General features: G+C 40.9%; 4 protein-coding genes and 1 long non-coding RNA gene across 15 annotated transcripts; 4 read left to right on the top strand and 1 right to left on the bottom strand.

Moving 5' to 3' along the window:
- Nucleotides 1-314: 314 nt before the first annotated feature.
- myog (myogenin) lies at nt 315-2885 on the top strand. The gene is made up of 3 exons (XM_089011275.1): nt 315-1552; nt 1873-1972; nt 2179-2885. The coding sequence occupies exons 1-3, from the start codon at nt 1037-1039 to the stop codon at nt 2295-2297; spliced, it is 735 nt and encodes a 244-aa protein (XP_088867401.1). The 5' UTR covers nt 315-1036; the 3' UTR covers nt 2298-2885.
- A 319-nt stretch (nt 2886-3204) lies between these two features.
- On the top strand, nt 3205-56547 carry LOC148890059 (uncharacterized). 2 transcript variants are annotated; one of them, XR_016116753.1, is made up of 8 exons: nt 3205-3428; nt 9852-9946; nt 21757-21952; nt 23541-23656; nt 23730-23799; nt 24448-24585; nt 36845-36918; nt 54730-56547. It is a non-coding gene; the product is annotated as an uncharacterized LOC148890059 (long non-coding RNA). The 2 variants fall into 2 exon arrangements; XR_016116752.1 differs by lacking the exon at nt 9852-9946.
- Nucleotides 4328-60622, bottom strand: ppfia4 (PTPRF interacting protein alpha 4). Of its 6 annotated transcripts, none has more exons than XM_089011267.1 (31): nt 58873-60622; nt 58413-58680; nt 24784-24885; nt 24436-24600; nt 23889-23963; nt 22859-22942; nt 21724-21945; nt 21132-21266; nt 20570-20704; nt 20205-20288; nt 19459-19590; nt 19302-19364; nt 18437-18534; nt 18228-18357; nt 17660-17856; nt 17282-17510; nt 17166-17201; nt 16917-17038; nt 16272-16393; nt 15448-15529; nt 15281-15362; nt 14965-15165; nt 13740-13802; nt 13329-13355; nt 12192-12367; nt 11183-11280; nt 9351-9526; nt 7424-7492; nt 7157-7343; nt 6959-7055; nt 4328-5616 (listed from the first exon to the last, which is right to left on the bottom strand). In XM_089011267.1, exons 2-30 carry the CDS (start codon nt 58668-58670, stop codon nt 6997-6999), a joined length of 3609 nt encoding a protein of 1202 aa, XP_088867393.1. In that variant the 5' UTR covers nt 58671-58680; nt 58873-60622; the 3' UTR covers nt 4328-5616; nt 6959-6996. The 6 variants fall into 6 exon arrangements, with proteins under 6 accessions (XP_088867393.1, XP_088867394.1, XP_088867395.1 ...); XM_089011268.1 differs by having other exon boundaries at nt 22871-22942; nt 58413-58708; XM_089011269.1 differs by having other exon boundaries at nt 17660-17835; nt 58413-58708.
- Nucleotides 60623-60752: 130 nt separating this feature from the next.
- On the top strand, nt 60753-64762 carry tmem183a (transmembrane protein 183A). 2 transcript variants are annotated; one of them, XM_089011272.1, is made up of 8 exons: nt 60753-60960; nt 61315-61404; nt 61485-61655; nt 61730-61889; nt 62052-62232; nt 62584-62664; nt 63521-63676; nt 63872-64762. In XM_089011272.1, the coding sequence occupies exons 1-8, from the start codon at nt 60897-60899 to the stop codon at nt 64049-64051; spliced, it is 1083 nt and encodes a 360-aa protein (XP_088867398.1). In that variant the 5' UTR covers nt 60753-60896; the 3' UTR covers nt 64052-64762. The 2 variants fall into 2 exon arrangements, with proteins under 2 accessions (XP_088867398.1, XP_088867400.1); XM_089011274.1 differs by having other exon boundaries at nt 61509-61655.
- A 926-nt stretch (nt 64763-65688) lies between these two features.
- On the top strand, nt 65689-91694 carry tfeb (transcription factor EB). 4 transcript variants are annotated; one of them, XM_089010949.1, is made up of 12 exons: nt 65689-65912; nt 77773-77862; nt 80932-81036; nt 81175-81342; nt 82462-82560; nt 82650-82838; nt 83511-83600; nt 87397-87514; nt 88366-88422; nt 89546-89621; nt 89936-90083; nt 91051-91694. In XM_089010949.1, exons 3-12 carry the CDS (start codon nt 81007-81009, stop codon nt 91636-91638), a joined length of 1563 nt encoding a protein of 520 aa, XP_088867075.1. In that variant the 5' UTR covers nt 65689-65912; nt 77773-77862; nt 80932-81006; the 3' UTR covers nt 91639-91694. The 4 variants fall into 4 exon arrangements, with proteins under 4 accessions (XP_088867075.1, XP_088867078.1, XP_088867077.1 ...); XM_089010952.1 differs by having other exon boundaries at nt 88372-88422; XM_089010950.1 differs by lacking the exon at nt 65689-65912 and adding an exon at nt 75382-75523.
- The last annotated feature ends 10972 nt before the right edge of the window (nt 91695-102666 follow it).

A 102666-nucleotide genomic window follows, 5' to 3' on the forward strand; every position in this document is an offset into this window, starting at 1 on the left:
TAGTGAAAAACAAATACACGCTAGGCACATGACAGACATAAAATAATGTATTACACCATAACTAGGTCTATACCTATCTATTAGCTAGTTATCTATTACCTGGCTAGCTATCTAGCTGGCTATCTAGCTAGATATCTATTAGCTATCAGCTAGCTAGCTAACTTCCGATTCAAATGAGTTATTGGCGTGAACGCTGGCGCGTGTGGCTGCTGCTACTCACCCCCAGAAAAACTTATCCTGTAACTGTAAAGTGACCTTGAGAGCTTTGAAAGGCGCTTAGAAATCAAATGTATTATTATTATTATTATTATTATTATTATTATTATTATTATTATTATTCCAAAGTTCCAAAGTAAAGAAGGAATTTGTGACCTAGTTTTAGGTTCACGTAAATCCTCTGTCTCATTACCTCGGCATCAACAACTCATGTGCCAACCAACTTTTTGTCATTGCATATCAGTGGACCAAGTGACAGCTGTCTCCAAACTGTCCACATCCCCAACTCGGCGGCCCTATTGTAGAGGGCTTTTTGTTTAGTGTCATGGATAGAGACGTGGGGCCGGGATTAGCTCATTAGGACGGACATCTTTGATGCGCGGTTATCTTTCCCATTTCCCCAGCAACTCGATCATATGTTGGGCTCTTGAGACGCACGCAAGCAAAAACACCCCCACTTGACGCGCACACACACACATATAGCCTCCGCGCACGGGCCTGAAAAGCTCCAGAGATCAGGGCCTGACTGAGATATGAAGCATAGATGTGCAGCAACAGCTAAACGTCGTGTCAGGTTTCTGGGGGCTCGTGCTAAATTTAACCCGGTGATCCTGCAGCAGGCAGAGGGGTTTAAATGCCAGCCTACAGTTGCTCCACACCAGTTGTTCCCCACACGTCTTCCACTCATCACAAACACAATCCAAGGACGAAGGCAAAGCGCGCACGCACGCGTACGCTCCCGACGAACCAGGCGCAGGAACACCACGTCCACTAGCGAGAGCGGTTCGAAGGAAGCCAGCGATCCAAAACGTTGTCCAATATGGAGCTTTTCGAGACCAACCCTTACTTCTTCCCCGATCAACGCTTTTACGAAGGAGGGGACAACTACTTCCCCACTCGTCTTCCCGGGGCGTACGACCAAGCCGGCTTCCAGGACAAGAACTCCGTCATGGGCTTGTGTGGGACTCTCTCCGGGGGCGTCGGAGTGATTCCGCCCGAGGACAAACCCTCACCGTCCGGCCTGTCGCCCCATTCCGAGCCCCACTGCCCGGGACAGTGCCTGCCATGGGCTTGCAAGTTGTGCAAACGTAAAACGGTGACTATGGATCGCAGGAGAGCCGCCACGCTGAGGGAAAAGAGACGCCTGAAGAAGGTCAACGAGGCTTTTGACGCCCTGAAGAGGAGCACCCTGATGAACCCTAACCAGAGGCTGCCCAAGGTGGAGATCTTGAGGAGCGCCATTCAGTACATTGAAAGGCTTCAGGCCCTGGTGTCCTCCTTCAACCAACAGGACACAGAGATGGGGCACTACCGGGCCGGACAGAACCAGCCTCGAGTGAGTAGCGTGAAAAGGGAATGTGAAGATCCAATCGGAGTCATAAAGTGAAGGATGAAGATGCTGTTCAATCGTGACGTAATGCGAGATTTTATAACAAGATCGACGCATGTTGAGAGGATGTTAGCAAAACATTTGAGAGTTGACGTTAGCTCCGAAATAAAGTTGACAAATGTTAAACTCATCATCAGCATTTGCCTTCGTGTGGGGTCTAGTGTCTGTGTGTGTGTGTGCAGCTCCAGTGTTTCTGTATTGGTGCGCGATGTCATAACACTTTGACTGACAGCGACTTCTGCTTGTGCTCGTCTCCATGGCAACAGGTGTCGTCGTCCAGTGAGCCCAGTTCGGGCAGCACCTGCTGCAGTAGCCCCGAGTGGAGTAGTACCCCGGAGCAGTGCACGCAAAGTTACAGCGGTGAGGGTGAGTTCATTTCATGCAAACACACACACACACACACACACACACACACACACACACACACACACACACACACACACACACACACACACACACACACACACACACACACACACACACACACATGATTTCAGAACAGGTCTTTCTCATATAGTGGACCTCCAGAACATAAATAAATGCTTAATCATATCATGCTTGACTCTACGCAGAGCTTCTGAGTGCCGCCGATTCTCCAGAACAGGCCACCATTCAGACCCTGAGCTCCATTGTGGAGGGCATAGCCGCAGCAAACGGAGCGGTGACCTTTCCTGTGGACATTCCTAAATAAGAACTTCCACTGAGAAGACCCAAAGGAAGAAGAACACTGTGCCTCAGATACAAAGCGACGAGATGATTGAAAAAAAAGTGGTTATTTTCATATTTAAATCACAATCTACCTAGATGGTAATTAATATTTCAAAGTGTTTGCTCGACAAAATGAATTCCACCTTTGGCTTTATTTCCTTGATTCGCTGCCTTAAGCCACAGGCCAAAGAATCAGTCGGAAGCTTGGAGTTGAAATGACTTTGCATGAACAAGGCCTGGTTTTTCTCCTGACTTAATTTAAGCTTTCCTTTTTTCGAAACCTTTCATTCTTGTTTTGTGTGTGTTTGTATGCATACGAAGAACCAGGAGTTTATTTGTGGGGCCAACATGTACCATGGCAGTTTTGACCAAGATTGCTTAATGTTAAAACTGGTTACAAATGCTAGTAATGTAAATACGTTCCCTTTTTTTACAGAGTGGTTTTGCCAGTTTATTTTGTATTGTTTTTTTAACTTATTTTTGATTTTTATAACTAAGATTGTTGTGTATTTGTAGATGTTTGGAAATGTAATATTTCCTGACCAGTCCTTGCAATAAAGACCATTTTGAATACAAAAACTGCAGTATTTATTGATGCATTAGGACCCCAAAGGCCCGGCAGTCTGTTTTTGCTCTGAATTAGAACAAAATAGAGAGAGAATCTTTATAAGAAATGGGAAATTTTGTTTCAGGGTCCAACTGCTACAATCGTAAAACTTGAACTGCCTCTTGAATTATAGACGAGCAGTCCGTCGGTAATTTGGTAATGGCTCGCATAGAAAGACCAAATCACTTTGCATTATTTCCGTTTTAAAGTTTCGTTATATTTTAATTTGAAAACCAATACCGGATTCTATCACATCCTTCTACAGTATGTAAATCTCGTGATCGGTTACCGCTAAAATGATGCACAGCAGCTAGCCAAATGAGTGAAAGAAAAACGAACTTCTGAGAAAAGTTTCTTAGAGAAAGATAAAAGGCCCAGCCAGGTTGGTGATACAAGTGGACCTCAGGACTTTCAAGAAAAACAAGGATACATTTAACAGACATAATCTGGAGCCCGTTTTAAAGGAGATTCCCACGAACCAAGCCCACTTTGCGTCATGCTGCGATGGTGAGTCGTATTTTACGTGTTGCAGTTTCGTGATTCGTGTTTATTATTATGTTTAGAAAATATCACAGTATTTATGCAACATGTCTTAAAGACAGTTCCCTGAAAATATTGTCTGACATTAAACTGGTTCATGAGGCAAAAAAAAAAAAAACGTTTGGTAGCTCATTTATGCTTGCATGGTAATAAATTAAATCACTCTGCAAAGTAGTCCATTACACATTATCTGGAACCATAAAAAAATACTGTAATGAATCACATACCCCCTATATAAGAAAGTAGATTTAAAAAAAAATACCACGTGTGTACTTGGGTCTTGCCTCAACACTTTTCTGGCTCTGTTTAAATTCTTAGATTTTTATATCAATGTCAACTTTTCCATGTAGCCATTTTGTACTGGGCAGCCAGAGCAGAGGTGTGTTTCACAGTCAATTCAGTTATTGGTTAAATGGTCAAGAGTCACTGATGATGTTGAGGTACACTCACTTTACTTGTGAGCGGTGATTGTGGGTTCGGTTCCCACTTGTTGATGGTGTGGAGGTGGGTGTCAATGCTTTTTTTTAATCTCTCTTGGTGCCCTGTGACTGACTGCCGACCAGTTCAGGTTATAGTTTGCATTCCCCACAAAGTCAGTTGGGTCATCATTGCAATTTTCTTTGTCTTGGTTGTTCCTGAAATGTTGTGGTGTCATAAGAACCCAAATCAGAAGCGTACAAAAGCAGCATACTGATGTCTCAGTTAATGGGTGATGAGAACTCAAACTTTAAATATTGAGCAACGTTACAAAACATATTTGTCAGTATAATTGTGATTGAATTCCGGCGGAGATGCAGTGGGTTCATGTTTGGAAGGTTTCAGTGCAAAAGAAACACAACACTCAAGTCTTTAAAAAAGAGCTTTACTCATGTCTATATATTGTCATACTTTATAGATACAATACCTTTTTCTTCCAAATAGTCAAATAATAAAATCTTGATATGTCAGCATTGTTTCACACCTGGAATAAAGACACAGTACTCATAGCTGCCACATAGCACGTTACATTTTTTAGTTAGACACCTCGGAAAACCCTTAAAAAAAAGAAAAGAAAGAAATATTGTACACCCATCCAGCACTTCACTTGGTTCATATGTTGTGTTTTCATTGAATGAGGGCAGCTGAAAGTAGTGACTCTTCACTGGCACATCTCCATGGCAACGAAACAGGAAGTGATTGGACGGGAGTCGTCAATCATTTGTGGAGCACTTTGACATCATCACGTGATATCACGGAAATGATGCAGAGCAGCAGCAGCAGCAGCAGAAAGGAGCTACAGTTTTTACAGCCAACAGCCACATAGCACGGATAAGATGATCAAATCGTTACCCCTTACGTAGACGCACGCGTACTACACACACTCATACACACTTTGTTCATACACCAGAATTTTCTCTACTTTCAGCTACGCAGTTCTGCACAGGGAAAGGGGGGGCACGGTGTCAAAAGAGGAGGAGAGTCAGGGAAGTCTGAAATTGGACCCATGAACCTGTGAGGAGAACTTGTCCAGACTCTTTGTAGTAAGCTCCTCCCACTGACAATTCACACACTTACATCATACGTCAAAAGACACGTAAGGTCCGGCACTAAGACAAAGAAAAAGTGAAAGAACAGTCACTATAGAATACAGGGCGATAGGTTTCATACAGCCATTATATCACTTCTCCATATATAATTCCAATATATAGATTTGTATACTTTATAAAAAACGTAGTCATCCATTTTTTTATATACAGTACAGATACGATCATTGAGTAATACCTTGCATAACCGATAAAAGGGTAATGTGTAGTGGTGAGTCGGCCACGTTGAGACTTGGAGAGGGGGAGGACGACGACCAACGGCTGAGATTTGGGGAGCACAAAAACCACGATGACAAGGCTACTGGTAGCACTGGGTTGAACTGGGCGAGACCAGAGGCGAGTGTCCTTTACAGCAGCGAGAGCGGCTCCGGGGCCGCCGTGAAAAGTTCAAAGATCAGATCTGCCCTCGGTATTGCACGTTTCCGAAGAAGAGGTGATCGGTGCGAGGTGAGGCTGTCTATCAGAAGAGAGAAGCCTTGACCCCAATGGCACCCTGGTAGCGCTCTCTTCAAATTTGGCATTTCACTCTCAAAAGGCCGCAAGCATGTGTCCATACAGGTAATGACAATGCACTGGGAGACAGAAGATTGGCAAAGGATGTTAGACTCGGTCTATCAATGCATTAGGAAATGCATTCGGATATATTTTGCTCTACTGCAACCTCTTGAAATATCATCAAATGTTTAACCTTTGCATGACTGACTTGAATGAGAATGAAGAAAAAAAAAATGGCTCTTCTGAATTGTTCATAGGTCATTACCTAATAAATGTTAATATCTACAGCACTTATTTTTATTGATTACGTCTTCAAAACAGAGAACATATACACCCAAACATAGTTTCAAACAGAAAAAAATGTACGTGTGCTGTAATTTAATTGGTTTAATCATGCATATGCTCATGCTCTCAATTAAATTCATCTACCCATCAAGTTGTCATTTTAGTATGAACTCGTTCACTGCCAGACATGCAAAAATGTGTCTACTCCAGTGCCAGGGTTTTTGTCATTTTCACTCAAATTCCAGGACCCACAAAATATTGAGTTTTAAGATTACATGAACATTCAATGCAGCGTTAGAAACCTTAGACCAGGGGTGTCAAAGTCATTTTTTGCAGCGGGCCACATTGTAGTTATGGTTTCCTCTCGAATGCCGTTATGAATTTGGGGAACCCATTCGAATGTTTAAATCCCTTCAAATATTACATATTACACACAGCAAATGAATGAATAACTCGTTTTCAAATCTGAAGTCAAGAATAATGACTTTTATTGTGGTTGACATCCAAAAATATGAAATTTTGGCTCAGATTTTAGCAATCATCACGGAATTTAACAAGTTTGATTTGCTTTCGCGGGCCGAAAAAAATGATGTGGCGGGCCGGATTTGGCCCGCGGGCCTTGACTTTGACACCTGTGCCTTAGACTTTCTTCTTTCATTAGAAAAAATAGAGTTAATTCCTAAATTATATGAGTCTGGAGTTATGTGAGCTTGAAATGAGGGCAGCTGTCCAAAATACAATGCAATACATACATAATGGTTCATATAGCGCTTTAACAACAGCTGAAGCTGTAACAAAGCGCTAACATGGAAAAAAGGAAAATGCTGCCCCCTCGTGGAAAAGAAAACCATTACCAGAGGTCTGACCAGTACTGTATCGGCAGTCCCCATAACAAAAAACAAAACCTGAACAAATTCGGGAATGGCGCTTCACGTCATATTTTCAATTCACAAATAAATTCGGGAATGGTAGTGAATGAGTTAAATTGTTTATTTGTTCTACTATTTATGGTTTGTGGTTATTCACTTAATAATATATAACATTATATTGACCTATCCCCCCAAAATAGAAAAATAGAAAAAAAAAGAATAGGTTTTGCAATTTATACTGCTTTATTTTATTTTGTCAGCTTACCTGTTAGCATCAGAGCCCCAGTTAGTAAGCAAAGTGAGTTAGCATGAGTAGGTCCGCACTGTCGAGGGGTCAAGCCTCGGGGACGCCGGGGGCGGAGCTTGGCACAAAGGGGTTATCAAGAGAAAACACAGCATGCAGTTAGCAGAGACAACATGCGCAACCGCGTCCAAAAGTTTGGTTCAAGTGATCAGTCCGCACCTTCCGGCTGGAGCTGCTTCTTGGGCATGAGGTTCATAGAAGGCGGCATGGACATAGAAGGCATGCGGAAGCCAGCGGGTAGCGTTTCCATGGAGCCCGCCATCATCCCCAGTCCCGCCCCTCCCTCTCGGGCCCGAAACCTCTTCCGCCACGACGGTGAGCGGCGAAAAGACTTGTCGTCTCCGCTCTGCGGGGTAAGGAGTAGATGAGGCGAGACAATAGTAAGCAACATTTGATTTGAATCAGCAACATGGTATGCCGTGTGACCTCCTCGAGTCGTCGGTCGGTCCCCAAGGCTAACACGTTGTTGAACTCCCTGTCCAGCACCTGGCGGGCCTGAATAAACGACACAACGGATATTCTCAACTGTAACAACCAAGACAAAAAAAAACAGCCTGCATTTTGTTCATCCTACTTCCCAAATAAAATGCATGTTAAGTGCAGCGACGATCAAAATGACAGTGTTTCCAGCGATTGGCTAGCGAACAATCTGGGGCGTGTCTAGGCCGGGAAAAATGGTCGACCGAGGTGATCGCAAAAATTATTGTTTGAAGCAAACGACAAAAAAAAAAATAACGAGAAAGCCATTTGAACTCATTCACTGCCATTCCCAAATGTATTCGGAAATTGAAAATATGACAAATAGCGCCATTCCAGAATTAGTTCGGCTTTTGGTTTTTCTTTTTCTTACTTGGGTGCCCATAAAGTGCTGGCCCGACCTCTGACAATGTTTTTTCACTTCCACAAGGGGCAGCATTTCCCTTTTGTCCCATGTTAGCGCTTTGTTACAACTTCAGCTGTTGTTAACGGGCTATATAAACCAATATGTATATATTGCATTGTATTTTGGACAGCCACCCAAATTTCAAGCTCATATAACTCCAGACCCATATGATTTAGGAATTAACGCTTTTTTTTTCTGTTGAAAGAAGAGAGTCTAAGGTTTCTAACTCTGCATTGAATGTTTAAGTAGTCCTAAAAGTCAACATTCTGTGGGTCCTGGAATTCGAGTGACACAATGACAAAAACCCTGGCACTGGAGTGGACACATTTTTACACATCGTCTGGCAGTGAATGAGTTAATTATGATAATGATTCAAATAATTTTTGGAAGTGGTACCTGTACGTTCAACCTAAATTTCATCGAAACGGGCCCAAGAAATTATGTGGCCTTCTATATTTGCAACTCAAAGTAGTAAAATGCGATATAAGACACAGTGTTAGCGCAACCAAGATGTGTCTGCATTCTAGTGGTGATCGGTGGTATTACAACTTAAAACGACAGTTGACCACACAGGTATTATGCCGACTGCAATTGTCTCTGTGCTTACCGTATTTTCCGGTGTATAAGGTGCACCGGATTAGAAGGCGCACCTTCAATGATTGAATAAAAGTTTTCCAAATATAATATGTAAATATATAAAAGCTTTCCAAATATAAGGAACGCCACATCATAAGGCGCTACAGGAGAAGCTCCAGTTACGCACTACATCTTCTACAGGGGGAAATGGAGTCGTGGTTGCTGAAACCTGTTTTGGCTCAATATTACTTCACATATACGGCACACCTGTGTATAAGCCGCAGGGTCATCTTTTGAAGAAAATCAAGGATTTCGAGTGCGCCTTATACACCAGAAAATACTGTATGGTTTTTTTTTTCGGTCAATTATAGCCACTAAAATTATCCCGAATTACAGCGGATCCAAAAATAACTTACAGTAAAGTCTCGTTATATCGATATCCAAGGGAGCCCAAAAATATCGATATAACCGGGACTATCGATATATCCGACCCTGTTCGCATGTAATTTTCTCCGTGCGTGCATAGAAATAGTATCGATATAACCGGGACTATCGATATATCCGATATCGATATAACGAGACTTTACTGTATTTTCGACGGCGCTCATGTGAGTCATTTGTTCTCCGGCGTGTGATTGGGGAATCGTTTAAGGTGAATTCGCCGGGGATCAGAGAGCAACTGGAGCAGAAGGAAACTCTGGCAGAATGAAGCCGACAGAAGGAGAGAAAAAAAAAAGGGTTTCGAACATACTGCTGCCTCGTTTAGCTCAACAAAGAAGCGGAAAAATACGGGATTCAACTCATTATCACTATGAGTCATCAGTCAACATCAACCAATGACAAGTTTCCTTCTCCGTGTACTCATTTATGAAGTACGTTTTTCTCGGTCAGCACCTGCGTGTTCTGCATTGGAATCTGCAAGATGAGGGCCAGGCTGCTATAGTCGAAGGTCTCATCCAAGGAGAGGAGGGCCCCGTGAACGCCGCTCTCCAACAGGTTGCCGCTGTACTCCCTCAAACCGATGGACTGGACCCAGTGGATCACTTGCTCATTGGTCCACACCAACACATCTTAAGTGGACAAGAGTGAATCCATCATACTTATTTATCGGAACAAGGACCACACGGTGTTTTGTATTTTTTTTCTCGCAAATACGCCGGGCGCCACGATAAAGAGGGAGAGAGCTTAGAAGGAGACAGGGAGAGAAAGCAAGCGAGATAAAGAGATAATATCCGTGTCCGCGCAGTGTCAAGTGCCTGGCACGCTCCCTTTGTTGGTTTGCCCGGCCAGCTGTCGATAAACTTTCCACGCTGGAACAGGCGCTGCGCATGTGCGTGTTTAAACAGGCTAGTGGGTCTGATCTGAGCAACAGCTGAATCAAGTTCATGTCCACAGATTCGGGTCAAAAGGGTGAGAGGGCAGGCTACGTGACCGTGCGTGTTTTCCATCGCTTGGACACAAGAGCCTTTTAACCCAACGGTCTATTTTGGGTACGTACACATTTTATCCCAAGTCTCGCATTGTTCTATTTGGATTAAAATTACGAGCGGTTACATACATTGATACTGTGATCCAATATATATGTGTGTTTATTCCAAAATAATCGTCCGTGCTAATCAGTGGCGAGCCGTGGATTTCAACGCTGGGTTCAGTAGTGCTACGTCTGAATCAATACAGACTGCAAAAAGTGTGGTGGGATTTACGACAAGTCCACTCGAGGGTACCAATAGCCAGGAAATAACTAACCGACTTTTCTTAATAATGTCCATTTTTTTTTCTTGGAAAAAAATGGCTTTAACAGTAAACCTGTAACCAAATCCATTTCTTCTCCTCCTTCAGCCATTGTGGGTTGAGAAAACTGCTACTAAATCAACACAATATATTTGCTTATGCAGCTCGCTAATGATACAGTATGCTAGCTCTGGCCAGTATGCTCTTATCACTAGTGGCTCGTGATGAGAGCAGTTTTTGCTAACTATGATTGGCCTGTGACTAGCTAATCATCTTTTACAAAAACCCTAACGTTGAACAGCGCCTGCAAGAAGGCGTTCTTACCCCTTTTGGGTATCCAACTCGAAATCTGATTGGTGAGAGCAACAGGTTGATTGACACATTTGAGGGGAGAGGACCCGCAGAACTGATTGTGAAGGCGTCCAGGTAAATATCTGACCCTAGTAACAAATAATGGCTGAAATGTGATTGGTTAAATGCTTCAATATGAAAACACACATCTGGAAGCAGCACAACAGTGTAAAAGCAATGAAAAGAAGCTGAAAAACAATTTGTTGGAATTATTTAATAAGAATTCACAGAAAAAATATAATTAACATCAGTCTGTGATTTTGATATTTTTAGGCCAGCAGAGAAGGCTTTGCGGGCCTTGACGGTCCGCCACTGGTGGTAATTGTTTTATCATATTTTTGTAGTGTTAGCATTGATTGGCATATTTGTGCAAGTAGCTCCATTTTCCCCCTCGTTACATTTGAAGGAGAAGACTTAACGGTCATCTGTAGGAATATAATATCTGTTCTGGCACCACAACTGCACGCGTGTGCGCGTGTGGAGATTTTTGGCCTTCTTGGGCATGACGACGTGACAGATGAAAAGTGCAGCTGTCGACAGGCTTTGGCCACTCTATGCCACGAGGCGGTTGTATTCGACGTTGCCAATTGGGTACAAACGTGAACGTGCTTGTTTTTATGGTTGTCGTCGATGCAAAGTATTACCTTTCATGTCGTGTTGGCTGTCTTCTCTCCTGCGTTCCAAATCTTTCCTGTCGTAATTGAGTCTCTTCAAGCACATGATTCCATACTGCAGACTCGCCCTTGTGAATACATAAGCAGAGGGAAAAAAATAACATTTTTCATAACAAAAGGATTTGGGTTGGGGTGTAATCACAAATTGTCATCTCCTATGTCACATTTTGACATAATTTATACTTTTTTTTTTACCCGTCCTTAACCTTTACGAATTCATGTCCACTTGATGTTGGCCACCTCTGCTAAAATCGCCTCCATCCCCAACTGAACAGATTGCACAATTCTACCCTTGTATTGAAATCAGTCGTAAATATATTTATTACCGTATTTTCTGGTGTATAAGGCGCACCCAAAAGCCTTGATTTTCTTCCAAAGATGACCCTGCGCCTTATACGCAATATGCACCTTATATGTGAAGTAATATTGAGCTACAACAGGTCTCGCCACTACTGTCAGTAGCCACCGACTACTATTTCCCCCTGTAGTAGAAGTAGTGCGTACCCCCAGCCTTTACTGTAGTGCCTTATAATGTGGTGTGCCTTATATATGGAACATTTTTATCTATTTATATATTATATTTGGACAACCTTTTTCATTCATTGAAGGTTTGCCTTATAGTCTGATGCGCCTTATATATGGAAAAAGTTTGAAAATACATCATTCATTGAGGGTGCGCCTTATACTCCGGTGCGCCTTATACACCATAAAATATGGTATTTGTTTCACTTTCTTGTGCTTTCTGGAAAAAAAAGATGAAAATGTAACTTTGGCAATTATTTGAAGTCTCCAAAGTTGAGTCAAGTTATTACTTGGGTTAAACCAATCATTAATCAGGTCAAAACATCTTTCACAGGCAAATAATACAGTATATTCTCAAATGAGGCACTCGCAATCTATAATGGTATCACTTTTAGCCAAATCTTAAATTTAAATCGAGTCCTGTCTGTTAATAAAGCAACACATCCATGTCACAGACCTGTGGAAGCTGTCCACCATCTTGAGGTGGCTCCTCAGGTCTTTTTTGGTGAGGTGGTCCAGCATGCGTGCGTCCACCAGACACTCCATGAAATAAGAGCGATACTGAGGCAGGCCGAGGCTTGGCAACCACTCGTTCCCTATCCACTCGTGATTCATGTCCCCGTACGCCAGCGTCTGTAAAGAGAGGAGCGTTATTGATTTTTCTCCAATCCAACAATTCAATCTGTAAAAGTGTGATTGATAAATCACAACCTGTGCAGCTCAAAATGTACAGATCTAGGTGAGATCACAATGTGTGCTCTTTCTTTGTTTTATTATTGAGAGTCTCAAATATTTTAATACGCTGGCAGAGGTGATGCAAGCGTAGCAGATGCCATAAATCATAGTTGTAATCCATTTAGCGATGGCAGATTCAAGGTCCAGATAATGTGGTTCACCCAATAGCCTGACTGGGGAACATAAAATCAACAAAACTATCAATAATGTTACTGTTAATAACTAAAACAATGAGTGTTTTTTTTTACCCCATTGGACCTATTAAATTGTTTAAAATTCTGTCTTAATTCAATGAAATCAAAGTATTCAATGATGATAAATAAATGTCATTTTTTTGCTGCGGGCCACATTGTAGTTACGGTTTCCTCTCGGGGCCCGTTATGAATTTGGGGAAGCCATTAGAATGTTTAATCCCCTCCACATATTCCATATAGAGCGCACACAAAATTAATGAATAACTAGTTTTCAAATTTGAAGTAAAAATAATTACTGTCATTGTGGTTACCAAGCAGCATAGTGTTTGATTTGCTTTTGTGGGCCGAATAAAATAATGTGGTGGGCTACATTTCGCCCCCGGGCCTTGGCTTAGACTCCAATGTGATAAACAAACCATTATCTTGGCAGTGAATATTAGTTCGTGTTTTCCTGAAACAGCTTCATGAAACTGGGATGTATTTTGTTTGACATTAGAAATGCGGCTGTATTTCGAATGAAGTAACAAACTGCACCAGCAACGATCACTGACTGAATGAGCTAAGGGTGCCAAATTGCTTTCATGTGGGAGGGGGAAGTTGAGAGGGTGTGCGGATTTATGTGATACTGTGTGATTGGACACAATTTGTCAGCGCAGCAACCTCACCTGCGCCCAGCTGCCCTCCTCATTCGCCTTAGTGGCAGCATGGCAGAAATGATAAACAAGTGAAAGAACACACTGATTAAACAAGCACATTTTCTACAATCAATTTTTTTCTTCTTTCCACTCGGAACTACCTTCAAAAACACATCTACGTGATTTGCCACAAACACAGACCCCGGCGCACATATCACATGAAGTACGGGTGACACGCCACAACCACACGCACACGCACACGCAAATACAAGTACCAACACAAGCACAGAAAGGCGTTAGTGTCTATAGCGTGTGTTTTTCGTAGACATATTGTATGCGTATCGTTGCAGAGGCAGGGAGTGGGGGGGGGGGGGGTGGCGTGGAGGGTAAATGTGTTGGTAGTAGGGTTAGAGGCAGGGTGAGCACCCAGATGGTACTGACCGCTTTTGTGGATGAAGCCAGGTTCTCCATCTCTTCATGAGTCACCCACACATTTCCGGAGGACTGCTCAGAGGACGTATACACACGCGTGCACACACACACACACACACACACACACACACACACACACACACACACACACACACACACACACACACACACACACACACACACACCCAGAGTGTATTTTCACACATGATGACCCCCACCCCATCCACATGCACACGGATACAAACACACAACCACACACACAAACATTTATTGTGTCGAGTGATGCCAAGGGAGGGAGTGTATTTCAGGCTCGAGTTGTGCGACTACGTGTGTGTTGTATGGAAAGCCATGTGAGTGTTAATTTTCCATATACCGGTTAAAGTCCATGTACAGGGACCAGTATAGTCGTTCTTAAGCATGCCACCTAAAACAACGTTTCTGTGTTCTAAGTACCAGCACAACGTTTAAATACAGTAGCACAGCGGGTCTAAGTGTTTGTGAAAAACAATACACCATTGTAAAAAGGACAGCTCCGGGGCTATTGTGCTTTTTTGTGCCTTTAATGGGCACATTTTCACAGCCCTGCTTTGTTCAGCGGAAAGGCCGGTGCTGTTGGACAGTCTGCCTTGCTTGAGGAGCCTACGATGAGAAGAAAGGAGCACCTGCGCAGAGTGCTGATGTGTATGTGGAACTGTCGCGGCTTGGAATTGAAGCGGATTTACGTGGGGCAGGAAGGAGATGTGAGACAATCTTTTTTTGTCAATGGATGCTACAGCTTTGTGTTTGCCTTCAACATTCAGCTTGAAGCAAACATGCACATTCACAGCTCCTGTATTAGTTTTCCTACTTCCTCCTTTCCTTTCCTCTTTCATAACTTTGCTGCTGTGAAATGTAAATATCTCCACTGTTAGACTAATAAAGGCTAATCCAATCCAATCCACGTCACTGTAAAATTTTGCACATTAACAGGACAGAAAGCATCCTTGTACATGGACCTTAAGCTGATATCGAGTATTCTGAATATATCCATACATAGCTTTCCATGTTAGCAGAAAAAAATGTCCAATTTTATATAAACCCAAAAAAGTAAACTAAAGGAGGTGGTGGTCAAATAGAGATTGTCTGTGTACATAATCTAAAAAATAAAATAAAATACAAGTTTAGCGTGGATTGGTATGCACATTTTCTGTCCTTAACTAAGAGTATGCCCAGTTGGCATTGGGTCTGTATTTACCGTTCTTGAGGTCAAAGGTGCAGAAGGGCTAGTAAGGGAAACCATCTCCTGAATAGCCAATCGCAGTTTGAGTCGATGCAGTGGATTACTGATGCCGATCTCCCTCTGGATCTCTGTGTCAGACAAGGCTGACATGATGGCGCCGCTCTTCACATTAGCGCGGCATGCTGCCACGTACCAAGCCGGCATGCCCACCCATAGCTGGAGAAGGGATGGACAGGTCAAATTATTATGTAGTAAGGCTGCGTCATGGCCCAAAAAAAAAATGATGTGTAGAACCAATGTCTTCTTAGTACACAAGAAGTCAAATCAGAACCTCCAGCCAGGAGACAACAGTTGGGCCGTCCCAATGCGCAAATGGTAAGCCTCTCTTCCTGGCGTCTTCCAGGAGTTCATGTCTAAAAATAGAATTAAAGACAACACAGGATCAGCAAACAACAAATACAAGGAGGAAAAAAAAACAATGTCAGGAGATTGATTTACTTTTTCTTCATCCGGCGATCTCTCTCAGCTTGGGTGCCGAGTTTGCCCAGAGTCATCGTGTCTCCAATGGTCATGTCAAAGTCTGAAATACATTTCTAATCTTTACAATTTGCATCAGAATCAGAATCAGAATCATCTTTATTGACCAAGTATGTACAAGACACAAGAACAAGCAACTCGCTCAGTACAAGGCTCCCAAATACAAAATGGTCATCGGCACAGCAACAATCAAAAAAGCAAAATTACACTAACCATTATGACTTGACATTGTGAAATTGGCTATTCGTCATAAATGTGATGCTTGATATTGTTGCACTAATGATGGCTGAAAGATGGCACATTTCGGAGGCAAATGAAACCTAGTGTGTTATCCTTGCGCTGCAAATAATGCACCTCTGGTGTGTGTGTGTGTTGGATGAATGGATGGACGTTTTAAACTTTTATGTACTGTATTTGTAATTGCTTTTTGTCTGAATTTACAAAGCAGCATGACAAGACCACTGTCTTTTTGAAAAGTTCTCACTTGAGCTTGTCTGGTGTCAGTTTTGATGAGGTTGTAAAAAAATCCACCTGGATGTGGGAGTTTGTCAGTTCCAAAGTTTTAGCTGCTAACATGTTTTGCGGAAGACATGCTGTATTTACACTCTTTCATTTTTCCCCTAAATGGAACATACATTAAAAAGGGGAAAGTATTGGAACGAACATTATTTATGCGTTTTAGGCCACAATTTGAATGGTTCGGCCCACTTGAGCTCAAATCGGGGTGATTAGTCCAACAATTGGCCAATGGTCTGTCACCAATAGTCCTCAGATTCAACCTTCACCTGTTATCGCTGGTAGCGGTTGTACATCCCTGGCAAAATCCCTAGTCGGCTCCATTCGACCTCCTTTCTCCTTCTTCCCAAATAACCGGCCAATGGATGACTTAATGCCTTTCTTCTGCTTTCTGAAATACATTCAAACGACACGTGGGACATTCAACATTTAGCTTGTAGCAGACGTGCACATTTCACCATAAACTTCCTGATCCACTGGTGAAAAAGACAGTTTGATCCTCTCCTCTTGCATCTAGAACTGCTTCATACAACACAGAGGGTGCAGAAAGAGCTTAAGATTGAATGACTGTCTGTGTCTTTTGATTGTGTGTCACATTATTTATTTAGTTTTTTGTTGTTGTTTTGACTTCAAGATGGCGACGCGAGAGTGGCTGCCTTTCCAGCAGGTCCTGTATTTTGTTTTTCTTCTTCCTTTCTTTTCCTCTTACTTTCATCACTTTGCTGCTATGAAATGTCAGTCTCGCAGTCTCCACTGCGAGACTAATAAAGGCGAATCCAATCCAATAATTAGCGGAGTCTTAGTTTTTCCGTGTAAGAAGTGTTAGGATTCAAAGTCCTCTGAGAGAAGGAACTCAACAAACATGAAGTATTAGCCAACACTCATCCCTTGCTGTTGTGTGAGCGTGTACGTACCCTCGTCCGTCTTCCAGACTGCCCGTGAACTGGGCGAAATTGGTTTCCAGACGTAAACTGCGCGGTGAGGAAGGCGGTGACGTCTCACACTTGATCGTCGCTTTGTCCACCTCCACTGGTGACTGAAAAAGTAACAAATCTCATTGACGGGAAAGTAGAAATGGAGGAATTGGATGAAAAGGAGATTTAGGGGCATGTTGGGGGGAGCAAGAAAGAAAAGCACAAGTTCAATATTTCTTGGGGACTTACTGCAACTTTCCTCCGATGTTTCCTCAAGTCGCTTGGCTACCAAATAAAGAAAACACATGGCTAGAAAAAAATGGCTCCATCTCTTCTGACCCTTGTGCTGTCTTTATGATTCTTACCAGAGTCATGATGCCGAGGTGGTGGCTGGTGTTACGTGCGTGGTGTTTAGGCGTCGAGTGACCGCTGGTAGGTGGCGAGGAAGATGACGCCAAAGATTGGGCCGTGGCCGACGTGGGTAGCGCGCGTGGTCGAAGCGTCACGTTGAGTCCATCCATGCTGCCGCTGTTCATGCGGGACTCAATCTCATCAGAGCGTAGATCAGCCGACTCTCTCTCCACCTGGATCATCCTGTCCATACCAAACAACGAATATTAGCATTGCGCTCAAACATGGTCATGTTCCTGATTGCCACTTCTTCTACGTCTTGATTCATTTTTAATTAGCTCCATATTTCAATAAGAAATGCGATGCATGTAACAACAAAGACGTCAGGACACCTTATCTCTTCATTGATGGCATCAAGCTGTTCCTGCAGCATCAAAGCAAGAGTTTGAGCGTCCGATTGACCACTTGGGGAGAGCATGGCTGAGCTAACGTCATCGTCTAGGTCGGACTCGGCCTCAATGTCGCTGCCGAGAAGGTGGCTGACGCTCCCTCGCAGCAATGGGTAGTCCTGTTCGAACACACCGCAAACCTAGACAGAACAGACACACATGTGGTCACATATCAAAGAAATAAATTCGACTATATGGACGGATGATGTAATAAATAAAAAGAAATTAGCTGGTACACATCGGGGTTGTTATGAATATGAACGTGAGACTTACATCAGAGAGCATGTCCATGTCAGCAGGTGAGGGACAGATAAAGAGAGGTTAGTAGAGAATGAAGTTGAAGCATGAGGATCACGGGATGAAGCTCCTCATCAGCTGCACACAGTAACTTACGAGCACAGGAAAATGTATTTCAGAAGACTGCCGTGTTCACTCAATTTCGTCCACCGCACTCAGGTGGCCTTTAAGTGTGGATATAGATAATTTGGCAAAATACAAAGGTTATTTGCACCTTGTTTGGATCATCTCGAAGCGCTGAGAGTCTTCCCTTTTGCGCCCGCCTGATCACGGTTGTGCTGTAGTGGCCATCTTGGCCCTCCACAACAGAGAAACGAAGGTCACTTGCACTGCCCAAATGAGACCTGGGGTGACACGGGGGGAGGAATTGTATTGGCTGATTGTGCAGGTAATGTATAATTTACGGTGTAAATATGTGCGTACCGAGTGTGACTTGAACTTCCGTCTCCAAATGCCCCACTGCGACGTTTCAAGTGGTCAATCTCGTTCCTCAGTTTCTCAATCTCGCCAATCAGACGTTCCTTTGAGACATGAAAATGTGTACATTCAGAGGAAGTCAAAACCTTTACATGTCTTTTTGACAATAACATGTTATTTATCGTTTTTTGGGCCATTGTATGTTTTCTGAAGCTGAGCTGTGATTGGCTTGTGCCCTGAAAGATCACGTTTAGTTGAAAGGAGCTGGCAAAATGGCATGGATTATATTATTGTCAAGAACATTTTGGGGTTGGACTTCCCCTTTAAATAATAACATCAAAACAACACCACACAAATAATAGTCACATAAAAAAGACAATAAAAGCATTTTTAAATTAATGTTACGATGGCGTTTAGCCAGCTAACAAGGTCAAATCACAAAAGTGCTAACTTTCTGTAACTGGTTAAAAATAATACAGACAATTTTATGTAATGCCATTGAAACAACATAACATAAACAACAGTCACATAAAAATAAGACAATAAAATATTTTTTAAATTAATCTTACTACAGCGTTTAGCCAGGTAGCAAGATGAAATCACAAAAGTGCTAGCTTTCTGTCACTCGTTAACAGTAATACATACAACAGACATGCTGGTTTATCTTTATCTAGGAAAATAAAACCCAGTTTTCTCTTGAGGTACAGTCAGTCCTAAGAGATAATCCAAGCAAAGTAACCATTGAAAACTACGATGACCTGTCAATTTGTTTGACTAGCATGTTAGCATTATTAAGTGACATTCCAGATCAGTTGCTAAATGACGAGTTATTTAAATATGTCAGTTTCGCGTCGATTTCAAGCGCACTGACCCGTGTATGATGGAATTCTTCAAGCTGTTTCTGACAGTTCTCGAGATCCTGAATAAGAGAGTTCTGGAAGCAAAGACGATGAAGTTATGTCAAAACGTACACCAACCGTACCACGGGCATATTCATTTGAGGCCGTAATGAAGTATTTTGTCCTCGCCTTATCCTCCAGGGCAGCCATACGTTCCTTCAAATGGAGCTGCAGCCGCTCATTGGACTCGGTGAGCAGACGGTCCACGGTGTCGGATAAACGCTTGTTGTGTTCTTCATTCATCTTTTCCCTTTGACGAGCCTGGCGAGCCCAGACAATATACCAGACCTCATTTTCATTTAATTGTTGGCACCGCATGATCGAAATCTTTCTGCATGGATTAAAACGTGACGCGTGTGCTTCGTCAAAGACGACCAGATGCCGGATAAACTGTGGGTCGACTCTGTAAATTATGCATCTCGGATATTGACAGCCATTTTGTGGCATTGAAAAGCTACGCCTACTAGAGTAAATCAAATCAGACACCCAGACACACATTCTGAGAGTGCGCCATCAACTAAATATAGACAAACAATGGCCGTGTGAGGGGAAAAAAAAAAATTAGCCCAGTGGGAATTATTCCAAATCTAAAGATAGCACCAAAATAACTGATATTTTAATATAGGGAGAGCGGGAGAACGTGTCGTCGGCACGATATTTGGATTTGGTTCAAATTCATGCAACAACGAACCAGGAAAATGATGTATGTGTATGAGTGTATGCATGAGGGAGCACAGAAGCGAAACGTCCAACTAATACGCTGCATCAGTAGACACATACACACACACCCACACATACACACATAGAGACTGAGAGGTCAGAGAGACCCTTCAGGGCACGCGCACACATTCTTTTACACAAACACACATACAAACCCTTCCAAGTTCCTGGTTCTTCTCCTCCAGTTGTGATTCCAGCTGTCTGAGTCGCTCCTCCACGTTGCCATGACGCTCCTCAGCCTAAAAGCGGAGGCACTTATTGGTGCGTCTGCACACAGTGAGCTAGTCCTCGCTGAGTGAACTCTTAGATTCACACATAAGCTATAAGCAGGGACAAATAAAGACCCTACACTGTAGTGTCCCAAATTTACAAGTCACCTTTGACCTGTAAATTGTAATTTGTTTGACGTTTCCAACATGCTGACTCTTCTTATTCCTTCACTTATCAAGTTTCAATGACCAAGCATTGATGCTTTCAGGGTGTGTGTGTGTTTGTGTGCGTTCGGGTGCGTTTGTGCAACCTTGGACAGTGCTGCTACTCGCTGTGCCAGCTCAGCCTCCACTTCTGGCAGCGTCTCAGCCTTCCTCATGGTTTGAGCCAACCTCTGTTCAGCCATTTCCAGCATCTCCTGCAGCTGGCGCACCTTCTCTTCGCTCTAACTCACAAAGACACACACACATATAGTATTGGAATTAAGTGTGACAGCAGTATGCAGGAGACAGTCGTGTAGCCAAACGAAAGCACGCTCATGTGGATGCCGCTGCTTGAATTCCCTATAGGGACCTGAACTCAAATTCACCCTGCACTTCACATGAACCTTCTCCCCTCGATGAAAAACACCCCATTTTGTTTCATAAACATACAATCGACCCAAAAGTGTACATTTCCATACCCTGTGCTAATATTCCTGAGGCACAACTGTCATGAATATTTCATATAAATATATATGAATATTTCAGCTCCTTTTTGAGTGGCAATTTTGGTCATGTTGTACCCACTTTTAGCTTGATTTGCTAAATATTGTACTTTAACAGTATCAAAATTCAAAATTAAAGCGCAGTTCGGCATTGTGTGCACTTCACCTGTCTGTGCAGGGAGTCTTTGGTGGCCAGTTCGTTCTCTAGCTTGTCATTGAGGTCGTGGATATGTGTGGTTTCTCGCTGGGCGGCGAGGTAACGTTTTTCCAATGTTGTTATTCTTTCCTCCATGTCTTCCCTCTGCAAATGTAATCATATTCAAACACAATGACAAAATTAGCTTTTACTGACTGTGATATGTCTGGTGATAAAAGCCATTAATACGAGTCGGTTTAGCAATATGATCATTTCTAATGTACAGTGTTTCAAATATCCATATTTTATGAATTCCAAATAGGTCCCATCTATTAAATGTCAGTTTTTTTAACACTAAGATCAGTGTCGTTTCATCCTAGTTCGTGACTGAATACTCACGGTTTACCTAAATAATGAATCTAATATCCTGTTCTCAAGATTAATGAGACCTTCAAGGTCAAAATATCAAGGTTCAGCGCTCATTATTAATAACTTTAGTGTGATTGTTTGCCATGAGCTTCGAGGGAATCGTAAATAAATCATGTTTTGTTGAACTTTTATCCTATTTAGCTGTAGTTTGCACCATGCCTCATTTCTACCACGAAAACATCACACCCTTCACCTCTCTTTGGTCCCTCTGCTGTTTGATTGACAGCTCCTCGCTGCGACTCAGCTCCCGCCGAGCACTCGCCAACTCTGCCTCCAGCTCGGCCACACGACCGTTAAGAGAGGCAGAGTGCTCGCGCGTCTGAGATAGCTCCTTCGTTGTTCTGTCCAGCAGCTCTTGAAGCTCAGACACACGGTTGCCGTCATCATGAACATCGATGGAGCCGTTGGGAAGTCTCTGCAAGGTAGATGTGCACAGTTCATGGACATGCGAGCGCAGTAGACCACCAAAAATTATCTCTGATCTGAGAGGTGTGAATTTTAACATTGTTAATGAAAAAAAAAGATGGCTGATAAAGATGGATGACCTAGATAAGACATTGGTCAATTTATGCAAACGTGGACGTTTGATGCTTCGCGGCCATGTTGTTGTTTTGATATTTCTTCTCTCCTCACAGCTCATAGTGAAATGGATTAATTGAGCAGACCTTAAGGGATGTATATTTAGACAGGCAACCCAGTAGGCAGCCCAAATTATTTGGACTCTGTTGCCTAATAATGAACAGAGAATCAGACAGGAAAAAAAATCACAAAATAAAACACAAGATGTATTAGAAGTACAGTAAAGTCTCGTTATATCGATATTCTCGGGAGTCGGAAAAAATATCGATATAACCGGACTATCGATATATCCGATCCTGCGGCATGTAAATTTTCTCCTTGCGTTCATAGAAATAGTATCGTAATAAGCAGTACTATCGATATAACCGATATCGATATAACGAGACTTTACTGTATACCTTTTGAGCTGGTGCAATTAAACACACCAGGTGATTCTCTCACTCGTTTGTTTTTAGAGAATCAAACATTACAAACTGGCTGAAAATGCCTGTGATCTTTTCCTCCCTTTCTTTAATAAGAGCAATTATCCTGCTGTTGAAGCTGAAACTAAGGGTATGAAAAACATTTCAAGCCCAAATCGATGTTCTAAACATGAAAGGCTTGGAGTACCGCTTATTTAATAAGCGATCACCTTCGGTCAATACAGACAAACACCGGTTTATCGTTCTTCGTTAAAGTAGAAATAATGTAACCGTGCGCCATAGACGGACTGTTATAAAATAAAACACAGAGCAAAAAAACAATCACACAGTCAGGAAGACCTTCCATGGAGGTTTGGATCCATCTGCTCGCTCCCCCGAGTCGCCGTCCTTCCTTTGTCTCACCATGCTCAGCTATAAAGTAGAATGACAAAAAAAAACATCAAACGCCTTTAATTATTTTCTGAGTGAATCTAAATTTGACTCATACGATCTGCTTTGACTGAGCCTTTTATTAATACATAATATCTTTTTTTAATTTTCTCTTATATGATATCTGTAGTCGGAGGCCTTGCAATAACACTATTTGATGATTTTGACAACTCGCCTGTAATGAGATCAACGTTGATGTTTTATTTTGGTTAATTTCCTTTTTCTTGCTGTTTAGGATGCACAATTAAAAATCACTTTTTTTCTCAATGAGCATAAACTTTAGTGTTATGGATCTCAGCTTAAAGTTGGACTTCTATAATGTGTGACGCCACTCAGCATCAATGCTGACAGAATAACACATACGACCTGTCAACTTACGGCTGTGACGGACCATCAAGGAAAAGCCTTCTCCGCTGGCCTAAAAATATCTGAATCACAGACTGATGTTAATTATATTTTGTCCAGGAATTCTTACTGAATGATTCAAAATTGTTTCTCAGCCTCTTTTCATTAATCATCCCCTGTTGCGCTGCGTTCTGATGTGTTTTCGTATTTAAGCATTTAACCAATCACATTTCAGCCATCATTTGTTGCCGGGGTCAGAAATCTGCCTAGCCGCCTTCACAATCAGTTCTGCGGGCCCTGTTCAAGCCATTTTCAAGACTTTTCAAGAAAAAATGGACATCATTAAGAAAGGTCAGTCAGTTATTTCCTGACTAATTGTTCCCTCTAGTGGACTTGTACTAAATCACACCACACTTTTTTTCAGTCTGGATTGATTCAGATGTAGCACTACTGAAGGCCTTGCGATGAAATTCACGGCCCGCCACCGACTTACGGTAAGAAATGGCTTCCATTCCCTCTATTTAAAAAAAAATAGCATTCCAATCCAATCATACATTTGATCAAATGCTTACGATCACCTCACCTCCTGTGTGGTAGCTGACAGCTGTCCCTCCAGGGTGGAAACCCTCTCCAGAGCCACTCGAAGCCTCTCACGCACCTGACCAACACACACACACACACACACACACACACACACACACACACACACACACACACACACACACACACACACACACACACACACACACACACACACACACACACACACACACACACACGCACACACTCCAATTTCTCCCGTGTCCCATGTAGATTGCGTCACGCGTGTTGTTCGACCTTTTTTGTTTTAATAAGCGTTCTTTTAATATCAGACAGTACAAATACAGATTTACTGTGCTGCAATGAGTTGGCATGACAATAACGCCCGGACACATTTTGTTGATAATTTGAGTTTGATTTCATTATTTATAACATCAACAGTATATCAGTGTATAACAGTGTATACAACAGTGTATCAGCTGATTCAGAAGATGCTGTTCAACTGCGGATGAAGTGGTACCTCCGTGCGTTCGTACAAATGAGGGTACGATAGAGTGTCCTAGTTATCCCTAACGTTTGAAGGCGTTCACCTTTTCATCCAGAGCCTTGTGATGTTCAAACAAGGACTTGAGGGCTTTGAGGACCTCGACCTCACTGGAGACTCCAGATGGTGGGGGGGGCTGCCTCTTCACAACCGTCATCCTGAGACTGCGCTCGTGACGAGACACCAAACACTCCAGGTGCTCCAGAAGCAGCTACACACACCCACATTCCCGCACGTGAACACCCACATAAAAAAACATTTTTTTGGGGAAACTATCAATAGAATTGAGACCGATTCAGACACTCAAATGCACAATTAGATATTATGTTCAATCTGACACGTTCGGACGTAAACGCGCAGACACAAATACACAAGATCACTCATGCACACGTACCCTAGTGTTGTTCCTTTCGGCTTTCAGCTCCGATATTTCTTCCTCTTTCTCCAACAGCTGCTCTCGACATATGTTCAGCTCCTTGGTGAGGGTGGCAAACTCCTACATAACGCGCACACACACACGTGCATCCGAGGTTAATATTGTATCAGCCATCATCTTGGTAGACTTTCATCTTGGAGAATTAGGGATATTTGGGTACAGACACGGATATGTTGACTTTGTTCATTTGGCAGCTGAGTTTAAAAAGATTGCAATGTTTCGCTTTCGGGGTGTTGCTGATATCAAACGTAACTAGTTAATTGTTGTGACACCATTCTTGGTGCGATGACAAGGCGTATTTTCTATCCCGTTTCTGCCATCTACTACATCTGCAGAAGTAGTGAGTGCAACGACATCGTAGTTTTAGGATAACTTCCAAAGTTTGACCTCCCTCACACAGCTCAAGAGTGTCTTACTTGTGTCCATGTACTACTGTTTTGAGTGCGCTATTTCTTGTGATGCTTTTCTGGCTTTTGTCCAATGAAATACTCATGGCCTTATGTTTTCTCTCCTTACCTCAGGACACACACACACACACACACACACACACACACACACACACACACACACACACACACACGCAGTTGCAAAGTGTGCATTGTGAAGTTGCGTTATTTCAGGGGCGTCTAACTCATTTTTTGCCGCTGACCATATTGTAGTTAGGGTTTCCTCTCGAGAGCCGTTATGAATTTGGGGAAGCCATTAGAATGTTTCATCTCCTCCACATATTACATAATATATTCAATATTACTTCACATATAAGGCGCACAGGCATATAAGGCGGAAGATCATCTTTTGAAGAAAATTCAAGCTTTTGGGTGCGCCTTAACCACAATAGAAAATATGGTAATAATTATATTTACGACTGATTTCAATACTAGGGTAGAATTGCGCAATCTGAGAATTATTACATCTGTGGCAATGGCACGCGTAATTATGATATTTTAAGATGAAATCATTGTCATAATTTTAATTGGCGCACTGAAAGCCGTTTTACTGATCGTGTGATCCTTGTCTGAGTCTGCTCACCGACACCTTCGCTGACCGTTGCTTGTCACAAAAAATTCCAATGGCGTAACAGCCTCAGTTTCTGTTTGTGTGTTCTATTATTTTTAGCATGAGATCAATGACACAGTGCAGTTTGCGGTAGAAATGATCGATCTTTTTTTCTCTGTCTAAATATTGGCAATTTAATATGCTGTGACTTCATCTCTCTATTTCTCTCTTCATTCACATTGGGAGTTTGGTGCATCAAAATGAACTGTAACACCTTGCGAAGTATTGGCGACAGTAAAGATTATTACGCCTTCAGTACGTTCTACGACCAGCTGTTATTCCTGAAGAGGGAAAAAAAAGGAGGAGGCGACCCCAATTTTCACGGCGCAGTTTCCTTTTTTTCAAGTTCGTTAGCGATATCAGTCGGACAGACATGAAGCCATCAGTATTTGATCATTTAGGCTTTGCACTTTCGAGTAGCAAGCTTGTCTCCATCTCTCAAATCTACATTGAAAAACTCCACTGCCAACTTGGGGAAGTTTTATGATAATCGCGCTCCTCAACACATCATTGAGCATCATAATTTTTCTGTCGGCAGCCTTTGAACAAAAGTAACGTTAACTTTCTCACTCTTCTAAGTATCCGTTGAGTCGCGTTGAAGATCCCTGGTTTTGCACCAACACCTGCCGTTGCAATGTCAATTGGCGAGCCGTGAGTTTCACTACGAAACGCCACCTGCGTCATAAACCTTTGCGCCATTAAACGCGTCTTTAAATGTCATGTTAATGCGATGTTAAAAGTGTCAGGAGTAGAATGTATCCTGCGCTTTCGCTGCTGGTTAACTTGGGATCGTCAATCTGTCAAAAGCCTGTTTGACATTTATAGACCCATCTAATCCATCCAGCCATCCATCACTCGAAAGGTCACACTGAAGTCTCTTCTTAGATTTCTGAAACTACATGACGTAATTCAGTTACAAAAAAAAAAAAGGCACACGAATCACGTGAATGAAAGGGATTCGTGTTGGGGAGAGAAAACAGGTCAGCGTGTTTGATCGACTTTGTCTTAAACCGCACGGGGTGTACAAGGAGACAGCAGCTCAGGCCAAAATTCCTCCAACAGATGTTCGTGCTCACCCACTCTTTCAATCACTGGGATAAATAGATAAATAACCAAATAAATAAATACGTACATCCACAAATAAATAAATACATGAATAAATGAATAAACACAAATAAAAGATAGATAGGTCGACAGATGGGTAGATGGATAGATATATAGATGGATGGATGCGAGAATGAAAGCATAGGTGCGAAAATACATAAATATGAAACTACATAAATTAATACGAAAATACATAAATAAATACGAAAATAAATAAATAACTAAATATGAAAAAAATAAATACAAAAATAAATAAATAAACATGAAAATAAATAAATACGAAAATAAATAAATATGTAAATAAATAAATACAAAAATGAATAAATAAATATGAAAATAAATACATAAATATGAAAATAAATAAATGCGAAAATACATAAATAAATACGAAAATAAATAAATTCGCAAATAAATAAACAAATACAAAAATAAATAAATACGAAAATAAACAAATAAATATTAAAATAAATACATACGAAAATAAATAAATATGAAAATAAATAAATAAATATGAAAATAAATAAATAAACTGCACAATCGCTGTCTGGGCAAATAAATATCTCAATTTAATTTCACAGCAGAGTTTTCTCTCTGGCACAATGACATCGAAACGCATTTTGTTTTGCGCGCGTTATGATCGTAACCCCTCCAAAATCACGTGAGCTCGGAAGAATCCAAGGGTACTTCACAACAAGCATAGTTGGCTGACAAGGCCACGTCAACATGTGTCAGAAGTTATATCACACAGAGCGGAGAATGCTTTCCGAGCCTCCGCCGCCAACCACATTGTGAGATAGCGAGCAGGGAGCGAACATTGCTGAGCCCCAGACATTGTAAAAGGATTGCTCTCTTTCGCTTCCTTAAGCAGTTTGGGATTAACGGATGAAAAAAAATGTGTGTATCAGAGTGTGTGTATGTGTACAAAGGGAGAGAAAGAGTGATTCGAGTGGAGCTGGATATTAAAAAAAAGCTTTCAATCAAACACATGCAATCCCAAAATGATTTTTTTCATGAAAGTGCTCATCCTTCTGTGCGTTTGTGTGTGTGTGTGTTTTGTTTGGTAAACAGTGCATTTTTGTCTCATTTGCTGAGAGGTTTTCAGTGCGGGGGAGTTTAACCAGCTTCACCTCAACTCCCATCAACTATTCCGTAGTTCCTGAAAAGTCTCATGATATATTTTTCACTTCGTTTCACAATTCGCCGTTCTATTACAATTGGTCATCACAGTTTTAAGGAATATGTTTTTCAAAATGACAAACTTTGTATTTTTATACAAATAATGTCAACTTTTGACATCATCTTTGGTTTTTACTTAGAAGGGGGAAGTCAAGTTAACTCATTGTCATTGTCACTTGAATTCCAGAACCCACAGAATATTGAGTTTTAGGACTACATAAACATTCAATGTTGTATCAGAAAGCTTAGACGCTCTTGTTTCGTCACAAAAAAGAGCTAATTTTTAAATTATAAGGGCCTGGAGTTATATGCGCTTGAAATGAGGGTGGCTGTCCAAAATACAATGCAATACATACATATTGGGTTATATAGCGCTTTAACAACAGCTGAAGCTGGAACAAAGCACTAACATGGAGGAAAAAAAAGGAAAATGCTGCCCCCTCGTGGAAGGGAAAAACATTGCCAGAGGTCTGACCAGCGCTTTATCGGCAGTCCTCGTAAAAAAAAAAAAAAAAACCTGAACAAATTCAGGAATGGCGCTGTGTGTCATATTTACAATTTCCGAATAAATTTGTGGCAGTGAATGAATTGAAAATAAATATATTCTATGCATCTTCGTGCGTCTAAACATGGCATTTAGATTAATACTGCATTTGTGAAATATGAATTAAGCAGCACATCTTGCAGAGTTGTTTTTTTTTCAACACTTATTCAAAGAGATGAATTACCATAACGGATAACGTTGCACTATGGCATCGCGCAAGATCTCATCAGCGTTGTTGTTTTTTTCTTTTTTTTTCCTATGACATGACTGCATTCTTTTTTACACAAGCGTCACTGTATCACTTATAGGGCTTAAACATTTCCGCAGAAGGTGGAATTTGTCGGTCTGACTTCATCACATCATTGCATATCATTGGCATTTATATACAACAGACACAGAGAAGAAAAAAATAGCAATGATTTAACAGGCTCTATAAAATGGGATAATAACATTGAATGAAGGCTGAGGAGAATAAAGGTCAAAAAATGAGTCACATATGACACCTTCATCAGAAAAGTAAGCCAGAAACGGCAAACAAGTTCCCCTCTAACACTTTTTGTGGGTGTGAATTGTTAGTGGGTTGTCTCCTGGGTTGACGCCGTCTTGCACACTTCTGTTGCCCTGGCAACAGAATTCCAACTGCAAGTTTTCTCATACGATTGCAGATGTTCACACATGCAAACACGCACGAGGCCGCAGAGAAATTCTCTGCAGAAAGGAGCAAGTAGACGCAGTGTTGCAATTTTTTACAGGAAAAAGTTTACTTTACTATCTCAGTACTTCAACTTGGGTTTTTTTTTTTTTGCCCTAAAGCGATGACTATGACTGTGGATGGTTGTCATGAAAAAAGTACTGTTTATGACCTACATGTTGAGTGTTTCGCCCCAAAAAAATTTTCATACTCTTCTTTAAAAATGAGCAAATAAAACGGACTACGAGAGCATTAATTTTTTTGAAGGATTAGGCTTAGTAAATGGAATCCTGCAGGGCTAACATCTAAGGCCCTTATAGTTTTAAGGTTGAATTAAAAAGATGGCACATCTGTATTTTCATGCAAGACAGCATGTTTTGTAATAGTATCTGCATTAGCTGACAGAAATGACTTTCCACTCCAAAAAATGGCTTTTGAGAACGTCTAGCAGATTAATTTTGACTTGAAAAAAAAATCACAAGTTAAAAATCAAGAAGGTCAGGACATGAGTCGATTGAGCTGGATAAAAAATAATTTATTGTTCCGATGTATTATAAGTGCCTAAAAAAAAGGCTTAGTTTGTTTAGAAAGTCCATTAACATTTACTTGAAGGACTTCTGACAGTATATAAAACAAACAGGACATATGAATAATACTTTGTGCTAATTTGATGTGTAATTAAACCACATAAAACCATATTTGATCCTTTTTTAACATTATTTTTCCTAAAGCACAACACGCACAACGTTTTTTTTCCATCCTCCAAGTCACTTTTTAGAGGCCACAGAAGGCCCGAAACCGGAATAACAACCATTCATGTATCCCAGTCAGTCTTCTTTCATTAAACAAAACCTGAAGGACAAAACCTAAAGAAGGACAAATGTAGAGAGGATGAGCCTTGAAGTCTTCCTCTCCTCGGCCCAAAGGAGAAACACAAAGACTTTTTGTTGCGCATCACTTTGTGTGCGGCTGAGCACATGCCACAACCGCCGAGAGAATCCCACTCATTACACACCACGTATTGAGTTTGTCGCTTTGTAAAAGCGGACGATGGCAGGATACAAGCTGCCATATCAACTAGAGAGATGCCTGAGTGGAGCACCTTTATTTCTGAATATTACTTTGAAAGATCAATCATTTCATGGCAGGCTGACTGAAGCATGCGGTGAAACGTGAGAAAAGTGGGTTGAAGGGAGGGGGGGGGGGGGCAGGCCATCCCAGTCCTAAAAAAGGAGTCATCGGCAGTGAAATCAATACAGCCTAGGACATATGGCCCTATTTCCGCTGGAGACTATCCTTCACTGATACAGTCATATCCGCACCCCGCACGCCATTCCCTACCTGGTACATGTAGGTATTAAAGTGGATCCCATTCTGCAGGTGGATCTTCACTGTGGGGTTCATGGCGGAGGCTAAACATCGCAAGTTGCTCAAAAAGAACCCCCATGAAAAGACAAAGGATGACGAAGAGTTAGATTCACAAGCCGTTCCTAAACGTGATTCACTCTGCCCTATGACAAGGCAACAACACTCTTGTTAGCTGTCCTGAGAGAGCAGAGTGTGAGTGAAAGCGGGAGGGAGGAGAGAGAGACAGAGAAAAACAGGGGCAGGCCGAGTCAAGGGGATTGAGGTACATTTGGGTTTTTGATCAGAGCGAAGGACAACATTTCGAGGATGGAAGGAGGAGGCGGAATGGTAGTGATCAGCTGATGGAGGAAATGACAGGAAGGGATGGATTGGATTTGCCTTTATTAGTCTCGCAGTGGAGAAATTTACATTTCACAGCAGCAAAGTTATGACAGAAATGAAAGGGAGGAATGGACCATCCACCTGTTCTCTGTCTCACATGCACACAAATACTGACACAGTTGAACCACCAAAGTCAAATAGATATAATTCAGCCAAAGTACATCCTGTAAAACTAAAAAAAAGCAATAAAAATCTAGAAACTGAACCACCAGAGGAAAATATCTACTTATGACTAAACATTTTTACAAAACACATTTTTTCCTTTTCCTTCTCCTCAAACTAGCAACGTGTTTTAACTCATTCACTGCCAGACAATGTGAAAAAATGTGTCCATTCCAGTGCCGGGATTTTTGTCATTTTCACTCAAATTCCAGGACCCACAGAATATTCAGTTTTATGACTATATAAACATTAAATTCAGCATAAGAAACCTTATACTATCTTCTTTCATCAGCAAAAAAAAAAAAGAATCAATTCCTAAATTATATGGATCTGGAGTTATCTGAGCATGAAATGAGGGCGGCTGTACAAAATACAATACATATTGATTTATATAGCCCTTTAACAACAGCTGAAGCTATAACAAAGTGCTAACATGGACAAAAAGCAAATGCTGCCCCCTCGTTGAATGGAAAACATTGACAGAGGTCTGACCATCGCTCTATTGGCATCCCACGTTAGAAAAAACCAAAACCCGAACAAATTCGGGGATGGTGCTCCACGGCACACTTTTCAATTCTCAAATAAATTCGGGAATGGCAGCGAATGAGTTAAAATTCAAACAAAAGGTGCAGGTCAGCAGTTGCATGTCTTAACAAGATTCATGAAAACTTTACAGAATAAATCGCTCGTAAAATTTTCGACAGTAAATAAAGTGGTTTAAAATGTCAGCGTTAACTGAAACGTGAATGATTCCTTTTGATGTGTTTAAAATTTGACTAGAAAACAAAAAGTGTAGTAAATTCCCAGTCTCAGCATCATGTTTTAGGAAATTATTCATCATTCAAATCAAGAATTGTCACCCGCAGTAAGCGTTCAAGGTTTTCCCCTAACTTCCTGTTTTATTTTGAAATCAACATCCTCCTCTCATTTCAGGTCACTTGCTTTTCCTCCTTTGGCGGTGTGATTGTCAGCCCAACCCCGATTGTTTTTTTCCACCTGTTGCCCCCTACCTCGTGTTTAAATGGCCGTCGACTTGTTTTTACCATGTGCCAATGTGCTTTGTCCTTGTGCTTGCACTCCAAAACATCTTGCCACCGATCTAATCCTGTGCCCAAACCTGTTTGTGACGATATTCCATGATGTTTAGAATTTCAAGATGACCTCTAATCTGACATTTCTTTTGCGTAGTATCATATACAGTGATACCTCGGTTTACAAACTTTTCGATTTACGAACTTTTCATTTCTGAAAATTTTACTACTCATTAAGTGTTTAATGCTGATGAAACCGGCCACTCCATTCCATCAATGACAATCACAAAGGTAAATAAAACGACTTCATTATACAGTACAGTTTATTTCTTTCATTATAATACCATAGCACATTTATTATTATAAGGTATATTTTGTGTCGTTTTAAGGCTTAGAAAATTACAAAGTAGAAAATTATGTTTTATTGGGACCTGGGAACGGATTATTGTCATTTTAATGGTTTCCTATGGGAAATTAATTTTTGGGATACACACTTTTTGCCTTACACACTCTGTCTGGGAAACAATTAAGTTTGTAAGCCGAGGTATCACTGTATAACCACTCGTTCCTCTTGATAAAAAAGCCCAGTCACTGCTCACTTCACCCAAATTGAAGAGCTCTATTTCCATCCACTATGACACTGCTGTGCCTCCCGATTCTTTCTATTTATAAACGTTCCTTCCGCTCTCAGCGGGGTTTCAAAGTGCATGACTGCAGTCTAAAAGCGCTTCCGGAGTTTTTTTTTTCTACTCAAGAATAATCAGTCGATGTCTGAGTGTCCCTTTGAGTCAAGATAAGAGAAGACTTTTGTGCTGCTGTGTTGTGTAGACTAAATACTCATACGTCAAGAGCAACAAAATGTAGTCCAAAACGAGACTGATAATTAAGTGAGCCAGGCTGGTAATCCCACAACGTGCCATCTGGAATGACCAGACGGTTGTCAATTTTGATATCTGATGCGCTTCATTTAATGCCTAATTCAACATTTGCTGAATGACTACCACTGAATTTTCTATTTCACTTATTGTTCCCGTCCCGAGCCTGGATAAATATAGAGGGTTGCGTCCGGAAGGGCATCCGACGTAAAATCTTCGCCAAAACAAACGTGTGAATCAAACCTCTGTAGATTGTGCACACTGGTTTCCTGTGGCGACCCCTGAATGGAATAGCCGAAAGGAAAATATTTAAATATGATTTTTTAATGATTTCAGTTTTCCCCTCCCCATTCGAGCTCTTCTATGATTTTTCTTTCTGTATATTGATGAGAATCAGAATAATACAGTAAAGTCTCGTTATATAGATATTCAAGGGAGTCCGAAAAAATATCGATATAACCGGGACTATCGATATATCCGACCCTGTTTGCATGTAATCTTCTCCGTGCGTGCATAGAAATAGTATCGATATAACCGGGACTATCGATATATCCGATATCGATATAACGAGACTTTACTGTAGTTGTATTAAATTCATCCTGTCTACTTGATATCTAATTTTCAACAGATTATCTTCTTACAGACAGTGTTTTTTCGGTGTTCGAATACCTGACATGTTTCGGCGTCTACTTCCGCCTTTGTCAGAGTGTCATGGATGTTATTGTATAATATAATGCAATGTAAAAATGTAAAAGGTAATTGAACACCTAAAAACGCTGTCTGTAAGAAAAGAATCTGTTGAAAATTAGAATCTGAATAATCTTTATTGGCCAAGTGTGTAGTACAAACAAGGAATTTTTCTCTGGTGGGCACAAAGAATGGCAATATTTGTATCCGTTTTTTTCTAGGCTTGTCTGTGACTAAAGTGTCCTTGGTAGCTTTGAAAGGCGCTTGAAAATAAAATGTATTCTTATTATTAATATTTAATGGTGTTTTGGCAAATGACGACGAACGCAACGCAGCATTTTGTCCACATTGATAGAATAACTTATCTGTGATGAAAACACAATTTATTTGTGAGAACTGACTTTACCTATTTTTTTTTATAACAAAACTGTACCAATTCAACGGCGTCCATTTTGCTCCACGTGTTTTCTGCCTCCATTTTAATCTGTAGGATTTTAACTAAATGCTCATTTGTACCTAACTTCTCATCTGCCGCTGTGCTGTGAGCAAAAAAAAAAAATAGTTCATGACAACAAGTCGACGTGCTTGCACCTGGTTGTCACGGAAACAAGGTCTCGCCGACAGAGGAAAGCGTGCGTTCGTGCGGGAGAGGTTGAATTAGTGAGACAGGCAAGTCGCCGCACATCATAACGTTCCTTTCACGATTGTGGTGGCTTCCACCATTAACTGACAGCAACCCCGTGCAACCTGGAGCCTCAAAGTGGTTCCACTCAGCAACCAAATGGACCGGGGACCACTCCTGTCCAAGTTTGTGGGCAGACAGTGCCCCCTACTGGCCGCGTGGGGGTCACAAGGCACACTTTATAACAGCATTTCAGATCCGTGAGCGTGCGTGGATTGCACCTGGGTACGAAATTATGGTTTGGCAGAATAATAAGGGCTGAAGATTCACCCCAAAATACATACGCTCATACACACTTGCATATGACAAAAAAAGCTGTCTATACATATGAAACTGCTTTTCATAGGAAAATCACCAAAATGGAAGCATCTTTTATTGTCATCCATTTGCACAATTTTTCCCCATTTTGCATGGTTTTCTCTTCCAAACAAATATTTCTTTTCACACTTGATCCACTATAGCAAACCCCTTTTCAAGCAGTTGTAATCTCATTTGAAGCTTCACTAGATGGAAAGCAGCCATTTTGTGTCAAAACATATGAGGCAGAGTTCAACCCATCCCCCAGCATGATCACTCAGACGGTATAATGCATTGCTAGTCAGAAAATAATTACATCACAGTTTCCAGAATAAAAGACCGGCACGCAAATTGGACTGTTTTCTCATAAAATTAAATAGACTATACGCCAAGTAATTAACCAACCGACATGTCAAACTATAATAATATAGTCGGGGGTGGTCGCAATGTTACAATAACTGTTCAGTTGTATTTCACATTTCAACACCTCCTGAGTTATGGCGATATTAAAGAGAAATATAAATAATTTCACCCATAATGGAGGTATAGTGGTAATTTGAGATACAGATGACTAGAGATACAGTCATGGTGGATTTATTTTTTATTTTTTTATTTTAAAGCAAAAACCAGGCAAACAACATCTTGGCGGTGTTGGCAAACCCAACAACAAGCAGCGGTTTGATAGCTCCCAAACAAGTATGTGGCCAAATAATATTAACACTCCAAACGTATACAATTGATACATAATGCGAATTAACTCATTTCCTGCCAGACGTGCAAAAATGTATCCACTCCAGTACCAGGGTTATTGTCATTGTCACGTGAATTCCAGGACCCACAGAATATTGTGTTTTAGGACGACATAAACATTCAATACAACGTTAGAAACCTTAGACTCTCTTTCTTCATCAGAGTTAATTCCTAAATTATATGGACCTGGAGTTATATGAACTTGAAATGAGGGTGGCTGTCCAAAATGGAATGCAATACACACATATTGGTTTATATAGCGCTTTAACAACAGCTGAAGCTGGAACGAACCGCTAACCTGGAAAATAAGGGAAATGCTGCCCCTTGTGGAAAAGAAAAACATTGCCGGAGGCCACGACCAGTGCTTTATTGGCACCCAAGCATGAAAAAACAAAACACAAATTTGGGAATGGCGCTCTACATCATATTTTCAATTCCCGAATAAATTTGTGAATGGCCTTGAATGAGTTAAACTGCCATTATACTAAAACAAAAATCTTATTAGTAAATCTCTATCGAAGCTTTGCAAATAAATTCAAAGGGCAAATCCTGAAAAGCAACCCCCCCCCCCCACCCTTGTGTGTGCTCAAAACCAAATGACTGTGACCTGGATTATCATATCTGCATTTTTATCACTCATCTGCATAATGACATCTGATAAAGCATGTCATGTACATTGCCATGATCACCATCAAAGGGCTATTAAGTAATACACTACATTAAAAGGACACAACCTCAAGGTAATAGTCCCTCACACTCTTATCCGTTTTCGTCCTTCTGCTATGCCGAACGATTTGCCTTCAGTTCCAGCTTGCCAGTTGAAAGCGGCTATGTTAGCTTTGTTTCCTCCACCCGTCGTCCTCGTTGCTTTGCTCGTTCTGTCTCTCCTTCGTCGCGTCCCGGCGTGGCGTTGGGCACCGCGCTACAATGTGTGTACCAAGATGTTCACATAGTAGACTGTCTCAGAAACGGTTCTATTTATAACCCTCTTTCATTGTTGCGCATCTCGATAAAACTACATAATTTATACTGTTAATTTACAAACAACCGAATTCTGATAGACACCCAGTTGCATACAAATAAGTCTGGCCCACGATTTGAATATGCAAGTAGCACCACGCGCTACGAACAGTCTCAGGCAGCCACACAATCCACACAAAAAAAAACACACAGATACACACGAGACTCACTCATTCAACTCTGTGTGTTTTGCAGATAAAAGTCCATCATGTCAACAGAGGAAAACAGCATCCATCTTAATATTGAGGACCAGTGTAAAGAATCAAACGGTAAAAAAGGAAAATGCACCAAGTGTGTTTCTTGCACTATTTCTAATGAGCTTTGCTCATACACTGCAACGCTTGTGTGGGAGGGAAGGGGTTTGGGGGATGTGGAGGTCAGGCATTCTGCCCTTGACCTTCACACTGCAAAACTGCATTGGCAAGATGTAACACAACACAGCTGTGCATGTGTGTGTGTGTGTGTGTGTGTTTTGCGTCCATATTAAAGCTTCAGCAGCTAAATTAAACTTTAGTGACAAAGCTATGTCAGAAAGAATATGCTTAAAACGCTCAAGATGCATCTCCTATAAATACCCTGTCAAAGATGTGTTTCTAAACATATTATACATCCTAGTGAGGAAGAGGCCGTTCAGAAAATGGATGGATACTTCAACATAATTACTGAAAACCTGCAGGCTTCAGGCTATGTCGTCCTCCATTGTGGAGCGAGAGCATTAAACACCGTACTAAAACAACAAACAAACTACAATCCCAGTAGGACCTATAAAGGCGAGTTTTAGGACTACATTAACATTCAATTCAACGTAAGAAACCTTACTCTATTATTTCATCAGAAAAAAAAGGTTAATTCCTAAGTTATATGGGTCTGGAGTTATCTCCGCTTGAAATGGGGGCGGCTGTACAACATACAATGCAATATATATTGATTTATTTAGCGCTTTAACAACAGCTGAGCTGTAACAAAGCGCTTACATGGCCCAAAAAAAAACAAATGCTGCCCCCTTGTGGAAGGGAAAAATATTGCCAGAGGTCTGACCAGCGCTTTATCGGTACTCCACGCAGGAAAAAAAAACAAAACCCAAACAGATTCGAAAATGGCGCTCCACCTCACATTTTTCCATTCCCAAATACATTCGAAAATGGCAGCGAATGAGTTAAACTGCCGTTGAAAGTTAAATCAACTGCTTGTGTGTGTGTGTGTGATTCTCATCTTGGTTTAACATAACGTGCTGCTTTTCCGCCTGTGTGCGGGAAGCCCTCATGACCAGTTTAATTACTTGACCTGCACCGAGCCATCAAGCATTCCCCAATCGTACTTCATTATTTTGCTCTCTCTCCACTAAAAATATATGGCGTGCCAATGGAACCTCATAAATGTGCACATTCAGCATCATAACCTTTAGGGTGCATCTGCGAGCGTGCAACAGGAGTGTGCTTCTGCGTACGCACACACACATAATGAGGTCTGACTCAGAATCAGAATCAAAAAACCTTTATTCGTCCCACAATGGGGACATTTGCTAATGTTAAAACCCAAAAAATAAATATTAAAACAAAAAAATAAATATTCAAACCAAAAGCAGTGCCAGACGATGTGCTAAAAAATGTGTCCACTGCAGTGCCAGGGTTTTTGTCATTTTCACTCAAATTGCAGGACCGACAGAATATTGAGTTTTAGGACCACATAAACATTCAAGGCAGCTTTAAAAACCTTCGACTCTCTTCTTTCATCAGGAAAAAAAAGGTGTTAATTCCTAAGTTATATGGGTCTGGAGTTATCTGAGCTTGAAATGGGGGTGGTTGTACAAAAGGCAAATGCTTCCCCCTTGTGGAAGGTAACAAACATTGCCAGAGGTCTAACCAGTGCTTTATCCAAAATCTGAACAAATTCGGAATGGCGATCCAGGTTAGATTTTCAATTCCCAAATAAATTTGGGAATGGCAGTGAACGAGTTAAACTGGCACTTTGGCAACACCGCGCACGCCCTTCACGCTGTGAAGATGCACAACTCCACATTTCATATGAAAACATAAGAGTACTGGTTGTCTATTCCAGGGTATTTATTAGAAGTTAGACTGAGGTTCATATTATTGTCTAAGATATAGATTGTATACTAAGATATAAAATAAATGCATTATCATGATAAAATATATTATAAATATGGATTCCATTGCTTGAGTTGCCCAAAATTAATCTGGATACGACTAAAATTAGAATACTTTTTTGATCATATTAAATATTGCTTGTCTAAAATTATATACTTTGTATACTACAATATAAAATGAATGCATTATCATTGTAAAATATCTTATAAATATGGATTCCATTGCTTGAGTTGCCCAAAATTAATCCAGATACGACTAAAATTAAAATATGTTTTTGCTCATGTTAAATATTGCTTGTCCAAAATGATATACCTTGTATACTACAATATAAAATGAATGCATTATCGTTGTAAAATGTCTTATAAATATGGATTCCATTGCTTGAGTTAAAAAAAAAATACATCTGGATGTGACTTGGTTGTGTTTATCCTTTGTGTCATGTATCCACTCTAAAAGCTTTTTGTCCAACTCGTCACGAATCTATTTCTCGATCCCTCCAGCAAAGAATGCTCTTTTGTTGTCAGTGGGCAGCAGAATTTTATTGCACCCCGCCACCCCTACCCCAATCACTAATTCTCTATAGTCAGCATTGAAAATGTTTCATTTTTTTAAATTCTCGGATGTCATTCTTCCATAAGCTTCAGTTTTACATGTGTCACCTCTCAATCGGCGTGTGTTGGTCTAAAGAGGTTTCCACATGCTGGTGTCAGTCACAGGAAAATCAATTTGTAACCTTGTGACAATGACACAACCTGATTTTTTTTGTAAGGATAAAAAAAAGTGTACGACGCATCCACAAATGATTTGGGTCATGATGTCTATTATAGTGGCATCTACTATTGGTCGAGAGGGGATGGATGCATTTGGTTTGGAGCACAAACACACGCACACTGATACACAGAATGGCCGTCATACTATAAACCAGATTACAGGCCAATCATCTTTTTTGGAGTTGTGTGTGTTTGTGTGTGGGCGTACGTGCATGCATGTGAGTTATAGGGCCAGAGAGCAGCAGCAGAAGAAGAAAAATCACATTTTATAAATAAATCATCTGGGTCCTTGAGATCTGGTGATGGGTGCCACACACACACACAAACACACGCACACACACATTCCTATTTCAATGGTTTTGTGAGGTCCGGATAACTCCAGAAAAGAGTGAGGACCACCGTTGCTGATAAGTTTAGAGAACTAGTGTTACATTTGAACACTAAATGTCACCCCATTTCCCGCTTCAACTTCTTTAAAAACAAAGAAATAAAAAGTGGACTTGAAACTGAAATAACAGCAGGAGTGAGGTTTCTGAATGGGTACATTTAAAGTCCTCACCCCTGTAGCGAATTTAGTTGAAATATTGTTTTACTTTTTGTGGTAGGAGCTTTTTCCCGTCATTAACCACGCACACACAAACATAAACACACACAGTGAGTAAAAGTAAAAAGTGTGTGTATCCAAGTGAATTGAAAATACACACCAAAAAAATCATTTTGGGTGAATTTGTGAGGACCTCTCTGAAATTTTAACAGATGCATATATAGACCTTCTAGAAGCCTTTAGAATGAAAAACTTGTGAGGACCGGCTAAAAGGTCCTCACTTGTCAAAAATGTCCTCAGTATGTATGGTATAAAATGTTAGTGGTCCTCACAAGGCTAGTCATACAAACACACACATACACACAGTCTCTCTCCCCCTCCCTGGAGACGATTTTGTTTATTTTGAGAAATGAGGATTTAAAGCCTGTGCGAGTAGTATGTGCATGTTTGGGGGGGAAAGAGGTCATTTCAGTGCGCATGTGTTTGTATAAATGTGTGTGTTGGGTGTGGGGGTGAGAGGGTTACTGTCGTGGTCCCTTATTTTCCCGCTGGTTTAATCCCTCACTAAGAACCAGTCTTTCTCCTTCTGGCTCATGCAGTGGCAGCTCATTTTCCCTGGGTGTATAAATGCTTTAAAAAGTATGTGTGTTTTGTATTTTCATGCCAACAGCATTAAATTGTTAGCCGGTATGCATCTGAAATCATGCAAAGCCTGGCTGGCATGTTCGGGTGTGGCCTGGCTTGCGTGATAACTTGCTTGCGCCACTTTGCTCGTTGTGGGTGTGCCAAGCCTGGCCAGTCACACCGTGACTGAGTGAGCTCATCTGTACTGGGTTTTGGGGGGGGTCTATAAATATTATAGACGCATGCAGTCGAACCTCTCAGCAAGCTACTGTATGATGTCATCCAGGAACACCACTCACGAAGACACAACACACACATACACAATGCTGCTCGCTGCCAAGGTGTAATAACCATGGCAACTGTAGGTGTGGTATGTAGTGAGGTAGAGACTCAAACTTCCCTTTTCATCCTTGTCTTCAATTAATCTCTCATGTTTTTTTCTTCTATTTATCAAGTGTGTTCAAAGTTTTCATTTATCATACACAGCACCCTTCACATCCGCGCCTCCATGGCAATAATGTTGCCAAGGTGAGAAAATAATAATACATTTCATTTCTAAGCGCCTTTCAAAACTCTCAAGGACACGTACCAGGGTTATTGGCATTGTCACTTGAATTGCAGGACCCACAGAATATTGAGTTTTAGGATTACATAAACATTCAATACAACGTTAGAAACCTTAGACTCTCTTCTTTCATCAGAGTTAATTCCTAAATTATATGGTCAGTTAGTATATCAGTCAGTTAATTTTCCTGCCTTGCTCACCTTGTGAGACAAACGAAACAAACGCTACAGAAGCTTTTCATACTTACCTTTCATCCCTTCTACCGCATTGAGCAGGGAATTCCTTTGCACTGATCTTCAGCCAGACCCACTAACACACTAAGCAGCTACGCTTTGGCAGCCGATCAGAACCAACCACCAAGGTTGAAGCGACACGCACGCATACAAAGTGGATAAAAACAAACTAAATGCTTAGAAAGCCAAACGTCTCCTAAATAGACGTTTGTTTTGGGTCATTCCTTCATCACATGACTTTGTGCTTTAAAGGACAACCGACACCATTTTTTTGTTTCCTAACTGACATCAGAAAAACGTTTTATAGCATCTAAAATACCCAAAACACAGTATTATATTTTTATTCAAATGCAAAACACCAATAAAAATGACTTCAAGTGTCCCAAAACTACTTTAAAATGACCCCGGAGATGCCGAGTTTCAGAAGGTCCCGCCCCCTTGTTCGTGATGTCACGCCAGGACGTCTTGCCTTGCTCTAGAATCAAAACAATGGCTTCCGATTCGGAGAAGATGCTTTTTTGTTACTCATCCAGTTATGAATATCATTCAAATAGTTCTGAAGAGGAAAGCATAAATGTTTGCAGTCGATTAAAGAAGTCCTCCCGTATCAATTCCAGCCGTCAGGACTCCAGTGTAGCATCCCAGAAAATGCACAAGATGGCGGCCGAGCTCCGTTTGAAATGGGCTGATTTGTCTGCTGGGAATTTGTGTCAACTAGTATGAAATAGTAGTCTTGGTGCAATACACAACGATTCACCATTGCGTTATTTATGTGTTTTCCTTCTAATTTCGCCATCAACACAGATCAACATGAAGTTTTCAGACCAAACAAAGTATGTGTCGCTTTTTCGGTCAGGGGCGTTCCTGACGTGACATCACGTCAGGAATCGTCCAACTCGAAAACAAGACTTCCGCAATATTCAGCGCGAATCTTAAAATGTAAAATATAGCTATATGCAGTGGAATCTTTGTAAAATACGCTCAGTAGAAGTCATTTGAAGTGATTTTACAAATTATGGACACAACTTGTGGCGTCTGTTGTCCTTTAAATGAACCGCACACGCCTGCGCGCATTGTTGCTGACAGTTGGCATCCCGTGAGACAGAAGGTGTCAGGAAGTCAACGTTTTTCCCCCCTGTCCTCCCGTTTCTATGGAGACCAAATGTGCAAAGCCCCGAGAGGTCGAGGTGGGAAGGGGAAAAGGTCTGAGTCGGCACACGTCGACTGATGGGGCCTGATTGACTCGACAGTTTGATGTCGCAAGAGGTGCGAGGCTGGATGATTTGACGTGTATTGTGCGGGCTTAATGTGTGTGATTGCGGGAGCACCCCCCGCGGAGGGAGGAGGGGTGAATTCTGAAGGGACTTGTATCCCACTGGGTCAGCATGAAACATGCTTCGCCTGGATCTTGCCCGCTTGCGTGGAAGACAACAACACAAGTCAGTGTAATTTGAGACAGAGAGGAAAGAAGAGTTGATCATGACAAATGAGGGAATTACAAATAACCTGCCAACGGTGACAGATGATGGATGGAATAGACCTGGAATATGTATGCTGACTTGGCACAAGCACACACGCACAAAACAAATGACCATTATTTGACTCTGAAAGCAAGGGTAGCCATTTTCCTTGTTGATCACACGCTAATGTTTCACGTCTGGGTGAACATTGCATATTTGAATGAATATGACAAAAGAGAATTGAGTGACGCATGCAGAGTTGTCGGGTTCATTCGTTCGTTGTCGTCCTCATCGACCAGGGGTCGGGAACCTATGGCTCGCGAGCCATATATGGCTGTTTTGATGATTGCATATGGCTCGCCGATAAAAATAAATACTACATATTTTTGCTTTTTCACTGTTCATTTCCTGTTGGGGCTGCAGTTGGCGGAAAGTGCAATTTTGATTGGATGATACTGACCTAGGTTGGCGGAAAGCGCCATTTTGATTGGATAATACTGGCCGTCATGTTGAAACAGGTAAACGGCCCTTTAAATAAGCCGACGAGTAAAAAAAAAAAAATGGCGAGTACACTTCAACTTGAATGCTCCGGAGGATTCGACTTTGTGGAGAGAAAAGGTTCTGATTCTAATTTGCAATGAAACAATACAATCCATTAAACAGTCGAATATCAGTGGCTTTTTAACAAGCCCCATGCTAACGTTAGCATCAATATAAATATGTGAGACACAACAGAAAGCTAGCACGCAAGCTAATGAGCAGTATGCAGGCTAGCGAGTTGTGTATTGACCCGGCAAGTTGACTTTCTTTCCGATCGTTTGGCTGGATTTTTACCAATCACGAGGAAAGGAAAACCATTCATGTTAATGGTGAGTACTATCACAAAGTTATTTTAAATAATACATTCTGGCATTTTGTTGAAAAGTGGCCGTGCGTGCGTGTTTGCGAGCGTGTATACGTGTGCATGACATTTCTAAATATTTTCCTTTTATGGCTCTCTTAGTCTTCGTCTAAAAGGTTCCCGACCCCTGTCATAGACTGTCGATCACCCTTGAGGATGCAAAACCTAAACGAGCCACAATGACAAACGAGTGCAAATGGAAACTAGATATGGATGAGAAGGAGTCATGGAAGATGGCAGCAGAAGCGCGTGTGCGCATGGAAGTGGGATCGAAGGGGCAGGCGCCAGGCATTGGCATAGTGGGATGTAAAGCCGCACAGCTTCAAGTGACCTTTATATAATATCATTACAGGCCCCTCCTCCGTCTCTCAATTACACTTGTCTTTTGCCTTGTCCTCATTTGCAAGCGAAAGTATTGATGGAGTTAAAATTGAAACAGATTCACACACACGGAGATCAGTGTACAAGCCTCTCTGACACGTTGAGGGGGTTTGGGGGTGACTGCAATTAGGGTTGCGCATCTTCTTGTTGCTCCTGTGAATTCTCAGTCAAATGTGCTAGCTTGCAAATCACTGTCTAAATGTTTTTGAGCAGTCGAATCCTGAGATTCTACAATCGTTCTTTGTCAGACCACAAGTTAATTGAGATGGAATAAAAAGCACCTCTCCAGCCAAGTAATTTTGAATAGTCAATGCCATCAAACAGTCACATTTTGTAACATTCATCCATCCATCCATTTTCCAGACCGCTTCATCCTCACTAGGGTCGCACGGGGGACACCGTGTATTGTCATTTTGTAACAATCAGTAAGAAAAGAAAGAAAAAGAAAAGTAACGGTATTATGCTACAGCAGCGCTATCAAATTCAAGTCCCAAGAGATCTGGCCGACTGCATCATTTTGCAGGACAAACAAAGTCAAATAATGTGCATTAACTTTGTGTTTCTTGCTAAAATACCAAAACCGCAATTTTTCTTCACCCTTTTTTCTTGATCACCCTGTCAAATAGATTTATACAATACAATACAATACAATACAATACAATACAATACGATTGGATTGGATTGGATTTGCCTTTATTAGTCTCACAGTGGAGAAATTTACATTACATGTATTTACAATACATATTGATTATATATAGCGCTTTAACAACAGCTGAAGCTGGAACAAAGCGCTTAACAGCGCTTAATAGCTGGACAAAAAAAAACATTTTGGGTGAATTTGTGAGGACCTCTCTGAAACTTTAACAGATGCATATATAGACCATCTCGAAGCCTTTAGAATGAAAAACTTGTGAGGACCGGCCAAAAGGTCCTCACTTGTCAAAAATGTCCTCACTACGTATGGTATAAAATGTTAGTGATCCTCACAAGACTCTCTCACACACACACACACATACGTACATAAGCCAATAAAGGGGGTGTGGGGTGAGGTATTGAGGGCAGGACAAGACATTGGCAGCTGTGGAGGGAGCGGAAGGCAACTCAGAGCGCATTGACGCATTTCAATTCGGAGCCCTCCAGTCATCTAATGGGGCGCCGCAATGCTTACTGACCCCCAATCTTATCGAGTCAGCGGCACTGCTTCAAACAATCAAAACATATGATTTCAAGCCAGGATGAGAATTACACCTTGATGCCAACGGTGGTACAATGTAGTCACAAATGTTACCTTGTTCCAAAAACAAACACACTCACTCATACAACTTTATTTAAAAATCATGCTCTCGGGCCATGGAGACACGACGCTTAGTTTAATGAGCTGATTTGGTTTCGATTCGTTGCACACGTGCAATCGCTAAAGGACATCTTTGCGCACATTCGCACACGAGTGCACCCTGCCCACCTTATGGAGTCGGAACGAAAGTGCGTGAGCGAGCAGGGAGATACGAAGCTTTATCTGATGGACGGATAGCTAACTAATAGGCCTCTCAGCGCTCACGCTAACGGTGAACACTGCTGATAGAGCAAGTGAGCGAGAAAAGCCAAGATGCGAGAGAATGGATATATGGAGAACCAAATTCTCCCTCTGCTTCTGACTCGAGTCAATTCATACGACTCAAGGGTACACCTGCACGATTGCATTCAGTTCTTGAAATAAAACCAAAGTCAGAGGATGTCATTTGTCACGGACGACCCTCAACACAGATGAATTTGGTGTGTGACTCCACTTTCAAGTAGCTAATCTCTTATTCACATCAGGAGAGGTGCGTTAGTGTGGAAGCAGAAGTCACCGCACAGGTTCTCGTTACTTCTAATCATATCTGGCCCGCAGACCAAATCGCAGTTTTGGAGCAAATTTCCCCATTGTGGGACTATTAATGGATTTCTGATTCTGAGACTGAAGGCGCCCGGCATATGTGTGGTGGCGGAAGAGCTCCGAGATGAAAGGTGTAGCAAGGCTGTCGAAAGATTTGCAAACAAATAATAGGATCTTAGAAAGAACTCTCAAATGCAGAGGGAGGAAGCTTAGGGACACCAGAGTAGGAGTTCTGTGCTCCCTCTTACGAGTACCAGTTCGTAGGTGAGCAACAGCGTTCTGGACCAACTGGACCTCAACCTGAATGATAATTTAATTGTGTGATTTTTGAAGATAGATTAACTTATTCACTGCCAGACAATTGTCACGGTTTGCAAGGTGGGATGGCGGGTGCGGATCCCAAAAAGCAGGCAGGAGGGAGCAGGAGGTTGTTTGACAAATTGTATTAAAATAAAGGTCAGCAGGAACAAAATGTAAAACATCAAAATCATCTGAACAGAAAAAAGTGTCAAAAGAAAACCAAGTGTAAAAGTCCGCCAAGGTTAAACAAACATATGCACAGCATACACAATGCATGCAACAAACAATGAACCGACACCGGATGGTCGTGCCCGGAGTCCTTTTAAGCGTCACTGATAAAAACGACCAGCAGCTGCGAGGCTGCAGGCAGGGCTGACGTCGCTACCCGTTGGTCGCCAACCAGATCATGACAACAATGTGCAAAAATGTGTCCAGGGTTTTTGTCATTTTCACTCAAATTGCAGGACCCACGGAATATTGAGTTTTACAACTACATAAATATTCAATACAGTGTAAGAAAACTTACACTCTCTTCTTTCCATCAGAAAAAAATAGTTAATTCCTAAGTTATATGGGTTTGGAGTTATCTGAGCTTAAAATGAGGGCAGCAGTACAAAATACAATACATACATATCGATTCATATAGCGCTTTAACAGCAGCTGAAGCTGTAACAAAGCGCTAACGTGGATAAAAGGCAAATGCTGCCCCCTCATGGAGGGAAAAAACATTGCCAGAGGTCTGACCAGCGCTTTATTGTCACCCCCGCAAGAAAAACCAAAACCCACAAATTCAGGAATGGTGCTCAACGTCACACTTTTCAATTCTCAAATAAATTTGGGAATGGCAGCGAATGAGTTAATTCCATTTTGGGGGGGGGTGGGCACTAGTGATGCAACCTAGATAAACCATAATTGAAGATAAAATGGGAGAACTTACACAAGACAAGAAACATGATCAATGTCAGCCTTTCGTTAACTAGCCCAACTCTGTGTTGTAACTGTGTGTTCTCCTAAATCCACTAATTTACTTGCAAGTCACGCTCTTAGATAGTGTTGTGTCCGTCCGCGCGCGCGTGCGTGTGTGTGTGTGTGTGTGTGTGTGTGTGTGTGTGTGTGTGTGTGTGTGTGTGTGTGTGTGTGTGTGTGTGTGTGTGTGTGTGCGCGTTTGTGCGCGGAAGCCAAATGGGAGCTCGCGGAGGGTGCTTGGTGGCTGACAAACTGTATTTCATGGACTTCGTTTAGCATGATGAATTTCTTGAAATCCCTTTAACGGTTCAACTACGGACTTTAGCCTCTGCGTCTCCTGATTGCAAAAAAATAAATAAATCTTGAAGATGTCCACACATACAGTATGTAACATATGCGCATGCATCTCTAAAGGGCACACATCTCATATTGAAACCGTTTGATTCTGTTTCTTTTTAAACATAGTCTTTCTAAATCTAAATTGTACATCTTTCGCACTTGATCTCCCGTGATGCAAAGGGGACAAATTGGCTCCCCGCTGAGCTAAATGCGCCTGGTGCCGAAAGCCAGATGGCACTGGCACAGGGACGCAAGGAGTGAAGGATGGATGCTAGGAAAAGACGGCGCGCTGAAGACACGGTGTGAGAGGGCAGCGTGGTGTGATAGTGATGCACAATTATAATCCATTAGTTCCCAGGGGTGAAAGCTGTGCAACCTGGTCAGACACCGTTCCGAGGAGGTCTTAAAGGACAACCGACATCACTTTTTTGTTTCCTAACATTAGAAAAACGTTTTATAGCATCTAAAATACCCAAAACACGCAGTATGATATTTTTAGTCAAATGCAAAACACTAATAATAATGACTTGTCCAAAATGACGTGTCCAAAATCTGCAAAAAATGAACCCGGAAGTGGCCAGTTTCAGAAGGTCCCGCCCCCTTGTTCATGGTGTCACCCCAAGACGTCTTGCCTTGCTGGAGGATCAAAACAATGGTTTTGACAAAGATTTGGAGAATATGCTTTCTTGTTACTCCTCCAGTTATGAATATAATTCAAATAGTTCTGAAGAGGAAAGCATTCATGTTTGCAATTGATTAAATAATTCATTCCGTGCCATTTTGAGGCAATAGGGGGAATGTACCACTAAAAAAGAGACAGAAAATGGCGACAAAGCTCCGTGTAAGGAATTAATCAGCCCGCTTCCACAGGCTGATTAATTCCTTACACGGAGCTTTGTCGCCCTCTTCTGCCTCTTTTTGGTGCAACACAAAGTTTTCAGACCAAACAAGTACAGCAAAATGCATTGACGTGATGGAAGGACTGCTACAATGTGTCCTTTTTCGGTCAGGGGCGTTCCTTCAGTGACGTAGGGTGAGGACTCGTCACCAACTCAAAAACAAGACTTCCGGAATATTCAGCGTGAGTCTTAAAACGTAAAATATAGCTATATGAGGTGGAATCTTGGTAAAATACGCTCAGTAGAAGTCATTTGAAGCCATTTTACAAATTATGGACACAACTTGTCCGGAGACGTCGGTTGTCCTTTAAATCAAACTGTACTGCGAGAGAGCCGGGGAGAAGATTGCGAGTGGCCAAGAAGAAGTCGATGACACATTATGTAAAGCTGTCAAGCTGCGGTAGAGAGAAGATTGTGATGTTAGTCTTCTGCCGCTGATGCGGGAGGTACAGTGCCCTCCAAAAGTATTGGGATGTCAAAGAAGATGTTTGGGTTTCAAATCAAAAGATGGATACCAGACAATACGTTCAGAATTCGGCATGCATTTCGTGGTGTTGACATCTGGATTTGTTTATTTTTTGTGTTCTTTTGACTTCAAGATGGCGCCGTGAGAGTGGCCGACTTTCCAGCAGCTCCTGTATTTAATTTTTCTACTTCTTTCATTCCTTTTTCCCAGTTAGCCGTACGTCGCTTCTAGCCGTTAGCAGCCTGCCAGCATTACTATGAGAATTCAAATGACAGAGTCGGTCGGGATAATGTACAGCAAAACACAGCCATATCTGAATATTAGGAACAACATTTCTACGCAGAGCCAATTTCGATTTCAGCCTATGATTTCTCTATGACGCGCATTTTAACACTTGATCCTATGGCGTCAGCTCAACATTGGCATGAGTCAGAGCAAACTTCACACGCACAAAGTGAACATGCTGAAATTCTGAAAAACAGCCTTTTTATCTCCTTGTGTGGTTGAGAATGTTTTTTTAGGATAATCACGCGAATAAATAGGTTGTTATTTGGGTGCAATGGTCTTTGGCCAACAGAAATGTGCACATTTGATTTTGTCATTTTTCTGACACACATTCAACGCTCATTATTCAAAGACCGTCCCACTTTATGACTACGCCACTCAGGAAAAACGCCTAAAAACTAGTGCGCACGTCATGAGCTTTGATGTATTTTTTTTATATTTTTTTTGAGAAAAATGCTAAGTGGATTCGACACATCACAAACATTATTGCGTTTCCTTCGCAGTAGCCAGTCGCTAATTTCATCAGAAAACAAGGCTGATATTTGATATGCTAACCACATGAGTCAGAATAAACACAACAAAAAACATACATGGTTCAATCGGCCTGAACATGACAGATCCAAACCCTAAACCTCGTATGATATCTGGATTGTGTCAATGACGCATCAGCAAGCCTCTCGTCTCATGTCAACGCAGCCGGGGGGCCATTGTACCTCCTGTCTGCCAGCTCTAAAAACGCTACCGGCAAATGGAAAATCAGGGCTAAAATGCCGTAATTCGAATTAGCTCTGACTCAGTGCGCTCTGAGCACAGTTAAGGTACAAAATAAACGCACCTCATTTACCAGCCTAACCATTTTACAAATATTATGCTAAAGGCAGTGCGTTTTGTGTTGTGTTTTTTCCCCCATTCGGCACATCACGAAAACAACAATGCACTTGTTTTCCTCAAAGGAACATAATTTGTAAATTATATTTCATGTCTAATGTCATCAAAACAATCAGTTTTTTATTCAAGGACCGCAGTTAGAATTTCACAATTTCATGACGTGAAGCGCCATTCCCAAATTTCTTCAGGTTTTGTTTTTTTCTTGTGGGTGAGGGTGCATTTCAAGTCCAACCTCTGGCAATGTTTTTACCTCCCACGAGGGGGCAGCATTTACCTTGTGTACAGCTGCCCCCACTTTTAATGCAGATAACTCTCCAACCAAGTAAGCTCGAAATAAAATTTTTTTCTGATGAAAGAAGAGAGTCTAAGGTTTCTTACACTGCATTGAATGTTTAATTAGTCCTAAAATGCAATATTCTGTGGGCCCTGCAATTTAAAGGACAACCGACGTCTCCGGACAAGTTGTGTCCATAATTTGCAAAATGGCTTCAAATTACTTCTACTGAGCGTATTTTACAAAGATTCCACCGCGTATAGCTATATTTTACGTTTTAAGACTCGCGCTGAATATTCAGGAAGTCTTGTTTTTGAGTTGGTGACGAGTCCGTACGTGACGTCACTAAAGGACCGCCCTTCACCGTAAAAAAGACGCATTGTAGCGGTCTTTCCATCACGTCAATGTATTTTGCTGTATTTGTTTGGTCTGGGGACCTCGTGTTGCACCCAAAAGCCGCCAGAAGGCCAGAGGAGGGCCTTCTAAGGAATTTCATAATAATTCCATATTTCATAATATTTCCATATAATTCCATATAATTCCATATAAGGAATTTATCAGCCTGTGGAAACGGAGGTGGCCACTGGAGGTCGCTTTTTTGTGCCTCTTTTTTGGGGAAGACATTTTCCCCCAATGTTGCCTTTAAATGGCACAAATAAATTATTTAATTGATTGCAAACATGTATGCTTTCCTCTTCAGAACTATTTGAATCATATTCATCACTGGATGTGTAACAAGAAAGCATATTCTCCGAATCTGAAGCCATTGTTTTGATTCTCCAGCAATGCAAAAGACGTCTTGGCATGTCGTCACGAACTGGGGGCGGGACTTTCTGAAAATGCCCAATTCGCAGCTCAATTTTTGGCAGATTTTGGACACTTTAAGTCATTTTTATTGGTGTTTTGCATTTGACTAAAAATATCATACTGCGTGTTTTGGGTATTTTTGATGCTATAAAACGTTTTTCTGGTGTCAGTTAAAAAACAAAAAAGTGACGTCGGTTGTCCTTTAAGTGAAAATTACAAAAAAAAAAACTGGCACGGGAGTGGACACATTTTTGCACATCGGCTGGCAATGAATAAGTTAAATGCAGCACTCAATTTTCCAACATACATTTTTTTTTTTTGTCACCAACCGGCACCAGAATAGCAAATAATGAACCTTGACATTAACCAGCCCCAACAATCCTGAAAGGCGATGTGTAATTGAAGGGTACTGTACTACCTGAAAATGGCCCTTGAATCATGAAACCAAAATAGAAAGACAGTGTTCGGATAAGGCACACTGTTCTTCAAGAGTATACTGGCACGGTATCAAAAAATATATATATATTAGGATTGTACAAATTGGACAAAAAAACAGAAGATTGATAAACAGATAAAAGTTTATGCACAATTGCATCTTCAGTCAGAATCAGAAAATCAGAATCAGAAAACCTTTATTCGGCCCTCAATGGGGAAATTTGCAGTCCACAGCAGCAATTTGAAAGGGGATGGGGTGGGGGTGAAAGTATAGAAAACAAGATATTCTAAGCATAACAAAATAAAAATGTCAACTGTATACTGTGCAAATGTAAATGTGCAAAACCGTTTCATAAAGAAACTGTACACTACAACTGTCACTACAATTCTATCCAAGAGGTGGTTGTTGTTTTGGACTGGCCACATTGTATACATGCGTGCATGCGTTGGTGTATTTGTATGCTGGCAAAAAATAGCTACATCTGACTGGAACAGGTGTTGAAACATCACAGCACACAAACACGCAGCTGAATACTGGAAACTTTTTATAACCCTTATAAGACCTCATACAGGGGATTTGGTTAACCGTTCTTGGAAGAAAGGTGAAAACGGGACAACCTCAATCCGAAATCTTCACTGTGGAACATTTGGCATTGTAAAACGAATGGCAAAGAAGGCCGCAGATTTTGCTTGTCATCACGCAGACGATGCTTGGCAAAGTACCTAACTATAGATGGTGACAAACGAAAAGAAAAAAAAAATGCAGTGATCCAAAGTCACCCTGACACTAACGTACTTGGAAATACTTTTTTTTTTTAAACAAATGGAAAACAAATTGCCTCACTGTGAGAAAGTGACCCAACTGACCCTGCCGCAATGCGAAAACTGGATTCAAGTCTCTCTTCATACCAGCGTGCGGATTTAAAATTTTTGAATAACCGGCCTTGATGTTTCTTGCTAATTCCCATCTCAAGGCTACCCCACTGTGCGCCACACTTCAAAATCAACTAATGCTTCATAATCTACACTCCAAAATAATTGGGAGCGTCGAATTACCGCAAAGTTAAAGTATCTACCTCCCATTGTGGCGTATATGGAAATAAAAATTCAGCACTGTACAGTTTTCGCACCACTTTAAATGGCTTGGAAAGTCAAGAGCCCAAGGTAATGACGAGAAAAAAGTTGACACGACAATTTGAAAACAATCCCCATTTTCCGTTCGCAAAAATCACTTACACGTAGGCAAGGTGAGTAATTGGTGATTTCACACAGAAAAAACTAAATTACCATTTTTGTCCTCAATTTTAACTCATTCACTGTCAGACGCTGCGCAAAAATGTCTCCACTCCAGTGCCAAGGTTTTTGTCATTTTTACTCAAATTGCAGGACCCACAGAATATTGAGTTTTAGGACTACGTAAACATTCAATGCAGCGTAAGAAACCTTAGACTATCATCTTTCATCAGAAGAAAAAAGTTAATTCCTAATTTATATGGGTCTGGAGTTATATGAGCTTGAAATTAGGTCAGCTGTCCAAAATACAACGTAATACATTCATATTGGTTTATATAGCGCTTTAACAACATCTGAAGCTGGAACAAAGCGCTAACATGGAAAAAAAGGGAAATGCTGGCCCCTTGTGGAAGGGAAAAAAACATTGGCAGAGGTCTGGCCAGTGCTTTATCAGTACCCAAGCAAGAAAAAAATACACAATTACCAAATACATTCGTGAATGGCAGTGAATGAGTTAAAATAATGTGCGTTTGATACCACAGAAGCTAAGCTAAATGTTGGTTTTGATCCTTGGTGATCCGCCGTTGGTGTTTTAATTGTGAGGAATCGGCCAACATATGCCTGCAGTCCAGTGAATACAGTACATTGAAATGCTAATAAACATGTTTTTAAATGTTTCTGGATGTTATCGCCATGGAAACAACCAATCGAAAATTTTATTTGGGAGTAGGCAAATGCTCATACAAGTGAAGGCTTTAAGGTATCGGTTTCAGTTGCCATTTATCGACATAGTCATTGACGATACGACGAATAAATGGAAGAAATACTTTTGCGCTGATTTGCTGCTTACTAATAAATCTGTCTGTCTGTGGATGGATTTGATCCTTGTAACACTCACAACTGACATCATGACAGATGCAGGTGAGTGGCCGACACCAGAATGAAGGCTAAATTAAAAATGGATGTCAGTCCGGGCAAGGGCGGCAACCTCAATCTCAGCATCACAGCAATTGGCTTGCTGGTCAAAATATTTTACATTTTAATACAATATTTTCAACTTTATGGGAGGGAGGGATAAAACCAAATATTTTTTTAACTATTTTGGCCAGTTTAGTGCGTGAAACAGGATTTTGGCTAGCTTGCATAACTAGCATTTTTGAAAAAAGAATAAATAACGTAAAAATGGATGCTAAAATCATGATTAGCACATCTAGCTCATTATTCTGAGATGTTGGGATTTGATCTTTTCTGGCTGTGGCCATCCAGTGAGGCTTTTGTACTTTCAGGATCTTGATGTTAGCTGAATTGGAGGCTTGCAATTAGCTAGCTAACAGTACAAGGTGATTATTTTTTTGCATATTGTAAACTGGGATTGGAACAAGGCCCTAAAGACCTCAAGTTAGATACTACACAGTGTTTAGAAAATGCATGACGTGATGACCGGATGGATGAATGAATGAGCTGAAAAGAACAGAGCAATGTTCTTGCTATTATAATTGCAATTCCTTACGGACATTCTCCTCTGTGAAGTTGACATAACTGCTCACTGACTCGTTGAATTAACTCAGTGAATCTGAGGTGCGGAATTTATTGAGAGCCATATCATCAATTTAGACTTGACGAAACAACATGCTCAGTTTCGATGTACATCAAACTAATGGTATTGATTAAACAATACATTTTCTTCCCCTGTGTTTTTGTTGCCTGTGTATTGTTCTGTCTTCAGTATTTCCTGACTCTTTGGGAGCACAGTGGCCCAGAACTGTCAAATCCGTAAGTATACACACAAACACACACGCAGAGTAGGTGTTGATGATGCATTTTTGAAGACAAATCTTTGTCCCGCAAAATCAGCAAAGGACAAAATGTTGTGGTTTGAGCAATAGCAATCCTGTCCTGTCATGCTAAGACTGTTCTCATGCATAAGCCATAACAAGTGGAACTACCGTATTTTCCGGTGTATAAGGTGCACCCAAAAGCGTTGATTTTCTTCAAAAGATGACCCTGCACCTTATATGTGAAGTAATATGGATCCATAGCAGGTCTCGCAACTACTGTTAGCAGCCATTGACCTCATTTCCCCCTGTAGAAGAAGTAGTGCAAAACCATAGCCTTTACTGTAGCGCCTTATAATGTCCTATGCCTTAGCTTTAGAAAACTTTGAAATACAGTAAAGTCTTGTTATATCGATATTCTCGGGAGTCGGAAAAAAATATCGATATAACCGGACTATCGATATGTCTGATCCTGCGGCATGTAAATTTCCTCCTTGCGTTCATAGAAATAATATCGTAATAAGCAGTACTATCTATATAAGCAGTACTATCGATATAACGAGACTTTACTGTATGTATATATTTGGAAAACTTTTTTTTCATTTATTGAAGATGCATCCTACAGTCTGGTGTGCCTTACACATGGAAAAAGTTTAAAAATACACCATTCATTGGGGGTGCGCCTTATATTCCTGTGCGCTTTATACACCAGACAATACGGTACATTCGGTGCATCTAAAGCCTTGATTCAATGCTCTTGTTCATTGCAGAGTGTCACAAAATTTTCCTTTCCAGCTCAAAATGTACATTTATAATTTGATTCCTCTCGCAAGATCAAACTTATTCAAATAGGTCACGCCATATTGCCACAACATTCAATATTGTACACACAAATCACAAATGAACATTTAGCACCAAACATGCATTAAACACAACTTTGATGATCAATACACCAGCTTCTTACAATATTTTCTTCGGACAATCCAAAGCCCAATAAAAATTGACCCTTGTCCTCTGACCCATTTTGTCTTCTGAACCCAAACTGTCTCGACCCACTGCAACATCTCCATTCAGGACCACTGCTGTATGGAAAACCCTGTATGTGTGTGCGCACAGTCAGCCTAAAGCCAAGCAGGCCCAGTCATAATGTGTGTGTAATGTCCCTGAGGTGGATGACGGTATAACTAATACTTGAATTATAGCTACAATTACACATCACGCTGAAGCAAGATTAGAAAACAGGCATGACAGGCGCTTTACGTCTCTCTTTCTCTCTCACACATAAACGCATGGCCACACATACATAAAAACACACGTGACACGAAAGTGTACGTGTGGAAGCAAGTAGCCCAGGGCGATGTACACTAGCAAGCAGCCATGTTTCTCCCACAAGCGACTGCAGCGATGCTGTCATCTCCAGCATGGTTTTCTCTCTCTCTCACTTTCTCTCTCTCTCTCTCTCTCTCTCTCTCTCTCTCTCTCTCTCTCTCTCTCTCTCTCTCTCTCTCTCTCTCTCAACCCCCAACCCCCATCTACCATTACCACACAGATGCATGCAGCACACCATTGCACACGGTGTGACATCACGCCACGCATTTAGACCTGATGGTAGGAGAGGATAACAAAAGTATGATGTGCTTAGGCCTTATTGTCACCATGCAAGGCGGCTGCCACATTTCTTATCCGTCTCTCACACACTCACGGGCGATCGTCAAAAGATATTCCAGGTCGCCATAAGTACATCGAAGGCCCTGAGGAGCAAGCAGGCAACCGCCGCCAAACCCCCCCCCCATGTGAGGCTGTTTCGTTTCGATCATATTAATGATAAAGGTGGGCCTTGGCCTCTTCTCTTCCCAAACATAATGTGGGCCAGACCGTGATAGTCACAACTCTACTTTTCGGGTTTTCTTGTTGGTCAAGGATGGCTGATCAAGATCAAGGGCTGGAAAAACAGCCACCCATTAACTCATTCACTGCCATTCACGAATGTATTCGGGAATTGAAAATATCACAGAGAGCACCATTTTTTTCTTGCTTGGGTGCCGATGAAGCGCTGGCCAGACCTCTGTCAAATGTTTTCCCTTCCACAAGGGGGCTTAATTTCTCTTTTTTTCCATGTTAGGGCTTTGTTCCAGCTTCAGCTGTTGTTAATGCACTATATAAATATGTATGAATGGCATTTTGGACAGCCGCCCTCATTTCAAGCTCATATAACTTCAGACCCATGTAATTTAGGAATTAACTCCTATTTTTCTGATGAAAGAAGAGAGTCTATGGTTTCTTACGTTGCAATGAATCTTTATGTAGACCTAAAACTCAATATTCTGTGGGTCCTGTAATTTGAGTGACAATGACAAAAACCCTGGCACTGGAGTGGACACATTTTTGCACATCGTCTGGCAGTGAAGGAGTTAAGGAGGAAACATGATGGCAGTCACGACCTACATGGGCAACAACACAAGAAGTAATTCACAGACATGGAAACTGTTTTTCCACTTGGTTGATTTATCTGATATATGACAAGTATTTGGTCTCATTGGTTGAAATGATTACTACGTATTTCAACAACCTTTATTTGCCCATTTACTGGGGTGGGGGTATATTCTTGCTCTTGCAAGCTTTTCCAAATCATTTCAATTGAAGACCTAAACTGTAAATGGGGTTTTCTCACAGGTAGCCACACAAAATATAAACTGTATTTTTCGCTATTTAAGGCACACCCAAAAGCCTTGATTTTCTTCAAAAGATGACCATTTGCCTTATACACCGGTGCTCCTTATATGTGAAGTACTATTGAGCCACAACAGGTAGAAGAAATAGTGCATAACCCAGCCTCACCTGTAGCGCCTTATAATGTGGTGTGCCGTATATTTGAAAAACTTTGATATATTTATATATTTGGCTAACTTTTTTCATTCATTGAAGGTGCGCCGTATAGTCCAGTGCGCCTTATGTAATAGAAAATATGGTACACCAAAAATCCACAACATCACTGCTGGGGAATATTGACGTCCGATTTAAGATATGAATAAAAAGATCATAATGTTCAATTTTGATTGACAGTGGCAGGTGGTATTGATTCACCTTGTTCATTATCGCGGTTACAGTTTGAGGTGGTACATAATTCTGTTTCATGTGTAAATCTAGCAAAGTGTGTTTTATAACAATGTTTTAAAAAAATCCCATCTGCATTATCACTCGTTTTTGCCATTTTGGCCCATCCCCCTTTTGAGTCTTTAAACTTGGAAATTCAGAAGACTGCGACGTGCATTCGCCAATACATCAACTTAAATTTCGAACACATTTTGACCTACCCCATTCCATAGAGGCCACTGCAAAATCAATTTGTGCAAGGTCTCTGCCGAAGGACTCCGCTCGCTTACTTTGACCTATTTTCACACAACTTGGAAGATCACAAGTCCCAAGTCATTCACACCAATGCTTTGGAAACAAAGCTGCCGTGACACTGATCTTTCTTGACGGTATGTACCAATCTATAAACACCTTACTTACATTCACCAACCCCAGTGAACTGACCGTAGACAAAGCGGGCTGCCACACAGTATCAAATAACAAGCGCAATATAAATGTATGGAATCCATGCCCCTCCAAAGACCAACCAGCTGCTTCTCACCTGAGGCAAGGCCGCGTTGATCTGACGCTGCAGTACGTCCCTCTCGTGCAACGCCCCCTGCAGTTTAGTCTGGGACTGGATTAGGGTCTCCTGCGTCTCCCTGAGGGACTCGAGTAGCTTGTCCCTCTCATCCAGCATGTTGACCATCAGCTGCTCGAAGTTGGCCTCCTGCTCGGAGCCATTCGAGACGCTGCCGGCTCCTCTCGGCGGACCGGCCGAGTCCCCTTCGCTGATGGTCGGCATCACCTCGCACATCATCTCTGCTACGCTGGATGTGTAGGGACGATGTGAACTGTCTGTTCAAGACCGGTGCGTGTGTTACGTATCAACTGAACTATGCATCTTAATTGATTGGAGGCCTCAAGCTTCAAAAAAAAAAAAAAAAACGGGCAACGTGACTTAATGATCATTTGTGTTGTTTTAATCGTGCACCATATTGTATCGGATTGAATGTTCTTACCTATTCAGCGTGATGGAGATGATGCAAAAACTGGCGAGCTTTCATCCTCGTAAACCACCGTCCTCCTTTCTCCCCGTGTGCAGATCCGCCCAAGCCGGCTCGCCATGCACTCTCCCGCTCACATGTACCAAGCCCGGCGTGACGTGATTGACAGCTTAGGCGCGCGTCCGCTCCGAGGGGCGGTGTCCGCGAGCACGGCGGGGATCATAGTACGAAAGAATTCCAAAATGCCAGAATGGATACGTGACAGAACGTCTGATCTGCTCTTGGAGGCAGTCAACGTCTATGAATGTGTGCGCGCGTGTCAGAGAGTGAGTCTTATTTGCATCCGCCTTCTTTGCTTCTCCCCCCCATAAACCCCCCGCCCACACACACGACCCCCCCCCCCCCACCCAACGCATACACATCTGCAATTATAACCAGTCTACCGCATATGATGTCCACATACAAGGTCAAGTTTGCTTCACGGGTGAACGTGTACTTCTACAGCGCCATTTGCATGATTATGACCCAGTAGCTCCATCACAACCACACAGACACGCGCTCATCACTACTGCGTGATTGCACACTTGGATGCACAGCGCTCCCTGCAGGATCTCCAAAATAGTATCATGCTATGCGTTTGTAATGGGAGACATAAAACGATATGACAAGCCTTCGGTTTAAATGTTCGAACGTGTGCCCTATAATTTACATATTATATGGAAACAAATATGTAATAGCCTCACAGTGTTTTCTTTGCTACAATCCAACCCGAAAATACAATAAAAAAAGCTACTTTAGGCCAAAATTGTGTAAAAGTATTTATAGTGTTATGGTAATAGCAATGCCGTACCTCTCTTAAATTTAATGGAATGGAACTCTAATAAATGATATTATTAGCGTGCACTTTGATCTTGGCGTCAAGCTGGAACATATCCCGACTGTCTTATAATAATCATAATTTTCATTTATAAGCGCCTCAAAACTCTCAAGGACACTTTGAGCTTGATGCAACACACTGAGACATGTCATCAGCTAATTGCAAAAGACAGACAAATAACACATTTCTCATATTGTCTTGGTCAAGATGGAGTCATCAATTTACATGTTTTGAGTCATTTTCGAATGTAAGAGAAAGCCAAGGCAGGAGCTTGGATTTGAACCCGCATTTAATCCTATTGCATATACAGTAACAGTTTGAAATGTTAGCTTTTAGTAACAATTTTAGAAATTTATGCACAAGATTTGATTTTGCAGGCAAGATAAAATAATATTTTATAAGAGATCAGGCCCGTACATGCAAGAGCTGATAAGTGCCGAATACGAAAAATACAAATAAGAACAAAGTAAGAACGTAAACAAAAATAAACCCCATGAATAATGTTCGAGCTGTCTGTTTACTGGTGTTGGGAAAGAACAGATGTATAAAAAGATGGATGAACAGTGTCACTCCGCGATAGTTAAGCCACCAGAAATGATCAATTCCTCGGCACGCGCATACTTTGGCACTTTGTTTTCATTATTTTTTGAAAATCGAGGTCCACCGGGTAAAAATTCCCTGCGAAACGTAAACTGAACATGTGTCAGTCACAATTGACGACACTGAGATATTATTCACTGTGTGTTCGATGCAAACTCAAATAAAGACGCGTCGAATCTAAACATTACGTTCGTCATTTCAGGGCCTTCATTTGTTCCAAGAATGAATCACGCAGTTATAACTATGTTTTCGGTGGAAAAAAAATCGCGGAACTTGTTACTGCTGTATTATTGGCAACGTAAAATGGTTACACCCTGACTTCAGTCGCGAAATGCCCAACGGTGGTCCATTCATGTACAAATCCGATCAGCCCTACTTCCTGATTTAGACAACTCTCCTCTCGCGATATTAGCCAAACGTCATTCCATGATGGCTGAAGATCCTGGCGGTGTAATTTTCAATATCTCTCTCATTCTTTTTCCTTTTTCTGAATCCTGGCTTGCCATAGAGCCATGGCTCGATTCACAGCCACGTTAAGTGTCCACATAACAGTAGTGTCGACATGCCCAAGAAAGGGAACCGAAAACGGCTGAAATTTCGGGCTGGGGACGTTTGCTCGGAATCAGGTCGGTCGAGTTTGTGTTGACTTTTCATTAGCCAACAAGCTAGCTGTTCCACTGCAACAACCGTGGTTCATATAGAAATCATGGCGTGACGTATTTACGTGCCCTGCAGGTTAATTTACTACAGTGTTTATATTACATGTTTACAAAATCTTTAATGCTTGTTTTGATGAAGTCTTCCAAAATGTATTTTCTAACACCATAAATTAATCACTTAATAATATACCTGTATACCAAAACGCTTTCACATTGCTCTAGATTTCAAATAGCTCGCGTGTTAAATATAAACCAGAGGTCTTGTGTGCATCTTATCTTAAAGAAAAAGGCTGCATGACCATGCACTTTTTTGCACTTTAGTGACTGTGGCTGATTACGCTGATGCCGATCCAGCAGTTGTGAAGTCTGGTAGGGTGAAAAAAGCTGTTGCAAATGCAGTTGAAAAAGAAGGTAATTCAACAATGACTTCTGCACACAATTTCTTTAGGTTTTGTGTCTGAACTGATCAGCTTGAGCATTTTACCTTTCAGTCAAATTATTATGTGGTCTGGAAGCATCTCAGGGTACCGTAGAAGATTTTCTGTCCTCTGCCGAGACTGTCAAAATAGATGGTTTGGACAGCAGCGATGACTTTGACGCAGAAGAAGATGGTGACGGTGAAACTAAAGTGATCCACAAGAAGAAAAACAAGAGGAGAAAGGGTATGATATGGCAACTTTTATGAAGGTAAAGGGAGTTTATCTTTGTTTTAAATAAATGTAATGTGTCATTCTAGAGAGCAGTGCGAGCAGTGACGGGCAGGAGTATCCAGTGGATATCTGGCTTGTGCTTTCTTCTTATATTCGACCGGAAGACGTTTGCAAATTCTCACTCATCTGTCGAAATGCATGGATGGTCACATGCACTGCAGTTTTTTGGAGCAGGCTATACAGGAGGTGACGATAATTTACATGTCACATTCCCTGTTTAAAGTGGCTGATTGTTATTGAAGTTGGCCCAAACTGTTTTTCCAAAATAGTGGTTGCATTGCGGTTCTAATATAACATACCAGATTTTTTTTTTTTAAAACTCTCTCCCATCATTTCTCCTATGCAAAGGCATTACCGGATGGATGTTGACCTGCCATTTCGTCTCCAGCCTGATTGCATTGACAGGATGTGCAGTCTAAGGGCCCGTGTGATTCGCTCCCTTTTCCATTTATACGAGCCGTTCAGCTCACGTGTTTCCAAAATTCCAATCATGCCAGAATCTACACCTACAACGTTGCTCAATTCCAAGGTGAACTACCCTTCCACCATGCTCTCAGACACGATCAGTTTCTGTTTATAGTTCAACTGGAATTTTTTTTTTCCTCCTGCTCAGTCGCTTACAATAGAAATCATCTGTTGTCAGCTTGCACCATCTTGCCCGATATAACTGTAGCCAGGACTGATTCACATTGAGTTACAAAAGCAAGCACTCGTGCAGTATGTCTTTTCAGGAACTCACTGTGCTGAAGTTGAGGTCTCACAAGGCTTTATGCATGGCGGGAGATTTAGAGGTGTCAATCCGAGCAACATTGTTTTCTGAGGTGTTGGCTTTGCATGGACAGTATCTCATTATAAAGTGAATGACTGTTTTCTTCTGCAGTGTTTATTGTTCTGGATAAAAAAGGTGACTGGCACTCGACCAGAAGGATTGTGGGAGTTCAACTTCAAGCTTTTAAAGGAGGTAATTGTCTTTTTCCAAAATGACACACTGATGCTTAACAGTTAACCTGATGCTTAAAGGACAACCGACGTCTCCGGACAAGTTGTGTACATAATTTGTAAAATGGCTTCAACTGACGCTTCTACTGAGCGTATTTTACAAAGATTCCACCGCATACAGCTATATTTTACGTTTTAAGACTCGCGCTGAATATTCAGGAAGTCTTGTTTTTGAGTTGGTGACGAGTCCGTACATGACGTCACTAAAGGAACGCCCCTGACCGAAAAAAAGATGCATTGTAGTGGTCCTTCCATCACGTCAATGTATTTTGCTGTACTTGTTTGGTCTGGGGACCTCGTGTTGCACCCAAAAGCCGCCAGAAGAGGGCGTCCAAGCTCCATATAAGGAATTTATCAGCCCATGGAAACGGAAGTGGCCACAGGAGGTCGCCATTTTGTGCCTCTTTTTCTGTGAGACATTTCCCCTTTAAATGGCACGGAATAAATTCTTTAATCAATTGCAAACATGTATGCTTTCCTCTTCAGAACTATTTGAATCATATTCATCACTGGATGTGTAACAAGAAAGCATATTCGCCGAATCTGAAGCCATTGTTTTGATTCTCCAGCAATGCAAGAGGTCTTGGCGTGACGTCACGAACTGGGGGCGGGACTTTCTGAAAATGCTCAATTCGCAGCTCAATTTTTTTGCAGATTTTGGACACTTTAAGTCATTTTTATTGGTGTTTTGCATTTGAATAAAAATATCATTTGGGTATTTTAGATGCTATAAAACGTTTTTCTGATGTCAGTTAAGAAACAAAGTGACGTCGGTTGTCCTTTAACAGTTAACCTGATATTCGCTTTTGCTCCCACAGCAGGGAAACACAAAGAACGGACATGCAAAGTCCTTGCGTCTACCCAAACAGTATGAAGAGGTCCACACAAATTCGGACTCGGACTGTTACATGCTTCAAGTGTCAACGTTCAACTTCATCTTCACCCCTGTTGTCATGGGCATGACGCTTTCTCTGGTCGGTTTGAACCCTTTTTTTTTATACTCACTGTAATATTTATATTTTGCATTTGCCATTTTAAAGGCGACCACTGAAGAAACATTGGAAGATGTTACCACTCCCCCAACATAAAAAATTATCTTGATCATTTATCATTGTTTCTTTTTCCTCCATCGCCTTTAATGGTCATTCCTCTCTGTGCTGTCGTTGTAGTTCAACATCAACGTCAGCACGGACATGCGCCATCACCGCGTTCGTCTCGTGTTCCAGGACTCGCCGATCCAAAGAGGGAAGAAAAGAGGCGATCATGGCGGCACACAGGTTGTCCTGGATCCTGTACACAGTGTGAGACTGGTGGACTGGTGGCATCCGCAGTACCCTTTGTCCCAGTAATCCTCACCTCGCTTAAGTGAAATTTATTTCCAAATTTCTGACTTAGACGGGACGTGGGTGATCATTTATCGGTCGATAAAGATGGCCTTTCCAAAACTCACTTTAAATAGACCTTTATTGGGTCGCACAGAAAGCCACAAAAGATAACGTGAAAGGGATGCAAAGTAACTCCCTCCCTCCCTGCCTGCTTTCGCCGTTTTTACAAAATTAATCACAATACATGGCCACTTGATTACAGCTCCAGTGAAATTCTGTTATGTTAATGTATACACACACGAAAAATTAAACATAAAAACAGACCCCATGCACATCTTCATTGTAATAATATGTTGGTGATTTGATAATTTAATTTAATCTGACATAGTCACAATGTCTCCTGTTTCTTGGCTTCTTGAGACAGACACACCAAAAGGACTTTGTGTGAATTTAATTCCCCCTTCCACCTCTGTTATAACTGCCCTTGTGTTAAGCATATTGAATGTTAAATCATACATGGCCCCGCTGTACTTAATCATAATGTGCAATGGAAGGAAGACGCTACTTCAGAATATGCTTCTATCTGAATTAGAATAGCAGCTTCAATAAAACATGGAATCTCTTCATCCGATAATGTGCTGTAAAGACTCGTACATCAAACGTTTGGTAGATGAAAATTGAGTGTTTTCACGTTGATTGTCTCGAAATGAATAAAAAGGAAAATGCCCCTTTAAATGCCATTGTGACAGTCGATCATTTGCAATACACCTCCCTCTTGTGGTGACACGTGGTATTGTGATCACATCTGATTTCCAGAACATTTTCATTTCATTTATTTCTTCATTTCAGTCAATGAAAACAATCAACATTCAGACTTGGTTGAAAACGAGTGGGAAGAAGAGAATATTTTCATTTCCGAGCAGACACACACCTATTGGTTATCGGTACAATATGTGCTTTACCCAATATGAGTTAACACAGTGGACTGTTGAAACATGTTTCTATATAGTGCATATACCACACTACAATACTTGTAGATTTGAAAAGCTTATCAACCTTAATGATCAGCGTTTTGAAATAACTATACATAAAACAATTAGAACTGTATGTCTACCAAATTCAATAAACGCATACAATACACGTGCACACATGTATGTCGAGCATACACACACAAAGAAAGGGCGATTATGGGATAAATATACATATTTAAATACGCACATATTTCATTCAAATCACGAAATTGTCAGTGTGACCAGACCCCAAACCTTATAACAATGGTGTCCTGTATACGATTACACTTTTTTTGACCACTAAACAACGACAATTTACGAACTGATTCAAACTGATGTAAATCATTCAGTATCATCAAGATCCTACAGTACAGTTATAAAATCTGTGAGGGAACATTCGTCCTAACAGGGCCCGCATCAGTTTTTAGAAAGACGAATAGAACAGTCTTGATTACATAACATTGGCAGCGTCTAAAATTGCAGCTATAAATAAACAAAGTCGCCTCTTTGCTTTTGGTCTTGTTTTGTGACCTGTTCCCTCCCTCCGTTGACAATTCTCGTGTCACTGTCTAATAATAGTTCCGGCTGCTTGGGCGCGAGAACTACATTACCCACAAGCCCCTGCGCCCGATGCCAGTGGTGACGGGACAGGTGACAGTTGATGAGCCGAGAAGCCGCCACAGCGAGACTGGCATTACGTTGCACGCTGCGTAGCAACATATGCAAGAGGCGAAAGGCGTAATCGTTTTTTTTGGGGCGTTTACTTGATCAAACTCAACACTTTTTTTCAGCGGTAGAGTTTGTTTCTGTTTACTTTGTGGGGAGTGCACCACAGAAGTTGTCGCCAACTGCGTTCGGTCTGACCTTCAAAGCTGGTAAGTGTGACGTTTCACAAAAACTTCACTTTTAAAACAACGCTGGTGTAACTTGGACAAAACGTGATTAAACTTTAGATTATCTTATTTATTAATACATTTATTATTTATCTATTTGTGTGTGTGTGGTTCACGCTTGTTTTTAAAACATTGTTTTTTATTTGTGCTTCGAAAAGGCTGACACCTTCAAGAACAATAAGATGCTCGACAGTCTCAATCATTTCGTATCAGTTGAACTAATTATTATTATAATTTAATGTCTCATCATATTCTGTTATTGCAAGCATTCTGAGTGAAAATGTCGAAAGCCTCTTCGATTCAGTTCTCCATCAAGATTTTGTCATTGGAATTGAGCGGCTTGTTCGATTCTCACTAAGTGTCAGCCGCTTGCCATTTGTCAGCTGAAACCAGGCCGGTATCAGTAACAACACCTCAGCCCCGGGCTGTGTTGCTATGTATAAGCTGTGACTACATAAGCTATATTGCCTGCTCAAATACTTTGGCTTACAGTTAATTACACACTGCCAACATAACTTGGTGAAGGTAGCACAAAGTATGGCTTCTCTTTGACCTCATACTCAAATCACGAACTATTGGTGGGGATATAATTTGTCATACTAAGTGGTACCACCCCCAATTATTATTATCTCGAGTAAAGTCGTACATACAATTTGTGTTTTGCATTTTCTATGTTGCTTTATGGCAAAAAGATGACATGCAAAACTACAAGATTTGAAAACTTTCACGTTATTTCCAGAAAGGAACAGTTGGCCTACTCTTGCATAACAGCTCGTTTAAAGCCTTTGTGCCCCAGGCCACATATAAACTTGATTCAAAAGCATCCATATTGTGCCACTGTTCATAATGTTTAATAATCCAATCTTTTTAAAATAGCACATACAGTATACCTGTCACTCTTTGCTTAATTGGTGGTCTCTCTTCATTTTTGGGAACATCCACATGCTACAAAGTGAATGGAAATTAGGTACTCAGTTATTGTAATTCCTTTGCTGTCATATACAGCATACCTTAATTAAAACCAGTGTTAATTAATCAAACTAGAGATGTTAGGTTAAGGTGGCAAAGGTTTTTGGGGCCAAAAAAAAAAGTCTTTTTGCGACTGATTGTCCCTGTTTGGCCTCTCTGTGGCACCTTGCTGAGGTCAACAGGTCCTGATGCTTTTTGCTCGGTTGAGGCGGCATGAAGCCGATGCTCTGATTTACTGCCCGGACTTAAATAGTAGGACAGGAGCATCTTCTTCCATTTGTACAAACGTGCTGCACTCAAAGACACTCTCTCGTTGTATTTTGAATACTGTGGTGCGTTAAGATACGATTTTATTTTTTTTTTTTTTTTTTTTTGCTATTCGAAATACGAGGCGTCATTTAGCCTCTCTCTGCACTTTGATTTATAAGTGCAAATTTGAGAAATAAGAGTTGTATAGAGTTGCAGTGAACTCAATTCAACCCACTTCGCCATCAGCAGCACTTTGGCAAATATTGAACAACTCATTAAAAAAAAGAGCCTTCAAGATGTTTTGTGCCACTCCCAGTGGAACTATCACACTGAAAACAAAACCAAGAGAATTACACAATTTGTATAAAATTACCACTTACAGTAGCTTTGCCTCTTGAAAAGAAAGCCCACTTAGTTTCATGCGAACAACAATGCTAAATCCCATTGACATGCTAACCTTTAGCATCGTCAATGAAATTTTATGAAAAAAAAAATTACATGCAAACAGGGTCGGATATATCGATAGTCCCGGTTATATCGATATTTTTTCGGACTCCCTTGAATATCGATATAACGAGACTTTACTGTATTCTCAAGAAATTGCTATTCAGCAACATATGCTGGTCATCAGTCGATTTGATTCGTCAAATTTGATTTAAGATTCCTAAATGATAACGTCAAACCCTTTTCGGCCTCTTAAAATGTCGACAAAATATTCTCACTCCCTCTCTCTTCTAAAAACCTCTGCATCTCACAAACCGAGACAGATGTCGACCGACCTGTATGTGTCGTTGCAAAGTGCGCACGGTGAGAGGAGTCAGGGGTAGGTAAACAAACTCACTCAACAGCGTGGTCACTGTCAGGCAGGTGGGAGGTTGATTCGTGTGTCCAGCAACTAAAAAAAGCACTACATTACTTAAAGGACAACCGACGTCTCCGGACAAGTTGTGTCCATAATTAGTAAAATGGCTTCAAATGACTTCTACTGAGCGTATTTTACAAAGATTCCACCTCATATAGCTATATTTTTTTTACGTTTTAAGACTCACGCTGAATATTCCGGAGGTCTTGTTTTTGAGTTGGTGTCGAGACGTCACGTCACTGAAGGAACACCCCTGACCGAGAAATGACACATTGTAGTAGTCCTTTCATTCACGTCAATGCATTTTGCGGTACTTTGTTTGGTCTGAAAACTTGTTGATGGCGAAATTAGAAGGAAAACACATAAATAACGTGATGGTGAATCGTTGTGTGTTGCACCAAGACTACTATTTGATATTCTCTGACAAAAATTCCCAGGAGAAAAAAAATCATCCTATTTCCACGGAGCTTTGTCGCCAGCTTGTGGGTGCTACATTTCTCTCCATATGCCTCAAAATGAACTCACTATTTTAATGTTCATCATGCAATGTTAAAAATGGCTAACTAAATGTATTTATTTCCTTCACATGGAATAAATTCTTTAATCGATTGCAAACATGTATGCTTTCCTCTTCAGAACTATTTGAATCATATTCATAACTGGATGTGTAACAAGAAAGCATATTCTCCAAATCTGAAGCAATTGTTTGGATTCTCCAGCAATGCAAGACGTCTTGGCGTGACGTCATGAACAAGGGGGCGGGACCTTCTGAAACTAGCCACTTCCGGTTTCGATTTTTTGCAGTTTCAGGACACTTTAAGTCATTTTTATTGGTGTTTTGCATTTGACTAAAAATATCATCCTGCGTGTTTTGGGTATTTTAGATGCTGTAAAACGTTTTTCTGATGTCAGTTAGGAAACAAAAAAGTGGTGTCGGTTGTCCTTTAACATCTAATTCTCACTGCGTTCCGTAACCCGGTATCGTTCTGTGGGGCATTTTGTCCACTCCGCTGTATTGTTATTGTCAAGCGTTGGGTCATATTGTGACCCATGCAAAGAGTGTACAAACCCGGGCAAGCGTGTGTGTCATCCATGTAGAAACACGTGTGAGTGTAAGTGGTCCTATTTCAGCCTCATTGGGCTTGTGTTTGCCTATACGTGTTGGTGATGGGGTTAATTTTCATCAAGTAAACAGAAGCATCCATGCAAACACACAGAAGGCAGCTTGGCATGATGTACTCTAGTGTAAAAGCGCACCAGGTGTGTGTAAATACAACTTCAGTAGCCATATGGATAGATGGCTTTTTTTTTTTTTGCTTCGTTATTGAGCCAGAAAGCGCCTTGCGTGGTTTACTGGATTTTACTTAAACAAGAAGGGGAAAAAAGGGTACAGAGAATGTCACATAACGGTGCTTCTTAGAAACCAGTGGAATGACATCTTGGCATGTGATATTTGATGACCCATGATCTAGAAGAGGTGAGTGTGGGTGGGATATTTTGGGGCATGTGCTGAATGTGTGACTCCACTTCCCCATCTGTGCTCATTTCTACTGTCTCATATCCTCTTTTCAATTGCAGTCTGAAGCCTGTGTCTTACACAACCATTTTTTGTTTTGTTTTTGTTTTTGAGACGCTAACACACGCACACAGACAAAAACACAAATGCAGCCGGTCTGGTGTTTGGATGAACCGCAAAGGGTTGTCTGTGATTTGTGTTTGGAACTCTCTTTAATTGAATACAAGAACCAAAACAGTTTTTTGAGAACTAATTAAACTTCACAGGTGTCAAAGTCAAGGCCCGGGGGGCCAAATCTGGCCAACCATGCCATTTTATTCGGCCCGCAAAAGCAAATCAAACTTGTCAGATTCTATGATGCTTGCTAAAGTCCGAACCAGGAATTCAAATTGTTGTATGTAAACCACAATAACAGTCATTATTTTTGACTTGAAATTTGGAAACGAGTTATTAATGAATTTGTTGTGCGCTCTATATGTAATATGTGGAGGGGATTAAACATCCTAATTTTTTTCCCAAATTCATAACGGCCCGCGAGAGGAATCCGCAACTACAATGTGGCCTGCAGCAAAAAAAATGAGTTTGACGCCCTTGTTCTACTTACACTAAACATTATTGTCTGTAAATTCCATATCTGCTACCTTACTACTCCCGGTTTCCTCAAATAAGTAGGGGGGAAAAGCAGCACCCGTTGTTATTTTAGACTATGAGTGTTTGCATTTTAGACTAACAGTGGCAGAATATTCAAAGAAAGTCTCTCTCTAACAGCCCTGAGCAGAATCAGCTCTTTTGAAAGAGTCTACCGATGATTCATGGGTATGTGTCACGAAATCAGGAAATAAACGGATTTCACTCAGACGCCAAGCCCAGAAATTTCAACCTGATCGACCAAGATGATAAATCGAAGGAAATCTTCATTTGAAGCCCTCACTTGCGAAGTACTCTTTCCTCGTTCACTGCCAGACGATGTGCAAAAACCCAGTGCCAGGGTTTTTGTCATTTTCACACAAATTGCAGGACCCACAGAATATTGAGTTTTAGGACTATATAAACATTCAATGCAACGTAAGAAACCTTAGACTCCCTTCTTTCATTAAAAAAAATCATAAGTGATATGGGTCCAGAGTTATCTGACCTTGAAATGGGGGCCGCTGTACAAAAAAGCAATACAACACATATTGATTTTTATGATGCTTTAGAAACAGCCGAAACTGTAACAATGCGCTAACATGGACAAAAGGCAAATGCTGCCTCTTGTGGAAGGGAAAGAAAACCTTGCCAGAGGTCTGACCGGCACTTTATCGGCAACTCCCGGCAAGAAAAACCAAAACCTGAACAAATTCGGGAATGGCGCTTCACGTCATGAGTCAATAGTCACATTTCCGAAAAGACCCAGTTGTGATGTCATGATTAGCTTGACCGTCGCTGTCAGGCGAGTTACCAAAAAGCTGATAAGACCATTTCTGGAAACGATGATCATGGATCACTTGTTAGTCATTCTCAAAACAGTAACACCGTGAATGAGTGATTCGGTCTTGTAAAAATGTTTCCCGTCAACTGCAGAAACACCCATCATTTGGAAAATTTGGGAATCTGTGTTTAGCGCACCCATATTATTCCAAGTTATTTGTTTCTCAATGGCTCAAAGGGGCTTCCACTGTCTTTCTATTAAAGGACAACCAAGATCACTTTTTTGTTTCCTAACTGACACCAGAAAAACTTTTATAGCATCTGAAATACCCAAAACACGCAGTATGATATTTTTAGTCATATGCAAAACACCAATAAAAATGACTTAAAGTGTCCAAAATCTGCAACAAAAAAATGAACCCGAAAGTGGCCAGTTTCAGAAGGTCCCGCCCCCTTGTTCGTGGTGTCACCCCAAGACATCTTGCCTTGCTGGAGAATCAAAACATATGGCTTCATATTCGGAGAATATGCTTTCTTGTTACTCATCCAGTTATGAATATGATTCAACTCGTTCTGAAGAGCAAAGCATACAGGTTTGCAATTGATTAAAGAATTTATTCTGTGCCATTTTGAGGCAATAGGGGAGGAAAATGTAGCACTAACGAAGAGGCAGAAGAAGGGAACAAAGCTCTAAGGAATTAATCAGCCCGTTTCCACAGGCTAATTAATTCCTTACACGGAGCTTTGTCGCCCTCTTCTGCCTCTTTTTGGTGCAACACGAAGTTTTCAGACCAAACAAGTACAGCAAAATGCATTGACGTGATGGAAGGACTGCTACAATGTGTCCTTTTTTCGGTCAGGGGCGTTCCTTCAGTGACGTAGGGTGAGGACTCGTACCAACTCAAAAACAAGACTTCCGTAATATTCAGCGCGAGTCTTAAAACGTAAAATATAGCGATATGCGGTGGAATCTTTGTAAAATACGCTCAGTAGAAGTCATTTGAAGCCATTTCACAAATTATGGACACAACTTGTCCGGAGACGTCGGTTGTCCTTTAAATGGCTATTAGCGCGCGCCGCATTTATCAACAAAGTCGCCCCGGAGTGACTGGCATTAATTTCGTGTGACCCTTATCTTCCAACCGAGCTCACAAATACCTCCCATTCCATTTCGCTACGCATGGTGACTTTCAGCCATGCAGAGAGAAATGCTGCAGGGCGGCTTTGCAGCTTCTTGGACGTGGTCGCTTTCTGACGCAAGGTCATTTTGTAGTTCTCCATTTGTTTACATAGCGTTAATAATGGACACTGGATATGTGCCCAAGGGATGAATATTTTGGGGCTATTAACATCATGAGGTTTGCCGCCGCTTTCTTGTGAGTTGAGCTTTTTTTTGCTATGTTCTTATACACACACACACACAAGCACGCACACACCATATTTTCCGGTGTATAAAGTGCATCCAAAATCCTTGATTTTCTTCAAAAGATGACCCTGTATTTTTGATCTCATAAAAATGTAAAAATATACCTGTGAATGCATACATTTCCCCCGTATTTCATCCGTTTTTTTAATCACGTCAAATAATGTACAGCCTACTACAACTTTTATACGGGGGATAAAAATGAAAACAAATTGTGAACCGATCTTACAAAGACTATTTTGGCTGAAATCCAGTTTGTCTCACATGCTGGTAGCTAACGACAATGCTGCCGCTGATCGCTACTATTGTCACTTGATTGATAATAGCATGATGTGCGCATGTCTGCATTTCCGTTTGTGTTAGTGTTTCATTTCAAATAATGTACGGCGTACTACAACTTTTATGCATACATTGTAATCATTTATACGGGCAGCTATTAGCCAAGGTTCACAGGAATGCACATTATACTATTGTGCATTTTCTGTTTTCGTTTTAGACATCAAAAAAGGAAAATGATGGCAACATCTGTCTGTTTGTTGTCAAAGTCAAGGCCCGCGGGCCAAATCCGGCCCGCCACATGATTTTTTTCGGCCCGCAAAAGCAAATCAAACTTGTCAAATTCCATGATGATTGCTAAAATCTGAGCCAAAATTTCATATTTTTTTAAGTCAACCACAATAAAAGTCTTTATTCTTGACTTCAGATTTGAAAACGAGTTATTCATTAATTTGCTGTGTGCTCTATATGTAATATTTGAAGGGATTTAAACATTCTAATGGGTTCCCCAAATTCATAACGGCCCTCGAGAGGAAACCATAACTACAATGTGGTCCGCGGCAAAAAATGACTTTGACACCGCTGGTCTAATGGGTGCAGAATACACCTTATAATGTGGTGCGCCTTATATATGGAAAGCTTTTTTAAACATGTCATTCATTGGGGGTGCACCGTATAGTGTGCCTTATACAGCGGAAAATATGTTACTTCACGTTTTGCCCAATTTTCCTTGCAAAACACTAGCTGAGCTATCATTCCACAGATTGTAGTTTGGATTGAGGTCTTGACTCTGACTTAGTCATTGTAAGTTGTTGATTTTTTCTTTCTGTTTATCACCGTTGTCTTGTTGGAACATTGGTGTGACTGAGCCATTGCAGAAACGTTCAGGGCTGTCTTGGTTGGTGATGATTTTTCTGCCTCCATTTTATTTTTAAGATTGGCTGCTCTTGACGGGAATGCAGATTTCCCAGCCAATAAACCGAAGGCCCAGAGGGGTCCTGCCCCTCGACCAAAATAGCCCTGTAAATACACTGCAAGCACTATGAGAACTGGAGCTTGCCCAGTTGATAAATGCTTTGTGTACAAACAAGGCATGTTTGTCAGTCGTGTACTGCTGAACCATGGAGGCCTATAAATGTTGGTCTTTGTTGTGATAGGCGTCAACCTCTCGCAGTGGGGCACTTTGATACCGATGCTTGTGCGCATTCATCGAAATAAATATCGTGAGCAGGTTGCATCCAGTTTTCTTGAAAGTATTTTTCATCGTGACTGTCATTGCGTTTCATTTTTGAGGGATTTTGAGGAATGATGGTCCCCTGAATCCGCTTAGGTAAGGTGTCAATCGCCCTCTAGTGGTCATCTTGAGGCATCTCAATTAGGTTCAGGTTTTATTTTTTTTACCTAGACCGTGTTTCGCCAACTTTTTTGGATATTCGTCAGTGGTGGGCCTAAAAGTATCTGAATCACAGACTAATGTTAATTATTTTTTTCATCCATGAATTCTTATTAAATAATTCAAAATTGTATTTCAGCTTCCTTTTATTGCTTTTCCCCTGTTGTGCTGCTTCCAGATGTGTGTTTTCGTATTTAAGCATTTAACCAATCCCATTTAAGCCATCATTTGTTACCAGGGTCAGAAATCTACCTGGACGCCTTCACAATCATTTCTGCAGGCCCTGAAGCATCTAATGTGTTGATGAATTTGTTGCTTTAACCAATCAGAGTTCGAGTTGGCAACCTAAGGCCTGCTGGAAGGAGCTGGAAACATCACAGTATTTGCAAACTATGATTGGCTAAACACATGATTGGCTAGTCATTCGCCAATCATAGTATCACGAGCCGCTAGTGATGTATCACAGTGTAGTGAGCTACATAAGCAGATATATTTTTGTGTTGATTTAATTACGGTTTTGTCAACCCAAAATGGCTGAAGGAGGAGGAGAAATTAATTTGGTTGTAGATATACTGTTAAAGACATTTTCAAGACGGACTTTTCAAGAATAGATGGACATCATAAATAAAGGTTGGACAACTCCGAAGATAGCAAAAATAGCAAATAATATTGCAATTTTATGAGGTTATCATGAATCCACACCTTCATAGTAAAAATTCGAACAGTTTAGTGACAGTATTTCAAGTTTTTTCAAGTCACAAGTTATTTCCTGGCCAATGACACCCTGTAGTGGTCGTGTAGGAATATCACTCGCAGCTGATTGATTCAGACATAGCACTACTGAAGGCCTAGGAGTGATATGCACGGCCCGGCATTGATTTTCATTCACCTTTTGTTGCATGAACTCTCTGAGTTAAAATCATTGTAGATTTCACCATTTTATTCCTATTGTTTCAATGGAGCATTATCATTGCATTTGCTCATTCAAATTTGATGCAAATCAGAATGCAGTCAGATCACAGATTTAAAATTCAGATTGAATGTCCAGGAAGTGTCATTAAATGCAATCTTCACATTTACTGTCCTATTCTGTAAAACACAAATCCAGTTCTTGGTGTGCATTTCTTATGTGAGCTGTGTTTTAGACATTTGCATTTAAGGAACGGGGATGAAAAAAAAATAAAAACAACAACCTTGGAGGTGAATTCTGTAGACAAAGTTCCTCTTGTTGCGGTTGACTCCAGTTATCAGCCTAATTTAGGGGAATAGTAAGAGTGGGAGGAGGAAGCTGAGCCAGTGTTTAGACCGCGGGGGTCGGCGAGGAAGATGATGAATAGTGACCGTAACTCTTAACAGTTGAAGGAGGGGTGACAACACAACGATTGAATTCGCTTCTGGAAGCTTTTGAGGCTCCGCCAAGCAAAAGTGCATCTGCCGGCATGTGGAGGAGCTTTCTAATGGCTGTTTTACTTCTGAGCTAGTTGGAGAGTTGCCGGTAAGCATTTCAGGTCCTAAAGTCGAGAGTTGACAAGAATTGTTTTTTTTTTTTCTGGCTAATACAACAAGAATGATGTGGTGGTCATCTCTAAATTATTGGCGATAATATACAATTGCGCATGGAAAGGATTCTCAATTTTTTTTCAGATGATGTACTGCGTAGTTTGTTGCACTCAAGTGTATCAATGACAGAGACAACAGTTTGTATATCTTGTGATCTGAATGCAAATATTTGTGTACAAAGTGTTCGCAAAGTCAATTTTGTTCAACCAGTTTGGTTAGGCACGGGAAATAGCTGTTTTCTTTTTCCGGATTCAAATTAGACACCATGTTATTTTACTTAAAACATAGTTGAAAAAGGAACGTGGCCTTAATTGTTTAAAAAAATATTCTTAGAGATTCTAAAGGGGGGAAACACTACACAATTGTCACTTGTTTTTCTGTGTTGTGTGGAGAGGAATTTAGTCTGACAAAAGTAAGGAATTGTGATCACCGAAGGGACGAAAAGGGAAGTGATGCGTCTTGTTTTGTTGATGATGATCATCTTTGTCTTTCCTGTGCCTTCGTGGGAGCTAATGTTTACACTTTCACTAAAGGTGGACTAAATATAGACATTTGTTTTGCATTGGGACAGAATGATTCGCGGATGTTGGCCGACTTGTGCTCTTGACCAACGATGGCCTTCGGAATGTTGGTTATTTCAAATCTCATCTGGAGAATTAACGCCAGTGTCCAACTGTTTAATGTCAGGCAGCTGCTTTCGCCGCACACGCCATTTCCCAACACATTCAAGACCTTCAAACTATATCCGCCTTATTTTTATTTACGTTCCGTTCGCATGTATCGGTTGCATGTACAGTCTTGTCGGCGCCCCGTTTGAAGGCGCCGTCTGTTGATTTCGTGCCTCCTCTCTTAAGAGTCTTCAAGTGTTCTGCTGGTTGAGCACCTGTTAACGATATGTTCCCCATTTAAACATGTCACTCATTCACGTCGTATTTGCCAATCGCAGCTCTTGCATCTGAGTTTCTATTCTTTTCTTAACACCAACAGTTTTCATATTGTATTTTTTTTTTGTTGCTGGCCAGATTAAAAAAAAATCAAAATAGGAAATAAACAAAAGCTGGCCTTAAAAGGATTTCCAATTATACATTATTTCTGGTGAACAGCTGCATTTTAATTTAAAGTGGTATCCCACTGAGCGGCGCAAACTTGTTAGCGTTCATGTTTTTTTATGTGTGTGTGTGAGGGTTCATTAAAGGTCGCAAAAGGTTACAAAGACGTTCTCAAAATGGCCACCCCCGAAGATGAATACTAACTGGTGGATTTTGCTGCTTGATTCATCTCCCAAAAACAAAATATTACTCAAAATATCATGTATTGATGAGTGGGGTCACAAAATTTATTACGTAAAGAAATTTGGTGAGCTGTGATTGTTGGTCCCCTCAGTCTTGAGCAACTTTGATGTCGTTTTCAGCGCAAAATGGCCGCCATCAGAGATTGTGGGGGGATAGATAGCTAACCTTTAACTCACTGCCATTCACTAATTTATTCGCGAATTCAAAATATGACGTGGGCCGCCATTCCCAAATTTGTTCGGGTTTTGTTTTTTTCATGTTTAGGTGCCGATAAGGCGCTGGCCATGGCCTCTGGCAATGCTTTTTCTTTTCCACAAAGGGGCAGCATTTCCCTTTTTTCCATATTCGCTCTTGGTTCCAGCTTCAGCTGTTGATAAAGCGCTATATACGTCGTAATCCAATATGTATGAATTGCATTGTATTTTGGACAGCCACCCTCATTTCGAGCTCATACAAGTCCAGACCCATAAAATTTAGGAATTAATTTTTTTTTCTGATGAAAGAAGACAGTCTCAGGTTTCTAATGCTGTATTGAATGTTTATGTAGTCCGAAAACTCAATATTCTGTGGGTCCTGCAATTTGAGTGAAAATGACAAAATCCCTGGCACTGGAGTAGACATTTTTGCACATTATCTGGCAGTGAATGAGTTAACGAACCCTGATGAAAAGCAACATTCATTATATGTGACTGGCAACCAATGGCCCTTCAGTGAGATCTGGATTTTAATATCAAAAGTAGGCCCAAATTCTTCTTTTGTTGTTGTTGATTTGAACCTGCTGATTTTGACAATTCCACTTTATAACCAAGCATCTTTTTTGTCATTTTGTCTCTTTGTTCTTGTTCCATCCCATCACCGCTCTCCTCCATCGACCCCCATCATTGTGCTTCAGCTTCCCGACATGTAATCATCATCATCCACCTCCTTTTCAGCAGCAGAGTGTAGTCCCATCGGAAAAGAACCATTTTTCCTCTCAGACAAGGTAAATATGTCTCCACTCTTGAATTTCAAATCTAAAATTAGTACAAGGCAGTCACCTTGCATGATGTTGATAATTACCCATCAATTGAAGTCATGAATTTATATTTTAAATTAAGTCCCATCAGCATATGAGGAAGCGTTTACGTCATGAACACGATCCGTGTGCCATGGCTGTATGTGTTTGTGAAGTCATATTTGCCGGGCTAGCCGACTCATATAATCTTTCCCAAACAGAACCTGTAAGTGAAGTCGTTTTGTTTTTATGCCTTTAAGATCACCCCAAGCCTCCCCCTGCCCCTCAAAGACTTGTGCTTAGCAGTAAGACAAGAAAAATGGCTGTTTTAAATGTAAGCTGACCTGAAAAAAGAAACAGAGAAAGAAAGCATTTTTTTAACTAATTACCCATATTTTATGTTTGTGTTGTCTGATTGACAGGATATTCTCATGAAACTACTTGTATTTTTGTTTATTTTTGTATAGTTTTAGCAGGCTCCACTTGTTTTTTGGTGTTTGTCTGTGTAACCCTGCCACCCATCCATCTTTGGCTGCTAAAAACCCTTTGTTGGCATAGCACCCATCTAAAAATACACACCCATAATAACAGTGTGATCACAAGTGACATGGACGCACACCGCCCCCAAGTGTGTGTTCGGGCACACCATCAAATATATGTACAATATAATACAAATACATATTGATTTATATAGCACTTTAACAACAGCTGAAGCTGTAACAAAGCGCTTGACATGGACAGCTATCATATACAGGAAATAAAGCAGTCACAAAGATAGTACAAAGCACCAGAGAGTAAAACCGATCTGTGCTACATGTTGATTTAATGGCAGAAACACATTCCTTTATGTATATTCCTCATAATTTGTCAAGGATTTAATGGCGTCTATGTGTGACGTGCATTTCGGTGGCGAATCTGTCAAGTTGACCTCCGGCTTTCTCCCTTCCGTCGTCTTCCCACTGGCGCTGAGCGTTTGAAGCGCTTGTGACATCACAGCGTCCGACACAACAATGGTCCCGCTGTCCCCACGCTGCGTCACAGTTGCCCGCTTCCCCCGGTGGATGCTTGGCAATAGGAAGGCCAGTGTGGGATATTATACTGCCTGGTAGCCGTGTGTCACCATATGAGATCAGGAAATGATAGCCCACTCGTGCTCGTGAACGCGTGCGACACTTTAAATCGTGCACACCGTGATCGAGTCAGAGCTGCACGCTACATACGAGCCCCCAGGCTTCTTTTCCAGACCCTGTGTAATTGTGTTTTATCCTGTTATCCTGTTGTTTTGTTTCATTGTGCAAAACAATACACAGCAGGACCGTGGTGAGATCTACTTCAGTGAGGTGTGTGTTCAGGAGTTCAGGTGTTGGAAATTTCAATTGATTGACAACAAACTGGTATATATCTGATGTGTTGAAACAAATTACCGTATTTTCCGGTGTATAAGGCGCACCCAAAAGCTTTCATTTTCTTCAAAAGGTGACCCTGCGTCTTACATGTGAAGTCATATTGACCCACAGCAGGTCTCGCAACTACTGTCAGCAGTCACCGACTCCATTTCCCCCTATAGAAGAAGTCGTGTGTAACCCTACTTCTACTGTAGCGCCTCATAATATGGTGTGCCTTATATTTGGAAAAATTGTATCTATTTATCTATTATATTTGGCAGACTTTTTTCATTCATTGAATGTGTGCCTTATATATATATATAAAGTTTGAAAATACACCATTCATTTATTCATTTATACTGCGGTGCGGCTTATACACTGGAATATATAGTATCTTGCTAGAGTTCGTGTGCACGTCTCAAATGATACAAATGCTTATTGTAAATATTTTATTTGCTATTTGTACTAACGGAGAAACCTTTCTTGATTTTTGGCGTTTATAAAAAAAAAAGTTGATTGTACCACAAACGTGAGTGTTTTATAGCTCTTCAAAAGTAGGAAAGGTTTAGATGTCGCGAATTAGTGGACACATTTTTATTCCATATACAATTTCCATTTATGTCATTTACAGCATTTATACAAACATGAATTCACTGAATTCCTAACTTTTCATCATTTTGGGATTTCTTAATGTATTGTATGTGTATATAATTCATTGACATTAAATAACTTTTGGTCAAGTGTATAAATTGATTGATTTCACCTTAAGAAATTTTAAACAGAAACATCACAATCGCATATTTGAGTTCCTTAATACCTAGTTTGTTCGGTCAAATACTACTACTACTACTACTACTACTAATAATAATAATAATAATAATTTCATTTATAAGTGCCTTTCAAAACTCAAGGAAAATTTACACTCATAGGATAAATTTTTCTACGGGTGAGCAGCGGCAGCCACATGCTAATATGTAAACAGATTTCCATTTGTTATTTTTGTGGTTGACTATAAAGTGTTTCAATTTATCATTATCTGCACGGGTGTTTCTCTTTTTTTCATGTGGGCGATCGTTCAGGTACAAAGCGGGCAGTGTATGCCCGCTGTGGTGCTGAAATGGTCACTTCAGACAACAGGCAGTTTCAGCCTCCCTCAATAGGAGATGCCATTCTTATTGTACCTCATGCACAATGACTTTTTCTCTCTTTGTCTCGTTCCACTCTGTCGTCTTCGCGACCATGAATGCCCAATGTCTGAGTGTGGCTCAGATTGGTGGTTCAAAACCTCATGTGACTGCTTTTGTGGCTGTCAAAACAACATCGAGACAAGGAAAATTATGTAGAAACTGTCAGTCCCTTCCCGGCACGCAATTTTTTTTTTTTTTTATTAGTCATGCAGTGAAATAAACGCATGTCATTGCAGAAAGGGAACTAGGAGTCCCCACTGAATGTTCATGTCTGAATGTTGTATGCGTGAGAGAAAACAGAAGGATGTGCTGTAAAGAGGTCAGGGTGTTCCCCATTACCTCTTTCCTCATATGACCTGAATCTGAAGGTATCGCAATACTCGTTTGACCACCCATGATTGGAGCAATTGCTCTTATCGTTCACCCCACAAAGGAAACCATCCAAATTTGATTGCTCTTATTTTTTTTCTTGCCTTCACTTACAGTTTCCACCATCTATCGGACTGGACTGTGGTGCGTTGACTTCGTCTCGCCCTCCCCTGCCCCCTCGACCTCCAGCAATGGCCTCCCGCATTGGTCTGCGTATGCAGGTAAAAGAAATAAGCGTTACTTGTCCTCCGTCGTTATTGTCCACTTTATTTTTGAAGTTGGAAGGAGAATATAAACAAACATCCCACCTTGTCATCAGTTGTTTGGAGCTCAGTGATTGCACATCTTTCCATCCTCAGCTGATGCGAGACCAGCTGCAGCAAGAGGAGCAGCGCGAGCGGCAACAGCAGCAAAATGCAACCCTGCAATACATGCAGCACCGAATGGCTGGGCCACCTGCCCCCACTGCGGCCATTAGCGCCCCCCAGAACTACCAAAGCATGCAGGTGCCTGTGGAGGTTCTTAAGGTCAGTAGGACTTCTGCGATTGATCATTTTCACATCTATATTCCCCATTGCGGGACTCGAAAAGGTTATCTTAAATTATGGCTCTTTATTATCTGCTGATTTATGTGGTGATGTCATAATTAATTTCCCGTTTCTGATTCGTGTGTGACATTTTTGTTAATCATTTTCTCTTGCATTTTTCGTCAGCCATTTTGTGGCAACGTCACTGTATCGCCCGATGACTAATTTCATGACTTCCCGCCTGCGTCTGTGTTAGCTACGCAACTAGCATGGCTACCCTGTCTTTACTCTAATTAAATACTCTGCCGTGATGGCGATACTTACAGAAATCTACCTTATTCTCTGCCATTGAGGTGATAATCATACCATGCTGTGGTGATACTGGATGCAAAGCAAATTTTCACCTTCACACCTCTACATCACGTTTAGCCCCTTTGGCTAGCCAGCTAACAATGAGTGTTTTGAGGCGTAGCGAAATCAGTGTTTTCGGAAATGAAAGACGGGTGATCAGAAATCTGGAATGTCAATAAACATTTTCAAGCACTCTCAGTAAAAGCAGGAGGACACGCGAGCAACACACGGGCACTCGATTTGGTTTTAAAATTTAGCAACTTGCGAACACATCCTAAATCTTTCACATATTAACTCATTCACTGCCAGATTATGTGCAAAAATGTGTCCACTCCAATTCCAGGGTTTTTGTAATTTTCATTCAAATTGCAGAACGCACAGGACTAAATCCTCATTCAAGGCAGTATAAGAAACCTCAGCATCTCTTCTTTCATGAGAAAAAAATGCTTAATTCCTAAGTTATATATGTCTGGAGTTAACTGATCTTGAAATGGGGACGGCTGTACAAAATGTAAATGCTGCCACCTTTTGGGAGGGGAAACCATTGCCAGAGGTCTGATCGAAGCTTGAATCGCAGCCCCGCAAGAAAAAACGAAACCCGAACAATTCGGGAATGGCGCTCCACGTCATGACTTTCAATTCCTGAATAAATTTGGGAATGGCAGTTTCTGACGTCAACATTTTTTGATCACTTGTAATGTTTCAATGATGGCGATAACTCAAAATCTTCAAAAATCAACGATAGTGCGTCTTTCCTTTCCAATGCAGGTACAGACCCACCTTGAGAACCCGACAGACTACCATATCCGTCAGTCTCGGCGGCAGCAGGTGAAAGAGTACCTCTCCACGACCTTTGCCACCAAACAGGTATCAGTCACTTATCATCCTTCCTCAGCGCCATAACACCGTTACATATTGGAAGTTGCTCAACAGGCTCTTCTGGTTCTCTCCACCAGATGGTTCACGCTGTAGCAGGGCCAATGCCACCGTCTCCCCCAGCGGCCATCGGGCCCACGGGTGGTTCGGCATCCTTACCCCCACCCCTCCACTCTCCGCACAGACGCACCGAGCAGCTCATGACCGGCAGTAGCGCACCCAACAGCCCAATGGCCATGCTCAACATTGGATCCAACCATGAGCAAGAGGTACGGGAGCGGGGGGCTTCGAGACAGCGGCCCGTAAACAATTGTTGAATGGTTTGGTTTTACGAGAAATCACCTTGAACAAGTCTCCCCTGAAATGTGACCTTATTGCATACATATAACATTATGAGGATTGAAGATTATCCCCCATTAACCGATACATTTTATGATGGGTCGTAATGATTTAATTGGTCTTTGGTAAGCTGGTAAGCTAAAGCGGCATTCTAAAAGCCATTTGTGTGGTGCGCACAGTAGGTGAATCACGATATTGACAAACTGACACGGCCGTTCATTGAAGTTTAAATGCGTCATTATGGCCTTGTAACAGCTATTATGACTTTAACAAGTGACAGACAAACAGTTTACTATGCCGAGGGTCTTTGAACCTGGCAGACTTTGACCAAAATCTCTTTTACCGGAGCTCTCAGTGTCCTTTTTTTGTCAGTCTTATTGAGAGGCAATACTCCAGGCAGTTAGTCCTTGGAGAAGTCCTATTTTAAGTCGACTCTAGACTGAAACATGCGCCTGCAGGTGAGTTCACCTGAAGGCCTCCCGACATTTCATTGTCAATGTGCAAACGTGGCTCGGATGCACGATTTATATCAAACTTATACGTTATAAACTATGATAATAATCTCATAACAAGCGTTCTCATGTGTTTTTTTTTTTTTTCAGATGGATGAGGTCATCGATGACATCATCAGCATGCAGTCCAGTTACGATGATGTTCAACCCTTCATAGACCCCGTCCAGATGCCCAACACAGTAAGTGCGGCCAAAACGAACACCTGAATGACACTTCTGATCGGCATTATATGGATAACAGTGATGCAATCTTATTTGATCAGTTCATTCATCAATGAGTGCAAAGTTCAACCACGCCAATTTGTTTTCTTAGAATTCTCATTCCTTTGCTCATCCAAATTTCCCTATTGTGGGACTATTAAAGGCTTTCTGACCCTAACGCATTGCAAACATTTTGTTTCTGGATAACTAGGTCATAAATCCCTAAGAGGTGCAATCCAAAACGTTAACGATTTATTTTCTGAAAAGATTGGGAGCCTTTATAGACTCATTGGTCACATTTTGAGGTGTTAGAAAAGTTTGAGCAACCTACCCTGGATAGGTTTCATGCAATTGTACCACATTAATATACAAAAACAGTCCATTCATTGTTTGCGATTGTATTTCTTCTCCATACATCATTTTATGTATTTATTTTTGCAAAAGGTTCGAAAAAATTAAACACATCAATCTAAAAAGATCACATCATTGCAATTTAAAGGACAACCGACGTCTCCGGACAAGTTGTGTCCATAATTTGTAAAATGGCTTCAAATGACTTCTACTGAGCGTATTTTACAAACATTCCACCGCATATAGCTACATTTTACTTTTTAAGACTCGTGCTGAATATTCCGGAGATCTTGTTTTTCGCCCCTGACCGAAAAAAAAGGACACATTGTAGCAGTCCTTCCATCACGTCAATGCTTGTTTGGTCTGAAAACCTCGTGTTGCGCCAGAAGTCCAAGCTCCATATAAGGAATTTATCACCCTGTGGAAACGCAATACACTGTCATGTCTACAAGAGGTCGCCATTTTCTGCCTCTTTTTGGGTGAGACATTTCCCCTCAATGTTGCCTCAAAATGACACGGAATAAATTCTTTAAGCGATTGCAAACATGTATGCTTTCCTCTTCAGAACTATTTGAATCATATTCATAACTGGATGTGTAACAAGAAAGCATATTCTCCGAATCTGAAGCAATTGTTTGGATTCTCCAGCAATGCAAGACGTCTTGGCGTGACGTCACGAACTGGGGGCGGGACTTTCTGAAAATGCCCAATTCGCAGCTCAATTTTTTGCAGATTTTGAACACTTTAAGTCATTTTTATTGGTGTTTTGCATTTGACTAAAAATATCATCATGAGTATTTTAGATGCTATAAAACACTTTTCTGATGTCAGTTAAAAAACAAAAAAGTGACATCGGTTGTCCTTTAACTGTAAGTATGATTCAATCTGTTTTTTTTTTTTGCAACAATTTGTGATGTCACAAGCATTTTCTTGCGTAAACACCCAACAGGTCTATTGATTTAAACATGCTGAGCAAGGTTATACACGCCGGCAAAAACATGTCAATTGAAGACCGAGGGTGAGGGCCAAAGTAAGAATTAACAATTTAACTGCCGGCAGTTAGAGATCAACGTGTTTACAAGGTATTTGGGAGAAGGAGGAGGAGGCGCGAAAGGACAAGGAGGGAGGAGGGGGCAATTTGTGCAAAGGCAAAACAAGGCTGAAAGTCCAGTTAGGGGAAAGTTCACTCTTGTTTGGTGGCGGGGAGAAGAACATCGAAACGTAAATTGGATCAGTGCTGCTGAGGTCGTGTCCCAGTCACAGTTTGCTGTAGAGTGAGGAGGAAGGACCCCCTCCGAATTTACTGGATGAATTTAGAGGATGAAGGAGATGAGTACGACTTATGCCATTGTGGAAGTTATTGAAGGAGAACAAATTCAACTGGTAAGATATTGCCTTTTTTTGTGTAATTGGTCAGTGTTGGAGGTTGTTCATGAAAGAGTGGGACCAAGATGGCGGTCATCTACCAGTCTCCGGTCGCTGACGCAGAGTGTGGGGATTGGGAGGGATTTTCAGGTTGTTGTGCGAAACATGGCATGAATGTTTGATTTTCTCTTACGACGGAGTTATTGGTCGGGTGAATTTCCTCAGACTTTGATTGGATTTATCTGAGTGGGGACATGCATTTTCCTGTTGATTTGTCATCCCACATCACAGTTGATTAGATTAAGACAATGATCAACACTGAGGCATCGTTGGTTATGGAGCCTGTGAACTCAATGAACTGCAGGGAAGAAAAAAAAAATCCACTTTTTTGATTTTCTTGTATTCCCAATTCACCAACCAACGAATCAAACTCACCTGCTAATCCTGACGGGGATTAAAGAGGAATACTCCTGGAATTCTTGGAATCTCAAAGTTTAGTAAGAGCCCGGCTGGGATCACCGCTGAATACCAGGAATTTACTCTGGGGTGGAATTTCAGAGTTTACGTTGATGTGTGTGGCCTTGTACACTCAAACCTTGAGCCACATAAGCCTTATAGTGCTTCGTTAAATGAAATTTATTTTTCAATATTGCATTCGATAGGTCAGATAGACCATTGTAGCTGAAAAGGAGTTGCAATGCGCTCCAATTTGACGCATAATCTACTCATAGCAGACCATTGAATAGATGAAACTAATTTCAAAAGCATTGGGTTGAAGTAGTTATTTGCTTTCCACAGAAGGCGATTTACATACAGTGGAATTTGTTTGTGAGTGTGTGATGGGATGTTCAGGCTCGCACAGTAGCCGGTCGATAAGGTATCACTTCCTTTGGATGTCTTTATCTTTCAGGCCTCATTAGCCTGGTGCCCCAATCGACCTCATGCCAGAGAATAAAACACAACAGAAGACAAGGCATTCAATCAATAAATGAATCCATTAAAGCAATACGTGTTCATTTCAAAGCAAAAAGCGTGAAGCATTTGTAGAGCAACTTTTATGAGCTTTGAATAATGCCATTGAGAAAGGTAGGATGACGGTCACTCCTTGTTGCATTTATATCCTAAAATCCTCAGGTGTGATATTGTTGCATTATGTTAGGTTATCTGTGCTTTATAGCGCACTAAAACATGGACACTGACTTTGCTTAAGTACCTTTAAGCGCGACTCTGAGGCCATAAATGCTTTGTCTTGGGCCCATAGAGAAGTAATCTGAAGTTACGCCAGCTCAATCGATGTTTGACTTTTCTTTCTTTTTTTATGACACTTTGCGACATCACATTTATAAATTCATGGATTGAAGTATAGATGAGGGTTTCCCTTTAGTAGACCGAGGCATTTGTATTGTCTTAGAAGTCAATCTCATGGCACAAAAAATAGACATTCTGGTTGATTTTTAATCAAGAAGAGGGCCATTTTGTTGTTCCGCCTGTCGTAAGTGACAGTGGAGTATTTACTTACATACAAATTCTATGACTTGGTGATTTGAGAAGACTCGGCTCACTTTCGGTTACTGATGGGTTCAGATAAATGTTAACTCATTCACTGCCATTCCCAATTTTATTCGGGAATTGAAAATATGACGTAGAGCGCCATTCCCGAATTTGTTCTGGTTTTTTTTTTTTTCTTGCTTGGGTGCCGATAAAGCGCTGGCCAGACCTCCGGCAATGTTCCCTTCCACAAAGGGGCCACATTTCACTTTTTTCCATGTTACTGCTTTGTTCCAGCTTCAGCTGTCATTTAAAGCGCTATATAAACCAATATGTATGTATTGCATTGTTCTTTTTTTATGAAAAAGAGAGTTTAAGGTTTCTTACACTGCATTGAATGTTTATGTATTCCTAAAGCACAATATTTGTGGGTCCTGCAATTTGAGTGACAATGACAAAAACCCTGGCACTGCAGTGGACACATTTTTGCACGTCTGGCAGTGAAAGATGAAGTTGACACTTCTGGTTTTCCCTGTTTACTTGTTTTTGCCTTTCCATGTTTCCTCCACAGCTCCCTCTGTCCAGCAGCCATCTGGATGTTTACACGGGTCCAGGGATGAAAGGGCCAGCAATCACCATGACCAGCAACTCCTGTCCTGCCAACTTGACCATTAAACGCGAAATTTCAGGTGCGACCATTTTTGCACGCCTGACGCCGCTTGTTGCGCACAATTGAAACACTCCGCAATTGTCGAGATATTCGGATCACGGATTATTTGCCATTTCAGTTTTTCCAGGGTCAGACTCAAACTCGTCTCCATCACAACATTTTTATGAACTGCACACAGGCAATGTTTTATTCAGGAACATTTCAACATTCTTCCCCGGATATCCAAGTGCAAAAAAAAATTCTACCCTTTAAAATTAAGATCTAAACTGATTTTACAAGAACGGTGCAAAACTGATTGGCAAATGTATACAGTTGAAGACACCTATGACATAAGTCGAAAAATAAATAAAACAATGTCCAATTTTCTGGTCATACCGAAATGAGTTCTCTAACTTATGCTTTATTTATTTATTTATTTATTTATTTATTTATTTATTTATTTATTTATTAACCATTTATTTATTTTTTTAAACCATTAATTTAGCATTAATTTAATGTAAATTTCTCCAGTGTGAGACTAATAAAGGCAAATCCAATCCAATTTATCCAATATATTTTTTATTTTTTTTACCATTTATTTATCCAACCATTTATTTATTTATTTATCTAATTATTTATTTACCATTTATTTATTTATTTAGGTGTCACGCGAAAGCCAAAGAAAAGGTGCAATTGGCATTGGTTATTATTATGCAACTCTTACTCTTGAAAGGTAACAGTGTCTTCTTAGAATCCATTTCAAGAACATACAGACAGACCAGACTGGGTTTTAGTAAAATAAATATCATTTTACATTTTTTAAAAACTACTTTTTTGTCATCTAAAATGTTTATGTCAGCCATTAGTTGATGACATTTTGTTTTTGCAAAGATACAGAAGCCCGTGCTTTCGCCAAGGAGAGACAAAAGAAAGACAACCACAATCTCAGTAAGTCTTTCCAACTGCATATGTGCAGTTTTATTTTAAAGAACAACCGACCTCACTTTTTTATTTAACTGACATCAGAAAAACGTTCTATAGCATAAAAAATACCCAAAACACGCAGTATGATATTTTTTGTCAAATGCAAAACACCAATAAAAATGACTTAAAGTGTCCAAAATCAGCAAAAAATTGAGCTGCGAATTGGGCATTTTCAGAAAGCCACGCCCCCTTTCGTGACGTCACGCCAAGACGTCTTGCATTACTTGTGAATCAAAACAATGGCTTCAGATTCGGAGAATATGCTTTCTTGTTACACATCCAGTGATGAATATGATTCAAATAGTTCTGAAGATGAAAGCATACATGTTTGCAATCGATGAAAGAATTTATTCCGTGCCATTTTGAGGCAACATTGGGGGGAAATATATCACCAAAAAAGAGGTACAAAATGGCGACCAAGCTCCTGTGAGGAGTCCTGACATGGAGCTTGGTCGCCTTCTTCTGGTGGCTTTTTGGTGCAACACGAGGTTTTCAGACCAAACAAGTCCAGCAAAATACGTTGACATGATGGAAGGACTGCTACAATGTGTCCTTTTTTCGGTCAGTGCTGTTCCTACAGTGACGTCACGTACGGACTCGTCACCAACTCAAAAACAAGACTTCCTGAATATTCAGTGCGAGTCTTAAAACGTAAAATATAGCTATATGCGGTGGAATCTTATTAAAATACGATCAGTAGAAGTCATTTGTAGCCATTTTACAAATTATGGACACAACTTGTCTGGAGACGTCGGTTTTCCTTTAAATGTAATGATTTTTGTTTTTGAGTGCATTGCATCATCTTATACTGGGGTAATTCACACTCACAGACACACACACACACAGATTTTGTACAGTTGTATATCCCGTTTTGCTGATTTGGCAGATTTGGAGCAGCGAGTGGGTGAATAGATAACCTGTAAACAATTTTTGCTGCTCTGGCACTGAAGTACACTTCATTGGCCATGATTGTGTGAGCTCATGCGGGCATGAACAAATGTGTGCAGAGGTGTAACTCTCTCAATGTGTGTCTTTCTTTTCTAGATTGTGTCTTTTAATTTATCCTCTTTTGTTCGTTCATTTACAGTCGAAAGAAGACGGAGGTTCAACATCAATGATCGTATTAAAGAGCTTGGCACAATGATTCCCAAAACTAATGATCTGTAAGAAGTATTCATTTTTATCATTTGTTTTTAATGGGGGATAGCCTGTGTTAATGTGTTTGCCCTGCAGATAAACACACTTTGAAAAACATCATTAGATATGCAATTAAATGTTTGTCCGGTTAATAAGGTTGTTTCTCTTGACGTTAATCAGATTATGCCGGGGGTTAATCACAACAAAATTAAAGATTATGATCATTTTCTCGTCCTGGCGACTTGAGGAGATTAAAAAAAAAAAAAGGCTTTGATGGGGCGATACAGAAATGCTGCTAGGTGATGTCAGTGAGCAATTTGCCTTCTTTTGCGTTGGATAGTGACGTTCGCTGGAACAAGGGTACCATCCTGAGAGCATCTGTGGACTACATCAAACGTATGCAGAAGGATGTTCAAAGGACCAGAGAGGTGGAAACTAACTTTAGAAGGATGGAAATGGCCAACAAACAGTTGATGCTTCGAATTCAGGTAATTTATCATTCGTTGAAGTTTGTTTATTTATTTATTTATTTATTTATTTATTTATTTATTTATTTATTTATTTATTTATTTTTCTATGTATTTGTTTATTTGTTTCTGTATTTATTTATATATGTATGTATTTATTTATTTATTTATTTATTCATGTATTTGTTTATTTATTAGTTTCTGTATTCATATTTATTTATTATTTATATTGATGTATTTATCTGTTTATTTATTTGTCTATCTATGTATTTGTGCATTTGTTCCTGTATTTATTAATTTATTCGTTTGTTTATTTATTTTTATGTATTTATTTATTTATTTTTATTTAGTTCGTATTAATTAATTAATTTATTTATTTATCCGTGTATTTGTTTATCTATTTATGTATTAGTTTTTGTGTATATATATATATATGTATATTTACTTTATTATTTATATTGATTTATTTATCTATTTATTTATTTGTCTATCTATGTATTTGTGCATTTGTTCCTGTATTTATTAATTTATTTGTTTGTTTATTTATTTGTATGTATTTATTTATTTTTATTTAGTTCGTATCAAATTATTTATTTATTTATTTATTTATTCGTGTATTTGTTTATCTATTTATTTATTAGTTTCTGTATTTATATATATTTATATTTAATTTATTATTTATATTGATTTATTTATCTATTTATTTATTTATGTATTTATTTGTCTATGTATTTGTGCATTTGTTCCTGTATTTATTAATTTCTTTGTTTGTTTATTATTTTTTTATGTATTTACTTATTTTTATTTAGTTTGTATGTAGTTGTTATTTATTTATTTATTTATTTATTTATTTATACATTTGTTTGTTTGTTTGTTTGTTTGTTTGTTTGTGTATTTATGGATGGATGGATGGATTGATTGATTGGTTGGTTGATTGATTGATTGATTGATGTGGTTGGCCTGAGCATTGAAACCTTGGCATTGATAGGAATTGGAGATGCAAGCTCATCTGCATGGCTTACCCAGCAACTCTCCATCTGCCCTGAACCCAGTAGACGTGATGCCCTCCTATATAAAACAAGAGACCAGCCCAGAGGAGAACCTTTCCCACACTCAGACACAAGCTTCCCACCATCATCACCACCACCATCTAACCCCAAATCAGGCTCCGGCCCAGTCCCAGCAGCATCACTTCCTCCCGCAGAGCCACCTGCACCCTCCAAGCCAGGCTCAGGCTCAGCCTCAGCAGCCCAGGCAGCTGAATGTGCTCCCGCAGCACCTCCAGCCCCAGCCGCCCATCCAGTACCCGGCCGTAGGCAGCTCGCAGCCCTTTGACTTTGCCCAGTCGCTGGACTTGTGCGACGGCATGCAGGCATTTTCAGACGGCATTTCCACGCTGGGCGATCTGGGAGGACTGGATCTGCAAAGCCGCAGAAGCGATATGGGTTTCCTCATGATGGATGAGCCGTTGTCCCCCATTGGTGGCGACCCACTGCTCTCGACTATGTCCCCGGAGGCCTCTGTCGACTCCAGTCGCAGATCGAGCTTCAGCATAGAGGATGGTGACATATTGTAGGCATATGCCTGCTTGCATGCATCCACACTCCTGTAAGCACACTCTTTTGGGGGGGGGGGGGAAAGGTGTTAGCTAGCGCATAAAAAAATATCCCACGATGCAAAACTGATAGCTCGCACTGATCTCACACACACAACACTTCACAACGACAGAAAAACAGAAGCAGACACGAGATGAGGATCTTGAATCGTTCAAAGGACATTTTTAAAGGGTGAACAAACCCTGAGGTCAGAGAGTTCGACCTGATCTCGTTTTCATGAAGGAGATGGTCTTTTTTTTCTTTTTTTCTTTTAAAGCGTGTATGTCTGTGTAAGCTCTCAGTCGTACAGGAGTGGTCCATCGATGAAAAGGTTTCATCAGCCATCATCTGTACTTCTTTGAAGGTGTCGGACGTTTCGCTTCTTATCCAAGAAACTCCGTCAGCAAACTAAAGTCTTACTGGTAGTTTAGGCCCTGTGTGTGTGTATATATATATATATATATATATATATATATATATATATATATATATATATATATATATATATATATATATATATATATATATATATATATATATATATATATATATCCCTACTGTCCAGACATGGCGGTGCCGGACACTGCTATTATCAGTCCTTGCTCTCAGGTTGGGTGGCGCAGAGGACTACTCCCTGCGGCTCCACTGATTGTTCCTATTGTCCTGTCTAGCGACTGGCCTGATAGCCCTATTTGATCCGGTATCACCTCATCACTATTACTAATCCTATGTTGCCTAAGCAGGCTGTTGTACGAACGATCCAAATTGAACCTCACCCCACCATATCGGCTTAGTGAAGGATTTAGCTGTTTCATGAAAATCGCTTCTTTTACTCCCCTTTCAAACCATATGTTCTTTCGCTAAGATTTTAACCTCATTGTTGTCAAATGAGTGGTTGCTAGCTTCTAGGTGCATATGTACTGCCGATTGAGGCCCACTAGTATTATCCCTGTGATGTTGATAGTCTTTTCTTGAGAATTTGTTTAGTCTCCCTAATGTACTTTACAATTTTCATTCTTATATATATATACAGTAAAGTCTCGTTATATCGATATCGGATATATCGATAGTCCCGGTTATATCGATACTATTTCTATGCACGCACGGAGAAAATTACATGCAAACAGGGTCGGATATATCGATAGTCCCGGTTATATCGATATTTTTTCGGACTCCCTTGAATATCGATATAACGAGACTTTACTGTGTGTGTATATATATATATATATATATATATATAGTGCCGATACTACCAGTAAGACTTTAGAAGCGAAACGTCCGACACCTTCAAAGAAGTACAGATGACGGCTGAAGAAACCTTTTCATCGATTAAAGCGTGTATGTTGCCCCATTTGCCACATCACTCTAAATGATTATACAATACTGAATCATATATAGACGGAACTGCAAATTCACAAGTAACCTGAAAGTGGCCACGTCGACATGCACATTGCGGGCTTTACAGGTGTGACTTTTCTCATTTTCACTTTCGGTGTACTTGTTATCAACTCACTTTCATCAGTGCCTCTTTCTACGCCCTTCTTGTTTCTGTAAGTTTGTTCGTTGCCATTTAAAAGTGTCAGAGCCATCCATCATGCTACTCAGGTATACTGAAACGGAATTCACAAACAGGGTTGGTTGAATCAAGTGCCGATGGGAACTCGAACCAGGCCGTGACAGAAGTTGATATGGTTAATCATGTACATATTGCAGTCGAGATCACATCCTTGGTTCACTCCCGCCCACCCCCACACACAAAAATGCCCAATTTTATACACCAATACCCATATGATTGAGATCGACCGATTTAGATACCAATCACATGTACAAGCTGCACATTTTCCAGCTGCTCACTAACTGATTCGATTATTATTCATAATCGATTCACTCACAAAAAAGGGCATCTTTTGGTCCACGTTGTCATGGCAGTTTGAACATTAAAGACATTGTGGTTGGTTAAAAAAATCTATATATATTGTGGAGATATTTTTCATTATAAGTAGGGATGGGCATTTGACAATTCCTTGATTAATGATGGAAAATATTGTTGAACTAATCACTTGTTTGTTCTTCTGGGGAATTGTGGTGTGGATGTTCAGAACTCCTTTTTCCATTGCACGTTGTTGCCATGTTGTTCCCGAGACCACAAAGCAGTTGCGACTGAATAAACGATGCTTCTACTGTAGCCACATAGTGCACCCCATTTTTGTTAATTTATTGCACACGGTCGACCAAATTCTTAATCATTATCATTTTATGATCACTTTATGATTGTGCCCATCCCTAATTATAAATGTTTCTTTAGCATAGTTTGTTGTATTTCCCAAAGCACTGGAAACGATATTATTGTTTTGACTTTGTACAAAAATGATGATTATTATTATTTTGCAGTTTTATGCTACTGAGCATTTTTTTAATTTTGTTTTATTTTATTTCATTTATGTTGTTTTTATGCAATTTTCAACCCAACTCCCCAAGAGCAAATCTTATCTCCTCCTTTGGAAGCCACACGTTACTTGAGGTAAAGAGCCATTTTTGCTTACCTGGAAGATTTGTACATGTTGACACCTTTTATTTTTATTGTTGTCTTTGAAGCCAAATGGTAGATAAACGGTGATTCTTTGATCTGAATGAATTGAAATTCCTTACATTGTGAATGTAAAGTTAGCGGGTAGTCAGTTTTGTGCCTCTTCCCTGTCATTGTAACTGTGGTTTCCATGGAAACTGGAAGACTGACTTCTTCTTCTCTGCTGCAACGTTATCAGTGCCTGACTGTCTTATTTTATTTTTTCCCATCAAGAGTTGTGCCTTTCCTCCATTTCAACCACAATTTGACTGTTGTTGACAAGCTTGCCATCACTCCAAAGATTCGCACGGAAAACGTCGAAAATTCCACAAGAGGGCGCCCCGTAGCGCAACATAACATGGGGGAAGTCTCTTGATTTGGATTAAGTTATAAAATGTACCAGAATCCACCAATTTGCTTCAAGCTTTTTTTTCCCTCATGTGGTGACAAATTGCGTTCTAAAATGTTTTTTTTTACCCTTCCTAATATAATTTTCGACCAATAACCGTAGCGGTATCAGCTGCCAAATTTTAAGTGGTGGTAACCTGTTAGCTGGGACACGGGCTAATGCTAATAGTTGTCTGCCTTTTGACTTCAAATGTTAGCGTTGTTAAATATTTGAAAACTCCAACCAGGTCCCAATAAAGTTCGTGTAGACAATCCTACTCTACTCTTGTCGGGGTGAACAAAAATGGCACGATATTTTCAATTTTCTGAAAGTGATAATGTTCACATATGATGTCAATAATCTCCCTAATATTGTGTTGATCGGGTTAATATTTTCACAGGTTGAAGTGGTCAGAAGTAGAGCTCCGTATGAATTTCGGTGACTATTGTTCACTAATAATTGTGTTAAATTCATCTTGTGTACTTGATTTGTAATTTACAACGGAAGTTGTCACAACAACATCCGTGAGAGTCTGACGAAGGCGGAAGCATACGCCGAAACATGTCAGGTAATTGAACACCTAAAAACACTGTAAGAAACGAATCTGATGTAAATTATTGTTCACCATTTTTAAGATATAGGTGACAACAGAATAAGACAAAGCAAGCCAGGAAACCAAATGACACCACTCTTTCCTCCTCCGGGCATAGTTTTTCCATAAAGACCATTTATTTATATAAGTTCCGATGTTCGTCCCAATCAAGTGCCCCCTTAATAAAAAGCTACAGACAGAATATATCAGTCTGATTAAGCCCATTTCATATTCATGTAACTTTGAATTTATGTAAATGTTCAATGTAACCCAACGAATTATTGTGTGGTGTAGTTGATGTGATCAATGTCGGTTTCCAGTGACAGAAAAAACATTGCGGTTCAGAGGTCGTCTTGTTTTAAAGTGGATCTGATATGATGCGACTGTTCGTGTGCTTATCTCCATTCAAAGGTAAGACACGAACTCAAAAAATGTTCTTTTGCAAAACTGGACTTGCCAAATAATAAATCAACATTTCCTGATGACCTTTTCTAGGTCATTTCCAATTGCTTATTAATGGTGTTAAACACGCTTTTAAATTAATTAGTAACCTATTATCCTTTGACTGTAAAGTGTCCTTGGGAGTTTTGAAAGGTGCTAATAAATAAAATGTATTCTTATTATGATTTTTATCCGATTCATAATTCATTTTTTAAGGCACCCTTTGCTCCATGTCGTTCTAATAACGCCCATCAGGGGGAGTGAGAGATCTATATATTGCTGAATGCTAGTTTCTTTTCTCAAACTACACTTATGAAATATCGATTTGTCATTTTTGAAAGAGAGAAACACATAATAATTTGCAATCCAAAAAGGTTTAAATATGTTTTTTTTTGCCACGTGGTTGAAATAATTAAAATAAAATACAAACGTGTAGAAGGACATCGAGTCCAATGCGTCTTCTAGAAGGAATGCAATATCCCCTCCATCTTATTACGCCGACCCCTTTTTGTCCCCTTTCCCTCCACCTTTCCCCCCCTGATGTATTAGTCCGAGTCTCCTTCAGGATGAACCATAAATTGTTTAATAGTCCTTAACTTAAATAGAGGTAATCTTATTTCTAATCCTCACACATAGACATACACATCGCTGATGCAGTGAGAACATGTTAGTGTGTAGTCGTAGTGTGTGCAGCCCATCCGCAGGCCCATTCTCCAGAGTCTTTATGATGCTAATGTACTCCCTGGTCTAATAAATCCCTGTAGAACTGAAGAGAGTAGATCTTATGGCTCACTTGGATCACCACCTACGATCTCCCTCCAGCAAGCACACACACACACACACTTATAAATGTGATGTTATTACTGTGGCAGAAGTGCCTGCCTTGCATTTCTATTGATACTCAGGGGGGCTGTTTTGTAAGAAGAGGCAAAGGGGAAAGGTTGAGAACACAAATAAGCAACTTAAGAAACTCTGGCACTCTTGTGCGGCCGCTCACTCTTTTGAGAGCATAACAGAAAATGTCCTTTTTCTAACTCATTAAAATTAAAATTAAAACTATCATGTGGCATTCTACCCACCCGTGCTACTCTATTCCATCGTCTTCCTGTGGCCATTTTGCGTAGCGTTCCTCCCTACGCCTCCATTAGTCCCGCCTCCTTCCTCAGGGGAGCAGTGTGTCACTTTGCTGGAAGCCCGAGAAAGAGAAGTGAAAGGGGCCTGATTGAGCTAATTTAGCCCCCGGATGTGAGAGCAGGCAAGGCCTCACCTCATGCTAATAGACACACATCAAAATGGAGATGAGGAAGATTGATGAAAGCCAGTGAAGGACTATAAAATCCAGGAAGACTTTCTTTTTGATGGATTTATCTCCTTTTTTTTCTTAGGGAACGCGAAGCAAAGTTTTTATGAGTGAAATTTTGAAGTTGGTAAAGGTTTATGTGTTTTGCCTTGCTGATATCATATCAGTAATATTACTCATTGATCCATCCTCCTCCATTAAGTTACTGTCAATCACCACCAGTTTTACGATTTCCTTCGCACCGGGCCGTTTCTCTTGAGCAGCCAAAAATAATGGAGCTCACCACACGATGAAGATTGGAGCCACAATTTATAGATTCTCTGGCCGTTAAGTAGCATATCCCAAATAAAGTGACACAAAATTGATTCGAGAGGCATCCTTCATTAACGCACATTGAAGTTTCTCGCTTGGTCAATTGAGAAGGAGCCCTTAAATTGAAATAGACCACAAGTTATACGAAAGTTTTGAGGTCAAATTGTCGTAATGTATGACATCGCATCATACAAAGGTTCAGTTACTTATTATTATTATTTTTTTAAATTCTTGCCATATGTGACCACGTCTACTGTAGACTGATTTATACTACAAATCCCAGAAGTCCTTAAATCCAAACACTGTGCAATGGAAAGCTAGTTCTGAAGAGGAAAGCATACATGTTTGCAATCGATTAAATAATTTATTCCGTGCCATTTTGAGGCAACATTGTCTCACCCAAAAAGAGGCACAAAATGGCGACCTCCTGTGGCCACCTCCGTTTCCACAGGCTGATAAATTCCTTATATGGAGCTTGGAAGCCCTCTTCTGCCTCTTTTTGGTGCATCACGACGTTTTCAGACCAAACAAGTACAGCAAAATACATTGACGTGATGGAAGGACCGCTACAATGCGTCTTTTTTCGGTCAGGGGCGTTCCTTTAATAATAATACATTTAATTTACAAGCGCCTTTCTGAACACTCAAGGACACTTTACAACAAAGACAACACACAAAACAGTAAAATCATGCATAAAGCAATAAATAATAAAACAGCATAATAAATTAGACCATGTAAGCAAGTTTAAAGAGGTGGGTTTTCAGGTGAGATTTGAAAGTAGGAAGGGAGTCAATGTTGCGGATGTTGGGTGGAAGTGAGTTCCAGAGTTTAGGAGCGGAGCGGCTGAAAGCTCTGCACCCCATCGTTGTGAGACGGGCAGAGGGCGTGTAGAGGTGGAGGGAGGAAGAGGATCTGAGGGTCCGAGTAGGAACGGAGATTTGAATTAGGTCAGACAGATAGGGAGGGGCAAGGTTATGGATGGCTTTAAATGTAAACAGAAGTATCTTGAATTCAATACGGAGTTTAACAGGGAGCCAGTGGAGCTGTTGGAGGACAGGAGTGATGTGGTGAAATGAGGGGGTTTTTGTGATGATCCGGGCTGAGGAATTTTGGACTAGTTGGAGTTTATGGAGACATTTTTGATTGACCCCGAAAAGAAGTGAATTACAATAATCGATACGGGAGGTGACGAGACTGTGGACGAGGATAGCAGTGGTGTGAGGGGTGAGAGAGGGACGGAGACGATTGATATTGCGGAGGTGAAAATATGCAGACCGGGTTATGTTATTTATGTGGGAGTGAAAAGATAGTGTGCTATCAAGGATGACACCCAGGCTCTTAACCTGAAGGGCGGGGGACACGGTAGAATTGTCAATGGTGAGAGAGAAACTGTTTGCTTTGTGAAGGGTGGATTTTGTACCGACAAGGAGAAGTTCAGTTTTTTCGCTGTTTAGTTTGAGAAAGTTATGAGAAAACCAGGATTTGATTTCTGAGAGGCAAAGTGTAAGGGATGCAGGTGGAAGAGAGGCGTCGGGTTTACTGGAGAGGTAGAGCTGGGTGTCATCCGCGAAGCAGTGAAAATGAATTCCAAATTTGCGGAAGATATCACCAAGGGGAAGAAGGTATATAATAAAGAGAAGGGGCCCCAGGACAGAACCTTGGGGCACACCAGAAGACACAGGGGAGGACCGTGAAGTGAATGAGGTAATTTGGATAAACTGTGAGCGGCCAGTGAGGTAGGAGTGAAACCAACTGAGTGGGGTGTGTGTCACGCCTAGAGTGGAGAGTCGGTTGAGCAGGATGGGGTGAGAAATTGTGTCAAAGGCCGCAGATAGATCAAGAAGGATGAGAATAGAGAGGGAGCCGGTATCTGCTGCTATGAGAAGGTCGTTCGTGATTTTTATGAGGGCTGATTCAGTGCTGTGGCGGGGACGGAAACCAGACTGGAATTGTTCGTAGAGGTTATTGTGAGTGAGGTGAGAGTGGAGTTGACAGGCGACGGTTTTTTCGAGAATTTTAGCGATAAATGGAAGATGCGAAATTGGACGTAGGTTATTGAAATCATTGGGATCTGAACCAAGTTTTTTCAGGATTGGTGTTACAGCTGCGGTTTTAAGAGGGACAGGAACAATTCCAGTGGACAGTGAGGAGTGAATAATAGCTGAAATAAAAGGGAGGAGAGCAGGTAGACAAGATTTGATGAGGACAGTAGGGAGGGGGTCAAGTTGACAGGTGGAATTCTTGGACTTGGTGATGAGGTCAGAAAGTAAGGAGGGATGAGGGAGTTCAAAAGACGACAGCAGTTGATAGGGAGTAGGAAGGTTGGGAGAGGGGGGGATACAGAGGAGCCGAGGTGCTGGTGGATCTTGTTGATCTTTTCAGTGAAAAACAGAAGTAGTGCGTTGCAGGTGTCTGAGGAGTGAAAGTGTGGGGGGAGAGAGATAGGGGGTTGAATGATTTTGTTGTATAGGGAAAACAGAGTCCGTGAATTCCCACTGTTAGCATCAATCAGTCCAGAATAGTATTCCGATTTTGCGCGTGTGATAGAGTCCTTGTAGTGGGTGAGGTGAGCTGTGTACATGTCCTGGTGGGTGGTGAGGCCGGTCTTTCTGTAAAGTCTTTCCAGCTGCCGAGTTTTCGCCTTGGTGGAGCGGAGTTGGGCGGTGAACCAAGGGGCGGATCGAGTGAATTTGACTGACCGGGATTTAACAGGAGCAAGGGTGTTGAGCATGTGTGCAAGGTCCATGTTGTATTGGGAAACAAGTTCATCAGGGGGGGAGTTGTAGTCCGGTTTGAGGTTGGCAGCCATTGCAGTGAGGGTGACAGTGTCAATGTGTTGGATGTTCCGATAAGTGATGATGCGCGGTGGCTTGGGGAGAGAGAGTGTGATGGGAACGTTAAATGAGACGAGGAAATGGTCCGTTACAGGAAGTTCGTTTGCTGTGCAGTTGGCGGGGGTAAAACCACAGCAGCATATTAAGTCCAGGATATGCCCTTTTATATGCGTGGGGAAATCAGAGAATTGGTGTAAGCCAAAACTCTCCAATGAGGAAATAAAGTCTTTGGTGAGGGGATGGGTGGAATTGTCAATGTGTATGTTGAAGTCCCCAAGGATAATAATATTTGGTGACAGAGTGGAGAGGTGTGTGAGGACGGCTGAGAAGTCTTTTAAAAAGTCACGATGTGGTTTAGGGGGACGATATACAGTGGCTATAACTGTGGGAGATGGACCAGAAATTTGACACGCAAGGCATTCAAATGAGAGAGTTTCCGGGACGGGAACTTGAGTGACTTTCCAGATCTCGCGGTAAAATATCGCGAGACCGCCTCCGCGGCCCGAGAGGCGGGGTTTTGAGAGGTAAACAAACCCAGGTGGCGTCGTGTCGTTCAACTCGGAAAAGTCCCCCGCTGTTTGCCAGGTCTCATTCAAACTTTAGTGACATCACGTACGCAATCGTCACCAACTCAAAAACAAGACATCCTGAATATTCAGCGCGAGTCTTAAAACATAAAATATAGCTATATGCGGTGGAATTCTTATTAAAATACGCTCAGTAGAAGTCATGTGAAGCCATTTTACAAATTATGGACACAACTTGTCCGGAGACGTCGGTTGTCCTTTGAGTCATTCACTGCCAGACAATATGCAAATGTGTCCACTCCAGTGTCGTTTTTTTTTTTTTTTTTTTTTTTGTCATTTTCAATCAAATTCCAGGACCCACAGAATATTGAGTTTTAGGACTACATGAACATTCAATGCAGCGTAAGAAACCTTAGACTCTCATCTTTAATCTGAAAGTAACATTTCTTTCGAGCTTACTTGGTTGTAGAGTTATCTGCATTGAAAGTGGGGGCGGCTGTAGAAAAGGCAAATACTGCCCCCTCGTGGGAGGGAAAAACATTGCCAGAGGTCTGACTGGAGCTTGATCCGCACCCCCCCCGCAAGAAAAAAACAATTCCAAACAAATTCAGGAATGGCGCGCCACGTCATTCTGTTCAATTCCTGAATAAATTTGGGTATATATGCCACTTTGAGCTGAATTGCTAGACTTGTATGCCAATAAATAATATTCAAATGTTATGTAATTAATTGCAACCGTGTGACCCTGAAAAAGAGTGTTTTAAATATTCTGGGAAAATGTTTTTTTTTTGTCATTGGGGAATGAATGGCAGTTGACCTCGCAGGTTCCATCGTGACAGCGGCCACATTAGACTTTTGACACTTTTCAGCGCTCCTCATTTGAGCTTCATTGGCTCGACATTCAAATGTGGAAGACGAAGTGTCCTTTCTTGAAAGGTCAACCCGGAGAGCACATGCAGCTACCCGTGACACAAGCGAAGCGTCTTCTCTTTTCTTTCTTCCGTCTTCACATTCTCTCACTGTAACTACCTCGACATCAGCACCGCACACCTTCCCGTCCTTCTTCAATCCCACCTCCGCTGCCCTCTTTATTCCGCCGCTCCTTTTGTCCATCTTCTTCTACATATTTAATACTCTTCACTGCCCTCAACCTCCGGCGCTTCCATTCCTACAAGAAAAAGAAACTCAAATTGGCTGGAGAGATGAATAATGTCCTCGCCATTAACGGCGGCAAAGGAATGGTTTGGTCTTTTCAAGTACGTGCAGGTGATGAGATGGTGTGTTGGTCAGGGTTTATCTCTTTCCCTTCCTTTGACAGCTGCTGAGAATGAAGTGAGGTGGTGACACGTTAAGAGACTTAGCCTTGGATGAAAATATATATTTTCTTCTTAATTCAGTTTCCTATTTTTGTAATTTTTCTGGGCAAAATTAAAAACACATACTGTACTGGGCAGTGTCGTCTAACTACATGTATTCTTGTCACTGCCACAGTGTTTTACTCCTCATAGCCAGTAGGGGGAGTTAGTGGTCCACAAACCAAAAGACAACCAAAGAAGGAGATGATTAGTGAGGCTTGATGAACATTATGTTGCAGTGACAGCAATTGACATTTTCAATCAATCGGGGGTTCTTTGTCCTGAAAATGTAAATTTTCATTATTCCAAAACGTTCAGGACATTTTTGGGGGCAGTTATGCAAAGGCAGTTTCGTGTCGTCAAGCCACACTGGCTTGGACGAATTTGGTATGGAAGAACTTGACCGGAACCCAATCAAAAATCTTCCATTTTTGCTAACTATAGTCAATCGTCTCAGTAGTTTTGTGGTTTCAATCGTGATTTCCAAACTGTATTTCTCCTTTTTTATTTCAAACGACTAGTTTTTGTTTATCTATCTCTCAGGAACATAGTGACAAGCAGAATAAATTGCTTCTCTTCTACTCGGTGGCAAAAGGTACGTTGAACCCATGTAGTATCCACTTTAAGTGACTTTTTCCTAGACGTGTCACGTGAGATTTTTCTTCAACATATCGTATCTTTGAAACACTTATGT

Source organism: Hippocampus bargibanti, linkage group LG12 (genome assembly GCF_051943395.1).
Source record: "Hippocampus bargibanti isolate YZ-2025 linkage group LG12, ASM5194339v1, whole genome shotgun sequence".
NCBI lineage: Eukaryota > Metazoa > Chordata > Actinopteri > Syngnathiformes > Syngnathidae > Hippocampus > Hippocampus bargibanti.

Coding starts and splice junctions, on each gene's coding strand:
- ppfia4 (XM_089011267.1), bottom strand. CDS start 58,670: ATGATGTGCGAGGTGATGCCGACCATCAGCGAAGGGGACTCGGCCGGT. Junction 19,591..20,204: donor AGAACCAGGAACTTGGAAGG/GTTTGTATGTGT, acceptor TGGGCTCGCCAG/GCTCGTCAAAGGGAAAAGAT. Junction 16,394..16,916: donor AGTCTGGAAGACGGACGAGG/GTACGTACACGC, acceptor AATGTATTTCAG/AAAGCAGAAGAAAGGCATTA.
- myog (XM_089011275.1), top strand. CDS start 1,037: ATGGAGCTTTTCGAGACCAACCCTTACTTCTTCCCCGATCAACGCTTT. Junction 1,553..1,872: donor CCGGACAGAACCAGCCTCGA/GTGAGTAGCGTG, acceptor CCATGGCAACAG/GTGTCGTCGTCCAGTGAGCC. Junction 1,973..2,178: donor GCAAAGTTACAGCGGTGAGG/GTGAGTTCATTT, acceptor GACTCTACGCAG/AGCTTCTGAGTGCCGCCGAT.
- tmem183a (XM_089011272.1), top strand. CDS start 60,897: ATGCCCAAGAAAGGGAACCGAAAACGGCTGAAATTTCGGGCTGGGGAC. Junction 61,890..62,051: donor TGGAGCAGGCTATACAGGAG/GTGACGATAATT, acceptor TCCTATGCAAAG/GCATTACCGGATGGATGTTG. Junction 63,677..63,871: donor TGGGCATGACGCTTTCTCTG/GTCGGTTTGAAC, acceptor CTGTCGTTGTAG/TTCAACATCAACGTCAGCAC.
- tfeb (XM_089010949.1), top strand. CDS start 81,007: ATGGCCTCCCGCATTGGTCTGCGTATGCAG. Junction 81,037..81,174: donor GCATTGGTCTGCGTATGCAG/GTAAAAGAAATA, acceptor TTCCATCCTCAG/CTGATGCGAGACCAGCTGCA. Junction 81,343..82,461: donor TGCCTGTGGAGGTTCTTAAG/GTCAGTAGGACT, acceptor TTTCCAATGCAG/GTACAGACCCACCTTGAGAA.